Source organism: Nycticebus coucang, chromosome 5 (assembly GCF_027406575.1).
Source record: "Nycticebus coucang isolate mNycCou1 chromosome 5, mNycCou1.pri, whole genome shotgun sequence".
NCBI lineage: Eukaryota > Metazoa > Chordata > Mammalia > Primates > Lorisidae > Nycticebus > Nycticebus coucang.
In genome coordinates this window covers 108678871-108823049 of record NC_069784.1, presented here as the reverse complement: position 1 = coordinate 108823049, position 144179 = coordinate 108678871, and the positions used below count along the sequence as shown (strand labels likewise).

The 144179-nt window shown below is 38.4% G+C and overlaps 1 protein-coding gene and 1 non-coding gene across 4 annotated transcripts; both read right to left on the bottom strand.

The window, feature by feature from the left end:
- Nucleotides 1-36820: 36820 nt before the first annotated feature.
- On the bottom strand, nt 36821-36983 carry LOC128587101 (U1 spliceosomal RNA). Its single transcript, XR_008380516.1, has one exon. It is a non-coding gene; the product is annotated as a U1 spliceosomal RNA (small nuclear RNA).
- Nucleotides 36984-42057: 5074 nt separating this feature from the next.
- ENPP1 (ectonucleotide pyrophosphatase/phosphodiesterase 1) lies at nt 42058-120715 on the bottom strand. Of its 3 annotated transcripts, XM_053592637.1 has the most exons (25): nt 120465-120715; nt 77413-77485; nt 75169-75285; nt 73513-73638; nt 72415-72475; nt 69471-69568; nt 67503-67582; nt 66028-66147; nt 64981-65090; nt 63359-63424; nt 63005-63077; nt 61740-61848; nt 60401-60532; nt 57705-57736; nt 57019-57146; nt 55558-55627; nt 54749-54836; nt 53296-53465; nt 52045-52096; nt 49814-49968; nt 48063-48192; nt 46848-46928; nt 45852-45984; nt 44964-45126; nt 42058-42731 (listed from the first exon to the last, which is right to left on the bottom strand). In XM_053592637.1, the coding sequence occupies exons 1-25, from the start codon at nt 120702-120704 to the stop codon at nt 42561-42563; spliced, it is 2778 nt and encodes a 925-aa protein (XP_053448612.1). In that variant the 5' UTR covers nt 120705-120715; the 3' UTR covers nt 42058-42560. The 3 variants fall into 3 exon arrangements, with proteins under 3 accessions (XP_053448612.1, XP_053448613.1, XP_053448614.1); XM_053592638.1 differs by lacking the exon at nt 44964-45126; XM_053592639.1 differs by lacking the exons at nt 44964-45126; nt 45852-45984.
- Between the last annotated feature and the right edge of the window lie 23464 nt (nt 120716-144179).

Below are 144179 nucleotides of genomic sequence, written 5' to 3'. Positions count from 1 at the left end.
GTCATTTTTTTAAACTAAATTTTCCAAAATATTTATAAAGAGTAATTATTACTTTAAGATCTTAAAAATAAACTATTTTTAATATTTCAGATGATGAACTCCTGAAAGATAACACATAGACGCACATAGCAAGTTTCATTTCAGAATTTAACAACTAGAGCACCACATGTAATGCAAGATGTGATGGACCATGTAATGAGGATGGGAACTCAAAGCTGGAAGAATGTCCCTGGAAGGGCACAAATATCTTTAGGAAGCACTGGATGTCCCTTTTACCATCAGAGGGACTCATGCCAATCTTCATTTAAATTTTAAAGGACAAGTAGACCTTTTTTGACATTTATTTCATTAACTTATCAGCAGGCTCATTCATTAAAACACAATTCCAAGTGAACCTAATGACCAGAAACTATGAAACTATTTATTTGATGTATATTTAATGAGATTCAATAAACACCATGTAATTGTACAGCATGGCAAGATATTAAGGTTTCTGGAGTTCATGTGGAAAATAATGTCTCACTATATATGTTCCACTTAGTAAGGATGGTTATCAACACATTATATTGTGTGTGTTTGTGTGTGTGTGTGTGTGCGTTTAACAGGATACTGACAAGCAAAGGGACTGAAAATACCACTTTTATGAAAAACAAAAGTTGCTTTTATTTTCTCTGCTTTTACTTAATTAAGAAAAAAATACACAAACTAGAAAAGCCAGCAAGTACAGGTATTAGTTTATGAAGCAGTGTAGGAGAAGCCCAAAGAAGGGAGAAGGTGATCCTTTGTCATTTTTACTAACTTATGAAGAAACAAATATTTTAAAACAAACCCATTTTTTTTTAAGTTATTCTGCAAAGACTCACTTTCATATAAGAAACTAGGCCGGATAAATGTCACTTCAGACATCCAGATCTATTCCCCACAAAGCTAGGCTGCAAATAAAATAGCAAAAACATTTTTAGTCCAAGATGTAATAAATACAGAGAACTTTTAAAAGGCCCATGAATCTCATTGATTGAGGATGATCTTCCATTCTGTATCTTGTATTTTCATGTGGCCTCCAGTCTGCGATCATCTCTATAAAGCCAAGATACAAAAACACATAAAGTTCCCCAATTTAACTGCAGATGTGATGGGTGCTACATAAAGAAGTTCAAATTTAGAAAACACAATCCTATTTAACACAAACCAGGTGTAATCCAAGATTCTGGAAAGCGATTTGAATTGGGAAATTTTGGTCCACATTTTGAATTTACAAATCTCTATTCATTGCTGACAATGTTGACTCCTCCATTTTTCAATCCCATTTATATTAATTTATTCTACATTTGGATTCAAGTCCTTTAAAATAGAAACACTTTGCATTAGAAAAAAGATAAACTGTTATTCTTTCAGTCTTTTAAAAAGTGTTCTTTTATGTCATTCCAAAAGGATTTTTTTTTTTTTTTTGCAGTTTTTGGCCAGGGCTGGGTTTGAACCCACCACCTCTGGTATATGGGGCCAGCACCCTACTCCTTTGAGCCACAGGCACTGCCCTAAAAGGATTTTTTTTTTTTTTAATGAAAATAGGCCTAACTCCAGTTCTCTGTAACAAAAATAAAGCTGGGGGCATCAGCATACCAGATTTTAGTCTGTACTACAAAGCCATAGTGCTCAAGACAGCATGGTACTGGCACAAAAACAGAGACATAGACACTTGGAATCGAATTGAAAACTAAGAAATGAAACTAACATTTTACAACCACCTAATCTTTGATAAACCAAACAAGAACATACCTTGGGGGAAAGACTCCCTATTCAATAAATGGTGTTGGGAGAACTGGATGTCTACATGTAAAAGACTGAAACCGGACCCACACCTTTCCCCACTCACAAAAATTGATTCAAGATGGATAAAGGACTTAAATTTAAGGCATGAAACAATAAAAATCCTCAAAGAAAGCATAGGAAAAACACTAGAAGATATTGGCCTGGGGAAAGACTTCATGAAGAAGACTGCCACGGCAATTGCAACAACAACAAAAATAAACAAATGGTACTTCATTAAACTGAAAAGCTTCTGTACAGCTAAGGAGACAATAACCAAAGCAAAGAGACAACCTACACAATGGGAAAGGATATTTGCATATTTTCAATCAGACAAAAGCTTGATAACTAGGATCTATAGAGAACTCAAATTAATCCACATGAAAAAAGCCAACAATCCCTTATATCAATGGGCAAGAGACATGAATAGAACTTTCTCTAAAGACGACAGACGAATGGCTAACAAACACATGAAAAAATGTTCATCATCTCTATATATTAGAGAAATGCAAATCAAAACAACCCTGAGATATCATCTAACCCCAGTGAGAATGGCCCACACCACAAAATCTCAAAACTGCAGATGCTGGCGTGGATGTGGAGAGAAAGGAACACTTTTACACTGCTGGTGGGACTGCAAACTAGTACAACGTTTCTGGAAGGAAATATGGAGAAACCTCAAAGCACTCAAGCTAGACCTCCCATTTGATCCTGTAATCCCATTACTGGGCATCTACCCAGAAGGAAAGAAATCCTTTTATCATAAGGACACTTGTACTAGACTGTTTATTGCAGCTCAATTTACAATCGCCAAAATGTGGAAACAGCCTAAATGCCCACCAACCCAGGAATGGATTAACAAGCTGTGGTATATGTATACCATGGAATACTATTCAGCCATTTAAAAAATGGAGACTTTACATCCTTCGTATTAACCTGGATGGACGTGGAAGACATTATTCTTAGTAAAGCATCACAAGAATGGAGAAGCATGAATCCTATGTACTCAATTTTGATATGAGGACAATTAATGACAATTATGGTTATGGGGGGGGAACAGAAAGAGGGAAGGAGGGAGGTGGGTGGGGCCTTGGTGTGGGTTACACTTTATGGGGGCAAGACATGATTGCAAGAGGGACTTTACCTAACAATTGCAATCAGTGTAACCTGGCTTATTGTACACTCAATGAATCCCCAACAATAAAAAAAAAAAAAAAAGAAAGAAAATAGGCCTAACTCCTTATTTTTCTTCCCAATCTGAATTCCTCCCTAGCTAAATTCCTTCTATGCTATGTCATCCTGGTTTAGTCTTTGTTATATCCTCTCTAGGGAGGTATCATCAAGCACTGAAAATTGCTTTAAATCTAAAGGTTTTAGAAATATCTTCTACAACATGAAGGCTGCTATTTTATTTTATTTATTTGCTTTTAAACTATGCTCACAACCTGGGCTGATGAATCCCAACTTGGAGATTATTCCTTGTCATTCATCATTTTAATCTTAGTGTTACTAGGCAAATTTGCATATTCATCTTAAGGAGCTATTGGAGGTCTGCTAATTCCCAGGACTCCGTTTGCATACATGCCTCAATATCAGTTCTGGGATATGACGAGAGAAGAGGACATGTGGGCCATTAGCCCATGCCATAGTTTTCCAGATTGGGATATTTAGTTATGGACTTTCTTAGTGTGACCTTTGTGAGACAGCTTCTGGGGAGGACAGGAGTTCTGCCTGAGCACTGAGAGTCACTCCCTGTATTCAGCCTTGGTGAACGGGACAAGAAAGTGAGAAAGACAACTAGGAATGGAACCTAGAGTAATATCACACACACTCAAAGTCCACTCATACAATCCGTGGTGGTTTCATCCTTTTTGGTAGTATTTGTCTATTTTCTACTATCTATGGATGCGGTCTTGGTTATACTGTTCCAAACATGGTTGTTTTACTGACCTATAGTATACACAAAGGGCTCAGCTAACCACAATACATAAAGCAGCCCCCCAAGGGAAAACATTCGTCATTCTTTCAAGCCTGAAGCCTGTGTCTATGGGAATTTTCTACCAGAAGTATGTATAGTAGCCCATGAGATATAAAGGACCTTGAACGAACAGTGTAGCATTGTAACTGCTCCTAAAAGGCCCGGTAAGGGTGCTGCTAAAAATATAATTAATGCTCCCTCTAGCCACTGAGGGGATCAAGAAGCCTTTTCGAGATGTTTGGCATTGAGGTCCTTTAACGGTGAAACTTTTGAGTTAGATTCCAGGGGGAAAGAAGTCAGGAGCTGCTGGTATTCACTTGCAGCAGCACTGACTAGCAGGAAGACCTGCAGGGAGGGGTTGCTGCGGTAAGGACCCAGGCCAATAGGAGTGGCCCCTGGAAGCTGCTGCCATGGAAACCCTAGCTAACCACTGCTGGAAGCTGCCATTGCCAGGAGCAACAGCCAAGAGCTTCTACCGGAAGATGTCTGAAAGCACCATTGGGTGTATCTAATAGAGAGAGCGAGGGGCTGTCTACTTAAAGAGGTGGAGGGTGTTGTTTTTGGTTCTGTTTAAACATGTTTAGGTGAATCATCTTTGATTTTGGAGGAAAAGAGAAAGACTAATGGTCTTATTACGCTCCACACTAAGACAGCGTCAGAATTTCCCTGAAAACCAGCTTCTCCGTGTGACGCTGCAGGTCTATTAATAGCAGTATAATCTAAGGGTTACCCAGGTGCACACATTCCATGACCATCGAATCCTCCGTTTCCCTTTCACCCACATTTAAATATTTTAACTTTGATGTAGAAATTCATTTCTATAAACAGTGGTCCCAGATCCCGTCACGGTGGGGTGGGGGCACACTTTTGGGAGTTTTACTTCCTAAAATGTTAGATAAAAAACTCCCCTCATGCTTCTCGCAGGAGGAGGGAGATGTAACCATTTCGCAATAAGCCAGAAGGCTCTGTTTTCCCAAGGCCTGTCCTCAGAAGAAACTTTCCACCAGAGCCTAACCGATGGCTGTTTTATCAATGGCTTTCTCCTGCCTTTCTTATGGGCAACAGGTAGCTGGGTCTTGTTTCTGTATCTCCTCTGACAAAGCTCTGCTCTGTCTTTTTTTTTTTTTTTTTTTTTTGCAGTTTTTAGTGGGCCCAGGTTAGAGCCCACCACCCCCCAATGTACGGGGCTGGCGCCTTACTCCTTGAACCACAGGCACCGCCCCTTCCTGCTCTCTTTTAATCAGTGTCCTTAGAGCACTGATGTCTAAAGTGATTATCAATACAGTTAAATTAATATCAATCATATTTGTTACTGTTTTTATTTGTTGTCTTTATTCTTTATTCCTTTTTTTGTCTTCCACACTTTTTTGCCTTTTGTGGTATTATTGTCCCTTTATATTATTCCATTTTTTCTCTTTTCTTAACGTAATAATTATACTTGTTTCTTCTTTACTTTTTTGTGCGTCTGTGTCCTAGAATTTGCAATATCCACTTATGACTAATCCAAGTTCATTTTCAAATAATACTACACTGCTTCATGGGTAGTGCAAGTACCTTCCAAAAACAAAATAATCCTAATTCCTTGCATCTGTCCTGTGCATTACTGCACTGCTGTCATTCATTTCACTTACACATAAACACACATAAGCATATATACCATAAACATATATAATTTCTCTAAACAATAGAACTCTTAATTTAATGAGTGGCGCCTGTGGCTCAAAGGAGTAGGGCACCAGCCCCATATGCCAGAGGTGGCTGGTTCAAACCCAGCCTTGGCCAGAAACTGCAAAAAAAAAATAATAATAAATAAGTAAATAAAATAAATGTGGTTCTGAGTAGTGTCTCTGGAGGAAGACACCCTTAACCCCGATCTCCCTTTCCTTTTCTACATCTAGTTCCGAAGGACTGAGGGAGCTCTGGGGAGATGACAGAAGCCGGTTTACCTTATGCGTCTTTCACTTGTCAATGAAAAGGAAGATTTCAAGGGGGGATCACCGGGCTGCCAGGGATGAGACTGTGCAAATGTTGGGCCCAGTATCTGTGGCTTGCTGATCCACTTTATTCCAGCCTCTTCTATCAATGAGAAACCCTTCATAGAAGGACAAGTATGCCTCTCTTTAGCCGCACTATCTGAACAGACAGCCCATCTTTGCCCAAGTGTGCCTTCCTAAGGGAACCAAGCGGTCTCTGGATAGTGTTATCACTGTAGGCCTTCCTCTCCCCTCTCACAAGCTTCAATCAGCAAAGGAAAAGCTGAAGTCTTTTTTCTTTTTTTTAGAAGGCTTCATAAAACTGAAATTAAGTCAGAGTTTCTCCCATCTTACTCCCAGGAATCAAGGTCCCTTCTCACCCTGATGGTTGAATTTACTACTGCAAACCATGCTATTGTCAGAAATTTCTAGATTTTGGGAAGCTCCCGCCAATCTCTGTTCATGTATTCATATGCCTTGGACTCAGAAAATCTCTTGAAACCATCTCCAACTTTCCATTGCCATAATTCTCATTACAGGTCTCACTGGTTTTGACTTCAATATATGTATGAGCCTGCTGATCAGTTTTCCTGTCCCACCCCAAATCTCCTTCTTAATTATTGTCACCAGATTAATATCTCTGGTCACATAAGTTTGTTGCTAAAAAAAAAAAAATGGCTTTTTAACTATTATCATGGTAAATCTATCTTTTCAATGTGGGCATTAAAGACCTCAAAATGACCTCAAAGCACTTACTCAGAAGAATCTCAAGTTACTCTTTTATATAATTTTTATACAAAAACCAAACTTGACTTACTCATATTTCTCAAATAGTTTCCACATTTGCCTTCACTTAATCTAGTCCCTCTGCCTGAAAAATTCCTCTCCTGCTTTTTACATAATGTATGTGCATCTGTGCGTATACAAGCATACACACATTTGTCTATAAAAATAAATTTTACCTATCCTTTAAGGTCCTTCCCAGAAGTCACTTCCATGAATCTGCAAATCCTCTCCTGAATCTTCAAACCTTCCAGCAATCTGATGAAAATATGTCAAATGGTATATAAAACCAGTGTATGGTGCCCCATGATTGCATTAATGCACACAGCTATGAATTAATAATAAATAAATAAATAATAAACATAAAATACGCTAGTTGCCGGGCATGGTGGTTCACACCTGTAATCGTAGCACTTTGGGAAGCTGAAGCAGATGGATCAGGAGTTCGAGACCAGCTTGAGCAAGAGGGAGACTCTGTCTTTAAAACAAACAGACAGGCATTGTGGGGTTGGGGAGGGGACTGTAGTCCCCATTACTTGGGAGGCTGAGGCAAGAGGATCTCTTGAGCTCAAGAGTTTGAGGTTGCTGTGAGCTATGATGCCATGACACTCTACCAAAGGCAACAAAGTGAGATTCTGTCTCAAAAATAAAAGAAACTAAATAAAATAGAATACCCTGACAAACACTCTTCCTGACTTTATCATGTATGTCGGCTTTACCTATACTCTCATTTTTTGCTATCCGTAGTAGCCAATAGACAAATGTGAATATTAAATTTAAATAAATTAAAATTAAATAAAATATAAAAATCAGCTTCTCTGTCACATTAGCAGTATTTTCAATGCTCAGTAGTGACCTGAGGCTAAAGGCTTCCACATTGGACAGCCCAAACATCCCTCACCATCACAGAAAATGGTACTTGAAAGCATGTCTGTAGCTGCAGATGAATTTATTTTATTCCTTCCCTTTCAGAATCAAAGTCCTTAAGCCCACAACTCACCTTAGACACGCAAGAGCCTCCATAAATGTATTAAATTAAATAAGTTATCTAATTATACTGTCACATGAATATATGCGTAGTCTCTTGAAAAATAAATTGATCTATCTAATGTTATTAGTAGATCACTTGAAGAATTTAAATATCTTTTTAACGAATTGATATTTTGCATTTAAATTTCAAAGCCTAAAAATGACAAATAATCAGCCATAGAATGTATAAATATAATACGAAATGGACTGAATTCAGTAGAATATAGTTAGGAAATTGTTTTATTTGCCATCTATCCCCAATCCCTAGCCATTATGCATATTTTGATAGATCTGCCAATCTCATTTCTTGATATTTTGGACCCATCCCATAGCTTTTGGGTTATTTTGGCTATGACAATATTTTGGTATTTTAAAAGTATTTTAAAAATCTAGTGCAATCTAAATCAAAACTTTAATCTTGTGCTAATGTAAGTATTCTCTCTCACATCAGGGAAGTGGGAGGGAAGTGTGCTCCTTCTTTTAACCCTTGCTCTATCTTGTTTTCAGTTATCTTTAATTTATGATTTTTAATTCAACTGCTACCAAGACACACTTAAAATTTGTGCTAGGACTAGGGGAGATGGAAAGGTGAGTTAAATACGTCCCCCCAAATAACTATGAAATAAAGTAGCACATGTTATATCTCCTGAGAGTTGCATGAAGGAAAAATCGTGTAAGAAGGTAAAAGAATAAAAATTTAATTTCAGCTGAGACTTTATGACAAAGAAACCATTTGAACTGGGGTTTATAAGAAAGATAGCATGTCAATAGCATGGGTTTCTTAACTTCATCTCAATTAGCAAATAAATCATGTACTAAATTATGATCCAGAACTATATTCATTTATATCCATTGGGCTTCTTTCAGGTGCAAATGATTTAAAAAAAGTCAATCTAACCTGACATAAGCAAGAAGGGAATTTACTGGGGTAAATGGAATTTAACAGGAAAAGTTCTGGAGTGCAACTGGCTTCCAGCAGGATAAAGAAGCTCTGAATGTATCAAGATTTAATCCTCTCTATGACTCTGAAGAAGTCTTCTTCCTCCCTTGTGTTAAATTCAGACTCAGACAGGCTCTCTCAAAGTGGCTACTAGCACTCCGAGAGCTACATTCTTCTAGACTCAGAACCCATACAAAAAGCTAGTATTTGAGAAGTCCAAACAAAATTCCTGAGCTTTCATGGATTAGGCAAGTTGAGGTCAGTGCTTGCCCCTGAACCATTCACTCATGCCAGTGGGAGGGAATGTGCAGAGTGATTTAGTCCAGGCATACCTTGGAGCCCATGAGTGGAGTCAGCTTTACCCAAAGCACATAGGCTGAAACCTCAGGAATCATGCTTCCACCAGAGCAGCGTGACTGGGAAACTTCTTTCTATAAAGGGACCCACAGCAAATAATTTTACCCTTTGTGGGCTGTACAGTCTAACTATTCAGTTCTGCCATTATAGCTCAAAAGTAGCCACGGACACTATATCAACAAAAGGTATGGCTGTATATTTACAAAATCAAAAGGCAGGCCAGAATTAGCCAATAAACCATGGTCTGCCAACTCCTACACCAGAGAGAAATTGAGTCCAGTTATCAGAATGGAAGTAAGGCACGGTATGATATAGGTATGCCCACTTCTCTGAGCCTTTTTCTTTCTAACGAGAGCCATAACAGATGACTTTTAGGGAGCCCTTTTTCTCTCAGAGTTTACCTGGCTTCAAATGACTCTTGCAAATGTTAGGAACCCATTTGACAGCCTTCATGGTAGCAAGCCTACAGACAGTAGCAGCCCCAGCAACAAGTAATTTGCTTCTAGATTTAACACTTTCATATGCCAAAATATGTAATGTCTCTTCTCCCTGAAAAAGTAATCTGCTTCTTCCCTAGTCTTTCTCCTGCCTGGTAGCAGCACCACTATTTATCCAGTCAGGCAGGCCAAAACCTGAGGTGATATCCTTGATTTTTTTTTTTTGTTCACATACCACAGCCAACTTAAGAGCAAGTCTCATGTGGAGAATGCACCCTGAACCTCACCTCTGGCTCTCCCACCAGCATGACAGCTGTCCACATGACCAGATCCCTGTCCTGCATTTCCCCAAGAGCCTCCCCAATTTCCCTCTTCTCCTTTGCTCCTCTGCTATCTTTTTTCACTTTAGCAGCCAGAGTAATCTTTCAAATATCTAAATCCTCCCATGGCTTCTCGTTAATTTCAGAACAAAATCTAAAGTCTTTAAGCACAAGGCCCCTGTGAGCTAGACATCCTCAACCTCCCCAGCCTCATCTCCTAACGCTCCCTCCTTTTTAATTTCATCCCAGCAACATTGCCTTCCGGCTATTCCTTGAGTGCTCTAAGCTCAGCCTTGACTCATGGCTTTTGGATTTTACCTACACAGATCTTTTCTTGAGAATTTCTGAGAATATTAAATCCAAAAGAACAGGTTCTTTTTTCTTTTGTTCTCCACCGTATATACAGGGTATATAGAGCAGTGCTTTGACATATAGTGAGAAATCAGTAAATACTTGCTGAATGAAGGGATGAGGCCTACGTGGCAAGACCAAAAACAGCACGCGCTCAGACAATGGGGTAATGCAGAAATGTCCCGAGTAGTACAATAATCCCGAGCTTTCCAAAGGAAGACAACTGCTTGGCTTAAAATTTCATTGCCTGAAGTGCAGTGCAGATGGCTGCCCTAAGAAAATTTTAAATTACCAATCAATAAATAAAAATAAACCAGAGACAACAACAGCAACAAATCTTAATAGTTGCTACTTCACTATTCTCAATGAAAAGTTGTGTTCTTCTGAGTCAAGATATTTATTTACCTAGAGCTCAGAGAAGAAAGAACAGACTCACTCCCTGTGGAAATAAGTATGTTCAGGGAAGCCATTGGGCAAGGAGTTGCTTTATTTAATGCTACTTTTCCATGAAGTGCAGAAATGACTTTGCAAAGAACTTCTAACACTAACAAAATTGGCACAAAAATATTTCACCCTTGTAATTGAAAACTACAAAATGCCTCTGTCAGTTAATCCCAGCAGATATCATTAGAGACAAATAAGTCTTTGAGCATCCTGCCATGAAACCTCATGGTACTATGACGTGGGAAGCACATGGATTAATTTTATGTTAACTCTCTGATTCCGTTAAAGTGCTAGTTACTATAAAGTATGTATAGCACTATTCTTGGAGAGTGTAACGTGCTGGTTTTCTTTACTGTTGATTAATGCCAAAAGCCTCTTTTTCAATATAAACCAATAAAAGAACTATTGGGGAGTTGCCCTTCTGAACACCAAGATTAATCAGCTTTCCTATAGTTGCAAACATTCTCCAAATCGCAGTGACTTATAACTGACTCAGTGACTTTATTTCTCACACGATTATAGGACCTCTGTTGCTGTGGCCTTGCTGCCTGTCTCTTGTCACCCTAGGAACCAGGCTAAACAATGACTCCTATTTGTGATATAACATCATTCTTGAGACAGAGAAGTAAGAGAAGAGGGAGGGATAAATATCACATGTGCCCTTAAAGCTGCTCCTTGGATGAGGCATCATACACTTCCATTGGCTGAGCAAGTCACATAGCCATCCTGACATGGTGTAGGAAGTGTACTCTGCCAAAAGGGCCTCTGCAAGTGACATGGCAACGGATGGGGAATGCATGATTATCTTAAGGGACAGGAACGAATCCTCAGGAGCAGTAATGCAATCTACTACAAGATAAAATCTGTATAATCATCTTGTATCCTTCCCCAGGAAAGTATATCAAATTTTATAAGGTTTGAGGTTCTGAAGCTTCCTGTAGTTTTTAACTCCTGAGTGAGTGACTGATCCTAAGTTCAAGTCTATTCTTCTGTTCAAGTCTATTATGTCACAGGCTATGACCTGCCTTCTCTCTTTTCCAAGCTATGTTTCTAATCTACTAGGTAAAACTTCTGAAATCCTCCGAAGAATATCTGTATATTCAAATAAATGAAAGGACTGAGATGTTAATGAAGTTGTCAACATTCTTACTACTGGAAATTGACATGTTCTGCTGACTCTTCTCAACTGTGTGAAATGGCTCCACCTAGGCGAGAGAAAAGCCAGGTGTGGACTGGGTGGAGAGGGGTTTTCAGGGTTATTTTAAGGCCATGGGAGACACTGAGAACTTTTACTACTGAGAGTCTACTCTACTTCCTACAAAATATATCAAAACAAACCCTCATTCCACATTAAATATAATTTTGGGCTGTCAGTTTTTTGAAAGGATGTTTATAATTTTGCTTTTGAAATTATTTGGCTACAAGTAGCATTTGATTTATGGTTGGCTATGATTTGTTAGCTATCATCACTATGTATGCTTAGGAATTCTTTCAGAGTAAGAAATTTCAATTTCCAAAATTATTTTTGAATGCAATAAAATTTGTGTGAATCCTAAATGTAACAGTTAATACAGTATTATATTTGTCGATTTTAATTAAACATTTATTACTTTTAATTTTTCAGTTTTCTGACATGATATCGAGCATATACTTTTTTTTTTTAGGACATTTTCATGAGCCTCTGAAAAGCCCATCACCTCCAGGATCTGCTTGGATGTGGCCCCATAAACAAAATATCCTGAAGATGCTTTATCCCAGAACTACTCTGGCTGAGGAGGAATACATTCTCAAAATGGAGGTCAGACACAGAGCCTTAAGATGAAACTGAACTAAAAAGTCAGGTATTGTTCAAACGTCAAAGAATAGATTCTATGTGTGAGATCGCAGGACATAACCAGAAATTGGAGATTAAAACTGAGAAATAGAGGGAAAGAGGAGGAATGGGGGGAAAGAGGCTTAACTAATAAAAAGCCAACATTAGCATCTCCATGGCCTCCTGGAGGTGGAATCTGTAGAAGAGCTTGCTCTCAGGCCTTGTTTTCTGCCTTTCACTTGCTGACTCCACAAGACAGCTCCCCTAGACTTTAGAACTCCTGCCCTGAGATAATTCCTTCACTCTCCGGTTTTCTGAGAGGCTTTGTAGCCCCCATTCCAGCCTCCTGGCATGAAATAATCTCTTCTTGGAGGGGAACACTCTGGGCCATGTGGCTGTGCCCAACTGATCTTTCCATGAAGGGCCTCTGACTGGCATCTCAGAAAAGTCCATATTCTTTCTCCTGTTTCTTCTTGACTTGATTTGTCTAAAGTAAGATAGTCTGCCTAGTTGCTGATCCAAATTCCTTCCTTAAAGCCACACTCCTGCTCCCAAGATTCAAAATGACTTCTATATCTTGTTGTCACTTTTCTATGCTGACACTGTTACACTTTGAGTCCTGTGACCTCGATGATTAAAGGATTTATCTGTGATGGAGCATGTCAGTGCCCGGACTTTTTCTGTTTTCCACTAAATTCATGTTTTCAGCCTGAAGATCACCAGGTTTCCATTACATTTGGAAGGAGAGGAGATTGTTAGACCTTCAGTAAAATTATTACCATGGGTTCTATTGAAAAAAATCGGATGTCTTGTCATTCAGTTTCTGAAAGTAAACTTTTAGAATCCAATTACTGTTTTACTATTTAAATTTATTTATTTATTAACTTTTATAATAATGTCCTGATTGAGGAGAGCCAAGAGTATGAGCCAGAACTCGCAGGCCCAATTTCATGCATCTTCTTCATGGCTCTTCCTGAAGAGATCACTCATGGAGCTGTTAAGAAGCTGTTTGCTCACAGTAAAGAGCTCTTCTGGAGACTAGTGTCACTAGAGGAACCATGCCGTGGAAGGGGTTAAGGCCATCAAGCAGAGAACATCATGGAGAAGGCTGAGGGTGCTGGCCACGGCAGGCCAGGCTTTAGGTAACGCAGCCACCTGACCTGAGGGTATCAGCTGGAGGCCACTAGTGACGCATGACAGTGTGCGTGGTGCCCGTGGAATTCTGCAGCATGACATCTGTGTTACCGTACATGAGGAGCCTGACGCAGGGGTCTGAGCTTCGTAACAGAAATGGTGCTAGGAGCAGGACAAGCTAACAGGAGCAGAAAAAGCCACCCTCTGAAGTGTGTGAGTGAGGTTGGCGGGTTCAAACCCAGCCCCGGCTGAACTGCAACCAAAAAATAGCCGGGTTTTGTGGCGGGCGCTTGTAATCCCAGCTGCTCGGGAGGCTGAGGCAGGAGAATCGCGGAAGCCCAAGAGCTAGAGATTGCTGTGAGTCCTGTGACATCATGGCACTCTACTGAAGGCGGTAAAGTGAGACTCTGTCTCTACAAAAAAAAAAAAAGAAAGGGCGGTGCCTGTGGCTCAGTGAGTAGGGCGCCGGCCGCATATACCGAGGGTGGCGGGTTCAACCCCGGCCCCGGCTGAACTGCAACCAAAAAATAGCCGGGCGTTGTGGCGGGCGCCTGTAGTCCCAGCTACTCGGGAGGCTGAGGCAGGAGAATCGCTTAAGCCCAGGAGTTGGAGGTTGCTGTGAGCTGTGTGAGGCCACCGCACTCTACCCGAGGGCCATAAAAGTGAGACTCTGTCTCTACGGAAAAAAAAAAAAAAAAGAAAGAAAGAAAATGCAATTTGAGCCTCCACGGAAATATTTCACTACCGCACTGTCCAGAATGGGAGCTGTTAGCCACGTGTCACCGTGGAGCACTTGAAATGTATCTACTGCAACTAAGGAACACATTTTTAAACTTTATTTAATTTTCATTCATTTAACTTCAAAAGGTGATACTCAGTTCACTTTTTATAAAACATTTCCCATATGACTAGAAATAGCTTAGGTATGTAAATCTATTTTTCAGCCATAAATTTTATAAAGTCTATATAAAGATCAGATATTTCCTAGGAAAATTGTGTCCAACTTGAGATGTAGTATAGGTATAAAATACATGGCAGATTTCAAGGATTGTATCTAAAAAATGTAAATTATATTAATGATTTTATGTTGATTGTATGTGAATATTATATTACATTAAATAAAATATATCACTAATATATTACTATGTAGTATTAACATGTTAATATGCTATTAAAATATAGTATTAACCTAGTGACTTAATATATGTCAAACATTATATATTTATATAAAATATAATTATATAACTATAAATGTACAAATTAATATACTTACAAATATATTAATATATTACTGAAACTAATTTCACCTCTTCCTTTTTATTTTTTAATAGGACTCCTAGAAAATTTCAAACTACCTGTATGACACATATTTCCACGGAATACCACTGCATGGTGGTGTGTACATCCATCTAAATTGTTTAGTAAGGGCCAGGTGCAGTGGTTCATGCTGGTAATCTTAGCACTCTGGTAGGCTGAGGTGGGTGGATTGCCTAAGCTTAGGAGTTCGAGACCAGCCTGAACGAGAACGAGACCCAATCTCTAAAAAAAATAGCTGGTGTTGTGGTGGATGCCTGTAGTCTCAACTGCTTGGGAGCCTGAGGCAAGAGAATCACTTGAGCCCAAGAGTTTGAGGTTCCTGTAAACTGTGACACCACAGCACTCTACCAAGGGTGACAAAGTGAGTGTCTCAAAAAAAGTTGTTTAACAAATATAATATAAATATATTTTAATGGTTAAGTGAAGTACAATCTATTTGGTAACTAATTTTTCCACTTCTCAATATATCAAGAACATCTTGCCATGTCAATAGATACTGATCTACAACTCCATAAGGACTAAAATAAATGAGAGCTCCTTATTTGCTGGGATGAACTTACTGCCTAGCAAATTGTTTGTGTTGAATCTTCATTCCTTAACTAGACTTCCTTCTAAAATACTGATGGCAGAGAGGTGGAAGGTTTTTCCAAGAATCTGAATGGAAACTTGGATGAAATGAATGTTACAAGCTAAACCTTTCATATGACATTTGCCTTAGTTGCAGTAACAATAACAGACTATCATCTGTCAATAGTATCTGAAGGCTTTTCTGTCATACAGGCTTATGATCAAGCCATAAATACTATTTTTAAGAGGTGACTGTATCATTGACAACTCATGTAGTAGCCACAGATGACCTCTAAGCAACCAGTACAAACACACTGATGGAACTTAAAGTCTTATAAGAGAGCAGGGAGTAATAAACTTTCAAAATAGATTTTTTAATGAAATTTTTCCCTAAAATGTCAACTTTTGAATTTCAACTCAAATATAGCAAATCTGGATTTCTCATATTTAGCAAATAATTATTTTGTACATGTGCCTATATACACTGGCATAGAAAAGTTAAATTATTTCACCAATTTTTAGCTCTCAAAGGAATTGTTAATGGCACCAATACTTCTTTCACAGTAAAATTAACTATTAATGCTGCTTCTCAGAGAGGTTGCAGTGTATTGTGAAAAAAAAATCACGGGGCGGCGCCTGTGGCTCAAGGAGTAGGGTGCCAGTCCCATATGCTGGAGGTGGCAGGTTCAAACCCAGCCCCGGCCAAAAAAAAAAAAGATTGTGAGCAGTATCCCCAAAGTGTTTAAAACTCTGAATAAACGTAATCACTTCCTTGTTAAAAAAAAAAAATCACGGGTTCCTAGTGTTTCAAAAACTGGCATTTAAATCCTGATACACATTTACCTATCTGCGACCTTTCTAAGCCTCATTTCCCCATCTGTGAAAGGAAGCAATAATAGATGCCTTGTACATCAATGTGAATATTAAATTTATATTTTATTTGACAGATTCTTTGAAGCATGTATTTGTGCTGGGCACAAAGTAGCTGATATATAATAAGCACTCAGTAAAAATTCTTTTTCTTTTCCACTTTTTGTTACTTAAACGTCTAAGCTGAATGCATCAGAGAATACACAGGTAAAAGAACAGTGAGAAAAAGAAAACAGAAACAAAACATGACCGTCCTGCCACAACAGACTAATAGGACCACTCATAGTTTTGAGGGTGTTTCTTTTCTAAGTTTACCTTCCCTAGAATGCTTGAGTTTTTAAAGACATTGTAATGGGAATCCACAGCAATGCAATGATTTGTTCTTTCTTTTGTATTACACTGACATCTTTTGGTCATCTGAAGACAGCTCTGGAAATTGACAACGACCATTCCTAAATTTTTAACCTTCATCCACAAAAATGTCAAGTGAGCAGTTGCATCAGTATATTCAAGAATGAAATAACAAAACAAGGCCCAAGTATATACTTACTTTTGGAGGCTTTAAGCTTACTATATATGTAGATAATTATAAGAATTCGGGTTAGTTGAAAAATTTGACATATTGGTTTATACTATACACAGTTAATGAAATATTTATTAATGTTGATTTAGAGTTTAGCATTTTTATCTTGTGATGTAGAGAACCACTTTGTCTTTTTGAATTACTAATACAAACATTTTTAGTAGGCTTTCAAAACCTTATAACCTTAGGCACTCTATCTAGAGTTCCTAACAGACAAAATGTTGTCTATGTTAGATTTTAACCAGAATCGTTAGCATCCATCAGGCAGCATCTGGTGTCCATCCCAAAAGTTTTATGCCATAGGTCTAAGGTGGAATAAGAGAACTTGCATTTCTAACAAGTTTCCTGGTGATGCTACTATTCCTAGTCCAAGTACCACATTTAAGATTCTCTAGTGTTATATTCGCAGCTGCTAGAATCCAGAAGCTCAAGATGAATTAGCTCAGAGCTGCAGACCATTGGTGAGGGGAATTACATTTAAATGAGCAAGGGTATGTGTGGACATATAGGAGATGTTTGGGTTTTTACCGTGACTGCTTACCAAGTATCTGAAAGACGTGTTGGTGATGGTGTTGGTGAGCAGTGACATTCTAACTCTTTCATTAGTTTGTAGAAATCCCTGGGTAAAGTCACTTACCCTCTGGGTTTCAGCACTGCCTGTGTACAGTGGGTTTTAAGGATCAATAAATTATGAAATGGTAAGGCATTGTATCAATGAAAGGCACTATCTTTATTAGTATTTAAGTAAGAAGTGAAACTTTAATATCCTTGAAAGAAATACCTGCAGTCGAAACACAACTGCAATGCAAGAGGGCAGGAAAATGTGAGTGAGAAACAGCCAGTTTGGGGCAGAGGTTGGCTCAAGCTAAAAGACCCTCAGGACTGGCTAGTCTGTCATACTTAAGAATACAACTGGTGAATATCTACAGTGAACTAAAGAACTTTAACCTTCTTATCCAAATGAGGGTGCCAGCAAGGGTAAAATTATAGCCCCAAACAGTAGCACCCACATCCAACAGTGACACCACGTGGCGATGACTGACATAGCTGCACTAAGGGACAACGGACTCCAGTTCTCTCTGTCAGTGCTTGAAAAGGAACTGACTATGTATTGACTAATCTCTAGGAGTTCTTGAATAATTTATGGGAGAGAATAAGGCCTCAAAATAAAGATAGTGGATTCTTTTATTAAAAGCAGTTGTATATTTTAAAATTACACAGAAAAATTATGACCATAATTGTACACTAAAAATTGATGATATGGGTCATACCTGTAATATATAATGTCTTTTTCCGGGATGGGGTGAGTCACATGGGACTCTGTATTCTGTATCCAGATCTGTAAAAGATCCAAATAACCAGAAAAAGAATAGGTGTGACTGGTTTCACTCTGTTGTTATACGTGCCTATGGGTGCTAAGAACTGCTTGGCTTGAATCACCTAAAATATTAAAGCTCTTCTGGATTGATTTGATTTGGGGATGGAGATAAACTATATATTCTCCTATCACAAACCTAGAACTTCTGGGCAAAATATTCCCAATTTTCTTTAAAATGTATTGTTGAGCTCTTAAGAGAAAAGGAAAATTCTATAGGGCCTCCAAATAAGTTCAAAACTATAGCTATGAATGGCAAATAACACTGAGGCTCTCCTGGAAGGGAAGAGAGTTTACAGTCCTAGTAACCAAGAGTTCAGAGTCTTAGCACCCTCCATGGACACAGAATATGAAACCCTGAATCCAACAGGTGAAGCTGAAGCTTAGGTTGTCACACAACCCGTGGCCATCTCCCCCAGGAAAGCCAAACACTTACTGAACCAAATTAAGAGATTAACTAGGAAAAAATCCACCCACTAGCACAAGGAGAAACCATTTGGTCTCCCCAGGTATAAAAAACTCCTCCCTGCATATATATCTGTGTCTTCTCAGAAACCAGCTTGAGGTTTGAAATAGCACCACCTATGTAGTCTGGGAACTCCCAAGCCGGGAGATTAATATAGAAGGTAGACCCAATATGCTAATATGTCCAGGGTGTCTGACTAAAGAAAACTGAAAATTTATTTGGAGAAGTGTATTTACAAGCCAGGCTGTGGGGGCATTCCCATAGATAAAGCCTAAGGTGAGTTCACAGTTCAGAATTACAAAATATATATTTAAATAACACTTCATGGGAGAATGTTAGGACATAAAAACAGAAATATTAGATTCTCACTCCAAAAGTTAACAGAAAAGGGGAACAGAACATCAGTTAGAAATGGGAATAGGATAAGAAATAGTTCTCTGTTCTACGCGAACGGAAAGGCCTGGTGGTGGCTCCCCTGAGCTCTGGGCTGAGAGTATTCTGAAGTCATTTCCAGGGATCAGTGGAAAATCTTAATTGACATGTATAGTGTTTTCTTCCCATTGGAAAAAATGTACTTATTTTCTCTCTATATGTCTGTCTTCCCAGACAAATGAAAACCATTCACTTTACTCAAAGCACAAACATACACACACAGAAAAAACATACTCTCCCCCCCCCAAAAAAAAAAAAACTGACACCTCATATTTATCCTGGTATTTCTCCTCTCACACCTCCCATTACAGCCCCTGTCACGGTTCTTGGTATGTAGATGGTGCTCAATCAGTTCCCAGTAAGTGATGGATCAGTTTTCCTGTGACAAATCCTCTCCTACTCCTTGTTACCTGCCTCCCTTCGCCAAGCTTGGCTGCTCTTCTAACCACCTGGTTAGAAGCATCAAAGGCAGCAACCAGCCCTCAAAGGAAAGTCCCAGTGGGGCCCAGGAAGTCAGTTAATGAAAGGGTTCGCAGCCAGACCTCCTCATAAGCCACCTAAAAGCCACTATTTTTACTCCTCATAAGATATTTTCCACTTCAAAATTGTTGCCTTTTCCCCCTTGATATATCTCTGACTTCCCAGTTATGTTTCAGGCTTGCTTTCTTCTAGTTTCAAACCAAAATTTCCTCCCAAGAGGTATCTCTCCAAACATGGTTTTATGAGGAAAGCTAACAGATCAGGACAGTAGGGCAGCTTTGATACAGACCAGAGCACAAACAGCCCTCTCACCTCCAGGGCCTGCCGCCAAACAGGCAAACCCTATAAATAGACAGGACTCTGCCAGGTTCCCTGCCTCCCCTCTTCATATCCTACATCCGAAATCTCTATCCATCATCCACACTCTCTGTTTGGTCTGGACAAGGGAGTGACTTTGGCAAGGCTTTCAGAATGTTCTTCATGAACTCCAGCATTCCGCTTTGCGGTCTAGCCAACCACAATGGATTAGTTCAGTTTCCCCTTTTAACAGAATTGTAGAAGTTAGTGGACAAATTTAAAGACTTATGCTGTTGAGAGATCAGATTACAGAATTGAAAGGAAAAGGAGAAAATAGCTTCATAATGGCATTTGAGCAAGGCCTAAGGAAGTGGGAAAGACGGTCAGTCACCGTGGAGAGGACTGCACACCCAAAGATGGAGAAGATGTGAGGTGGGTATGCAGCACACCAACGGTCAGGGGTGGAGTAAAATGGAGCAAATACAAGAGGAAAAATGAAGAGGAGGAAAAAAAATAATGTTAATAGGTTTGTTGGAGTCATACAGTGGAAAGTAAAAGAATTGGAAAGTTATTCTATGGCGATAACCAAAACCACAACCATTTAATGAGCATCCATCTCCTATATACCAAGATTTATGGAACCTCAAGGTCAAACATGAAGTCTCTCTCTCTTTTTTTTTTTTTTTGTAGTTTTTGGCCGGGGCTGGGTTTGAACCCACCACCTCCGGCATATGGGACTGGCACCCTACTCCTTGAGCCACAGGCGCCGCCCCCAAACATGAAGTCTCAATGCAGCCCCAAAGCCCCCTCGAGGATTGCACAGTCTAGGGACTGTCACTAGACCCTTGAGAAGCATGCAGTATAAAATAAGAGTATTTTTACCCTGTGACATAAAGAAAGTGCTTTGGGAAGTCAGAGGCAAGAGAACAAGAGGCAATGGTAGGTGGAAGGTCAGTGCAGGAGGAGGTGAGTTGGGGCTGTGCTTCACAGAGTGAGATAATGAAAGGTTTGAGGATGAATGGGACGTGTGGGCAGGAAAGGGGACAGTAAGGGAGGAGGCCAGTGTGCTTGGATCAGTGGAATATTGGCAAATAAAAACAAGCAGCTGAAGGTAGGGGAAGGTCTTAGTTTGTAACTTTAGAAAATTCTATTGCAAATGCTTCCATAATGGGCAATTTCAAACACCAATGCAAAGTCAGCCAGCTTGCAAAATCTCTGACAATTTACCAGCTGCCTGCTATGAGCAGGTAGAGGCTGGCTCCAGTACACTACTGCTTGGTTTGAACATGTTGAACTTGAGATGACTAGTGAGAATCACAGGACTTTCATTCCAATGAGAAACTGAGCCAGAGCAGTCTTTAAAGTCCCCCATTCTGCTGTATTTAGGGATGATGGCACTGAAGGGGTGCCCTCCAGGCCTCATTCCCCATTCAGCTGAAACAGATGAGCTTCCAATCTATTTACACTCAAACAGTGTACACTGCTTCACCAGCTTAGGGGCACCAAATAAAGAATATTTCAATTGATATCCAAATTAAAGACTCACTTCATATTCACAGAATGTACAAGTTACTCTTTCCACGTAGCCCCTTTCCAAGGTCCCTCACGCTGATGCGTGTTGCAGCATTTCTCATAATCGCTTACTGCCACCTGCTGGGAGAAGAGGTGTTAGCACTCAAGGACAAATTGAGTCTCAAGATTCAAGGGAACTCTAAGCAGCTAGAACTTCCAGCTCTTGGTCCACCGGTATCACTCCAGTTGTTAAAACCGAAGCCAGTTGAAAAAAGTCTAGACATTTAAGAGAAACGTCCCCACTTGCAGCGTCAGGTATTTCCAGGCGTTCTGAGAGATTCCCCGAGCCTGGTGAAGATCCCAGTTATTGGCCCTGACTTCAGTGGCCCTTGAGATACAAGGGAATGTACGTTCCTTCTCATGTGATGTTCTTCTCAGTGTTCAGAGCTCTCAGTGAATACTCAGAACAGGCCCAGGCCTTGGTTCCCAAGGAACTTCCCTGGCATCTGTGTATCTAGTCCATGAGCACTCCTGTATCAAATACTCCTAATACTGGGCAGCGCCTATGGCTCAAAGGAGTAGGGCGCTGGCCCCATAGGCCAGAGGTGGCGGGTTCAAACTCAGCCCCTGCCAAAAACAGCAAAAAAAAAATACTCCTAAGGTTCCTTAATGCCCCTAAAAATATCCAAGGCTGATAAAGTTTTAAAGTTTTGTATTACCCAGTTTATCCTGTCATTAAGATGAGAGTCAGCTCAATTTTTTGGCAATGATTATAAAGAATCTGTTCTAATAAGATACAATTGCAAGGACTCCTTGTAGTTGCTGAGTTATTTATTCACAAGGATAATGACTTCACTATGAGAAGGAAAAAAACAAGAAAAATAATAAATGGCATTTTATTTTATTATTAGTTTTAGAGACAGAGTCTCACTTTGTTGCCCTTGGTAATGAGTGCCGTAGTGTCACAGCTCACAGCAACCACCAACTCCCGGGCTTAAGCAATTCTCTTGCCTCAGCCTCCCAAATAGCTGGGACTACAGGCGCCCACCACAACGCCCAGCTATTTTTTATTGCAGTTTGGCTGGGGCCGGGTTTGAACCCGCCACCCTCAGTATATAGGGCTGGCGCCAGACCCACTGAGCCACAGGTGCCACCCAATACATGATATTTAAAAGTTATTGGTGAGTTAATTATTAATGGGATCACTAATTTTCATATAAGCACTACAAGGCAAAGTTTAAAATGATTTATAACTATGCTAATATGATTATTATAAAATTTTACCAGGCATGCAAGTTTTTTCTTTGTATTATTTGTTACTTTTTCTGAGCTTTTAAAAAATAACTACTACTTTTATACAAAAATAGCTCATCATAAACATAACTAATATTCAGATTTAATTTCATTGAAAAAATCAAGATAAAGTGATAGATAAATTAAAATGTTACATTTGTTTCTATCAACAGAGAATACTAACGTAAAAAAATACCACAAACATCATTATTCAGGGTGAAAGACAATGTTTCCCTGCTAGTATCAGGAAACCAAACATAACCACTCATCACTGTTATTCAACATGGTATTGGAAGTTCTAGCCAGTGCAATAAAACAAGAAAAAATACAAATGGAATATATATTAGAAAGTAAAAACTAACTGCCCCCAACTGTAAATGCCATAATTATGTACCTACCAAAATCCCAAGAAATATACCAAAAAAAAACCCCACTATAACAAAAATTATTTTATTTCTATGTATTAGCAATAGACACTCAGAAACTGAAATTTTAAAATGCGTCATTTACAACCCCTAAAAAGAAATTATTATGTGTAAATCCAATTAAAAAATTGGAAGCTTTCTGTACAGATAAGGAGATAACAACCAAGGCAAACAGACAATCTTCACAATAGGAAAAGATATTTGTATATTGTGAATCAGACAAAAGCTTGATAACTAGGATCTACAGAGAACTAAAATTAACCAATGGGAAAAAAGACCCAACAATCCCATATATCATTGGGCAAGAGACATGAATAGAAACTTCTCTAAAGAAGACAGACAAATGCTAACAAATATATGAAAAAATTCTCATCGTCCCTAATCATAAGAGAAATGCAAATCAAAACCACCCTGAGATATTGGCTAACCCCACTGAAAATGGCCCACAGATGCTGCAGATGCTGGTGTGGATGTGGAGAAAAGGAAACACTTCTACACTGCTGGTGGGACTGCAAACTAATACAACTTTTTTGAAAGGAAGTATGGAGAATCCTCAAAGAACTCAAATTAGACCTCCCATTTGATGCTGCAATCCCATTACTGGGCATCTATTCGGAAGAAAAAAAAAATCCTTTTATCATAAGGACATTTGCACGAGACTATCTCAGCTCAATTTACAATTGCCAAAATGTGGAAACAGCCTAAATGCCCACCAACCCAGGATTGGACTACAAGCTGTGGTATATGTATACCATGGAATACTATTCAGCCATTAAAAAGGTGGAGACTGGTCGCCAGCCACAGCCCTCTGTTCAACCCATGCCCCAGCTAGCTGGCGTCCATCACACCTCTAGGCCTGGACTTCAATACACCTCACCAAAATGCCATCTCAGATAGAGCACGCCATGGAAACTATGATGTTCACATTTCACAAATTTGCCAGGGATAAAGGCTACTTAACAAAGGAGGACTTCAGAATGCTCATGGAAAAGGAGTTCCTGGGATTTTTGGAAAATCAAAATGACCCTCTGGCCTTAGACAAAATAATGAAGGACTGGACCAGTGCCAAGATGGCAACGTGGGCTTTTCTCTAATTGTGGGCCTCACCATCGTGCAATGACTATTTTGTCGTACACATGAAGCAGAAAGGAAAGAATTAGGCAGAACCGAGCGATTACTCTGCCATGAAAAGTGCTCTCTCAAAGGATTGCTTCAAAAATCTGCCCCACGTCTTCTCCCTGTATAAGGTTTTCTTGAGCAGATCAGGATCCTTAGAATATGTACAAAGAAAATCCAACTCCCATTTGTCAAGCCGAGAAGGAAAAGTTAATTAAATGACAGATGAGCATTTGATTTTTACAATGTTTGCATTCCCTTACCCTCAATAAACATAATCCTTTTTTTAGTTCCAAATTAAAAAAAAAAAAGGTGAAAAAGGTGGAGACTTTATATCTTTTGTATTAACCTGGATGGAGGTGGAACACGTTCTTCTTAGTAAAGCATCACAAGAATGGAGAAGCAAGAACCCAATGTCCTCAGTTCTAATATGAAGGCAGTAGATGAGCTAATACAGGTGGGGGGGGAAGGGGAATGAGAGGCTGGGGAAGAGGGGAAGAGGAAGGGGGATGGGGGTTACGGCGTATGGCACGCCTCTTGGGGGCAGAACACAGTTACAAGAGGGACTTTACCTAACAAATGCAATCAATGTAGCCTAATTCTCTGTACCCTCAATGAATCCCAAACAATTAAAAAAAAATGCTAAATCTACAAAACATTGATGAAAGAAACCAAAGATCTAAATAAATGGAGAAAGGTACTGTGATCATGGATTAGAAGATTCAACATAGCAAAGATGACAATTCTCCCCATGTAGATAAATATTAATATTATTTCAATTCCTACCAACATCCCAGCAATATATTTTATTGACAAAAACAAGCTATCCTAAAATTTATATAGAAAGGGAAAGGAACTAGAACATCTAAAACAATTTTGAAAAAGACAAAGTTGGAAGACTCACTGTACTCAATTTCAACACTTACTACATAGACATAGCAAACATACTATCTGCTTCTTGGTGGAGACAGACAATAGATCAAAGTGAAAGAATAGAGAACACAGAAATAGACCTATAAAAATACACCCAGCTGATTCTTGATAAAGGTCCAAAGGCATTTCAGTGGAGGAAGGATAGCCTTTCTACATGCAGTTCTGGACTAGTGGATATTCATAACCTGACCTAGATCTCATGTCATTCAATCATCAACACACATTTGTGGATCATAGACTTAAAAGTGAAATATAAAACTACAAAATTTTAGAAGAAATTATAGGTAAGGATTGTTAGGATCTGGAGTTTGGTGAAGAGTTCTTAGACTTGACAGTAAAACCATGGTTCATAAAAAAAAAAAATCAATAAATTAGACTACATCAAAATTCAAAATATTTGTCTTGCAAAAGTTCTTGTAAAGAGGTAAAAAGCAAGCTATGGACTAAGAGGAAATATTTGCAAACCACATGTCTGATAAAGGACTTACATCTAAGATTTACAAAAATTCCTAAAATGCAACAGTAAAAAATTAAGCTGTTCAGGGTGGCACCTATGGTTCAAAGGAGTAGGGCGCAGGACGCTGTCCCCATATGCCGGAGGTGGCTACCTGTTTATGTTTTGCATTTGATTTACTTGATTGACATGTCTGTGTCTCCCTATATCATTTCTGGTTCCAATATCATCATTTAACAGGTTAATAGATGCCAGGGTTTAGGGATGGTGGCAGAAGTGGGCAGCACTGTAAAGGGGTAGCATACGGAGATCCCTTTTGTGATGGAATAGCTCTGTATCTTGATTGTAGTAATACTCAAATCTTAACATATGATAAAATGACGTAGACTATGCACACATTTTATGCTGTTGTCAACTCCCTGTTTTTGATGACATAGTCACTAGGGAAACTGGGTGAAGTGTGTATAGGACCCTCTGAACTGTCTATCTCTGTAACTTCTTGTGAATCCATAGTTATTTGCAAATAAAAAAACTGTTCTTATAAATGCAAATAGAAAATATAAAGAGAGGATGCTCTTTGACAATTAATGTATTATTTACTGTTTGTGTGCCTATGTGTGATCCAATTACCTCTTGTTGGGGAATTCTAAAGGCAGGAATTGGATTTATTAATTATTCTCCTGCTGAATATCTTTATTGCTTCCTTCATGCCTCAGTCATTACGCTCCAGTACATAGATGGCTTCTGTCACACTTACAACTCTTTACTGAATTTGGTGTAATGATAAACATGACACCCTCTGTTAGATATCAAATCTGGGTCCACACACCGATTCATCTGTGAAATCCCAGTATTAAGCACATAAATGTATATTATAGGGTATATAAAGCCTTCAGAATGAGTACTCCATATCTAGATAAATTGTACATTCATTTTCAGAAGTGAAAGAATGTGATCTAATCATCCCACAATATATACTCATATCAAAACTTTGCATTGTATACTGTAAATACAATTTGTGGTTTGTCAATTAAAAATTTGAAAAGAAAGAAATGGAAAAATTCATGAGTGAATAATTTAAGATGATGGCTATGGGATTTGGGTTGTTTCTAAAGGAACTATTTTGGTGAGTGCAAACACCTGCATTTTAAGGAAAAGCGCCATCTTAAGAACTATTTTCACTCTTAGCTTGCCTGGTTATGTCCCCAAACCGAACAATTCCAAGACTGGCCAGCAGGGGGAGAACAACTCCTTTGACTTAGAATCTAACTACCATACTGCTGGTGATGCCTAACATTTGTAGACAACGTTTCTAAAGTGACAATTGCATTTACTGTTGTTGCATTTCTTATTGCTATGGAATATATTCATAATAAACCTTAAAATTTCCCATCCCGTAAGGATTTAGCATTTATGTTGTTAACATGTCCTTTTCCTCCTCCCTGCCCTTCCTTCCCATCGCACATGCAATGCAAATAGCAGTGCTGTGTTAACATTTCATTTATCCATTCATCCATCAATGGATTATTTAGGTTGTTTTCACCCTTTGGCTGTTGTGAATAGTACTGCTGTGAACCACGTTCATCCTCACAATCCAGGGACGGTTGCCAAAGCGGGTTGAAAATGACAAATTGTGTTATAAGAATGAGCATAGCTGAAAACTGGTTTATGCTCCATTTAACTGGAGAAACAGAAATAATGTTTATAAAATATACAGAAGATTCTGAATGAGAGAAGCAGAGCAGGAGCTGGGTCCTAATTCTGCCCATTAACCCTTCACAATCCTGATTTTTCTCACTAATTCTCTTAAATATGAAGAAAAGCAGGGTGGCGCTTGTGGCTCAGTGAGTAGGGTGCCAGTCCCATATGCCGGAGGTGGTGGGTTCAAACCCAGCCCCGGCCAAAAAAAAAAAAAAAAAACCACAAAAAGAAAAAAAAAGAAAAGCAAATTGTGTAACTTTTCCTTTTTTCTTTTCTGACTACTTTGAATAGAAGCCAGTGTTTGTTTGTTTGTAGAGAAAACATTTTATTACATGGATATTGTAGATGCAGTAAAGATAAAATATAAAGAAGCTATTAGGAGTCTGAATATGGGAAACTGAGTTATTTTCACCATTGAAAGCTGTTTGATTTTAAAAATAAAATTGCTGACCCAAAGACTATTTATAAATTTTATGTTGAACTCTCTGAATGAACAATCCTCCGTCACTAACACTATACTTTCTAATCCATTTAGAAGTATTCCAGAATGAAATATTGATAGTTGAATCAAATTAACAGAGAAAATTTTTAAATTTATTTTAAAGTCATTAGTTAGCCTTTTTAGTTTTGTAAATTATATTCTTGCTGTTTTCAACTTGACAACTTCAGATGATTTCCTGAGATCTTTATTTATTTATTTATTTTTTTTTGCAAAAAGTATCATGTTTAGGGCGGCGCCTGTGGCTCAGTCGGTAAGGCGCCGGCCCCATATACCGAGGGTGGTGGGTTCAAACCCGGCCCCGGCCAAACTGCAACCAAAAAATAGCCGGGCGTTGTGGTGGGCGCCTGTAGTCCCAGCGACTCGGGAGGCTGAGGCAAGAGAATCGCTTAAGCCCAGGAGTTGGAGGTTGCAGTGAGCCGTGTGACGCCACGGCACTCTATCGAGGGCCATAAAGTGAGACTCTTGTCTCTACAAAAAAAAAAAAAAGTATCATGTTTATATTTGTGCCATTTCCTTACACGTTCATGCTACTTTGAGTTTTGAAAAGTATTAAGAGTTTATATTCTGTGTCCCAGTGTGCCAATTTGCCTGTGAGACAGTGCCTTCTACTAATGCAAATCCCTCCACACTGAAATAATAATATAACTACACCAACGAACTCAAAATTCTAAATAGTCTAACTCAGCAGTGAAATTCATTCAACATGAGCATGCCTGTAGGTCTTTTTGTCTTTTCTTCATGTGTGTATGTGAATATGGAAGCCAGTTATCTTATTTAACTAGGACTAAATAACAAATCATTCCCTGATTTATTGGTTTCACACAATTTTCTATTTTTTACATTTCTGAGGGTTGTCTGGACTCAGCTGGGTGGTTCTTATGGGTTTTCCTGGGGTAAATAGTGTAGCAGCAGTCAGCTGGCAACTCCACTAGGGCTACTGGGCCTAAGATGCCCTCGTTGCCAGATGTCAGCTGGGGCACTCTCTCCACATGGTCTCTCATCATCCAGTTGTCTAGGCGTACTTCCTTACATGACTACAGGGAAGTTCCATGACAGCAGACACTGTCCCTTCCACCCATATTCTATTATGCAAGATGATTAAGTTCTGGAGCTCTCCTGTAAAACACTTTATCTATAATTAACAATATTCTATTGGGCCCATAAAAATGTATTATGAGGGTGGATCTCATATTAAATGCTCTTGTCACATTTAAAAAAAAAGACTTGAACCACAGTGTGATAAGTATGACAACCATTAGCATTTATTTAACTAGTACTATGTGCTAAAAACAAAAGAAGCCCAGGCATGGTAGCTCACATCTGTAATCCTAGCACTCTGGGAGGCTGAGGCAGGTGGATTGAACCTGTGGTTTAAGTTTTTTTTTTTTTAATTGTGATAAGAGCATTTAATATGAGATCCACCCTCTTAACACATTTTTATGAACTCAGGAGTTTGAGACCAGCCTGAGCAAGGCGAGACCCCCATCTCTAAAAAAAAAAAAAAAAAAAAAAATAGCCATTGTGGTGGGCACCCATAGTCCCAGCTACTCAGGAGGTAGGGGGGACATGCCACCGTTCCAAGGCAAGAGGAACGCTTGAGCCCAAAAGTTTGAGATTACCGTGAGCTATGATGACACACACTCTACCAATGGGAACAAAGTGAGACTCTGTCTCAAAAAAATTAAATTAAAAAAATAAAAGCAAAACAAAACTGAGTCATGAGATAAATCCAGATATGGGGCAGAGAAATAGACTTCACCTCTTAATGGGGTAATTAAAAAATAACAGTGCAAAGGGGCTCATGGGGGAATCTTTGCAAACAATCTTCCACAGTCAGCTCTCTGGCCACAATATTTTATATCCTCCCACAGGCAAAATACATTCACTCCCTTCACAAACCCCCCAAACTCTTACCCAGTCATTGCATCAGACTCCAGGCCCATGACCTACATAAGGTCCGAATGCAAATAAGACTCCCTAGGTGTAGGTACTCAGGTGTGACATCTCTCAACATAAAGATCATGAACAAGTCCACTTCCACCCATACTCCCCTTGTACAGTAGTGAGATTAGGGCAGGATCACTGCAATGGACACCCCTGCCCACAAAGGACGAATGGGCGTCTCAGAGCAGTCATCGGTTCATAGCAATTCTGAAATCTGGCTGGGACTAACTGCTCCTTCCTCATCATTTGGGGGCAGGGACAGAACCTTGATGAGGGTCTAATGTGCTTCCTGGGGGTGGGGTCCTAACCACCCATTTTATCCTTAGCTCTTGGTCCTATCCTCTCAAAGGCACATACTTTTTTCTTTTTTCCTTTTAGTGAAAAATGACCCACATTCTCAGCTTACTACTTACAGAAAGTTGAGGTTCCAGTGGCCTCTTTTTAACTGTCTCTGTATCTTTCAGTACAATTTGACACCATTCTCTCTAAAACTTTGGGTTTTCTATGAATCTTACTGGGGATTGCTCTAGCCTAGAAAGACATATCCACTCACAAGTCTTATAGCCTCCAATGTCTCACTTTGGATGTGTAAAGTATTCAGGTGTCTGCATTTCTTTTCAATTATGATTCTCTCTTTAGTTCATCCCTCTTTTCCAATATTTTAATACATGCAAATAGCAAAGTCAACTGCCTCTGACAACTTCTGCCTGAAAATATCCTTAGCCGTAGTCTCTGGCTCATTAGGTATCTATTTTCCAAGTTACTACTGGAGATAGATTATGAATAATTCCAACATTACATAACACGTGCTTTCTTGAGCCTTCAAGAAATGCTAAGTCCCTTTAGCATTTTTTAGCCTGTGCCCCTGGCTTGGTCCCAAAGCCAATGATTCTTGTTTTTTAGTTGTGCTTATATGTAATACCACCTTTCAGGTGCCGATATTTGTCCTACTGGATATTGTTACACAGAAACCACACTTAGCCTAAGTAGCTTAAAGAATGATTTATTATTTCCCATGATTCCATGACTGTGCTTGCTCAACTGGGACCATTCATACAGCTGCGGTCATCTGGCAGCTCTATTGGGCCTGGAGGGCATAAGAAGATGGTACTTTCTCAAATGGGACCTTGGTGCTGTCTTGGAGCTTGAGCCTCTGTACTATCTTATCATTCAGCAGTTTTCCCTGGACTCCCCATTACATGTTGGTAGGAGCATTTTTTTTTTTCAGAGCCTAAAGTAGAAGTTGCAAGGCTTTATAAAGACAGTGTCACATAAGTTGTGAAATGTCACTTCTGCCATGTTCTATTGGCCAAAGCAAGTCACAAGCATAGCCCATATTCAAGAGATGGGAAAATAGATTCCACTTGTTGATGGGGGAAACAGCAAAGTCACATTACAAAGGGACATACAGGATGGAAAAAGCAAAAAAAATCTACTACAATGATGAAATGTGGAACATAATGGAAACCACTTTGGGGAAAAAAACTAGTAAAAGAGGATTGACTGAGATGGTGCATCTTCAGGATATGTAAAAACTGGGGAAATGAGCCGAAGTTCAGGAGTATCCATGACAGGAATTGCTTACAACACAGATGAATAGAAATTTTGTATGAGACACAATCTCAGAAAAGAGAAAGGGAACAAATATCATATCATGGAAAGTCTGCAGACAACCTCGATCAATCTTTTTTTCTTAGCCCTACCTTTCCTTTGGGCTTCGGAAAAGTGGACAGGGCCCAAAATGTCCCTCCCTAACATGATAAGCTAAGGGAAGAAACAAAAAAAAGACACAATTGGAAGATGGTCACCTCAGAGTAAAAACAATTCAGTTATGGAAAAAAAAAAAAATGGCATTAAATTCAGCAAATATATTGTAATATTAAAAAAAGAGAAAGAAGTGAAAAAGAAAGAAAAGAGGATGTAGGGAAGGATGAAAGAAATGAAGGGAGAGAGGAAGAAAAGTAGGAAAGTCTTGTTTCATCAACTCTGCCTGGAAGAAAAATACCAAAGAATACCAGTGAATGAGAAGAAACACCAAAGAAACACTTCACATTATAGAACATACGTATGAGTCAGTTTATGGATAAGTTCTACACTTGTGAAACACACGTATCAAATTGCCCTCAGATATATCATAGCATCTTGTGCCACAAGATGTCCCCAAAGTATGACTGCCTATGATTTTACCTTTACACTACTCGCATCTGAATCTTTCTAATATTTTCCCATGTGGTAAGCACAAAAATATGTCATTTGTATATCTTTTATTTATTAATGAGCTAAAACATGTTCATTGTTTATTTTGTTTTATTAGCTCTTTGTATTTATTTCCTATGACTATCTTAAACAATAGTTTTGCTCATTTCTCATTTGAGAATTAACTTTTTTGGTTTTGTTTTAAAGCACACTTTTCTTTCTTTTTTTTTTTTTTTGCAGTGTTGTCTGGGGCTGGTCTTGAACCAGCCACTACCAGTATATGGGGCCAGCACCCTACTCCTTGAGCCACAGGTGCTGCCCAAAAATCTTCTCTTTTTTTTTTTGCAGTTTTTGGCCAGGGCTGGGTTTGAACCCACCACCTCCGGCATATGGGGCCAGTGCCTTACTCCTTTGAGCACAGATGCCGCCCTAAAGTGTACTTTTCTATTTGCTGCCCAAAAGTGTACTTTTCTATTGGTTGTATTTCATGCTGTTAACATACTATCAATAAATCTATTTAAATAACTGGATTAGAAAGCAACTAATGATGGGGAAGTACTTGAAGGAATTTGAACCTTTTCAATGTGCTTTCTAAGAAGACAATCTGATACACTGTTTACATATTAAATATATGAGCTTTGCCAAGACCTGAGTTCAAATTCTCGCTAGGTCACTAGCCCAAGTTAGGATTAGGTCACTAGCCTGAGTTAGAATTAATATTTTCACACTACAGCATTGTTGAGGAAATAGTTGAGAAAATACAGAGGGTGCCAAAAAAAGGTATACACATTTTGAGAAAGGAAAAAAAGCTATAGTAAATTTGTAATACTCAAGTCATATTTGACTTCTGTAATTATAAGAAGTGCTCAACATGACTTGTATTCATCTTCTGTTATCGGTATATTGAGTATTACAATTTTAATACAGTCTTTTCCTTTCTTAAAATGTGTCTAATTTTTTTTTGCACTTTCTGTATAACATATATATTAAAAACCTCTGGTAATTGCATAAGTCAAATGTGACTTCAGTATTACAAATTTTAATAGTTGTTTTTTTTTCCTTTCTTAAAATGTGTATACATTCTTTTGGTACTCTCTGTATGTGTAAATCATTTAGGACAATGTCTGGAACAAAATAAGCCCCAGCAACTGGTATCTATTCCTATAATTATTATCATATTTGATTTATTTTCAGAGATGTCTTGGTTATCACAATATTACAAGAGTCACTGGGTTTATGAAAATTTATGTTTCCTATTTCAGTTTCACTGTCAACTTTGCACTTGACACCTGGTGAACAGGATGATTTTAGTTACCACTAACACTGCTTATTTCACTAGTATCTTTGCCAATGCCAGTCCATTATTCCAAATTACAAAGATAAGAGTGAAAGGTGAAAAAATGTCTTTCTTCTTCAGTAAAATGCATGAAAATTTCCTGAAAACTCCAAAGATTGCCTGGACTTGATGGATGTGATAACCAAGAACACTTCCCCGCATCTCCACCTTTGTCCATGAATGTTTATGACAACAGCTTATTGCTGGAGAAACACTATGTTGTTTGTAGAGAAGTTTTCATTGAAGATGTAAAAATTCTGAAAAGTTCTCTGTCAGCTCATAAGCCAATAGACTTTCCACTGGATGGAATCATTGAGACAATTCTGAGTGGATCTCAAAAAAAATTATTGCAATTCCTTATTTTTTTAAATTCTGCCATATGCAATGGAAGATATCTAAAAACAAATTATTTTTAAAAATCACATTAAAAATATTCTCTGGAGATGTTAAGGAGGTAAAAAAAATTAATTTCTGTGTAAATATCCTCTGGCTGCATGTCTGTAACTTGTAATTCCTTATCTATCTTTAATGGATGTTTTTGGTAGGACTGTCCCATTGGTTTTCAGTCATATAAACATTTTTTATTGATCAAGTCTTCTATGCCAAACCCTATGTTAGAAACAGTAGCTAGGAAGACGTTTCCTGTTCTTAGTAACAGATGACTTTGGAGACATGACAATCAATGCATGAAAAGGAATCTAGCAGGTTGGACAATTACGTTCATGAACTCATCCTAGAAAAAGTGCAACATACCTCATTGAATATTACTATATTCACTTTCAAAGTATTCCCCTTGGGAACTTATGCGCCTATTCCAGTGCCTGGTTCACTCTTCAAAGCAATTTTGTAATTCTAATTTCTGGAATGGTCATCAGAGTTGTCATACTAGGTCTGATAAATAAATTCTTGAAGTCATCCTAGAAAAAAATGCTTTGAAGGGTGGACTGGCATTAGTCCATAGCTTCCTAAGGGAAATGCTTCAAAGGTGACCACAGTGATATTCAGCAATGAGGTTTGTAGCACTTTTTCTAGGATGAGTTTTCAAACTTAATTGTCCAACCCTGTATGCTAAATGCAAAATGAGAGTTATATGCACTGAAAAACATCCCACAGTATTGATCTGTAGAGCTTATGAGACAGCACATTCTGGATGCATAAATCACATAACGATTACAGTTTTCGGGAAGAAGCTCAAAGGATACAGCATGTCAAGCTAAAAGAAGAAACTGAAGCAAAATTAACATAAGTAGAGAGTTTATTTGGGCCAAATTTGATGACTGTGACCTGGGAGCATAGACTGAAGTTGTCCTGAATATATGTTCCCATTAGCAGCAGTTACAAGTGGGTTTTTAAAGGTAAAAAGAAAAGACATTTCCTAAGTTGTTTACCAAGAAGTTACATTAAAATAACATTAAATTATGATTACACATTGGTACTCTGGATCACAAATTCCAGGAACGAGAAGATTAGGGATAAGGCAACAAATCAGGAAAAAAAAAACAAACAAAAAAACCAGGCCATTAAACAGTTGCCCCTGGGCGTAAGGGGATGTCCCATATTCTGTTTCTCTGGGCCTCATAAAGTTTGCATACTTCACATTGCTCGGGCTGCCCTGGGCTATTTTTCCTTTCTCTCAGAGGATAACAGGCTGGGAAATGTTTAGATAGTGCGGCTTCTTTGGACTTCCTTATTTCCTTACAGGGTTTGTGTAGAAGATCCTGCCAGGTCCCTGCATGCTCCAAGTAGAAGCTAGCTGTTCCCTTATACCTCTTACCACACCCCCCTGAGGTTATTCTATTTCATTTTATAATTGCAAAGACTGTCTTTAACTGCAAAGATTGCAAACACAAAGCCATGTGTTTAGAGTCTGAGGTCTGGATACAATTTCTTAGTAGGTCATAATGCCATCTAAGAACCCTGTGTGCATCTTATGGGACAGTAAGTTGCATTACACATCTGCCACTACCTAAGGAGAACTAGGCTGGGGGTATGTGCTGTTGTCTCTAATGAGGAGAATCTCATCACCTGGTAGAGAAGGTCATAAGGACTCAGCCTTGAGCTACAGCTGGTAATAAAGGTAAAATGTTATTGAGTCAGCACCAAGGGTGCAGGCATCCCACCTGCCCTCTTCCCCAACTTACCCCTAATCTTTGACACCATGACATAGAGCACATATGGCTTTGAAATCTACTGTCCCCTCTTACCTGGTCAAATCTACTCCATTCCTGGTGTCTTCAAGTGTGCTATTAAGAGAGCAGTGACATCTTTAAAACAAGTGCACAAACAAAAGCACAGATTTATCACCTCATTTTTCTTTGGACCTTAACACAAGTAATACCTCAAAACAGACCGTTAAATTGTGTCAAGGTATAGCATATTTTATAATAGAAACCCCCAAATTATAGGTATCATCTGAGATTTTAAGAACTGAAAAGTTGAACCATGAGATTTATTAATTGGACTAAACAATTTTAGCCTTGTAAAAAAATCTTTCAAAAAGAGTGCACATGATGAGGAGCAGCATGGCACGTCCCACTGCTGAGATTTCCATGCATACTTGTTCTCCCCGGGTTTCTTTCTTCCTGCCTTTCCAGGAGGTAGTCAGGTATGTAGAAGTAAAAGCATACCACAAAAACACTATTGTTTCACTTACAGATATGTATGTAATAAAAGTACAGACGTATATCTTAAAAATGTAAAACCCAAATTCTGCATAGTGGTTACCTCTGAAAAAGGAGGAGGAGGATGCAGTCAGAGAAGACTTCCGAGTGTGTTTCAGGCCAGCTTAGTGCCCCAGCCTGGAATCCCACCACTCTGGGAGGCTGACGCAGGGGAATTACTGAGGCCAGGAGTTCAAGATGAGCCTGAGCAAGAAATAAAAAATTAGCCAGGTGTGCTGATATGCACCTATAGTGCCTGCTACTTGGGAGGCTGAGGCAGGAGGATCACTCGAGCCCAGAAGTTTGAGGTTGCCGTGAGCTTTGCTGACATCATTATACTCTTGTCTGGGTAACAGGGTAAGATCCTGTCTCCTAAAAAATAAGTATATTTCAATTGCAGATGAAATGTTTTATATGTTGATATAAGGACACATAAGTCTGTGATCATCTATAATTTTGTATATTTCTGAAATAGTTCACAATAACTATTTCTCTGATATTTGATTTTAAATTTAAAAATGGTCCATATACAGTCTGAAATTTGGGAAAACATAATTCCAGATAAATAAATTCATCAACAACCCCTTCCTCCAAAAAAAAAAAAACCTTTCAAGATTTTAGTAACTCCTGTTTTATTTCCTTTATGTCATGCCCAGTTTAATGCCATCTCAGTATGGGCATAAAAGGTTTTTGTTTTGTTTTGATTTGGTTTGATTTAGTTTTGGAGACAGAGTCTCACTTTGTCACCCTCAGTAGAGTTGAGGGGTGTCACAGCTCACAGCAACCTCAAACTCTTGGGCTCAAGTGATTCTCTTGCCTCAGCCTCCCCAGTAGCTGGTACTACAGGTGCCTACAACATGCCTGGCTACTTTTAGAGATGGGTCAGGCTGGTGTCAAAACTGTGATCTCAGGCAATCCATTCACTTCAGTCTGCCAGAGTGCTAGGATTACAGGCATGGCCCATAAAAGTTTGTTTTTTTTTTTCTTCTTTTTATCCAGGGGAAAGCATGAACTCTGTACCCCACTACCACAAATTATGCAGTCGAGTTTCCCACATTTGGGGAAATAGCAAGGGTCAGCACATCCAGAGTGCAATGGATAAGCCTCGCCTGGGAAAACCACTTTCATGATCATGGTATCTCCCCTGCCAGGTAAGTATCACATTTTGAAAGTGAAAACTACCTAGACATTGTGAGGCAAAATTAGCAAGGGATGTAAAAATTTTATCTCCCGTACATTTATTAAATTGTTTTGTATCACTATTTTATGAAAATTATGTACATTCTGAGTTCCAAATTTGACATGTGATGAAATTAAAAATAAATTACAAATTAAAGTATTAGCTTTTATTAAAATACTATGATTGTCCCTTAAATTGTTAAGTTATGGGAAAGTACAGAATTATATTTAAAATAACAGCATTGGGATGGGGTGAAAGAGGCTCCTATTATGCTGTTTCCTTTTGGCATCCCATGGGTACAATAGCCGAAGGAGTGAAAGACATGCCATCCCAAAATATGTTTAATTGGTATTGAGAAGGGACATAAAGTAAGGGGCTTCAAGGGGGATGGGAGGAAAGCCTGGCCTATGGAATAAGGAAGTCTGCAGGGCGCATGAGAACATTCACCACTCAATTACGCTCACCAAAAATAGGGAAAAGAAGAGGTAACCTTGGTAACCAATGACCAATAGAAAAAGTCAATAGTCAATGACCAATAGGGCAGTGATTCCTGGAGGCTCAGAGAGGCCAATGGAAGAGTTGTAACCAATTTCAAATGGAGAGAAAGAGGGTCTTTACACCTCCGCAGGGGCTTTATGTCTCCATCACTCTCACCCTTTCTTCTTCATGAGAGGTAGCCACTTCTAACTCCTTGGAGGTGCTCTAAGCTCTCTCTTTACTCTTCAATTTCTGGTTGTTAAACTGAAACTTGTGCGGGTCACTTTTGCTTTCTATTCATGCTGCCTGTGCTGCTCCAGTTTTATTTTCAGTTTCTACCCTCTTTTGCTTCTGATTCCTACCTTGTCTCCATTCAACTTTTTAGCTCAGCCAAGTAAATGAACCAGATCAACTGGGTTCAGGAAACCAGGACCCCCCAACCCCCAACAGATGTATTATTTCAAGTTGAAAACATTGGAGAAATTTTAGTTTTAGAGAAGGCTAGCTGACCTGTCCCTTCCTTCATGTAGCAAGCCATAAAGATTCTGAGAGGGATACCCTCCCTGTACTGGGGCAAGATAATAGCCCTCATTACCAGCATGGACCTAAATATACTCACCCAAGTAACTTTTATCTTCCATACATTTTACACCTTCCTATATATCTCCCAATGACTCCTCTAGAAATGTACTACCCCTAGCCAGATCACCTTTGTCCTGTCATTTCTTCCCAAATTTATAGTTCTTTTTAAAAAGTATAAAATCATCTTGCTTTGGCCCTTTCTTGGGTTTTCATTTCTTTTGCATGTGAAGATTCCCTTGTACAAGTAATACTAATAAAATCTATATGCTTTTCACTTCACTTGTTAATCTGCCTGCTCTCAATTTGGTTTCTAGATCCAACCGAAGAGCCCACTCAGAGCTAAATGAGATGGTGACAGAGCAGAAGGGCTGGTGATGATATCTGGCTCCTCTATGTACCTACTCCAGAGATTCTTCCATTCCTAGCAGATTAAGACATATTTTATGTATCTAAAGATCTGATATGGATATAATTTTTAGCAAACTTTTTTTTTTAATCACTATCTATAATGGACAGAATAAATATAAAACTTTTGCATTGAAAGAATCTATGGAAGTTACAAATTCTGATTTCAGAACATTCTAAACTCTAGAGGAATATATACGCCTATCACTTGTTTTTACCTGGAAGTTTGATTAAATCTAATTAAAATACCAAAACTGGGGATTTGGGTCACAGATCAGAAATGTTTATTCTATGAACCTGAAGTGAACTTTGGAATTTTTTTTTCTCCTTACAACCATACAGCTATGGTTAATTGTCAACAACCTTTGGACTCCCTTGGACCCAGTATCATATCCTTAGAGAAGCACCGCCTCTCATTCTCCTGGCCTGCCCCCAACAAGCCACATAGGAAAGCAGCCAAAATTCTATATGTTTTATTTATAAATATACATTCCTTAGCTGAGTCACTTGTAGTCTGCAGAGGATTTTTTTTCACCCCCTTCTCTCTTAAAATAGTTAGACTGGCTAAAAATCAGGGGAGATATTCTTGGGCTGTGGCCATAGTAAAATTTTACTTAATACTTATCAAAGTACTTGCCACATTCCCTTGATAGCTACAGCATGAAATGCAAATCACCACATTCAGTTTCAAAGTTCAAATGCCCATTCCTATGTTAGTTAAACACATAGCACAGTACAGGGCAGGATAGTGGAAGATACATCCCTGGAGGAGAGCGTGATGTGCCTGCTCTGTACCCATCTTATCTTTTAAATAGGACCTGGACAACTGGACTACCAATCCTTGCACTCTACATATCTACTTCCTCTGCTAGAAAATGAACATGTGGCTTCTTCCCCTGGAAGTTCATCTTCTTTTCTCTGATTATTGGAAATATATTTAAATTCTGACAGGATTTTTGCTCTGCCATGAATGAATTAACTAGCTGTGAAGTTTTCTATAGAACAAGAAGTACTGACTTGAGTCATGGCAGTAAAATTCAGGGTAAATAAAGGTCTCACCTTGCATTTGAAAAGCAAAAAATAGCCTTTATTGGACAAAATAGGATGAAAACATTTCCACATACGATCATGTGAACTGACCATTCAAATTGGAGGAGTGGAGTTGAGTCACATGTTTTAAACTGATGAATAGTGAAAGAAGGGGTCTCTTTCAAGGAAAAAAAGATAAAAGGAATACTGTGTAAAAGCAACAGAAGAAAAGCAAAGTAGGAGCAGATATGGAAGCTCTTTCAAGAATCAGCATAGAATTTACATAGTAAGGAATAAAGCAGTAAAAGTTGGTCATGGTGACGCTTGTAGAAGCCAGTCTCTCCTTTGTTCCCCTGGCACCTGCCCATGGCTTCATTATAACATCTACCACTCTTTAGGGATCATTTATACTTCTATGGACTCTTCTCCAAAACTGTCAGGATTGTAACTTGTTCTTCTTTGTTTTCTTGTTGCCTAGCAAAGGTAATGGTTATCTATCCATTTAATTAAGCTCTGCTGAGATGCTTTTGGTAGAGTCAGTCACATATCTAAACATTTTAAAGAATATATAAAAATCAGTGAGATACTTTGACAAAAATAGAGTAGATATCCTCCTGTTACATACAGATAAAAAACCTATATAAAACAAACATAGGAATACATTGAATGGAGGATAAAGTAGATAGGCTAGGAACCTTGGGGAATCCCAGTAACAACATTATGATGAATTACCTGAGTTTTCTTTTTAACTCATGTATCTCACACTTGGCACTGAAGAAATTTGTAACCTGGAAATGTCAATGAGTACAGACAAAAAGAAAAAAGTCCCAAGAGAGGCCTGTCCTTTCTCTAGACAAATGAACAGAAAATGGGTACACTAGCAAGAGCAAAAGTTGCCCTACCCCAAGAAAACACCATGGAAAAAACATGGCCCTACCCACATTAGCAAAGGCTGAATGATGAGGAACCTAGACATCCACCCTTACCAGGCTGTAAAGAGGTACCTGACACACCTGCTGGAGAAGGCTGTCAGAGAAAGCTGAATGGAGAACTGGGAATTTTATCCTCACCTGGTGATAATGAAGCCTTTCTGTTCAGCCCTGTCCCATAGCATCAGTGGAGATCACAGGGAACATGAAAAGATCCTTCACATCCCAGCCAGGGAGGTAGCAATGGAAGCCTAACATGCAGGTAAATTCCCACCCTGCCCAGACGTGACAAGGGGCCCCTCACATCCCAAGTATCAATAGAGATTGAGTGGGAATCTGGACTCCTAGTTACACCTGGAAATAATAAGGCAATGCCCCCAATTCCCCTGCTAGTGTGGTATCAGAGAAAGTTAGCTAAAGCAAAAGGTTTACTTCATGAAGTTCCAGTCATGGAACAGTCTTATAATGACAGACATTGGTATTATATGATAAGGATTATACAGCAGCCATCATAAAAATGCTTCAACAAGTAATTACAAATACACTTGAAACAAAAGAGATAAAAATTCATAACAAATAGCAGATATAAAGAAGAACCAAGTGGAAATTTTAGAAATAAAAAAGACAACAACTAAAATATAAAAATCAACGAATGGGCTCAATAGCAGAATGGATGTGACAGAGGATGAAAATCAGGGAACTTGAAGGCAGAAATTACCCAAACAAACAACAGAGAGAAAAATGACTGAAAAAATGTTTATACAGAGCCTCAGGAAACTGTGGGACCAAAACAAAAACCAAGGAAACTATTTAAGCAATTAAATAATTTTCAGTTGCAAATTGTATTATTTGAAGGTCTTTGCGGTTGGCCATTTTGCTGTTGTAGAGTGATTGTATGAAGGACATCCTAGTGTATTAATCTTATACCTCCACTGGACCCAGATAACCTAAAAGTTAATGTAGCTTTTGAAGGCTCACAGGTAGGAACAAAAAGGCATAGTCAACACAGTGGGAAAGTCAAGCTCATTGTGTCATTTATCATGTCCATCGAGAATATATGAAGAGATTAGTGACATATTCTCTTCAAATCTATGAAAACTTCAAAATGAACCACTCAATACAGAACAGCTCTGCTGCTGGTAGGGTCATTCTTGTGCACATTGGGAAATTTTCTTACCATCCCAATGAAAAAACGCCTCATGTGCTGACAAGTTCTCTGAAGTTTTACTACAATGAGACACAATTTTAATAGTCTAAAAGAAACACTTTTAAGACCATTTTCTTTTTTTTTTTTTGCAGTTTTTTGGCCACAGCTGGGTTTGAACCTGCCACCTCTGGCATATGGGACCAGCGCCCTACCCCTTTGAGCCATAGGGGCTGCCCTTTTAAGACCATTTTCAACAAGACGGGAATATTTTTCTTTCTTTCTTTCTTTTTTTTTTTTGGTACAAATGTAAAGTAATATTTTTTATTAAGTAGGTATATTCAACTCACAGATCTTCCCTCAAAGTTTAACTTGTTTAAACCATTAAATCTGAAGAAATCTAATCTCAATTAGAAAAAATCACACACAAGATTAATAATTTGGCTTTTAAGGGGGTATACAGAAAAGGTAGAAATTGCTTCAGAAATATTTTTACTTCTCTTAATTTTTTTTGATTAAAACTATAAGAAAGGAAACTCCAAGTTAAAAGGAATACAGAACCACTTTTAAATCTTGTAAAAATCGTAATGTAATATGGGCTATCCCAATCCCAGTAATTAGACTAATGTTTGCCAATGTCATCAAGCTTGCTTCCCATAAAATTCAAAATTCTGGTACCCAGACAACATTCACAGGTACTTCTCACTTAAGAGAAGTTAAAAAGCACTTTTAGGTATGGTCTGTCTTTATTCCTCAAAACTTGAACAAGAATGTGCAATTCTTACGCATTCAAATACGCGCAAGATTCAACAGGACACCCTCCTACTGTTGTGCGGATTCCACAAGTTTCCCTGAGATGTCCGTATCACAGAGGATTCCATTCTAACTCTGATTGACAGTTTCCCGAACAACGCAATAGTGTGGATAGAGGACTGTATAAAATATAAGGTTCTCTCAAAAAGATTCGTGGTGTTTTTGGAATAAAAAACATTAGTCTTCTTGGCTAAATGTTGGCAAATGTGTTTTCAACTTTAAAATGTCTGTAATTGGCTCTTTTCTTTCTTGATAGAAGCTGAGTCCAGTGATAAGTTCAACATCTCTGATCCGTGCTCTGTGTAACATAAGTAACTCTTCAATCCATGAGGAATCATGCTTCCCATACTAAGAAGATGGGAAATAAAAAACAAAAATCACCACAGAATAGAGTCAGTTCACTTCTATAAGCTCTTAATCTCTCCAGTTTAATCATTTATGACATTTTGGCTCTGAAGTAGCAGAAACTGCAAAACTTGTTAGTCTTGTTAGTCCCCAATCTTGAGAACTTCTCTCTCTGATACATAGCAGGCATGATTGTTTAATGTGGGTGTATCACATTTGGGAAAAATAAAGTATACCTGGTCATGCATTGCATAGGTACAAGAAACTTAAACAGTGCAGGGTTAAAATAAATATTGGAAAACAGAAACCTAATGGCATAGTAGAAAGAATATGGTAATTAAAGAAATCTGGATTTGAGTCCTGGTTCCACAACTATCCTATCGGGTAAACTAAGGCAAGTCATATGAGTCTTAACTTCCTTACCTGTATTCTCTTCATGGGGGTAATTCTAAGGATCAAATGTAATGCTGTGTACAAATAGACTATACAAGCACTGACTCAGTGGACTGCTTGACTAGTGGGTAATTGCCATCTTCTCTAACATTCACAGGAAAAGATTAAAAAGTACATGCATGAAATCTGTTCTTTCAGGGTAATATCTTTACTGCTTCAGAGGTGAAACAGAAGGAATCAATAAATATATATGATATACCTTAAACTAGTCCTCTCTCTTGTTCAAGTCCAATATTTAGCATCTTCTAGGTACACTGCCATTGTAGAATTTGATAAAATGTTTTCATTTAAGGTGAAACATTTGGAAACAGCTTTTGGAATGGTGGAGCTGGAAAAGGAACTCAGCGCCCGACTCATAACACTTAACATCCTTTTGGTCAATGAGACAAAAGCACAAGGCGGTAGCTGCCCTTTTATTTTGGGGAAGGGGAGCAAATTGAGAAATGATATCTAAAGAAGCAGAAGACACCTTTACCCCATGGGGGCCAAAGCCACATGCTCAGAGTGATAGAGCAGAGAGACAGGAAAGGTCTGTCTCCCTAATGGTGCCACCGACCCAAAGCACCATCCAAAGACTCCGTACAGCTGGAGGAACCCCTGATTTGCTTAAATCATTGCAATGGGGTGACTATTATTTGCTGCAGACCAAATTCCAACTGATAAATCTAGTGACAAGTTAATCTCTTAAAGAATGAAGAAGGGAATAGTTGGTATAATCCAACAGTGCCCACGAATATTGACCTTTTAGCAGAGTTAGATATTTGTCAGGCATCCAACCAGATAAACTTCTGCTATTCTATTCTGAAGAATAAGGAAAATTAACTTAGTGATAAATGTGCTCTGTGAGAAAGTCAAATAATTCTGAAAGTCTGTCACAGAACACAGAAACACTACTACATCAAGGATGGCAAATGAGTCACTGTATTCCACTCCCGTGCCCCTAGCAGGGATCACAGTTTTGTTCACTGCTGTGCACTCAGTACCTAGAGCATCTGACGACAAATGTTTATTAAAGGAATGAGTAGCTGGCTCAAAGAAGTGATGAATGGAAGAGTAAATGCAGCACTCTCTCCTGTTGAATTCACACTTGATCTCAAGATCATTTTGACCACAGAAACCCAGATATCCACCCATCTGCTGGGACTGGTATGAAAGCTAAATCTTATTGCCAACTCAGGTCTAGACTTATTTGTGTAACTTCAATGGAAGAGAAAAATAGGAAATGTGGGAAGTACTCTGAAAGAAAGACATTTTAGCCCATGATTAAGGAAAAACTTAAAAACTGTGAACATTTTATACAGTTTTGATATTAAAATCTATAATTTGTATTTTTAAAACTCTGAAAAATTAAGATCATATAAAACGATTGTCTCCAAAAAATCTCTGGTATAACAATAAGACTTTTATAATAAAATGACATACAGAATATTCCTTTGAAATGTTGTTTAACCACAATTTTTATAACAGTGCTGATATGTTTGGAATTGTAAATGCAGTTCTGAAACAAAAGAAAATTCACTCTTCAAATAAGCCTAGAATTCCATGGCTGAGCTGTACAAATTTGATTCTGATCTGATTTTTAGTGTCTTTACAGACAAGGATAGTCTTCTCCAAAGATATATTATCTTAAATAATTAAATTAATACTATCTATAATTCCGTAGTCCATGAATATTCAAAAGTTGTGTTTTCTCCCACAGTAATGAGAGATATTGGACACATATCCAAAGATACAGATGTTTCTATTTTCAATATATAAGCTAAACATACGAAGGCTACTTACCGCACAGCCCTCACTGTTATCAGCCCTGTGAGGCAAGATGAAAGCTAAGGTATCTAAGTTTTCACAGTGCAAGGGAATCTGGGATTTACTTTTACAACTTGTTAGCACGAAGAAGAAGTGAGTTGGAATCATAACTTCTTGATTACGGATCATTTTGATGTTTCTGAAAAATATGTCAATATTTACTTAAAAAAAAGAAATATCTTCCTTTTCATGAACATTTTAGTAGAGTAAGATTTTAATACAAGAAATCTAAAAATTGGGCGGCGCCTGTGGCTCAAAGGAGTAGGGCACCGGCCCCATATGCTGGACGTGGCGGTTTCAAACCCAGCCCCAGCCAAAAACTGCCAAAAAAAAAAGAAATCTAAAAATCAAATTCAGATAAATAATTAAATATACTATAAGAAGTTAGCAAGCATAATCCTTCAACATATTCTTCTACATTGAGAGTAATAATTAGAAGACAGAGAAACAACAGTCTGAATTATTTTAATTTTCTATAGAAATTTTTTGAACTTTGAATTTTTTTGAAATTTTACCTAAAGACACTGGAATTAAGACACTAAAGAAAATATCATTTTTGAACACCTATAACCAAAACTCCCGTCTAAATAATTACTTATACCCTTTTAAATTCTATGCCATTGTGAACAAATAGCAGGCAGAGAGCGAACAGGTTAGAAATGTGTGATTATCATTCCTCCAGAGAGGACATGTATTTCATCTTTGTTTAATTAGATATTCTCTCCTATCCTAATAACTTAATTTTCTTTTCAAATTGTAGAATATTACCAAAGACTTCCCCTTATATATCCTGAGGTGGGATTACATGTGTACAACCATGCCTAGCTCAATAACAACTTTTGAGAGTAATGAATATGTTCTTACTGCCTGAGAGTCTTTGAGGAATCATAATGTCCATCATAATCAAAGTCAAACACAGGACCGCTGACAACATTGACACCATTTCTCTCCTCTGCATACCTCTGCAGTAAGGTGTCATGAAAATAGTGCCATATAACTGAAACAAGAAGGAAGACAGTGCAGTTTCAAAAGAAGGTACCGTGCTGTTAGGTGAAATAAATTAACAGCATGATTCAAAATTAGTCTTAGTAACAATTAGAGATAAAGTCAAGTTTGGCTTCAGTCTTTAGGTGAGGCCAAAAATCCTTTGTTCAACTTTGGCCTTTGGAAGGACTGATAGGCAAATGTTGAATCCAACTCTATTTCAGGCATCCCTGAACAAGGGATTCATGATGAACATGTGATCACACAGATTTATTAAGTGTAACAACACCTCAAACACAAGGTATGTTATTCAGATTTACTATTAATATCTGAATTCCCTTTGAAATATTTACAAGTATTCCAAGTGTAAATTAGAGTAAAAATCTCCTTATATGCTCATATTTTGATATTCTAAACATCAATTTAAGTATAATTATATACTTATTTTTCTATGAGTCAAATACTCCAATAGTTAATGATGATGTGAAATCTATTCATTTTAAAAACAAAACAATTACCAAGAACTTCCAAATAGTTAAACAGGAGAATAGACTTTTTAAAAGATATTCTATGTGTTAGTAGGCCATATTAGCTAGATAATTTTGAAAAGAAAATCATATACTTTTTACTAAAAATGTTTATAAGCCTTTAAATGCACAGCAAAATAGATATTAGAATATATAATAATTCTAATATTTGAGAATTTTTTGTGTATTAGTATTCAAAGTATAAAAAAACATTTAAGAATCGGTTTGGGTATTGGAATATTGGGTATTTATCCATTTAATTTAGATCATTAAGTCTACTACATGTGAATTATTCCTATATGTTCAGACATTCATTAAAATTATAAAATAGAAATTTAAAACTTTTTACCTTGAAAACTCTGGTACATTGGTACTATATTAGTAGAAAGCAAAGCTTCAGAATATATTTGACTTGAATTTTTACTTAGTCCTACAAAGAAAGAAACAGAAAAACTTTTCTCATTTTTTCAGAGATAACATTACAAATTATCGTTTTTTATATGGGAGGGTGGGGGGAGAATTTTACAAAATTAGCTGAGTATTATCTGAACCCTGTAAAACTTTCCTAGGGGAAAATGTAATGTGTTTGGTCAAGTCTTAAAAAAAAACAACATATTTAAATCTTTTCATTTCAAAATAAATTCATCAAAGAAACAAAAACTTGTTTACTAAGAAAAGCCCCCAATTAAACATATTTATCTTATGTGCCTCATTTCAACTAACATGAATTGTGTAGAAAATCTTCTTTCCTTAAACTTTTTCATAGTGAAAAGGGAAAAGAGAACAACTGGCTTCAGAACAACACCTACTATCCAGAACAAACATCACAGGATGTCAGCCTCCAAATGCCATCCAAGGCTTCTTTGTGTGGATTTGAGGCTTGGACCTGGTCTATTGTCATAATGCAATAGCCAAGTTCTGACTTCAGGCACTTACTCTGGGGACTGAACTGGACGCTGAGGGCATCTGAGCACCTGGAGCCTTATGAATTTTGCCTTTTCAGGCTGGCCCCAAAATGTCTTCTCATTAACAAATTTACCCTTCAAAAATAGAACAGTTAGCTTCAAAAAGATCATTCCCTCTAGGCTCTGTGACAGTGAAAAAGCAAGCAGGCTTTAGGCTCGACCTTTATTTACTTCTCTGACAAATCACGTATTTACTTCTCTGACAAATCACGTTGTCTTTTTAAACAACAAACGAATATCTCCTTCCTAAGAACCCTGACATAACCTTCCAATTTCACGGGGTTTTCTCAAATTCTGCTTAAAAGAAATGCAGAAAAGAAAGGTAAAGAGTGTTCTACCTGGAGGATCTGCACTAAATCAACTACTCCAAAGAAAACGTTTTATAAAATTCACTCATCAGATTCACGTTTATCCCTGATAGTTATAGATTTCAAATTCACCCTTTCGTCAATAAATAAACATCAATAAAGGTGACATATCAATTTTCATTAATGAAGGTAACATATACATTGCCTCATAATGTATGACAGATCTGCAAACAAGAAAGGAAACAAAAAAGAAGAGATAAGAAAAAGAGATTGAGTGAGGAAGAAACTTACGTGGTGGGAAAAGGAATCCGTAACTCACTTTGGCGTTGTTTTTATAAAATGAACATTTATGGACAGGACTAAGAGAAACTCGAAAGTCCTGGTAGAGACAATTGGAAATGTCTTCTGTAGAGAAGTTGTCCTGAAGAAGAAAATAAAAAGAACCATCAGATGTCAGGCATAGAGAAGAGAAGAGAAGGAAATTGCTTTCTTTTTTTTTTTTGGTTTTTTTTTGGCCGGGGCTGGGTTTGAACCCACCACCTCTGGCATATGGGACCAGCGCCCTACCCCTTGAGCCACAGGTGCCACCCTGGAAATTGTTTTCTAAATAAAGGTGAGCTGCAGCATTACATTATGAAGCTCTGGGTGTCGTTCACGTCCTCCTCACCTTTCAAGTACACTCATCTTTTTTCTGACTGAACTGTAAAAATTCTTTCCAATATTAAAGATATTGCTTGAGATTCATATATATGTGCAAAGATTTTTGTATTATGCAGTGATACTTTTGTTTATAATGCTTTTATCTATACAATTTTAAGCTTTTATAGAATAAAAAAATCTCAGTTTTTGAGATTTAAGTCTATCTTCCATGCATGAATAAATACAAAGCCAAAGTTGCTGGGGGAAGAGAGAAAAGCCATGAAGAGCCATGTAAAAACCTCCACAATGCTGGTGACTATGAATTCATGTAGCTTTAATTGTCTAAGAAAACTGAAAATTCCAATGAAGTCAAAGAACACCATTATTAAGGTATTAAGCAATAATAAATAGGCTGTGGTGCCAAGAAAACATTATGTAGATTGCTATCTATTATTGATACAATATCAAGCTAAAAAAAAAAGCATTTAAAGTAGCTGAAGGCTATCCTCCAAAATTAAAATCAAAGTTAAAGAAACTTTACAGAAATATGTGATGATGTGTATACATATTTTTTCAACGTAGAAATTAGAGATATACACACTTGTCCCTGTCTTTTTATTTAGCAACTTCACTGAGTATTAACAACAGGTATTGTTTAAATCCAACTGGTAACCTCAACTATGCTCTCTGAAATTCCTTTTTCCATTTTTAAGGGCATCCTATAAGCGAGCCAGTCATCTGGTCAGTCTGGTTTAAAATTTCAATTCCATATAAGATCTAAATCTCATCTTCTCCCTTTTTCCCTTGCAAAGCCTATGTCCTTCACTGCTCCTCTTTCTCCTGCAGCACCTGGAGAGCTATGACTAAGGAGGAAGGCTAGTTCTCTTCTGGGATACTTCTTTTGAGACCTAACTCTTCCTGTCCTGGTGGTGAAGGGGGGAAGGTTCTGGGGTATCCCTGGTTTGGGGTGCGGTCTTTGTGTGGGTGCTCTATGCAGGGATGTTACTGAACTTGGATGGTTTTCTTCAGCAGTGAGAGCCGCCTTAGATTCGGGCAGCCATAGATCTGTGCTCACACAGCTATGCACTGAGAAATGAATAACTGCAACTGATTCTGATTTCATGACATTATAAATCAGAATCATAAAATAGTAGAACTTAGTGGAAAAGATAAGAGAGGATCCTTTATACCCCTCATTTTACAGAAGAAATCTGTTCTGCGTCTCACATACCTTCTCATTTGTAAAGCTAGAACTGAATTTTTTTGACTCCCTGTTCAGTATTCCTCTAATTTGGGAGCTTATTATGAGGCCAAGATTAATGGTGAGAAACTACGCTTTCACTGTTTTGCTTCCTGATAACCTGAAACAGTCACACGTAGCTAAAGAGGTGACAAATACTTGCATTTCTGCTGACAGTGTAGGATGTCCAAAGGGGCATTAGGAAGTCTTCGCTGTATCCACTCACAAACTGGTGTTGATAAAGGAGACAGATGTTGTCTCCTTTCTGGAGAACTCTGGGTCTTCCATAGGGTAATATTTCATGCTTAATAATCTTCTCTTGGGTCGTAGGGAGAAAATGAAAAACAACCATTTAAATGTAGGTAGTATGCATCACGTGATAATATAAATATAGTAATACCCTCATCTAACTTTTTTCTCTACGTAACCATATTAGAAATGTATTTATATACTTATTCATTTATTTATTTTTGTTTATTTTTGGGAGACAGTCTCACTCCGTTGCCTGGGTTAGAATGCAGTGGCACCATCAAAACTCACTGCCACTTCCAATTCCTGGGCTGAAGTGATCTTCCTGCCTTGACTTCCTGAGTAGCTGGGACTACAGGTGCCCACTACCATGCCCAGCTAATTTTTTCTATTTTTTGTAGATACGGAGTCTCACTCTTCTTCATGCTGGTCTTGAACTCCTGAGCTCAAGTGATCCTCCCACCTTGGCTTCCCAGAGTGCTAGGATTACAGGTATGAGCCACCACACCCAGCTGAAGATACAGTTTTTCATGATTAAAAAAATAAAAGCCAGGAGGCACCCATAGCTCAGTGGATAGGGCGCTGGCCACATACACAGAGGCTGGCAGGTTCAAACCCACCCCGGACCAGCTAAAATCAACAATCATAACTGCAACAAAAAAATAGCTGGGCGTTGTGGCGGGCGCCTGTAGTCCCAGCTACTTGGGAGGCTGAGGCAAGAGAATCGCTTAAGCCCAGGAGTTTCAGGTTGTTGTGACTGTGACACCATGGCACTCTACCGACGGTGACATAGTGAGACTCTATCTCAAAAAAAAAAGAAAAAAAAATTAAAAACCAATTAGAAGGAGCAGCATCATAAACAATTAACAAAACAAACAGGGTTTACTGCAAGATTTTCCTATAACAATACTGAAAGATCAGTGAAATATTAAGACATCACAAGACCACACTACATGAAATTACTAGATATTCCAACTAATTAGAATATTACCAAGAATTCTTTAGCATTATTTTTTTATTCAAATTAATATGAGGATATAATTTTTAGGTTACATTGTTCTTAATTCCAGGGTAAAGTTCCATTTGTAGAAGAACCCCTCACCCAGGGAGTTTAGCATTATTTTAAATACAAATTCCCCAGGAAATATTCCAGAAAGCAAATTTTCTGGATGATACATGTACTTAGAAAGCAAAAGTTCAGAATTGAAATTATGAGACCAAACTGAATAAAACAATAACAACATAGATACAACTTATCACCCTTTTTCCAGGTGTAAAGTGCTTTGTATACATCATCTAATTAATTTTTACATCTCCCTATGAATTGAGATAATAGGGATTTTACAGATGAGGAAACAGCAGCTTACAGGAAATACTTTTTCCATGAAGACAATAGTTCCTAACTTCATACTCAAACTCGGATCTACTCAATTCTGAAACTGTTATCTTTCATCACAATACTTTGCTATCAGGAGGCTATCAAAAACTTCTCTAATTCCAACATTTACAGTAGGAACTTTATAGACAAGTACAAGTCAGGATTAATGTGGAATTTATTTCTTTATTCCAATAGGAAAACAAAATGTGAGCCAAGGAAATTACAAATCAGAGTGTATCAAAGGGACTCTGAACATTCAAGTCACAACTGAAAAATTTCATCAGTTGTCTGCATATTCTTACGTTTTATTCAAAAGTTATTAAGGAATAACTTTAAATAAATCAATGTATAATCTCTTATAATTAATATGCACCACAAAAACATCTCTAACCCCTTAATATTTTGAAATTAAAAATAAAGAACCAGATGAGATACGAACATGGGTATTGTAAATGGAAATCTGATTCTTTACTAAAACCCTATAAAAATCTTCAAAATTTCAAAATACCTCCATCATGATCAGAAGGTATGGTTCAGCTTCCACTCAATACATTACATATATCTCTTTCCACTGTAAAATTTACTTTCTTTCCTTATGACTAACAGTCTACCATCCAGCAGAGAGATCTATGTCCTATCAGGTATTCCTCCGTTACTCTCCTTATGTTATGGCCACTGTCAAAGAATGGCCCCCAGAGCAATTCTCTGTGCTTCCCATTGTCAAGGAAAAGCTTTCACATTCCAAGCTTGAGAGTAACATGGCTTACCTACTTCCGCCGTCACTTGAAACTGTTTCCGAAAATCCTCAATTGGCAAAATCTATAAAAGTTTATAGAACTATTTTTAAGGATCAAGAGACATGTTTTAATTTGGTGACATACAACTTCTATAGTTTAGCTAGCATAGACCAAAGATCAAACTGAGTAGGATAAAAGGAGAGGACAGACAGCTGCAGAAAGACAGAACTGTTAGCATAAGCTTAACACCAGTAATTAAAAGATAAAAACACAATGGCTGCTTTATAACTCTTATCTATAGCCTAACAGTCTTTCCTTATGCCTAAATTAAGTCAAATAAAAAATGGAAAGCATAAAATAAACTGCTCTCCAAACTGCTATCTTTATGGATATTATCAATTTTGTTCATAACCCGTCTGGTCTTTTTTATCTTTTTACAACTACTATATAATTAAGATAGGAATAAAAAAAATAAAAATGTTTTTATCCTCCCTAAATTTATTTTATTGATTGAGTAACAGGTTGACTATTGAGACCACGTCTCACTTTGTTGCCCAGGTTAAAGTGCAGTGGTATGACCACAGCTTACTACAACCTCAAAGTCCTGGGCTCAAGTGACCCTCTTGTTTCAGCCTCCCAAATAGCTGGGACTACAGGCATAAGTCACCAAACCCGGCTAATTTATATTATCTTTTGTACTGTCAGATAGGGTCTCACTATTGCCCAGGCTGGTCTTGAACTCCTGGCCTCAAGCAATCCTCTCACTTTGGACTCCCAAAACAGTGTTCTCAACCTGTGGGTTGCGACCCCTTTTTAACAATGAAAATACATTGCGGCATAAGGAAGGCTGAGAACCACTGTGCTAGGATTATAGGTGTGAGCCACTCCGCCAAGCCTTGCTCCTAAATTTAAAATAGGTTGAAATGTACTTTAGAGAAGGAACATTATAATTGGTTTACTTTGTGCTTAATACCTCACTGCTAAGATAATGGTCCAGATTTCCCGATTCAAGATACTCAAGGACTCAACTAGACTTCTCTCCAGCTACACCCCCATTAAGCCACAGTACCAAGGGATAAAAATAGACTTGAAAAATGCAAACAACTAGGAAGATGAAAAATAAATTATAAAAGATCTGCATGTGTTCCTATAGTTAAAAACAAATACATATTTACCCCTAACTCAGAAATTGTAATTTGATTAAGTATTTCCACAGTATATGCTGTATGGCAGGTTCTATAAAACTTCATAGACTGGGCTAACCTTCCATATGATACCTACGGAGGAGTTACATGAACAGCCAAGGTTGTCTCTGGGGCTCGCTGTGAAGGGACAGTATAGTGGGGTGTATGCTTCTTTAGGATGTCTTGGGGTATAAAGAGGATTCTTTAGAAGGTGGTTAAGACTTCCATGGGTTCCATTATTAGGAGAAGGTGTCAAATTCATCAAATCTGCATAATTTCAAGAATGATAAAGAGTTAATTAGAAGTTTCAAAACCAAATAAACAGTAGACTTGTATTATGAGCTTTATTTCTTTTTAACTAAATACAGATGAGTTCTTTTTAACTAAAATAGAACCATAAAACTCTCTTGGGGCTTAGAGTATTTATGGCTACGCTTTTCTTAATATAAATACTGATATGTATGCTGTACTTCACTATAAAATTTCTGAGTTCTTGAGTTTTGAAGCGTACAGTCAATACATTTTCCACCTGTTGAATGTGTATGATGTGTCAATCACTGTGTTAATATTTTTTCCTATTTAACCGCAAAACAGTAAGTTATCATCAATATTTGGTAGATGAGTAATTAAAGTGTTTTGCCCAAGGTTTCAAAGTGACTGATGTCATAGACCCAGGATTCAAAACCAGCTCTGAGTCTAAGACTCTTGCCTCTCCCCACCACCCTAAAATGAGGTCTTGCTCCATCTCTCAAGCTAGTGTGCAGTGGCATCATAGCTCATAGCAATTTCAATCTCCTTGGCCTTGAGTGATTTTCCTGCCTCAGCCTCCTACGTAACTAAGACTACAGGCACGCACCACCACACCTGGCTAATTTTTACTCGTAATAATAATAACAGCAAGACTTATAAAGTAAAACACTTACTATATACCAGGTGCTATTTTAAGCATTTTAAGGACATATTAACTTATTTAAAGTATTACAGACTCCCATTAAAAGAATTACACTTAGGACATCCTTAAGAAAAAGGTAATAATATTTAAGACTCAATAGCCCCACCCCATCCCCCATAAAAGTGCTAATCAGAAGACACTGAGTAAACCAAGAAACTCCCCAATGGGTTCTCCTTCATTTCTATAATCATGACATTGACATCCATCTAACTATTATCACTACTGGAGGTTCTACCTGCTCTGTCCACCTTTCACCATCCCCAGTCTCATTTCCCTGGCTTCTAGCGCTATCCTGATTCAAGAGTCATATAATTAAGCCCAGGGCATAACAAAGTGAGAGACACTGGGGATGTACAGACCACCCCACTGTGAGGGTTGTACTTCACAGGATACAGCCTAATGGATAAAACAAGTAAGTCAAAAGAGAATATGTTCCCCACATTTCTTCAGTGACCCTGGGTCAGGAAAAAGAAAGGTGAAAATATGTCTTACCTTACCTTCATCTCCACAAACCATATGCCCACCATATGACCTACTTTTGATAATCCTATGTCAGCTCTGCTTTCAGAAAGGATGGAAGCTACCTGTTCACACTTACCACACATTAAGTTATAGACTTCAATATTTTCAAAGGTGTCAACCTCAATACCATGATTGAATCCAGGTCCATAGCCAATAAAAAGGGCCTAGGATGCCAGAAAAATAATAGCTTATCAGTGCATTTTCAGTTATGTACGTAGTTGATGGAAAAATTATATCATCCACATTGTACATATACAAACTAGTTATGTTAAGATAAGGGGAAATCTAAAATGCCCAGTGGATCTTGTAGGATAATGTTTTAACCCCCATTATGCATATAATCTAAGGATATCTGGGGTATTTCTCTTAGTTTTACTATAATTCTTGACAATCAGAAAAGAATGGATGAGAAAATCTTTTCCTCTATGACAAGATATAAATCTCACCCTCATGCAGTGGCACAAGGATCAAATTAAATAAATATTTTGACTGTGTTTTGAAAATTTGAAGTCTAAGTAAATGTAAGATATTATCTCTCTACAGAACATAAGTATAACACTTTATCTATTAAATCACAACTTTCTTTTATTATAGAGCAATATTCTCAATAGAGCAAAAATAAATGCAAAGTAATTATTAGAAATTTAGTAGGAGATAAAAATCACATGTTCATGAAACATGAATATAAAATTTTAACAACAGTCTTTACTTTTATGTCTAAAGAAAAACAGCTCTAAACTATACTAAAGAAAGTATATGCTCCATAAATTGCCATTCAACACATATAAGCATGGTCTGTTTATAGGTCGAAAACCTCATATATCAGTTTTCTATAGATTTAATCCTGTATTTTCCAAGTATAATCGGTGTGATAGGTTTACTCACTTGCATATTTGCAAATGTGTTGTCAGAGCCATGAAATCCACTTCCACAATACTTCCTTTCTGAGGGATTCCTAATTTTGACATATACAAATGAATAATGTAAAACCCATTCACAAAACATAATTTATAATCATAACACTTTCATTAATAAACAATAAATAACTACAGTGTTAAACATACAGGTAACTAAACACACTTAGCTTTGAAAAGCAGTAAGGGGTCATCTGTACCTTTTATTTCATAGCTCAACTATGAGTCACTGCCATTGAGGCAGAAGTGCTTCTGAAACTTTCAACCATTTAATTATCTTCACTTGGTTTTAATTTCTCATTTGTAAAAATTCAGTGATATAGGCTAAAGAAATGCTTGGAAAACAGTATTTAGATATTGTCTAAATATTAGCTCTCCCATGATGGTAAGAACCATCTGTTCTTTCGTATTCTTTTTCTAAACACTGGAAACCTAGCATAGAGTGGAGACAATGGAATGCTATTGACTGAATTCTGGTTTACTGTGTAGATTTTGCTTGACAAAATCAATAACAGGAGTTATTGATCATGACTGATTTCTTGGCAGTCATCAAAAGAGTTAATAAATGAGTTTTGAGATATTAACATGAACCATCCAAATAATTCCCCCAATACACCAATTAACTAAGGCTAATTGATATATGTGATATTAGGATGAGGAAAATGAAAAAAAGAAAAAACAGCTGTGTATAACAAAGACAGTAGCTCATTATCATAATGTACAGTGTTCTTACCAAATGAAGACTTAGCTTTGAAGATATGGTTAGACGTAACCGTGGTGTGTAGAAGAGATGTGATGGCAAGAGGTGACATGTGAGAAGTAATAAATCATAAGAAGTAATCAATATGGATATGAAAGGCCAGAGCAACAGTTCTTAGCCAGGGGTGAGTCCCCTTCCCCCCGGGACTTCTAATTATGTGCTATGTCTGGAGACATTTTAAGTTGTCACGACCAGAGAGGTGTGCTACTTTTATCTAGTCAGGGAGAAGTCAAATATCCCACAATGCACAGGAGGGTTCCCCACAACAAAGAATCATCCAACTCTAATTTAAGCCAATGTTGAGAAATCCTGGGCTAGGATGAAAAGAATCATACAGAGGATGACAAAAAGGAAATAAAAAAGTATATGTATTTTAAGAAAGGAAAAAATTGTATTAAAATTATAATACTCAATATGTACCGATAATAAAAGATGACTACAAGTCACATTTGACTTCTGCAATTATAAGAGATTCTTCCCATTGCTAATGTAATTCAATTCAACTTTGAAAAGCAATACATAGATAACATCTCTTTAAATGTGGATACATTTTTTTGGCACTCTCGATAACTTGCAGTTTTCACATCACAACATTGTTTAAAAGGGCCAGTAGTTACCTTAAATTAACTAATAGATCAAGGTAAGTTTACCTGGAAGACTGTCAGAACTTACAATGCGAGTTGCCACTTAGGGTCCAGATAGAACGTCAAGGGCTCAATCCTTTCACTTTTGGCAAAGTGCAAACGCTTAGGTAAGAAATGTTTCAGGTAGGGTTTGAAATGCTGGTTTGGTTCCCGGCACTAAAATTATAAAAGGCAATGGAAAACAGTTATTTTCATATTATCTATAGTATAAAACTTTCCTAAAATTGTTTTCTAGAAACATATGAATTTTTTTTCCATACTTTACCAGCCTGCTTAATAAGTCACAAATGGAAAACGAAGAACACTTACTACTATATAACATAAAAATGAATATTCCAAACTATTTTAAATTTTTATAGGAAATCATACTACTATTGCATAAAAGCTACAGGAGTCTTAGTCACTAGATTATACTTTCAAACATAGACTATTGGGACGTGACCCTTAAGATCTTTAAAAACTGGGCAGCGCCTGTGGCTCAAGGGGTAGGGTGCCGGCCCCATATGCTGGAGGTGGCGGTTTCAAACCCAGCCCTGGCCAAAAACTGCAAAAAAAGAAAAAAAAAGATCTTTAAAAACTATAGAACTATGTGTTACCTAGATACTCAAAAATTCTAGTCATTCAATTCCAAGAACAGATAGTGAATCTCTTTTCTATAGTATATATTACATAAAACTAACAATAACTAGACAATGGAAAAATAAAGATACTCACAGAAAGATTTTTGGCAAGGCCTTCATAATTAACTGTAGAGGTAAAAATGTTAAGAAAATAATTGATGGTATGGTACAATTAAAAATAAAAATAATACAATAATATAGAATATGGGACTCAAACTCTTATGTTTAAATGCCAATGTACATTTCCAACAGTTCATTTAAGTCATTACATATTAGTCTTGGAAAGAAATAAGGCAGATGTATAGGTATCCCCCGGTAATGAAACTCATGATACAGTGTCACGTTATTAAGTGAAAAGACAAGTTACAAAACATCTACATAGTGCTAGATTATACTTTCAGTATCTATCCCTCTGTTCTCCCATGTCAGTTCATTCATCCATCTATCTCTTCATCTGCCTGCCCTTCCCTTATCAAAACCATCCATCCAAATATCTATCCATCTATCAATATATCCATCTAGATCTAGTACAATTTCACTGTGTAAAAGTAAGCATGTATGTGTTGTACCATGCATAGCAAATAAGTGAGAAGATACATTCCCAGCTTGACACTGGTTGTTTCCAGAGAGGGGAACTGAGTAGGGAAGTAGAAAGATTTGGGGTAGAAACTGTTACCTTTTCCTTTGTATGCTTTAATATTCGATCATAATTCCAGAATTTTCAAGTAAGAGGGACACAGGGAAACTTGGAAGAAAGGGCAAGTTTTAAACTGAATTTAGACTAGTTTTTTTTTTTTTTTGTAGAGACAGAGTTTCACTTTATTGCCCTTGGTAGAGTGCCGTGGCGTCACACAGCTCACAGCAACCTCCAACTCCTGGGCTTAGGCGATTCTCCTGCCTCAGCCTCCTGAGTAGCTGGGACTACAGGCGCCCGCCACAACGCCCGGCTATTTTTTTTTTTTTTTTTTTTTTTTTTTGCAGTTCAGCCGGGGCTGGGTTTGAACCCGCCACCCTCGGTATATGGGGCCGGCGCCCTTAAATTGGCAGAATAAGCCGTTGCTTGTACTTAGGGTACTTTGTGCTATAGAACAGTAACTGTCTAGCTTTCTACATTTTCTTTTAGCCATACTTTATATAAGTTTGGGAAAATTATCAGATAAACATAATCCTTTTATATAGGAATATAAAATATATCCCAGATAAAGGAATATCATATCAGTTTATATATAGACTATAATCCTTTATCTGGATAATTTTCTATATAAAAACTGATAATCATATAGTTTTTGCTTTAATTTGGGAAACTTGGGGCCTAATTGAGGTAAGGGCAGAGCTAAAGTTTAGCTCTCCTATCCTATCCCAATCTTCTCTGGGGACTGCCATTGCCTGTATAGTTTTGCTAACAAGTTTTACAACCATGTGCTACTTTTCCAAATTTAAAACAGAATTATGAATTAAAATGTGTCATTGGGCTTATGGAACTTGCACTTGTGCCATTGTGTTAATATATTTGCATAAATATTTTCCTAGTAAAATCCATTTTTCCTCTTTAATATTCAATAGTGTCTTACTGCTGTTTCTGAACTCCATTTTGGTAACTGTCAGAAAAGCTTATTTTTCTTTCTCTTTCAAAGTTAGCTGTAACAAAAAGATGACATTTGCTCTACCTATCTGAAATTTATCAAGGAGAAAAATCGAAAAGAGAGGTAAGTAACAGAGGTGGAAACAGTTACGAAAGAGGCCTGACTTACAGAAGAACGAATTTTTTTTCCTAAATACTAAGATGGAAACAAAACAATGAATGTTTTTAAACATTTCTTGGCAATTTGTGTTCCACACGTGGTAGAGAAAATGTGAGATTTCTTCATTCCTGTTTAAAAGACACATCTCTTACTTGTTCCATTAGTTTAAAGGGAATGGTTTAAAGAAGGCACTTCTGAGAAGAGGAAGCAGTTGCTTCCAGAATTAATCCCTCTGCCAGCATTCCTCCTCCTCCTAACAGCATATTATGAAGCATCATTCATTAAACCTGAATAAATATTTCAAGTTTCAATGTTTCAATGAGTTTCCTCTTAAACTTTTTTCTACTATAATCTTTAACCTGATAAGAGTAAAACACACACCACAACATAAAATAGCACTGAACTCATCAAATAACACGTTTAGCCAAAGAATAACAAATAGGGTATTGGTTACACAGATAACAAGGTTAGTCTTGTGTCCTTGCATCCAATCCAATCCCATAAGATCCCTTTAGGGACAAAAGATCTGCGCTGAAGATTTAATTAATAAAAGAAAATTAACTTTACTTGATTCCCTTTAGTTTAGAAATATAACGTATCTCTATAATGCATCTGTCTCTGTATCATGAGTAAGGCTACATTAGACTACAGTGGTCCCTACACTTTTTGGCACCAGGGACTAGTTTCATGGAAAACTATTTTTCTACAGATGGGGTGAGGGGCATTAAATTAAAAGGAGCATTCAACCTAGACCCCTCACAGTACACAGTTTACAGTAAGGCTCATGCTCCTGTAAGAATCTAATGCCACCACTGATCTAGCAAGGGCTGGAGCTCAGGCAGTGATGCCAGCAATGGGGAGCAGCTGTAAATACAGATGAAGCTGCACTCACTGGCACACCGCCAGATGCTCACCACCTGCTGTGTGGCCTGGCTGCTAACAGGCCACAGACTGGTACTGGTCTATAGCTTGGGGTTTGAGGAAGGCAGCATTAGGGAAAAATATTCTTAATATGCCATATTCAAAGTTACTATAGAGATACACTTACATGTATAGTATTTATCTGGGACATCAGAGGGTCTCAATCGAGCAGCAGGTCCATAAATAACTTTAATATTTTTAACATCTCCCAAATATTTATTCAGATACACGTATTTCTTACAACTGCCTTGTTCCATGCCTAAGGAAAAAAAAATCCCAAAGCATCTTATAACTTTAATACAAAATTTAAAATGTAAAAATAGAATTTCTTTCACTTCCAGAATTTAACTCATTAAACACAGGCTCAGCATTCATATTACTTGATAGGTAAGACACAGAATTTCAGCTATATCCATAATTCCACTTTTTTCAAAATCTTTTCCCTTTCTTTACCCAAAATTAGTTTAATATTTCTTCTTATTTATGTACTAAAATAACATTATGTGAGTGAAGAGGAATGTCTTCTCAGAGTTTTAGACTGAATATAAAAAGCCCAGTGATTTGTCCAAATTACCTAGCATACCCTGTTTCCCCAAAAATAAGACATCCTCCGAAAATAAGACCTACTTACAGGAAAGATAAGACGTCCCCTGAAAATAAGACCTAGAGCATCTTTGGGAGCACATCTTAAAATAAGACACTGCGCATCTTTGGGAGCACACTGAAAATAAGACAGTGTCTTATTAACTGGGTATTATTAACAGGGTATTATTAACTGGGAGTGGATGACCGACTCAGTCTCATTCCAGAACTGGAGAAACAGGGTATTATTAACTGGGAGTGGATGACCAACTCAGTCTCATTCCAGAACTGGAGCTTCTTTATCATGTAACTCCATACACTGTTTCTAAAAACAGCTTTCTGTCATTATTTCTGAATCAAATAACATTAACAACTAGAACAAAAACAAGCAAAAAGAACATTCTTTCTATTTCTTTATAAGCATACTGCTTCTATTATCCCAAAACTGTACAAAATTTTGCTAACAAAGATCACAATAAGTAAAAGCAAAATCAAAATATTAAAAAAATTAATACATACTATCTCTTAAAGTCAGATTTGTCATGCTAAAGAAAGTTGAAGAGGTAATAATCAGTTCCAACTGAATCTAAAAATGTAAAGTGACCAAAATTTAATATGGTGAAAAAAGATTATTTTAACTATTCAAATTCCTGGTGTAGGCCTTTCCCAAATCAGCAGACAGAAGCATTGTGGTGGATGGGCTCTTAGCTTTCTGTGAATTGTGTCATATATATTTAATATAATTTTTTCCTAAAGTCTTTCTGCAAGAAGTTACATCTTAACAAAAGAATTAACTATAACATTCAGAGGAAATGAGGAAACAAAAACTAATCAAGTATGCTTGTTAACCCAAATCGGGAGTAAATAATGAAAACTTAGATTACCATGATCTGAAATAAGGATGAGATTCAGGCATTTGTGCAAGTTCAGCTCTTTCAGACCATCCATCAGCATGCCAACCATGTTGTCCACCCTCTGCAAGGCTTTGATGACCTGAGAAAGGGAAGCATTCTGATGTGACATACTCCATATGAATGGCTATCTTTATATAAAGTTATTTCTGAAATAAGCATTTAGACAAAGTAGCACCCCAAAAAAGGGGGTTTGCAATACACATGTCAGGTCAGGCTTTAGTCTAGACCCCATACTGAAGAGTCGCCGAGGCTCACACACAAGCTATCCAGTCTGGGACATCTGGACAGGAGAATTGAAAGAACTCTGGCGTGAATCCTTTACTATTAAAGAAGAATGTGTATCTAGGAGTCTATTATCCCTTGGAATCACATGGGGCTAAAGATAACCAGATTCTGACATGAGGGATCCTGGCAATACCGCTTCTCCCTTTTATCATAACCAAAAATATTCACAGATTTACTGCTTCTTTTCATATCTTAGGTCAAGGACATATATCAGAAGGAAAGTCACTTTAGGGATACAAGAAAACACGTTCAAATCATTTTCTAATCTCAAGCTTCCTGTGCTCCATGGTGAAAAATAAAATGGCCACATGACAGGTGAAAACAGTATTTACAGCACTACACGTATCACCAACATAGCCTAGAGCTGGCTAAATTCCTGAAAGGGTATCAGGTCAAATAAGATGAAAGCGTTAGTCCATGAGCTGTTTTCCTATTGCTAGTTTCCTACTCAATAAAGAATAATTATTTGATTACCTCTGTACTTTTGATAAAATCTCCCATCTTTCAATGCCCAAGCTCTGTTGTAAGCATGAGATCCAGTGGACAGGACATTCTCCTAAACGAGTTCATACAAGCTTTCTTCTGCAATTTGACTTAATATTTTACATTTTCTTAGAAATCTGAAGTCTTATCTGTTTATAAAATTCTCAAAAAGAACTTAGTTTTGAGGCCAATGGAGAGGGATATGAGGTGGACTATAGCTTTAGAATTGAAAATTCAGAATTTAATTCTTCATCATTTCGATTTAGCATTACAGAAAATATAAACAAAACAATCCTCCCACCTTTTATTTTGTGTCAAGTTCCTCCTTTGGTTTAGCAATATTGTGCAAGAAACTCACTCTTTCATAGAATTTTATAGAATGGCCTAGAAACTGCTTCAAAGCAAGGTTCAGTGAGATGACTAGGTACTAGGTTTAATGAAGTAATCATTGGTAAAAATGTACTTACTTCACTGCTGACTGGTCCATAAGAATGGCCTGAAGAATCTGGTTCTTCTAAATACAGAGTGTAAAAGTGTGGTCTAAATCAAACAGTATCAAAATGTAATATTTTATGAACACATTGAAAAACAGAATGGAAAAAATAATTCAGCATTTGATAGTGATTAAAAATTCTATAACACTGGAGTAACAAACTACAGTTTTAAATTTCTTCAAAATGTACCCATAGAAGTTCACTCAAGAGTTGGTTTGCATATAAAACACCATAGGCAATAGCAGTTTTACTCTAGTCTATTTTTAAGTAATATGTAATCTCTATAAAACAAGGTGTATTTACAATAGAAATTAATTGCCTACATACCTTCTATCTTCAGGAAGTTGTAGCCACTGAAGAACAGCTAAAATTCTTTCTTCAAATGGTACTGAACTAAAGTAAAAGATAAACAGAATGAAACAGATCTGTGACAACTGTATGGATTTAAAGTACAAACTTATTTAATTGAAAATAGCATTAAGAGGCTCGGCACCCGTAGCACAGCGGTTATGGCGTCAGTCACATACACCGAGGCTGGACAGTTCAAACCCGCCCAGGGCCAGCTAAACAGAATGACAACTGCAACAAAAAATAGCTGGGTGTTGTGGCAGGCGCCTGTGGTCCCAGCTACTTGGGAGGCTGAAGCAAGAGAATCACTTAAGCCCAAGAGTTTGAGGTTGCTGTGAGCTATGATGCCACAGCACTCTACTGAGAGTGACATAGTGAGACTCCGTCTAAAGAAAAAAAAAAGAGAGAGAAAATAGCATTAAGAGATACTAAAGCAATCCAATGCATCTGCTACGTTTGAATTCATGTAAAAGTTTCATCGAAAACCTTAAATTTAGGGCAGTGCCCGTAGCTCAGTGGGTAGGGTGCCGACCACATACGCCAAGGCTGGCAGGTTCAAAACCAGCCTGGGGCCAGCTAAACAGCAATGACAACTGGAACAACAACAACAAATAGCTGGGCGTTATGGTGAGCACCTGTACAGCCAGCTACTTGGGAAGCTGAGGCAAGAGAATCACTTAAGCCCAAGAGTTTGAGGTTGCTGTGAGCTGTGATAGCATAGCACTCTACTGAGGGTGACAAAGTGACTCTGTCTCAAAAAAAAAAAAAAACAACAACTTAAATTTGTTTTCCCAATAAAGGAACAAAAGAAGTTAGAAGTTAGGTTTACATAAAAAGAAGTTGTAAATGAGTTTAAAAATTTGCTGCCTATCCTCTACCTAAAGATATTGTACTTGTACCTGAGAAAAGTCATTGCACATCATGTGAATATCTCACCTGTTAATACCCTCTCCATAGGGTACCTCATGAAGAATTCACTGATTGATAACTCTTAGTACACATAGGAATTAGGCACATGAGGAGCAGATAACAGTTCTCCAGGCAACATTTCCTGAGCCAAAGTAACTACGCCTTCCTCTAGACACAGGTTTTGTTCACACCCCTCCATCAGAGTGCTTGGAGTCTTACCTATTCACAAAATTCCCAAGTGCAGTAAATTGTGTTCTCTACTGGACCTTGAAAGGCCAGAGACCATATGCTGCTAATTTTTTAATTCCCCATGGCACATAAAAATCTCAACTACGATCCATGGAATAAATAATTGCAAATAATGAGGTAGATAAGAGACACTGCACTGTGCCATGTGGGCCATAAAGAATACAAAGCAGCATAAGATGACCAAGGAAAACGCTTAGATATTTCTTGTATGGGATCTGTGACCTCTTCTGTTTGCTCAACTACACTGTTGTATGGATTTTGTCTAATTTCACTGTCTATCATCTATCTAAAACTCTTTTGAGATAAAGTTCTTATTCTTCCAATTCTCGTGTTTTAGCCAGCATGACACTCAAATGTTAAAGCGACTCAATAAGAAGGACACGATGACATAAAAATAAGCAGTTTTACATTACAGGTCCTAGAAAAGGTTCATCTACACATACCCATTATAGATTTGATAGATGTCTGGTAAAACTCCATTAATTGCTGTATCTGATCCTGGCCAAAAATAAGTGCCAGACCTGAGGCCTTGAATCTTAGCTGTGACCCAAATCTGAAGGGGATAATGAAGGAAAATTAGGAAATTGTGCAAACATTCATCTCCTAGGGAAATACGCGTTCATGAAACACTAATGCATTCCACTTAGTGCTACAATGTTTTTAAGGTCAACAAGCTCCGGCAGATAGACTATAATAATCCTATGATAATGACTCTTAAGTAGCAGCAAAAATATATTGAATAATCAGAAATTAATTCCTGCAACATTTGGAGCTATATCCTAAATATATTCTTAATTAATAGGTTTCTCTTGAAAGAAGAAAAAGTCACAAAAGTCCTCAATTTGTTGACATCTTGGCTTTCGTAACTAACATGTATTAAACACTTATTACTGTCAACGTTAGTTCTAAATGGTATTTCTATAAGCATCCTACATTATGAACTAACATAATCTTCACAATAACCCTATGTCAAAAATAAAATCTGAATTCATAACCTGAAAATTAAACATATGATCTTTTTTCTTGTTAGAAGAATAACAAAATTACCAAACAGACCCTTATTGCAATTATTGCAGCAACATAAAAAAAATGAAAAGGAGAATACATCTAAATCAAAATTAGAAAGAACCTGCTAAATCAGCATATGCAAGTGAAACCAAGGGTTACCTCTTTCAACAAAGTAGTGTTGTACGGATCAAAACTATTATTTCCAGACTACTGCCACTTGCTATTATTACAGAAGGAAGACTCAATCAGAAAAGAAAACTGCCCAGCACAACCCAAATCCATCTCAGAGATAAACTACTAGCATTCTATGTAATCATTTAAGTTGTATTTAGAATTATCAGTATTCATTTCCATTTATGAAATAATGGCCTTAGACACAGTAAATGAAATAGGTTAAAAAGCTCCAGGGAATCTGCTTATTTTACTTTGATTAATGAGAATAAGAAACTCTTTCAGTAGCTTAAAATAAACAAAGAACTTACTGGTTCTCCTTTGTACCACGCAGGATTAAATTTCTCTTTACTTTTAAGTGAAAAAGAAGCATTCATTTCGGGATCATACATTTTATTGTCAATTATGCCATGAGATTCTGGATAAAGTCCCTAAAAAAGATAAAATACAGATTTTATGCAAATTTTAAGTTCATTTAATGTTAAAGTCACAGAATAATACAACCAGAAAAGAGAAACTGATAAACTAAAGCTACAAGGAATCACAATAAAATTTAAGGATAGAAAAACAAAAAATTTAGTAATGCCAAACACAACCAACCACTTAAGAGTTTAAATACTATTTTTTGTTTTAAATTATGTAACAGAACAGCTCAGCGCCCGTAGTACAGTGTTTATGGTGCCAGCCACATACAAGAAAGTTGGTGGGTTCAAACCCAGCCCAGGCCAGCTAAAACAACAATGACAACCGCAACAAAAAAAATAGCCAGGCATTGTGGCAAGAGCCTGTAGTCCCAGCTACTTGGGAGGCTGAAGCAAGAGAATCACTTAAGCCCAAGAGTTGGAGGTTGTTGTGAGCTGTGACACCCTGGCACTCTACCAAGGGCAACATAGTGCGACTCTGTCTCAAAAAAAAAAAAAAAAAGTAACAGGAAAAAATAAATCAATAATACCATACATGAAGTAAACAGGCAAACTCCCAAATTTGGGGGAAAAAAAATACTCTGTTGTCTTTTTGCTTTCCTGAGTAAATTATTTCTGCAGAACAAACTCATTTTTGGTTGGGTACCAAAATAGCTTGTAAGAATACAAACTATCATACTAATTTTCTGTCTTCCGTTCTAAAGGGTCATGAATTCTACTATTTTTCCTGATTCATATTTAATATGGAAACTTTGATAGAAACAAAAACAGAACTGAAATCCTGTCTGCATGCAGGCAGAGCAGCTTGCTGGGATTCTTCATCAGGATGATTGGAACGACAGGAATAGGGGAGTATGGGCCAGTTTTTTTTGGCTCAAATAAAGTAAGCTACCCCGCTTCCCCGAAAATAAGACATCCTCCGAAAATAAGACCTACTTACAGGAAAGCTAGGATGTCCCCTGAAAATAAGACCTAGCGCATCTTTGGGAGCACACCTTAAAATAAGACACTGTCTTATTTTCAGGGAAACAGGGTACAAAGCTGATGAGAAAAAATAGGATAAAAGAATCAGAGACTCTTAACACTGAAAGGAAACCAAGGAATCCTTCCTTGGAATATTTAGCCACCTCTTTTCACAGACGAGAAAATGGAGACCCAGAAGATAAAGTGACTTTCCCAAAGCCACAGCTAATTAACTAATAGCAGAGAGAAGAACAAAACCGAGGTTTCCTTGTTTAACTACCCCTTGGAAAAGAAATTTGTTTTTGCCTTTTTAATCTGAAACCCGATCAGTCCTCAAAAAATGTTACAATTCCATCTTACTTCTACGAACATATATTAAAAAGTTGAAGTGCAGAGCTTACTGTGACAATGCTGTAGTGATTGGGAAAAGTTTTTGTCGGATATACTGGTCTCATATTTTTAGTATATGTTCCGCAGTTTTCTAGAAAGGAAAAAAAATAGCCATTGTTAATAAACACATCTGGCAATGTGTTGACCTTATTTAACTTTGGTACCACAGCAGTCATCATGGAAAACAAACAAACAAAAAAAAAAATTAGCCAAGGAATAATTTATAAATTCAGGATAAATTATAAAGCAACACTGTGGATAAATTAAATGTTAAAGATAAGAATTAATTTTTCTCTTAGAAAAGCATTAAACAAAATAATTAAACCAATTAAATAATCATCTCAACACATTAAGTTCAAGATGGACAAATTATATTAATATCTGTAAAATGTGATGTTTGCTAGATCTTTGATACTAATGGTCAAATACCTACATTACATTGCTAAAAAAAACAAACCTGCCCTTAATGCTGACAAGTGAAAAGAGGAAAGAAAAAAAAAAAAACTCCACTTAAAGCTAAATGTGCAAATTAAAAGAAGAGTGAAGTAGTATTTGGGGAGATAGTGTCCTAGGCCATGGATTCAAATCCAGCCAACCCTAAACAAACTCAGCTGCCTTAAAGAGAAAAGTCACCTTTTGGTTTTAAGGCAGAGACAGAGGGTCAGATTGTTCCTAATGCCCTGCTGTTTCAGCCCTGATGAATCCCTCCTTCTACTACCAAGGAAGGTACACAACTAACGATTCCAGCCTGTCAATACTCCACTGCCTGAACATGTTCCTTGGATTAGCCTGTGTCTGTACAGCTCGCTGCCTTCCCAACAGTTCAGAATTACAGGCTATATTCCTCAATTACCCAAAGCCAGTGGTAATTGGGTTCATTGCATATAGATTTCTTTTCAACTTAATACACAACCACCTATAGCTCCTTAATACTGAGCTTGGCATGCCGTTTTTGGTACCATGGAGACCAATGGTCCTCCTAAAAGCAACAAAGGGCTGGATTCAAATGTCAAAGCCTGTAAGCCTGCTAGTCAATAACAGAGCTTCGTCCATAAAAAGCTAAATGCTTTTATACCAAATGATTAGTTTAAAAAACAAAACAAAACTATTACCTTCCAGGCAGAAATTAAAAACTAAAATTTTAAAAAGTTCTCCAAAAATCATTCTGGTGCATCATAAGACAAGCAAAATGATGTACAAGTATATTTACTGGGAGTGATTTTAATGTTTAAAGCAACCTTACAAATTCAACTCTAGTAAATAATATTTTAGAAATTTACAAAAACACTAAAATAGTTGTATTTACTTACTTCTACGTCAGTCTAGTACCACACTGTATCTACTTAAATATTGACGACTACTGACTAGCAACGGTCTATAGTTTTTATATGTATAGATGAGTTTCTCCTCTTTCAATAACAGTGATGACACATATTTATGGCTGTTAATATGATCTCAAACTCTGGCATCAATATTAAAAGAAGACCATTCTACTATTTCATCAATAACATGAACAGTAATCATTCAATCAAGGCTTTGATTGAGAGTCTTTAAAAGTAGAAAAATCCAATTCAGTTCAGAGAGCTCGTAGACAAATACCTGTAGGCTCTCCTACTAATCTCATATCAGAAATACCGTCAGTTTTTGAAATTCTATTTTTAAAATGAAATATTTATAGAATAAATAGGGTGTTTTTTTTTCCACAAAAGGAAATCCAAAATTCTAAGAAAAAATAAACAGGTATAAAAATGGGCAAAAGTTAAAATCCTAAGATAACTGCATTAACTTAGAAGTACTTAAGGGGCACTTCCAGAGTAATCACAATATTACTAGTGCCTTCTACCAGGTTCAACTACTTTTCAGTAGAGAAATCTGATGAAACAGTGAGGTTCTGCCAGTATTTTTCCAACACAGACCGTCCTCCCAGTCCATCTTACCGAAAGCATGACACTCTAGTAGTAAACTCCGAAGTTACTCACTTAGTTTGCTAATAACAGGAAGAAGTCCACTCCAAGTGTGTAAATATTCTGCCCTGAATCCATCCAAAGAAAATAAGAGAGTGGGAGGCGTATTAAACCTGGGTAATGAGAAAAAGAAATGTTTAAAGATGCAAATATTTATGTAGATAAAGGACGATATTCTTCATTGGCTCATGTCCAGTGGAGATTTTCCACTGAGGTCAATATGTCATCGTCACTACACTAACAAGTTCAGCAAGAACACTCAAATGATACTTTACATGCATTTATATTCATATACGTGCTTTATCATCTCATAATACATATACATCAAATAATACTTATTAATAATACTTATTAAGCACTTGTGCCATGTTGCCACCATACAGAGGACATCCTTCATGGTTTCCTGTCATTCCAAAATCTAGACCAAATGCTACTGAAATGTAATAATATTTTCCCAATTTGCAGAAAAATATTAATAAACAACTACAGTGTCACAATTGTTTTTGCTTCCATTATTTTATTCCTGAATAACTAGTTTCTGATATTGTCTCTACTTGATTCTAATAGATTATACTTCTTATAGCATACATTATATACCATATTTAGTTGTTTTTTCATGTTTTTTTTGTTGTTGTTGTTGTTGTTTTTGTTTTGTAGAGACAGAGTCTCACTTTATGGCCCTCAGTAGAGTGCCATGACATCACACAGCTCACAGCAACCTCCAACTCCTAGGCTTAGGCAATTCTCTTGCCTCAGCCTCCCAAGGAACTGGAACTATAGGCCCTCACCACAACACCCGACTATTTTTTATTGCAGTTTAGCCAGGGCCGGGTTCAAACCCGCCACCCTCAGTATATAGGGCCGGTGCCCTACCCACTGAGCCACAGGTGCCACCCTATGCCATATTTAGTTTTTAAGCACAATATATTTAAAAGTTATAAATATTTAATACAAAAGTTTGAGTGATAATTACATTTAAATATATAAATGAAAAAGATGACGCAAAGCTAGGAATGATCAACAATGAGATTTCTGTGCATTCCTCCCACCCCATCTCTTCCCCCAACACACACAAATATGAACATACAGATGTGTGGGGTGTAGAAATCTAAACCGGGATATGAAAAAGTCATGTGTGATAATATACTCAACAAAAAAGAATATCTATGAATGACTACACAAGAATCCTGGTCTACAAATTTTGCAGCATCTAGTGATACCAGGTGGGTGGCAGGGGAATTGTATATCACTGGATAACGGTGATAAGACCTTCCACTGCAAGTTTACTCAGTAATTTACAATTTGAGAGCAAATACCTTGCCCTTTTTCAATCCTATCTCCTCCCATCTTATCCTTGCATACAAACATGCACACACATACACAAACAGCCCACAACAAGGGGGAAATTTTTATACAGTTTCCACTATATCTGTAACATAGTCCCACTGGGAGAATGCTGAATCAGTTGCCCATAGTCTCAATGGGTCCATATCATTACAAAACTACTTCTGTTTAATCATCAGAAAACACAAAAAGCAGGTTAGTGAGCCACCCAGTAAATATACTGTAGTCATTTCCAGTATAATAAGAAGTGTTCTGAATTTTGATCTTCGATTGTAAAGAAAGGAAAAGTTACCTCTCCCACTAAAAGATTCAATGAAAATAATGATTGATGTTTAGAAGGCAAAGAAAGATTCAAAATACACTATGTCTAAAATGTCTAGTATACTTTGAAAGAGTTTAAAGTACATATGAAGTTTCTCTCTTTTTTCTATTAAAAAAAAATTTTATTAAATCATAGCTGTGTACATTAATGCAATTATGGGGTACAATGTGCTGGCTTTAAATACAATTGAAATACTTTCATCAAACTGGTTAACATAGCCTTCACTTCATTTTCTTAGTTATTGTATTAAGACATTTATATTCTACACATAGTAGATTTGTAAAATGCACCATAGGTGCATTGTAAAATGCACCATAGGTGTGGTCCCACCAATGGAAGTTTCTCTTAACAAAGGCTTTACAGCTTTAAAATTTTTAATAGTTTAGAAAAACCATTATTTGAAAAGATAAAAATATATTCCTAAAGATGAATAATTCAAATTATATGAGTAGTATACATCAAGTGGAACAAAAAAAAATATGTCTACATATTTATAAATTCTCTAACCCTTAAATTCCATAAATACTCTTGTTGATGGCCTACTAATATAGTAAGGTCCTGTACAAAGTATCTTAAGTACAAAAAGAATAAATATGAATTATAAGATTTATGTAACATCATCTCACAGACATGTTCCCTCCCTATCCCCAAAATTTATAAATGCACCAAATTACAAAAAATTTTTAAAAGTATAATCTGCTACACATTCAACTCTCAAAACTCCAAATAAAAACAAAGATCCTTCCTTCCTAAGATACAAATACTGCTATCTAGCACTTATAAATACTAAAGACTAAATATTCATGGATTCTCTTTTTTCCATTAGCTTCCAAAATAAAGGTCTCTCTATAATTATCAGAGTTGAGATGCTCAACCAGTATAATGCAAATGTTACAAAATAAAAAATAAAAAATCCAAAATCTGAAAGACTTCTGGTGCCAATCATTTTGGATAAAGGATATTCATGTTTAGTAAACCAATGATTGTTATTTTTATCTTAATTTCAAAAAAGAAAAAAACACAGTATGTACTTCTCAGGAAGAAAAAATTACTTAGAATGGGTATAGGCAAAACTTACTACATGCAGAATACAAATGCCTACATACAGTAACTAAGAAAATGCCATGAAGGCTATGTTGAACAGTTTGATGAGAATATTTCAGATTGTATATGAAACCAGCACATTGTACCCCTTGATTGCACTAATGTACACAGCTATGATTTAACAATAAAAATAAATTAATTAATAAAAAAAAAAGAAGAAAAAATTAGTTTCTCAGAATATAGTCTTACCCGGCTGGACACTGCGGCACATTAATGTTCTCACATGGTTCTTCTACCCAACTTTTCTCACCTAAAATATTTTCAAGAAATAAATTGAGTTGTACACACAATATAGTAACAATAATTGTGATGCTTGTGAGATACATTACAGCAGATTCCAAGAACAAAATATATTAACATATATATTGATAACCTAGGACATGATACTAAGAAGAGATAATGAATAAAGGGAGATATTGTTTCAATATGAGTAAATATCAGAAAGAAAAAATGGATGTATAATTTTAAGACTTAAACATACTACTAAATTTGTGAGAACCTCAAGTTACCCTTTCCATTTTCAAATATTTAATAGTTTCAGCCAAAATGTACAACGCTCCTATACTCCCCCTCCCCCATAAAAACCTTTGGTGCTTTGATGTCTCAGTTCTCTCTCATATAGAGCCAGGTTCTGTTAAGGGATTTTAAGGAAATCTATAATACCTGAATAAGACACTATTAATAATAAGCTTACAAAATGTCCTATAATCTTTCAAAGTAATTTCGCATTGACTCTGTCAATGCATGGTAGACACTGTCCTCGTTTACTATGAGGAAACCTGAGACATGAAAGTTGGCCAGGACTGGAAGGCTGATGTTTCCACAAATCAGCATTAAGTATGTAGCTATTATCAAAATAACATGAGGAGGTCGTGGAGGAGTGAGTGGCTAGAGATAAGACAAGATTGGCCATTACACATTCTCTTTCCTCATGCATTTGTTTGAAATTTTCTTTAGCAAAAAGTTTTAAAAGTACAGTAGAATCTCCAGAGTTGACCACCTCCCTAAATTGAGCGCCTCAAGTTGACCTAATTTTTGTAGACTGGACATGCACTACATGTATGTAGCAGTACAGTAGGCCTAGTTCCTTACGTGACCACCTCTACATGTTGACCAATTTGTTACAGTCCTTCAATTTACATAAGTTTTATTGTATTTTTTTCAGCTAATATAGTTGGTCAATAAATATAACTCCTGTTATAAAAGGTAATAGAAGTGCGAAAGTTAGCTAAGACCCTGGAAGGTACCAGGCTGTTACAGAACCCAGAGAGAGCATGGAAGCCTGACCTTGACACACAGAGCTGTAGTTAATGCAGCAGTCACCCTGGTCTTTGCAGTCATCGGAACAGGCACAGAGGCTTTTAAGCAACCGTTTCTCACCACACCTAAATTTGTTGCAAGTCCATATATGTTCTAGAAACAAATATCAACAAAATGTGTTTTATGGTTCAAATTCTACACATCCAAAGTGAACACAGAATTGTCATCCTCTGAAATATGATTCGTAAGAGACAATGAACTACTGCATAATTCTAGTCACTCACAGAATAGGCCTGTCCCATGGCCTCACTGAACAGGAATAAAACATGCAGGTGTCAGTTGATATTATTTCAGTAAAACTCCAGAATTTTGTCATTTTCAAACTTGGACACACAAATAAGTATAGAATTCACATATATTGGCTTCTTCCACCATCCACTTTAAAGGTTCTAAAAAGCTCCATCTAAATCTGACCCTTTCCCATTTAAATATTATTCGACAACATATATAGAGAAATCCAAATAAAACAAAAAATTGTTATATTCTGATAATTTTGTTTTTAAAAGTATACATAGAAATCTCAGGGTTGTTTTGATTTGCATTTCTCTACCCTGAGATATCATCTAACCCCAGTGAGAATGGCCCACATCACAAAATCTCAAAACTGCAGATGCTGGCGTGGATGTGGAGAGAAGGGAACACTTTTACACTGCTGGTGGGACTGCAAACTAGTACAACCTTTCTGGAAGGATGTATGGAGAAACCTCAAAGCACTCAACCTAGACCTCCCATTTGATCCTGCAATCCCATTACTGGGCATCTACTCAGAAGGAAAGAAATCCTTTTATCATAAGGACACTTGTACTAGACTGTTTACTGCAGCTCAATTTACAATCGCCAAAATGTGGAAACAGCCTAAATGCCCACCAACCCAGGAATGGATTAACAAGCTGTGGTATATGTATACCATGGAATACTATTCAGCCATTAAAAAAAATGGAGACTTTACATCCTTCGTATTAACCTGGATGGAAGTGGAAGACATTATTCTTAGTAAAGCATCACAAGAATGAACAAGCATGAATCCTATGTACTCAATTTTGATATGAGGACAATTAATGACAATTAAGGTTATGGGGGGGAAGCAGAAAGAGGGACGGAGGGACAGGGGTGGGGCCTTGGTGTGTGTCACACTTTATGGGGGCAAGCCATGATTGCAAGAGGGACTTCACCTAACAATTGCAATCAGTGTAACCTGGCTTATTGTACCCTCAATGAATCCCCAACAATAAATAAATAAATAAATAAATAAATAAATAAATAAATAAAATAAAATTAAAAAAAAGAAATCTAGAAACTCTTGATATAAGAGGTTCAGAGTCAAAATATTTATGTATTTCAAGCAGCCTTTTATATCTTAATCTAAACACAAATTAGAGTAGAAAGTCTTCCAGCATACATTAAAAATAGACACAATTTTGCTATCCATGAAATGTTTAACAAAGGCACAACATGTAAACTTTTTCCTTTAAGGAACTGTTGAAAGAAAATATAAAGGCTAATGTCAAAATGTATGGGCATGCTAAATTAATTTTTTTAAAAAATTCAAATCAAAAGATGCAGAACTTTCTTTGATCTTTTTCTAATGCCCATTACGCCATTTTTTTTCCTGCACATCTTTACCTGGTTCTATACAGATCTCCTGGTAATCTAGACAGCAGTTTCCCATCTCAACACAGGCAACGTCACAGCGACAGTTCCCAAATGTTCTCTCAAAACAGCGACCTTTGCAACTTTTAACTGAAAATATTGAACAATGAGTTAGATGTTTCTAATCATTACATAATTACAAAGCAAACGTCAACTAATACGCCTAAGCTGGTTAGGGATATAGGAGAGGTGGAAATGCTTTAGAAAATGCAGACGGGGTAAAAAGTGATCCAAGAATCTTGTCATAAATACAGACAGAAAGTGGCACAACAGAAGATAACCTTAGTACAGAGGGAAAAAAGGGAACTTTAAAAAAAAATTATTACAAACCTTTCTGGTCTGATACGACTTAAATATCTATGATACGATAAAGAAAAGTCAGAATAAGGACTTTCTCTGAATATTTCATGCCAGGAAAAAGCTGGCTTAAGTAGCCACGGGGTTCCCCAAAATTTTTCAGTTGGGAAAAGACTTTTCTTTAAGTGATTAGGAATACTGCAGAAAGGGAGAGAATGCCTAACTCACTTCCCCCACAATCTTGGTGTCATGAAGTAGTGTGTTTGTACACAACATGGTCCCCAGCACTGTCTCTCCTGCCATGACCTAAATACCTATTTCACCTTCAGAACCAGCCTGGTGGTCTCCAAGAAGCTTTCTCCAGCTTAGGCCCAATTTCCATTTTTTAATCTCTTATAAAACTCATCCTTTCCCCAGTTATTTAATTCCATGTGTAAGTAGGTTGTCTGGCTAATATCCAGGTATCACACTAGACAACAAACTTCTGAAGAACAAAGACCACATCTGGATTTTGCCCAGCACATTGTATCCCTAGGATCTAGCAAGGTGCTTGAGGTCTACTTGGTACTAAAATGTTTTTGCTAAATGGATAAACGGTGGGTATGAAAGGAAAATACTTTTCATGAAAAATAACTTTACCCTTTCAACTCTTTACTAGATACCTTGACTAAGTTCAGTTTTTAAGAACATTAAGATGATAAGAAAAAGAAACAAGACATGTGTAAAATAATGGACATCCAACAACAACAAAAAAATAATCTTAGTTCTTGACTTTAATGGTCTCCTGAGCCAACAGGACACTACCATGGAATTTAACTCTCATTTGATACCAGGAAATTAGGTAATTTTAGGAACAAGAAGTAACAACTTCTAGGGTCAGAAATACTAACTATCCTGGCCCTGGAGGTGGGGGACTAGACTATTAAAATAATATTTTCCTAGTAATTTTTAAAAATATGATGCATGCTATAGTGAGCTTGGATTAAAATTGCTAGTGTCAATCCTTCATTATTATGTGTCAAAGAGAACTCAAGGGAAGTTGCTTCCTTTCAAAAGACTACACGAGTGAACACTGAAGTCTGTAATTTTTTACTTTTGTTAAACTTAGATACATTTATTCTGATTAGTTTGCTGAATACGTCCATAACATCACCACATTTAATTCATTTCAACAATTCATGACAACTTACCAATCACTAAAAGTTTCTAAATTACCAACATTACACTTACATAATGATTGAACAGGAGGAAATATTGTTCAATTTTCAAAACTGAATTTTCTAGGATGACCATCAATAATTTTATAGGGAGAAAAAGCTACCTTAGAGTCAAAATAATAACCACTATAATTTACCGTTCAGTTTGATTATTTATAGTAATCTTGTCAGTGTTATAGAGACCTCTGCAAATAATATAAAGAAAAAAGTATCTAAAAGCTTAAAAATATCACTATTTCTTTGAAACCACCAATGTGTGTAATTTTTAAAATGTTTAAAGCACATACTGGTTAAGTTTCTGGTCACCCAGGGATGCTGACTAGTAACCTGGTTAAGTTTCTGGTCATCCAGGGCTGCTTCAGCAACTAACTCTTCAGGGGAAGAGAGTATCCTAGGCCTGCCTGTAGAAGAGAGGACTCCAGGGGCATAAAGGCAGAACCTTCTAAGACCTGTTTGCTTATGTCTTTGTTCTTAACTGATTTTTTTTATTGTTTGGGTTTTTTTGTTTGTGTTTCAGTCATAGGTCCTCTTCCTTATTTTGTGATAAGCTTCGTAGGTAAGTAAAATTTTATATGGCTAAAAGAATAAAAGAGCTTCAAGAAGAAGGCTTAAACCAGCATCAGCTTGGATTAGGACATAAAACTTAACTCAGTCACATTCTGAATAAGGCCACACCCACATGTGCACACACAGCATTAATTACCTTCTTTGGCACAGCTTGGTTTCAAACCAAATATACAACCAAGGATTGTTGTTAACACACATACTGACAACACCTGTAAGGGGAAAAGAGAAAATTATATAGTTTCAATATCCTATCATTTCTCCAGATTCTTTCTTTAAATATTCCTAAACTTGCTGCTGCTACTGCTCGTTTTTCTGATCTGGATGTGTTCACTTTTTAAAAATTCAAATAGTACACATGACTTACATACATCTCTGTAGGTATATTATACTTCAATAAAAAGTTTAATGTCAGCAAATGATCCTATGCCGTCCAAAGTTAATGTAATCGGAAACTCTGTAGGAACTATAAACGACTTCGTTGGAAAAAATTTTAATTAAGAGAAAGAGAGAGAAAAATCTACTTAGAGACTACATTTCTTATTGTTAATTCATTAAAGGCAATAGGAGAATATTACAAGCCTCGATTAACAGTTTAACTATATAGAGCTAAACACAGTATAATATCCTCGTATGCACAATGGCAGTTTGTGAGAACATGCCCTGAAGAGGGTCAGTTGACTACATCTCAGACCCAGATGTTATCCCAAACTGGTTGTGTGATTTGCAGCAGGTCTCTTAAGCTATCTAGACATCAGTTTCTTCATCTCTAAATTATAAAGGTTGGCCTACATGGATCTCTAAAAATCTTTCCAACACTAACACTTTGCCATTTTCTCATTCTCCACTCTTCTGGCCTCTAGCATGTTCAAATAAAGGGATACACCATGTAACTCCTAAGAACAGTGATGGAATTTTCGTGAGTTAAAAGACAAAGGGGCAGAATCATGCACAAAACAATGCTCAATTTTTTTTTAGTGGGATAGAGTCTCCTTGACACCCCTCTACAATGGCAGTTTGCAAGGCAATTCAACAAAATATTCACTGAGTACCAGTTAGGTGTAAGGACTATGTCATACACTGAAGGGAAGAATAAGAGCCACTTCAGGGAGCTTCTATTTGTGTGTAAGAAGATAAACACAGCGGCTAACCAGCCCACATTGGGTAGGCGCTACAAACCAGCTGCAAAATCCTACAGTTGCTTTAAGAAGGAGAAAGGGTGGCTGGAGAGAGGGCGATCAGGAAGAGCTTCACAGACAAAGCCCTTGGCATGCTCTGGATGGGTGAAAGTGAAGGGGGTCTCTGGAAAAAAAAGAAGACAGCAATAGAGGGCCCCTGTCTATTATTATTCAGAGAACTCTCTGAAGAGCAAGGAGCAGCTCTGAGGTAAACAGTTAGAAATCAACAAAACAAGACCATTGAAGATTAACATAGGAATTAACTGATTCAAAGGCAGAGGAAACAAGGGCTGGGGGCACAGGTGTAGACCAGAGAGGGGGTTGTGAGAAGGACAGGGAACTCATTGTCTTGTGAGGTGAACGTTGTCATGTCTGAGACCGATTCCACAACAGATGTTGACCTTGCACCAGGGTCCTAACTCCAGTGCCAGCCAGGACCAGAGTAGGAGACACTGCTGTTCCCCAGAAACACCAGCTTTGAAGAATTGACAGGAGGGTGGCTAAGGGGGTTGCTGAGATTATGCAAATTAGAAAGAATACCACATTGAAAAAAGGTAGCTTTAGGTATATAAGAAGTAAAGATTTGAGCAGAGGGGGTGGCGCCTGTGGCTTAGAGGGGTAGGGTGCCAGCCCCATATGCCGGAGGTGGCAGGTTCAAATCTAGCCCCGGCCAAAACTGCATTAAAAAAAAAAAAAAAGATTTAAGCAGAGGGTAGTGAGCCATTTCTGCCACCCCTCTACTGTTCAGCTTTGTCTTAACTTTTGTAGAGCTTTTTTATGTCTATCAATAAACTCGGAATACTATAACATGGTGTGTACTCTTTATTTCATCCTGATTGTCTTGTCTGCTCAAAAGGGGTGTACCAACTGAAAGCCTATGGCCAAGATACTCCCTGGTGTGGCTTAAAGTGCTTCCCTGGAAGGAATATGGACAGATTGCCCTTGAGGTTGGCGAGCAGGTTTTCTTTTTTCTGGCTCTCTTTTCGCAAGGAATGGCCTCCCACACTAGCCTGTTTTTGTGCCTCTGTGTTCATTAGTGGTGTCTTTCAATTCTTTGTCTGATCACCCAAGAACCCTCTGATTAAAGATCCAGCATGCTTTCCAAAGGACACCATATTTCCATGGGGAGCTGGAGGAAGGGGAGGGGATGGGGAGAGGGAGGGGGAGGGGAGACAGAGCAGAGGGAACTTTGAGGAGAAAGGCCAACATGCAGAAAGGCTCTAAGGACAGCAGGCACACAGAAGGCAGCAGATAAATAATGAGCAGCCTATTTTATTTGGATGAAAAGCCAAAGTGACAATAACAGCAAAAACCACAAAGGGGAATGAATGGACACTAAGTGAATGTATAGAAAAATGGTGTGGAATTCTGGAAAGCCAAAGTGAAGAGATTATAACAGAGACATGAGGAAAGGGTAAATGGGGCAGGAGGCTGGTGGGTAGAGGCTTTTATGAACACATTCCTTCGAATAAAGCATGCAGAGTGCTGAGCATTATGTGCCAGCCTTGCGGCTAAGTACTGGACATTCGGTAATAAAACAGACATGACCTCTGCTCTCAAGGGCCCACTATCAAGTTACTGCAAGAACTAAAAAGGAAGTGAATGGAACTTTATTTACCAATAAAGTGAGGCAGAAGGTCTAAAAAGTAAATGGGGATAAAAGACAGCCAGAGTTTTTCCAAAAAAGAAAGCAAAGGTCTTTCTTTTTAGGCTACAAAAAAACTAAGTGTGTACCACACATATATTCCCATTAAAGTAAGGAGCTCTCTGAGGAAGAGCTTGAACAAATAAACTAACAAGTGCAAATGGATAGGATAATACATTAGAAGAGAGAAGTAAGGGATTCTCCTGAACCCCTGGTGATGAGGTAAACTGACACAACCCAATGGAAGGGAGTTTTTAACTATCAAAAATATTAAAGACTCTCAGTATCAATTAAAAATATATAGAAAAATGAAAAAAATAAAACTAATCTATAGCAGTACCCTGTAATTTAAACGATTAAAAACAAGGAGAATTAAAATTCTGTTCCTCTGGGAAACTTACTAAGATAGTTAGAACAGTACTTACTTTCTTATCATTCATATTGTTGCAGAAAGATGAGGCCCGACGGAGAGAAAGAGCACCCAAATACCATGTTTGTAAGAGGAAGGGCTTTATTCACCAGCCAGGAGCTTACAGCATAGAAGAATTCCAAATGGCTGTGCTCCCCGACTGGCGTGGTCTTTCCTTTTTTATCGACAGTCAAAAAGTTTCACCCCATAGCTACCCTTCTCACTGGCCAGTTTGAATCAAGCGGGAGATGCTATTGCAGCCCTTACAGAACAACAGAATTTCACGGAACTTGGAAATTTCCAAGTTCCAGGAAGTTAAGTTTACGAATTCCCAAGAGCTGAGTCACCACGGAGAGGACCCTGCAGGTGTATCCTGGTGGTCTCCTTGAGAAGAGGAGACTTTCTCTTCTGTTCTCCTAGACCTCACCCTTCTCAGGTATCCTCTCTCAGTATAACTTACAACACAGAGTGAGAGTTGCCATATTCTTTTCTATGTTTAGATCATCTTCCAATGTTTTGACATTTGCACTTTCAACATCATGAAGGCCAGACACAGTGGCTCATGCCTGTAATCCTAGCACACTGGGAGGCTGAGGTGGGAGGATCCCTTGAGGCCAGGAGTTTGACATCAATATCATGAACTATCTCCCAGAGTTCCTTTAATACAAGTTTTGTGCCAGTGCCACTTCCTCTGGCTTCATGTCTAGAACCTACTGTACAGTGGCAGTGTCAGCATCCCCATAGTTATCTATTTCTTCCATAACTCCTTTACATTAGATTTAAATTTCATTTCTAACATTATCACTTTTCTTTACTGTACTTTCATTCCTTATCAGTCAATTCCCCTTTCAATTATCCATTTTTATAAGACATCATGTGGGCTTACCACTGGGAGACATAGCACCAGCACAACTACATGCTTTGCTGTCTGAGCATGAACTTGAGAGAAGATACCCAGAAAAAGTAAGATCTAAGAGAACAGAGGTCTTCTCAAGGGGAGACCCCAAGGAGATACCTGGGAGATCCTCCCCACGGTGACTCAGCTCTTAGGAATTTGTAGAAACTTAACTTCCTGGGACCTGGAAACTAACATTTGCTTCCACTTCTGTAAAAGCCAGAGCTGCTTCTCCAACTTGATTCAAATTGACCAGTGAGAAAGGTACCCGTGGGCTGGAACTTTTGACTGGAGATAAAAAGGAATAGACTGAGTCAGTCGGGGAGCACAACCATCATGGACTCTGGTCTGCCATCGCTCTGCCAGCTGGAATAAAACCCTTCCTCTTTTAAACATAGTGTTTGGGTGTTCTTTCTCTCCTTTGGGCCTCATCTTCCTGCAACAAACTGACTAAAAGAATCATAGTAGCCAATCACTCACTGACTTTGAAAGAAGTGATGTGGTTGATCACTAACCATGACATCCCCCTGTTACTTACATAGTGATTTGTGGATTGGTGAACTAGAAGCAAAGTTTGTACTTTATCCAATTACTCACAGCCAGTATACCTTGGTAACTGAAATTAGAATCATGTTGTTGGGGGACTGATGTTATATAATTAAACTGTGGTAATAGAAACGGTGTATGCCAGCAAATCATGCAAAGAAAACACTGCCTCAACTCTCACAAGTGGACAATATATTTGTCCAAGGATGTCTACTTCAAAACTATTTGTACTTTTTAAAAATAAAATAAACAGAAATAACCAAAGCTTAATTTAGGGAAAATTGGTTTAATAAGTCATGTTTTATCTATTCAATGAAATACTCTTGGGAGTTCGCCCAGAGATAAGCATATCAGAAGGCTAAGAGAAAGTTACAAAAATACGCGCCAAAACTGACATGTAGTAATGGGAACTTGGAAGCATCTGCTGGGAAAGAGGTGGCTTAGGACACCCCAGGTGAAGGGTGACAATAAATCAGTGGAAATAATAAAGACTAAGTCAAGAAGGGAAAAGTAAAAAGCCACTCAAGCTCTGGAGTCCAGCTCACTCCGAGATCATGGATTGTAATGAACCGAATGGCCTGAAATGCTTAGAATGGGAGTGGGGAAATGGAATAAAAGGATGACTTGGCCTGGGACAGAGGAAGGCAGAGAAACCAAAGCACAAACTGGAACAAGAGAGTCAAAGCATGGGTGGAATGGCTCAAAGAGGCAGGACCATCTGAACATTCGTATTTGAATGGGGAAACTGGAAAAAGAGAAAAATTATGGAAAGATTTGGTGATAAGCAGGCATTTTCATTTTTAAAATACATATGGTTTATACAGGTCTTTATCTTCTTGTCAAGTTGCAGATGACACATGCTAATTTTTTTTTTTTGGTAGAGACAGAGTTTCACTTTATTGCCCTTGGTAGAGTGCCATGGCGTCACACAGCTCACAGCAACCTCCAACTCCTGGGCTTAGGCGATTCTCCTGCTTCAGCCTCCTGAGTAGCCGGGACTACAGGTGCCTGCCACAACGCCCAGCTATTTATTTTGTTACAGTTTGGCCGGGGCTGGGCCCGAACCCGCCACCCTCGGTATGTGGGGCCAGCGCCCTGCTCACTGAGCCACAGGCGCCACCCGACACATGCTAATTTTTTAACATCACCTCTTCATGGTTAAAAAGAAATTACTTAAATTTACCTTTAATAAGATAGCATAGCACGGGAATCAAACAAAAGTATGACAATTGAAATAATCACTTCTCATTTAAAGTCACATCTGTAAAAGATGAAATTTAGAATATCTGAAAAAAAAAAAAGAAGAAATTGAGAATATCTGGCCAAGTGCTGTGGCTCGTGCTTCTATTCCTAGCACTCTGGGAAGCCAAGGTGGGTAGATCACTGATCTCAGGAGTTGAAGACCAGCCTGAGCAAGACTGAGACCTTGTCTCTACTAAAAATAGAAAAATTAGCTGGACATTGTGGCAGGTGCCTGTAGTCCCAGCTACTTGGAGGCTGAGGTAAGAGGATCTCTTCAGCCCAAGAGACTGAGGTTGCTGTGAGCTATTATGATGCTATGGTACTCTTGCCAGGGTAACAAAATGCGACTGTCTCAAAAAAATTAAAAAAAAGTAATTTAGAATATCTATAACTCTCTTACTAAACAATTATTATAGTTTCCAGTAGAAAAATTCTCTTCAACAACTTTCAGGGCTGTGAAATATGAGTTTGAGTTTTCTTCTCAAAGTAGTTTAATTCAGAAATGTCAAAATTTGTCATACAGGCCAGCCATGGTGGCTCATATCTATAATCCTAGCACTCTGGGAAACCAAGGCAGAAGGATTGCTTGAGTGCAGGAGTTTGAGACCAGCCTGAACAGAGCAGAGATCCCATCTCTACCAAACATAGAAAAATTAGCCAGGCTTGTTGGCACTTGCCTATAGTCTCAATTACTCTGGAGGCTGAGGCAGGAGGACCATTTGAGCCCAGTAGTCTGAGGCTGCTGTGAGCTAGGCAAGACCATGGCACTCTAGCCCAGGTAATAGAGTAAGACTGTTACCAAAAAAAAAAATTCCATTTTTTTTTAATATTTATTTATTTTTTTAATTTATTTATTATTGAATCATAGCTGTGTACGTTAATGCAATTATGGGGCACCATACACTGGTTTTAGAGACCATTTGACAATTTTCATCACACTGGTTAACATAGCCTTCCTGGCATTTTCTTAGTTATTGTGTTACGGCATTTATAGTCCACATTTAGTAAGTTTCACATGTACCCTTGTAACATGCACCATAGGTGTGGTCCCACCAATTACCCTCCCTCTACCCATCCTCCCCCCTCCCCTTCTCACTTTGTCACTATTGGTAGATTGCTGTGTCATCTTAGCTCACAGAAACCTCAAACTCTTGGGTTCAAGTAATCCTCTCGCCTCAGCCTCCCAAGTAGCTGAACCACAGGCACCTGCCACAACACCAGGTTATTTTTAGAGATGGGTATCTCATGCTTGCTCAGGCTGGTCTCAAACTCCTGAGCTCAAGCTATCCACCTGCCTCAGCCTCCCAGAATGCTAGGATTATAGTTGTGAGCCACCACACCTGGCCTCTACCATCCATTTTTATCTCCATAACAATTTAGGCATTTTTGATATTTTGACATTTTCTTAGTTTTATATAGTTTCTAAGAAAACTATATAAAAAACATTTCACATTAGAAAACACAAAACTGGGAGACAAAGTCAAGCAAAGTTTTTGGATATTTTGCCCTTATGTTAAAAGTATATTTGGAGTTTCCTGCTTATTTAGTTTGAGTTCCCAGATGATTACATCTTTCTTAGACATTTAATGAGGCAAAAGAAACAGATACATAAAAACCTTTTTTTTTCTGACTGATTCCCTCAAATACAGTAATGGCGTTAATATAATGCGTATTATCCTTTTTTAATTAAGTCTTCATTCAAATATGAGTGTCTACTGTGCGCAGTCCCTGTGCTAAAGGTGTTGAAGGCCAGAGACATAATGAAAACAACTCCTGCCCCTACAGAAAAATAAAGAGTGGGAGAGTGGACATTAAAATGCATGATTGTAATGGAACTTCGCAAGAGCTACCGCAAAATATGCAAAAAATGCTAACATGTTATCAGCACAGTGGAAAAAAGAAAAGGAGAGATGGCTTTACAAAGAGAGATGTGGGGAAAAAGAGATCCCCCCCCCCCCCGACAATAAATAAATGTTTCAGTTTCTGGAACATATGATGTATTTAGATTCTGTCGGGGAAGCATAAAAATAAAACAAGAAAAGAATTTGTGGTACAACTCTAGAATGATACCACATATTTATAATAAAGACATGAATTAAACTGATATGTAGTTTCCTGGTCACTCCCCTAAGAATTAAACTACATAGTAGTGACCGTATATGCAATTGTACTTCATGCAAACCCTTGGAAGGATGGAAAACAACACCAGTCTGGGAAAAAGGAAGCAACAACAACGAAAAATGGCTGTCACTTCTGTAGCATTTCCTATGTGCCAGGGACTTTTTTCTAAGAGGTGTAAGTACTTACAAGAACATTACAAGAAGATTATGATTAACTCAACCTAAGGAATCTGAGCTACAAAGAGGTTAGAAACCTGCCAAAGTCCTTAGAGTTAATAAGCATCAGCGGTAAGATTTGAACTTAGGCAGACAAAGTGTAGAAGAAGTGGGGCAGGAGGAGGAACTGTGGAAGCATCTGAAAATATGGAAGTGACACGACTAGGCTGACAAATTCTAAATTTAGGAAAATGAAGGCTAGACTCACCTGCTTCTTTTCTCCCAGGAGATACTAGGCGTGTTCTAACCCCGAGTTACTGCTGCCCTGGCCATGTTCCATGACATTTGTTCATTTATCTCTCACTGGACTTAGGATAAATAAATCATTTCTGCATTTTCAACGTTTAGCATAGTGGACACAATAGACATTCAACAAATAAGTGTTAAGGTGACAATCAGCAAGCTGCAATTTGATCAAACATAATTCTGGAGAAACCACAAATCCCCCAATTTTTCCCATCTGGGTTGATAAAGCCAGTCAGTTTGTTAATAAGGGACTTCGTGTCTGCTTTATATAAAGGATACCCACAATAATGGTAGAATGCTGGACTGGGCGTTTAAAGGGACAGATACCACAAAATGGCGCCTAAATGAATGAGCTGCCACGGTGCTTCCCAGTTCTCTGAGCTTTGACCAAAGCTGGGTGCTTTCTGGAGAAACCTGTGAGAACTCAGGCCAGCACAGTGCTATGAGTCTTCAGGGAATTTTATTTTTGGAAGATTTAGATCCCTAATGAGTAAATCCAGAGCCAAGAAACTTCCACAGAAGATTCAAAGAGAGATTCAAAGACAACACATTCTTGAAGAACCTGTAAGCATTACAAAGTTCTGAGCAAAAGTTAGAATCTTTTCTTTAAAAGAGTTCCTAAGTCCACTTACACGGGTATTCATACACGCTTGGCTTTCAGCTTGATGCATTCAGCGTCATTATAGTTATATTCAACTTATCGGATGATGATCCTCCCAAACTGCAGTGAAATTTGATGTGAAGCCATTTATATAACTGGTCACATGAAAATGGAGAAAAGAGACATCAACCACTGAGAAGCACATCACTTAAAGGCAAACCTCAGACTTAATCTCTCAGTGAAACACTAAAACTCTGAAGAAGTTGACATCTGCCTGGTAGAAAGAGCTTCAGATTCAAAATGACTTGGGTTCAAACATCACCTCTGCCAATCATCTATTCAACATTTAGCAAATTATTTCTCAAGACCCTACCACATCTCAAGCACTGACCTATTTGAATATACACCCATGAACCAGTGCAATGCCCTCACAAAACTTACATTCTGGTAAGTGTAAGTTGTAAGTTGTCTCACAGTTGGACAACCACCAACTGTGAGACCTAAGAATGTTTCATGTCTTCACTAAACCTCATTTTTAATCTATAAATGATGACAATACCCACTTCATAAGGTAACAGAATCCTTGGACTAAATGTATAGAAAGTACCTAGATGGGTGATGGAAGCATAGAATTGCTAAGTAAATGACAGTTCTCACTAAGAATATGTAACTCACTAAGAGGACCAGGCCCATGATAGATTCTTCCAAAGGGCAATACAACTTTAGTAGTGTTTATCAAACTACATAGGCTGGGCGCAGTGGCTCACACCTGTAATCCTAGCACTGTGAGGGGCCAAGGTGAGTGATTGCCTGAGCTCAGGAGTTCAAGACCAGCCTGAGCAAGACCAAGACTCTGTCTCCAAAAATAACCAGGCATTATGGGAGGCACATATAGTCCCAGCTACTTGGGAGGGTGAGGCAAATCAATCACTTGAGACCAAGAGTTTGAGGTTGCTGTGAGCTATGACACCACAGCACTCTACTGAGAGCAATGAAGTGAGACCCTTCTAAAAAAAATTTTTTTAAATTAAAACAAGAAAATAACAGAAATCCCACAAACCAGTGCATTAACATTTTTCTCTATCTTTTTTTTAATTCACAGTAACCTTTATTCAACAATAGATGAAAACTATGCAGTGGTAAAGAAATCTGTCCAAAAGATATATTAGAGTGAGAAGAAATATAACACAGTATTTTGCAGGAAATGACAATACTGGACATTTTCATTATGTCTATACAGCGGCTATCCAACCCATGCTACTGAAAAGAGGACCCCTGTAAACACCAATTTATATATTAGAAATGTCTTCATACCTAATATTAAGTGCAGCCTTAGACTGATCCAAGCACTTTGGGTTCAAGAAGTTGCAGAAAAAAACTAAAACAAATGTCTTAAAATATCCATATTTTTGGCTCACGAATGATACTTCCAGAGATATATCCTAAGGTTACAAATTATGTACCAATATTTAGATGCAAATATATACATTGCAGTACTATCTATTATGAGGAAAAAAACACACATAATGCCCAACAATAGGAAAATGGTTAAAGAGAATATGGACTATTTATATACTATTACACAGCCATTAACAGTGACGATTTAGATCAGTAGTTCTCAACCTGTGGGTTGCGACCCACAGGAACTGTACTAAAGGGCCACGGCATAAGGAAGGTTAAGAACCACTGATTTAGAAGAATATTTAATGACCTAGGAAAATGACACATTGCGAGGACAAAGAGTAAATTGTAACAGAATAGACGATGTGGTCCCAATTTTATATTATACATAAATCCATGATTGATGGATGGGCTTACAAGTGATTTTTGTTATCTTCTTACTGCTTATGTTTGCAGAAGGGACCCATATACGTTCACAATTGTGAAACAAGACAACCACAGAGCCTAGAATAAATATTAGTGACCCAGAGTAAAATGTTCCTCACTCTGACATTTTAGGGGGTTTTGGCACAACAGTAAGCTCTGTCCCCATTTACCTTAAGTGAACTCCAATCAACAAACTTTGAAAACTCAAAGCTCCTAATCTACCTAATCCATTGCCTTTCTTAAATATAAATGAACAACCATGATTTACCAATCATTTCAGGTAAGCCTACACAAAGATCAACAAACAAAAGAGGTCTAAGATAAACGCAGAAGGAAAAATAAAGGAGAAGAGAGAAAAAGTTTCAATGATCTGGTTCATGGGCAATAAAATTACTTATATTTTCTAATTTTTCTTGAGTCAGTTTTAATAAGTTTTATTCTCGTATATTTTATTTTATTTTATTTTATTTTATTTTATTTTTTGAGACAGAGTCTCATTTTGTCGCCCTCGGTAGAGTGCTGTGGCTCACTGCAACCTCAAACTCTCGGGCTCAAGTGATCTTCTTTCCCCAGCTTCCTGAGTAGCTGGACTACAGGCACTTGCCACCACACCTGGCTCTTTTAGAGATGGGGTGTCACTCTTGCTCAGTCAGATCTGGAGCTCCTGTCCTCCAGCCACTCTGAACCCACCTGCTTCAGCCTCCCAGAGTGGGATTATAGGCATGAGCCACCACGCCCAGCCTATATTTTTTAATTGTTAGTATAAAGTTATTTATAATAATTTCTTGTGATATTTCAATGTCTGTAGCATCTCCATTTGTGTTCTTTTTTTTCATTCCTAATATTATTTGTGCCTTCTTTTTCTTGTTTGTTTTGTTTAATCAGACTCACGAGGGGTAACTCACCTTTTTCAGATAATCTACCTTTTGCTTTGTCAATCTTCTCTTTCACGTGCTTATTTTTTTAACTAATTTCTGGCCTTACCCTTATTTTTTCTTTCTTTCCTTATCTCGGTTCAATTTTCTGGATTTTTTTTCTTTTGGACTAAGCTATTGATGTGAATTCTTAGGTTGTAGCTGCAGCTTTTAAGATTTTCTTCTCTTTTAAAGTTACTTTTATTCTAACTTTTAAGCCCTTTAAGAAATCACTGTGTTGTGAGTTCATTTAGATTTCCCAAACATTTACCACTTTCTTTATGCATTCTCCCTCTTCACCTTTCATTTGTAATCAGCTGCCTAAAATTTTCCTGATGGCAGACTGTCTCCATATTTGTCTATATATACCTTTGTTTTATTCTCATTTGTGAGAGATATTTCAATTAGGTATACAATTGCAGTTTGGCAAGTATTTTCTTTTGACACAGCAATGATATCATGTACACTATCTTATGCTTTAATCATGGCTTTTGAGAATCCAACCATCAGATTGGAAATCTGTCACTTTTCTCCAACACCTTTAATTTTTTTTAATTTTTACCTTTGTGTTCTCTTATGTTATTCAATTGTTTATCAAATATTTTTATTTATTTATTCTGGGTAAGATTCAATAAACTATTTGAATCTGAGGATTGGTGTCTTTCATCAGTTCTAGAATTGTCATCTCTTCAAATAGTGTCCAAATTAAAATAAAGCAAGATGGATAATAGTTAACAGAAAAGAGCAAACTATCAAATATGACCTAGAAAGATTTCTAAAGAGCCAAATAAAATTTCTAGAAATAAAAGATGAAATTAACAAAATTAACTCAATGATTAGACTTACAAGCAGAAGAGATGTGGTAGAAGACCCTATGAATGCCTGCCAGTAATGCCAGGGACCATCTCATATAACTGTTTTAGAGCTGGCTGCCCTTTCTCCTCATAACAATGGTGGCCTTGGCAATTATGAGAACAGTATTATTTGTTTATTATCTCATTAGCAGGTCTCAGTTAATATGCATAGAAATCATTACAGGAATATATACCAATTTATAGTTAGCATAAATTGATAGAAAGAAGAGGAATTGGTAAAATAAAAGAGTCATGGGAGAGTTATTCTAAGCAATTTATTAAACTACATGCTCACAATGACAACAGAAACCCAAAATAAGTTAGGAAACTCACTCTTCTTCTTGGTGGACAAGGCCATTTATTACCAAACCACTGCTTGTAAGAGTGATTAGAAGGAACAATCAGAGGTCAGCGGCAGTGTAACAGAGAACACTGCTGATTTCCTCTGGCTCTGCACCAGACCCACACATTGAGGTAGAACTTGTCTAAACCACTTCTAGGACCTCTCTGTGCAAGTCCCAAGCAAGCTAACATCACAAGCACTTTCCCTAAAAGTGCTTTACCCTACTTTATGGGTAAAAAGAATGTCTGCCCTGTGGATATAGCACTTTCCACAAACATAAAAGGGAAAAATTGGCCTCAAGATGAGTGATGTCAAAACAGGTGTCTACAGAAACCTGCTTCAAAGACATATCACAGCAATTATGTTTGATTTTTCTAAGAATCCATGGTAACACATTTTCTACAATAATGATGAATGGAACTGCTGGATGTATGCCATCATTTCAAACAGTATTTGCTTCTAATTTATCTCAGAAATAGTGCTATGAACCTGGTGCATTCTTTTTTTTTCTTTCTTTTTTTTTTTTTTTTTTTTATTGTTGGGGATTCATTGAGGGTACAATAAGCCAGGTTACACTGATTGCAATTGTTAGGTAAAGTCCCTCTATAAATCTTATTTTGAAGGACCCAGTGATGCCATTTTGGGCTTTTCATCATTCCAGGCTTTTGTCCTCCATTTTAAAAGCAACCTGTTTCGTTTCTTAGTAAATCACACCCCTCCCTATCTCCTGGGATGCGTCCCTATCTCCTATAGTGGGTCAGAACTCCCCCCATCCCTCGCCATTGAGATTGGCGGGACCCTATCAGCCTTAAATTCTAGTGTCAGCATAAGAGATAACCGACCCAAAGGCCATGCTTTGTTTCCCAGGCCCCTCACCTCATAACCACTGCATAAAAACCCTGCAGTGACAAGCACAGGGCTCTCAGCCCCAGTTGCATCTGGGAACACCGGCAGCCCTAGCTCAGGCTTGAATAAATGCCCTCATGTGATTTGCATTGGTGTCTGGCTCTCTCGTATGGTCAGTAGGGATTCCGATTCTCAGGTGTAACATTTAGTGCTTTGGCCGTGAATCCTCAAGACCTGGAGAGACTCCACGGGGAGGGCTGGTAAGTGTGCATGTCTTTGTTTGTCTCTGTGAATTCTTTCTGTACTGTGCAGGTTTGCGGTTGTGGTCAGAAGATGGCCTAGATGGATGCACTGGAGGGCCACCGAACTGAGGCAGTGGAAGACATTCCCACCTCCTCGGGGGAAGGCTGGGATGTGGAACCCCCAGGCTCGATCCCCTTAGGGCTTTTGAGTAGGATCTAGGATGTTGAACCCCCCAGCCTCCTACAGGGATCACGTGGAATCAATCCCCTTAGGGCTTTTGAATAGGGGTGGGCTATGCCCACGGACTAGTGCCATGCCATCTATTCACTTTCAGTTTTAATTCACTTCAGTCCGCAGCTGTGTCTCCCTTTTGTATTGTGTGTGTTGTGTTGCGTGTTGACTGGGCAACTCTGACCATGGGATGACTCAGACGACCCCCCCTTTCACTTATCCTTGACCACTTCCAGAACCTGGGTCTAGTGGTAAAGAAAAATACAGGAGTGTTCTTGGTGGAGCGGAGTGGGGGCCGGTGCAGGGGCCTGGGGCCTGGCAGGGAGCAAACAGGGCACCACAGTGGGTGGGGCCCCGAGCACCCAGGGGGCCGGCAGTGGAGGCAGCAACTCTGAACATGAGCTGGACCCTTCCCATGCATCACCTGGCTGTGGCGGGGAGCCTGACAGGCACTGACGGCTGCCCCGCCATGCGTGCATCGGTGGTGGGGGAGCCGGGTTGGGTGGCGGGCATCCCCCTGCCACCATTCCCCCAGCAACCTGGGCACCGGGTAGCCAGACTGAGCCAGAACGCAGGCGGCAATGGAGGCAGCTATGCCCACACCCCCGCCCTCTCAGGCCCTGTGGTGGCTCGCTGGAGGCAGGATCTGGTTGAGAACCCCCTCCCTGGTTGAAAAGTATCCTACTGCCTAGGTTGGAGAAAATCAAGGCCAGCACAGTGCTTGCCCTGCGGGAAAAGCCTAAACCCAAACAGAATAGACCCCCCAGCCTCCGCGCCCCTGTATCCTGTGTTGCCGAGCAAGGCAAGCCCAGAAGAACTTTTTCCTCGCCTTACCTCCCTTTAATTCAGGTGTGCCCCAGTGCTCAGCAGGTCCCAGGATAGGCTGAAGCAGCAGCAGCATCACCTGCCAGCTGTCCACCGCATACCCGCAGGAGGGCCTTACGGGAGGCATCTGGGCAGCCTGGGTGGGCTATAGCCGATGGACTTACCACTCCAGCTGGTGGGCCCTCCTGAGGAGGGAAGTTTACACTGTTGGCCCTTCGCCACGAGTGACCTATACAACCGGAAAAATGCAGATCCCTAAGTTCTCAGAAAAACCCACCATCCCTATTGACTTATTAGAGTCTGTCCTTTTCACTCAGCCCACTTGGGACGACTGCCAGCAACTGCTACAGGTCCTCTTCACTACCAAGGAGTGGGACCAAATCTTGGCAGAGGCATGGAAGTCTGTTCTAGACAACAATAGGCAGCCTACCACAAAGCCAGCACTAATTGAAGCTGTGTTCCCACTGACCCGGCCAGATTGGAATTTCAATATAGCAGAAGGTAAGGAGAGACTCCAAGTTTACCACCAGACTCTAATGGGGAGTCTCTGGTAAGCAGCTCCAAAGAGAAGGAGTGGAGGCTGCAGAAACTGGCCACTGGAGGAGGCAGGGAGTCACCCCGGGGGGATCAACCTCAGCTACTGAGAGATCAGTGTGCATACTTCAGGGAGACTGGCCACTGGGCCACAGAATGTCCAAAAAAAAAAAAACAGGACAATGCATCCTAGTGGGGAGCATAGTGACCTTGATAATGAAATAAGTAACAGTATATCTCTGCCTTCATGAAAACGCCATTTTCAAGAACAGATTGGAGGATACACAAGTGCCTGGATGGAGATTGGCCACTAGCATCTGATGTGAATTCAGAGACCACAATCTTTAACTTAATTATACTTTGCTCATGCCAAAAGCTAGTTGAGTGATTGCAGGCATAAGTTTGCCTACTTCTTCCTGTTTCATGTTTTCTTTGATATTGTTTAATGAATTCAAACTGCAGGAAAATGATAAAATGAAGTCTTCAGCATAAGCTAAAAATCATTCTTTGTGTTTCCCAATATATTGTATATGTGTATGTATAGACTGGAACTACTTGATAGAGAAGAATCATGGTTGTAGAGCAGTGATTTTCAAATGGTATGCTATGAGAAGATCTTAGGTGTGCCCCGAAAATTTTTTAAGATTATTAATTAAATTATTTTTGAAAGAAGTCTAAAACAGTGGACATGGGGGCAGGCCTAGTGTCACACGCATTCATGGTTATCCCAGACTGCCCTTACCCCTTACTTGGTAGAGACCTCCTTAGTAAAATCGGAGCACAAATTTCTTTCAAACAAGGAATGCCACAGGTTACAGACAGACAGCGACATCCTGTCCATGTTCTCACTCTGCGCTTGGAAGATGAGTATCAACTCCATCAACAGCCTCTACCACCAAGCCAAGCGGATGTCTCTGAGTGGCTGAACTCCTACCCGTCAGCCTGGGCTGAAACAGGGAGAGTGAGACTGGCAAAACACCAGACCCCGTGCAGGTAAGACAGTACCCCATGACCCCCCGAAGCCAGAAACAGAATCCTCCCACATATTTAGCGGCTACTGGATGCTGGGATTCTGATCCCCTGCTAGTCCCCATGGAACACCCCCTTGTTACCAGTTAAAAAGCCCCTCACTAATGATTACTGTCCAGTTCAAGACCTCCGGGAGGTTAACAAGCGGGTAATAGACATTCACCCGACCATACAACCTCTTAAGCTCACTGGCCCCATCCCAGACCTGGTATACAGTATTAGATTTAAAAGATGCTTTCTTCAGCTTGTCACTAGAGCCCCAGAGCCAGGCCCTATTTGTCTTCGAGTGGAGTGATCCAGAGAGCGGCATCAGTGGACATAACGTGGACTTGCTTGCCACAAGGATTTAAAAACTCTCCAACTATCTTTGATGAGGCCCTGCATGAAGACCTGGGTGAGTTCCGCAGGCAGCACCCCAACCTAACTCTCCTTCAGTACATAGATGACATCCTAGTGGTGGCCACCAATGAACAGGACTGCCTGCAAGGCTCACGAGACCTGCTCATCACACTGGGGGACCGAGGGCATTGGGCCTCGGCAAAGAAAGCCCAGATCTGTCAGCAAACTGTAAGTTACCTGGGGTACACCCTTAAAGATGGTCAAAAGTGGCTCACTGAGACCAGGAAGCAGACTGTAGTTAAGATCCCGACCCCATCAAACCCCAGGCAAGTGCGAGAGTTTTGGGGGTCTGCAGGGTTCTGTCAACATTGGGTACCAGGCCTTGCTGAAATTGCAAAACCCCTCTAAGAAGCCACGAGGGAGGGGCATCCCTTCAAGTGGACGACAGAAAGAGAATTAGCCTTTCAGAGACTTAAAACTGCTCTGCTTTCTTCCCCCGCTTTGGGGATCCCTGACATTACAAAACCATTTCATCTCTATGTGGATGAACATAAAGGGGTGGCCAAAGGAGTACTGACTCAGACTCTAGGACCCTGGACTCGTCCAGTAGCCTACCTGTCTAAAAGACTGGACCCAGTAGCATCGGGGTGGCCCCCTTGCTTACGTATCATAGCGGCCACCGCCCTCCTGGTAAAAGATGCAGATAAACTCACCCTGGGGCAGGAGCTATTAATAACCATACCCCATGCTATCGAGGGAGTCCCGAAGCAGCCCCCAGACCGGTGGATGAGTAACGCATGGCTAACGCACTATCAGAGCCTGCTGCTGAATCAACTATGGGTCCGGTTCCTGCTCAGTGCTGCTCTGAATCCTGCCACTCTTCTGCCTAGCCGGTACGCAGAGGCACGGATCCACCACTGCCAGGACATTCTAGCCCAGGTCCACAGCCTCTGCCAGGACCTGACCGACCAGCTGTAGGATAATATTTAGAAATAAACATATCCTACATCAAGCATACAAAGTGAACTCAGTGTGAGTTTAGAATGGCTTGATTTTTTTCCAGAGGCTTAAGGGAACTGGGCCCCCCTGGGACACACACAGAGTTGGCTTCCCTGGAGTTAAAAATTCCATAAGCCATTTCTCTGAAGCTGTGCACCCTGTGAAGCCTGAGATCAAAGGACATGCTGCCCTTCCTCAGAGATACGGACCAGAGGGTTGACGTATGTTAACAACATATTATCAGAGGTGCTCTGCCCTGAGGAAAAGACACAGTTGTTACTTCATACTGAGTAAACTGAGTGAATGCTTGAAGATATTCTTCCATTAACTCTGTTCCCCTGTGGCCACTTTCTTCTTTATGATTTTGTTTACACACCTGCCCAGAGATTAGTCAGTGTCTAGAAGATGTTTACTATAAAAGTGATTGTGTTGATGTGGTAACAGGATATTTCCTTTCAAGTTGATTTCAGATAGGTAAATTGAGGTAATGGTGAAAATAACAGATAATAGATTAAGTGTGTACATGACTAGAAAGGTATAAAATCTAACCCCTAAATAAAGAACTTCACTACACACCATCCCATTTTGTGTAGTCTGTTTCTTGACTTAATAATTACAGGAGCAAGTTTACACCCATGGCAAAGCTGCTGTTCGTTCACGTCTCCAGTCACGCAACACTGGCCATTGCCAGACGCAGAAGAGACCTGGTTCACGGATGGCAGTAGCTTCACGAAGGATGGACACAGGTACGCAGGAGCGGCGGTAGTCTCCAAAACAGAGACTCTATGGGCTGAGCCACTCCCGGGTGGTACCTCTGCCCAGTGAGCAGAGCTCATCACCCTCACCAAAGCTCTAGTCCTGGGGAAAGGGAAAAAGATCAACATCTACACTGACAGCCGCTATGCATTTGCCATGGCCCACATCCATGGAACCATCTACCAAGAGAGGGGACTGCTGACAGCAGAAGGAAAAACAGTCAAGAATAAACAAGAAACACTGGGTCTCCTAGCTGCCATCTGGCTGCCAAGAAAGTTGGCCATCATTCACTGCCCAGGGCACCAGAAGCAGAGGTAATCACCAGGCGGATGAGGCCGCGAAGGGCGCAGCCCTTAGTGCAGCCCAGACCCTGACCATCAGCCTGCCAGACCCTGGGCCGCCAGTCCTGCCAGAGAAGCCTGAGTACACCCCGGAAGACCTGGCATGGCTCCACACTATCCGCCAGGAACACAGCCCTCTGCAGCATAACAGCTGGTGGCACACCGCTGATGGAAAGCACAGCTAGGGGTGGAAGTGCTGCAGCGCATGCACCAGGCCACCCATATGGGCAACAGAAGACTGAAAGACTTAGTCTGCCATGCAAAGATCAAAATTGAATGACTGGATGCCAAGGTCGATCAGGTAATCAGTGCTTGCAAGGCTTGTCAGCTCACCAACGCCAGGGCTGGGCCAACTGTCCAAGGAAACCGTGAGCCAGGAAACAAGCCTGATGCGTATTGGGAAGTAGACTTCACAGAGATTAAGCCTGGTCGGTATGGGTACAAATATCCCTTAGTCTTTGTAGATACCTTTTCAGGGTGAGTGGAGGCCTTCCCCACCAAAAACAAAACTGCACAAATCGTGGCAAAAAAGCTGCTTGAAAACATTCTTCCCAGGTATGGACTGCCAGCTTTAATCGGCTCAGACAACGGGCCAGCCTTTATTTCTCAGATAACTCAGGGGGTAGCCACTGCACTGGGAACAACCTGGAAATTACATTGTGCGTACAGGCCCCAGAGCTCAAGACAGGTAGAAAGAATGAATAGAACCTTAAAAGAGACCTTAACTAAATTAACTAAATCCTGGAGTCTGGTGGAGACTGGGTGACTCTCCTTCCCTTTGCCTTATACAGGGTCAGAAATTCCCCCTATATCCTAGGTCTCTCTTCCTACGAAATTCTCTATGGGAGACCACCTCCTATTATTCCAAATAACCGCATAGATATTTTAATAGAGGCAAATGATGACGATTTTCTCCTTTCCCTCTGCTGTTACTACCCTGTTTCCCCGAAAATAAGGCATGCTCCGAAAATAAGACCTACTTACAGGAAAGATAAGATATCCCCTGAAAATAAGACCTAGCACATCTTTGGGAGCACACCTTAATATAAGACACTGTCTTATTTTTGGGGAAACAGAGTAGCAGGTTCAGAAAGAGAATTGGAACCACCTGAGTCCCACCTATGTGGCAGGCCCAATCCCAGAGCCTCACAAGTTCCAGCCAAGGGACTGGGTCTATGTCAAGAGACGCCAACAGGAAACTCTCGAAAGGACCACCCCCACCGCACTCAAGGTCGATGGCATCACCGCGTGGGTCCATCACACCCACATCCAGTTGGCAGACCCGTTTGCCATCAAGGAAGATTACCATGAGCAAGAAACTGTTTTTCAGAGATTTGAAAGCACAGGCCTTCATTTCAAAAGGGAACCAGTGACGGCACTCACCATCTCCGCCCTGTCAGGACTGGGGTTAGCAGGGGTGGGCACTGGGATCTCAGCTCTATTCCTCCAAGATAAAAACTATGGGGCACTAAGAGCAGCCATCGATCTAGATATAGAAAGAATAGAAAAATTCATTACTCTACTTCAGGACTCCACTTCCCTCTCTGAAGTAGTGCTCCAGGACCGGAGGGGGCTCGATTTTTTATTTCTGCAACAAGGGGGATTATGTGCTGCTCTGGGCAAAGAGTGCTGTTTTTATGCTGACCATTCTGGGATAGTTAAAGAATCCATGACCCTAGTACGAGAAGGACTACAGAAACACAGACACGAAAGAGAGCAAGCTCAGAGTTGGTATGAGACTATGTTTAATTGGTCCCCGTGGCTCACCACCCTAATTTCTGCCATAGCTGGACCCTAATTTTGCTCTTATTAGCCTTAACAATAGGACCATGTATAGTTAACAAACTTATAGAGTTTATATAAGAATGAATTGGGATGGTGCAACTGATAGTTCTCAGGGCCCAGTATCAGCCCTTAAGGGCCCCCCCCCCCAATATCTCAGACTCACCATGGAGGTCCCATGATTGGGTACTCCTAGTTACAATGAGAAGTGGGGAATGAAGGACCCAGGGATGCCATTTTGGGCTTTTCATCATTTTAGGTTTTTGTCCTCCATTTTAAAAGCAACCTGAAAATCCTTTGTTTCGTTTTTTAGTAAACCACACCCCTCCCTATCTCCTGGGATGCATCACTATCTCCCAGAGTGTGTCAGAACCCCCCACCCTGCCATTGAGATTGGCGGGATCCTATCACCCTTAAATTCTAGTGTCAGCATAAGAAATAACCGACCCAAAGGCCACACTTTGTTTCCCACGCCCCTCACCCTATAACCACTGCATAAAAACCCTGCAGGTGATGAGCACAGGGCCCTCAGCCCCAGTTGCATCTGGGAACACCGGCAGCCCTGGCTCAAGCCTGAATAAATGCCCTCATGTGATTTGCATCGATGTCTGGCTCTCTCATATGGTCATTGAGGATTCCAATTCTCGGGTGTAACAATTTAAGTGGGGGAAATCAGTAAACAGGATGAGTTTAAATAGACTTTACCAAAGTAGATTATAGTTGTCAGTAAAGAGAACTATATTCACATTGAAACACCACATATTCCTCTTTGGGATCTTTTTTAGGGGGGACTGTTTGGTTTGGTTTCATTTGGTTTGGTCATACCTTTCTTTTAAAAGAACAGAAGAAAAATAAAGTCAGAGAAGGTAGATAAGTATTATGATTAAGATACAGAATATAAATTCTTAAATTAATTTAAATACAGGTGCTCCTAAATGCTCTCTACAAATCACTTAGGGCTCTGGGTATTTCAAAACAATTGTTTTTAAAAAACACAAATGTAGATTTGTTTGAAATAGTCTGTTGGGCAAATAAAATGATCAGATTCTTTTCTAAATTAAAATAAGTAGTTTAAAAAGGTATTTTGGCACCTTTGATTGTTAAGCAAATAGTCATTTCACCTTTTCCCTGCTTTTCAATGAATTATCCTGGTAAATAAGCATTTGAAGAAAAGACTCAAAGAAAACTCCCATTGGTAACACATGACATCTAGTAAAAGGAAGACAGGTATAAAATGAAATACCAAATTTAAAGGCTGGTTAGGTGTAGAATATAAATGTCTTAACACAATAACTAAGAAAATGCTGGGAAGGCTATGTTAACTAGTTTGATGAAAATATTTCAAATTGTATATAAAACCAGCACATTGTACCCCATGACTGCATTAATGTACAAACTATGATTTAATAAAAAAAGGGGAAAAAATGTTAGTACTTTAACAATTACCTATTAAAACTTCAGCCATTTTCAACTAAAGATATAAGTATGGCAAAATTCTGGCTATACTCACAAAGGGATCAATAACTCTCATGCCTTTATATCTGACTTAATATACATTAGGAGTTTTGTGGTCTTAAGAAAGTCACATCACCTAAGTCCTTTCACTGGTAAAACAACAGAGCAGGACTGGATATTTTCCCAGTGTTCCCTAACAAGTTTAAAATATTATGAATCTACTTTTCCCCGACAACTGATCCTACCTTTATTTGGATTACTCCTGACCCCAAATCTTGTACCCTCCTCTTTTAAAAACTAGTACCTTAAATAAGCACATATATAATAAGATACTTAGATGAACATAGGCCACTGGAATAAACTATCAAGCCTGCCATAACAAACACCTAGAACTCCAGTCCTGGAGCTTTAGTTCTCCAGGAAAAGTAGAAAAGGGCTCTAAGACTTACCTGCACCACCCTCTTCATATCTGGAATTTTCCCTGGATTGCTGCAAGCCCTCCAAAGAACTGCTTTATGTAGGGCAGCTCTCATGCTCACTCATTTTAGTTCAGTAAGTACTAAGCATTTTCAAAGAAAAGAATAACTTGTACCTTGCTCTGCCTCAGCAACCAAATCACTTCCCTAAGATCTCACCAAGTACTTTCACCGACCATTTCTCTCTGAAGTTAAAGGTGAAATAATAAAACATCTATTTGAAATATAAAGTAATGGTTTCTCCCAGCTTTGATGTCAACCTTCGTTCTATGACTTGTATACCCTCACTGAATTTTGAGACACAATATTCCATCACTCAGGTCAGTGACAGAAAACATCTAAACTACAATGCAGGATCACTCTTTAAAAGGATAGAGGGTCCCGCCTCAGATACAGCCTCCTGCCAAAAGAGCTTCTATTTATACTCAGAAATAGTTAACACCTAAGAATGATCTCAGAATTACTCTTAGTAATTTTTTACTTTAAGTGTTTTGTGTATTCAGCACAGATTGCCATTATAGCAAAATGCTTTTTTTATGCCCTTTATATGTTCTTCTGATTTATTTCAGCTTCTTAGGAAAAGCAATCTATTGAGAAAACGTATCTTGAGGAAATTATCTAATAAATGAGATTTCTAACCCTCACCTTACAATAAAATAAAATGTCATAGTATTCCATACAGCAAAAAAAAAAAAAATACAATAAAAATAGCTCATGGAGTAAATATTTAAATGTATAAAACAATCACTAGAAGATGAGAAAATATTTTCCATAATCTTGGAGTAGTGGACACTTTTACAGGCATGGTACAAAATCCAAAAATTACATTGGAAAAGTTGATGTAATTGAGTTCATAAGAATTGGAAATTTCTATAAAGCCAAAAAAAAAAGAGAGAGAGGACATTCACCTCAAGCAAAACTGGGGTCTGGTGAACTACAATGAAATGTTTTCAAAATGACAAAAGGCTAATTTTCATGATAGATACAGGGTATAAAAATTAAGTAGAAAGAGACAACCCAAGTTTTTTAAATGCTAAAAGCAATCAATCAGCTATTTAAATAAATTAAAACAGCTAATAAAAACAAACTGTTCACCTTCACTGACAATCAAAGAACTGCTGCTGAACAGAAAGGGATTTATCTGCAGCCCGACCTGGAGTAGGGGAAAGGTCCAAATAAGCTGTAATGACAGAAAAGCCAGCAATTCTGGAGATGAGCAAGTAGTCTCTCCAATCTCTTCTGTTTTGATTACAATCATAGCACTGTTCATAGGAACTTACAAAGAAAAGACATCTAAAGGATTACATCTTAATCCAAGACTTAAACTACAACATCAAAGTAACCTTTACTCTAACAATGGAACACGATCTTTTTCCTTCCTAGGATTGTTTGCTCTATTCTCTAAGATATGTATCTTTATGGCCTGGGTCTGGTTGTTTTCAACATCAAGGAAAAAGAATGTTGCTTAAGCAAGGTAGTGGAGGGTCAGTCGTTCAATTCCAAACTTCTCCTACTTTAGCCTAACTGACTTCATTTTCCTATTTCTCTTCACTAATAGAACTATAAATCAATGAGTCCCTTTTCTACCCAGTGAAATTAACAAACATTATAATCACTCTGGGATGCCAAGGCAGGTAGATTGCCTGAGCTCCCGAGTTCAAGACCAGCCTGAGCAAGAGTGAGTCTCCGCCATCTCTACAAAAAAGCTGGGTATTGTGGTGGGTGCCTGTGGTCCCAGCTACTCAGGAGGCTGAGGCAAGAGAATCTCTTGAGCCCAAGAGTTTGAGGTTGCTGTGAACTGTGATGGCAGAGCACTCTACCAAGGATAACAAAGTGAGATTCTGTCTCAAACAAACATTAAAAATACTAATAATTCCAAGGGTTGGCAAGGATGTGGGGGAGAAACAGGCACTTCTACACTGTCTTCTAGAAGTATAACTTCCTTTCTAAAAGATCAGTAAAATATCCATATCATCTACTCCAGCAATTCCAACTCTGTTAATTTATCTGCTAGAAATATTCACATAAACACACAAAGATATACACACAGATCTTTACTGTAGCATTGTATATAACACCAAAAACTTTCAAATAACCTAAATTGCTGTTTTAAACAATGGAGTAAACAAAATACATGATAAATCCAAATATAAAATACTATCCAATTATTTTAAAATTATGTAGCTCCATCTCTGAAATACCTACTCTTAAAGCCTTCAGTTTCTATGTAAATGGTTATTTTTATATAGAACCCACAATGTTCTGAGGAAGCCCAAACTATCCTATGCATAGAGACCATGCAATGAAGAGAGATATGTGGGCAGCCCCTAAATGCACCATCCCCTGTTGTTCCAACTCTACTAACCTTCTGACAGCCACTGCATGAAAGACTCTGAACAGCACCTGCTCAGCCAAGCCTTTCCCAAACTCATAACCAACCAAAAACCATGAGAGATTTTTAAGTCTACAGAGACATGACCACATGCTAAACAGAGCTAAATCATTTCTGTTACAAGATGCTAAACAGAGCTAAATCACTCTGTTACAAACCAAGATGGCCCCCTTGAAAAAGCATGCTTAATCCTTAATCCTCCCAGATTTTAGCCAAAAGCATTCCCAAGGTAAGATGATCAATGGAAGGATCCAAGAGTTGGCTCTGCCGTAAGTACACACTCAACCAGCCTCATTTAGAGGCGATGACCTGGTTCTTCATCACTTCATTGGAGGAAGAGAAAACACAAAGTTTATGTAAGTCAACCCCCCATTTACAGATGGAGAAATGGACTTTTGATTATACACACTAGTTTTTATGGTATCAAGAATATTAGTAAACCTGTAAGAGGAAAAAAGCAACAAACAAAAACAAAAAAAATGAAGAAAAAAAAAACAGGACAAGATGAGCCTGAAACCCTGAAACACAGTACTAGAAAGTAAGGAAGTGCCGAGCACACACACACACACACAAACGCACACACAAAATGATGAGAGTACGTCAGAGGGTCATAGAAGCCAACTCCTGAAAAAATAAATAACATAGTACTGGTTTATAATCTAAAGTCTAAGACAAAGATTAATGAGTTCACACTGATACACAAAAACACTGAAGAAACATGTGGTGGAAAACAGACAAATCTGCAATACAGGAGAATTCCAAATAAATTAGACAGAAACTCCAAGACCGAGGAGGCGGAACATAACTCTCTACCTTATAAGTGTGGGCTAGCCAAAGGGACTATCCTCCAAAAATACAGGATGGTAAGAGATAAAAAAAATTTCAGTGGAGAAACTTGAAAAAGTCTAGCTCAGCCAGGTAATCAAGGCTAACATCAATAACAAATCATATTAATAGCATGCACTCTTGATACAATGTGTTGAGAATGGAGCTTTACCTCTGCGGTCTGCCTCCCAGAAGTACATCATCGCCCAACTCTAATCATAAGAAAACATCAGAAGAATTTCAATTCAAGGCCATTCCACAAAATGCATGACTCATACTCCTCAAAACTGTCAAGATCATCAAAAAACAAGGAAAATCTGACAAACTCAGCCAAGAGGAGCCTGAAGTGACGTGACAACTAAATGTGATGTGGTATTTCTGGATGGGATACTGGAATAACAAACCAAAAAGGACACCAGGGGAAAACGAAGTAATTCTGCAGAAAGTATGGACTTTAGTTAATAATATTGTATCACTGTTGATTCATTAGATGTAACAAATGTGCCGTGTTAATGTAAAATATCAATCACAGAGAAACAGGATGTAGGGTATATGGGAGTTCTCTGTACTAGCGTCACAACTTTCCTGTAAATATGAAACTATTCTAAAATAGAGCATTTACTGAAAATGAAAAAAAAAAAAGAAAGAGGCATAAGCTCATATTATTCTACCACAAAATTTTCCATTATTTAAAATTTTGATCTATTTCCATCATTTTAAACACATCTACACACTCACACTCTTATATATACATAATTCTATATACAATTGATTCATCTTTGCACATGCAATACTGTTCTGCAAACATTTTCCTATATTATTAATGTATCTTTTTCAATATATTTTAATTTAGGTAGACCAGTAGGTGGGGATATGAAATTTTAAACAATACATGGTATTGTTAAGTGAAAAAGGCAAAGTGAACTTTGACTTCATACATTTGAGCCATGTTTATATTTTTTAAATCAACACTGCTTTCGTATCTGTTCCTTTCTTTGATGGAAACTTTGGTCAGCTGCTTGGACTCCCCTTCAGGAATGAAGGAGTTGGTCCCAGATGCTGGGAGTGGTCCCATGATTGCCGCAGCGGAAGAGCGCACCCTTGCACAAGACCACACTCCTTCCCTGAGCAGAAAGGCCCATAGAGTGGGCGAGGCCGGCATTGAGCATCCAGTGAGCGCCACAGCTGGCTTCACCCTCTGCGTTGTCCTACTTCCTTGCCTTCCCTTCCGCAGGTGCTACTCTCAAGGGCATACTTAAATGCAACCCTAGGCACACCCGTCTCCATCTCAGAGTCTGTTTCCCAAGAAACCCAAACTGTGACACTGCCTTTCTCCTGATTTCCTAGCTCGCTGAAACTTTGCCTGCTACATTTCCCAGGCTCCCCGCCACCAGGCATCAGGCCAGAATAAGCCAATAGGAAACAATGAGAGAAATTCGAGGGTGGGAGAAAGGGAGAAATAAGAATACAGCTCCCTTCTTCTCCGTGTGGGGACCCTGCCCCCCACAGTGGCTGCATCTCTCCTGGGTCCCAGCTCCTACAGGGAAGCTCAAGCTTCCAAGCTCTGACACCATCACCTCTTCCCTTTGCTGTTCCTACCCGCCAAGTGCAGCAGCTCCCTTCAGCCTCTTCTCGGGGTTGCCTCAGGGATCCATCATCCTCTGTTAACTCTTCTAATATTTTTGGAATTTGTTTCCTGTATTAAATTCTCTTGATTAATTTACTAGGTATGGCCTTTATTGTTCTGATTAGACTCTAACATATTAAATAATAAAAGATAGGTGGATTCACATTCCAAGTCATAATCCAAATTTAACATAGGCAAAGAGATGTCCATTTTGAGAGTTCACCTGTTTTATAACAAGGAGCTTTCTCAAAGGTCCTTGATGCAAATAATATTTTAATTAAACCTTGTATCAGTTAGATTTCAAAAAAAGAAAAAAATTACCCCAAATCCTTAAAAGTTTCCCCTTTGAAGCTACTATCAAGAGAGACTCATTAAGTAAAAGTAGCATTAAATAATATTAGAAAAAAATTCAATGTTTAGTTCAGCTTAAAAGACAGAGAAGAGAGGAAAGAAGTTGATTAACAGTAGAGAAAAGCCCGTCTACCCTCAGGTAAAGGACAAAACAGATAAACTAAATGGTAAAGCCTTAGGAATCTTATCCAAAAGACACAGTTTTATCTTGCCTAGACAAGTATCTTACCTATGCAGGAAACAGATCAAGAAAACAAAAGATGGAAAGAACATCATGCACAGTTAAGATGTAATTTTTTTTTCTGAAATAATTTATGGAACAAATAGTCCCTAGAGAACCTTGTGCTCATTCTTGAAAAATGGGCTTTGTGGAAACAAAAAGATAACTATACCGAATATTTCTAGTAATTCTTCTTGAGGGCAGGAAATAGATAATACTACTGAATTTCTATAAAGGTGCAGTGGTTACTCAATCACAATTACACTTGGGCCAGGTGGGGTGGCTCACGCCTGTAATCCTAGCATTCGGGAGGCTGAGGCAGGTGGATTGCCTGAGTTCACAGGTTTGAGACCAACCTGAACCAGAAGGAGACTTGTCTCTAAAAATAGCCAGGCATTGTGGGAGGCACCTGTAATCCCCACTACGTGGGAGGCTAAGGAAAAAGAATCACTTGAGTCTAAGAGTTGAAGGTTGCTGTGAGCTATGATGTTACAGTACTCTACTGAGGGAGACAAAATAAAACACTGTCTAAAAAATATATATATATATCACAATTACACTTGCAACCTAAAGACAGAATTTATAAACTGGTAATGGGGCTGGGCTCATGCCTATAATCCTAGCACTTGGGGAGGCCAAAGGCAGGTGATCACTTGAGCTCAGGAGTTTTGAGACCAGCCTGAGCAGGAGCAAGAGCCTGCCTCTACTAAAAAAACAGACAAAGTACCGGTATATGGCACACCTCACCCCCTGAGTACAGGGCACAACTACAACAGGGACTCTACCTAACAAATGCAGACATCAAAACCTAATTGTTTGTACTCTCACATTAATCTAAAATTAAAAAAAAAAAAACATAGAAAAACTAGCCAGGCGTGGTGGTGGGCACCTATAGTCCCAGCTACTCGTAAGACTGAGGCAAGAGATCACTTGAGCCCAAGAGTTTGAGGTTGCTGTGAGCTATGATGATGCCACAGCATTCTACCCAGGGCGACAGAGTAACACCCTGTTGCAAAAAATAAATAAATAAATAAATAGAATTAAAATAAATAAATTGGTAATGGATGCATGGGTTTATAATTTGAGAGGGAACATAATTTTAGAAATGTGTAATTTGTTCATGTGCATATTTAGGGTTAAGTCAATTAGATTCAATAATTATTTGGATACGGAATCTTAAATACTTAAATGAACATTCAATGTAACCATTTTGATTTGTTTTGTTCTTTTGGTAAATGTTTTTAAATGAGTACTATGAACATTTACATTATTATGAGCTAAAGAACTATAAAAGTGTTTGTTTAAAAAAACTCTGGTATGGGCGGCGCCTTTGGCTCAAGGAGTAGGGCACAGGTCCCATATGCCGGAGGTGGTGGGTTCAAACCTAGCCCCCGCCAAAAACCAAAAAAATAAAAAAATGTTTAAAAAAGGATAAAAAAAACCTCTGGTATCACAATCTTTATGTGCTATTCAATAAAAGTTTTCAAGATGATAAAATGTTCCATATATCTGTGCCATCCGTATGGGGGCAAGGAGCCACATGCCATTGCCAAGCGCTGAAACTGTGGCTAGTACGATTAAGAAACTGAATATTAAACTTTCTATAACTGTAACTAATTTAAAATTTTAAATAGCAACAGGTAACTAGTTGTTATCATTTTGGACTAAACATGTGTTAAGAATTTAAAATGTAATAGAAGGGAAAAAAGAATTACAAATGGTAAAAATAAAACGATAAGATGTTGTCCTTCTACACCTCCCCTCTGGGCTCCCTTTAATTTGTTTCTGCCACTAAAGCTAAAATGATGTAAATCAGATCTTGCCACTAAGACAAGAAATAACAAAACAAAACAAGCAGAAAAAGACTTCAATGATTTCCAATTGTTCTTAAAACAAAACCCGAGGCTTGGCCCCTGTAGCTCAGTGGTTATGGCACCAGCCACACACACCAAGGCTGGTGGGTTCAAACCCGGCCTGGGCCAGCGAAACAACAATGACAACTGCAACAAAAAAATAGCCGGGCTTTATGGTGGGCACCTGTAGTCCCAGCTACTTGAGAGGCTGAGGCAAGAGAATTGCTTAAGCCCAAGAGTTTGAGGTTGCTGTGAGCTGTGATGCCACAGCACTCTACCCAGGGTGACACAGTGAGACTCTTATCTCAAAAAAGAAAAAAAAAATCCCTAAGGAGATCTGCCAGGCCCCACACAGAGCTGACCCTGACAGAGCTGTCCTCTTGTCCCTCATTACATACCACTCAGCTCTGCACACCAGCCATCTTGGCTGTCTCCCAGGTCTTACACCTTACACCTTCTCAGACCTCCATGATTAGGACACTTCTCACTACTCTCCCTCTCAGCCATGTGCCTAGCTTCTAGATTCCACTGGAGATATTCTTTTGTGATTCTTTGATAAAAATCTGATCCCCTGGGGATGGACCATGAGAACAAAGAGTACATCTTCCTTTTTAACATTTGGTCCCCAGACTCCTGCCCAAGACTGTGTGCACAGTCTGAACACAAATACAGTAGAACCTCCATAACTGACCATCTCCGTACACTGACCACCTCCTCCTCCGTACACTGACCTAATTTTCACAGACCAGACATGCACCAGATGTACATATCAGTACACTAGGCCTAGCTCCTTATGTTGACACCTCCCTGTGTTGACCAGTTTGTTGCAGTCTCTTGGGTGGCCCTACTGTATTTGCTAAAGTAACTTACAAGCCATAACAATAACCATAGTAAACCCTAATCTATCATCTACTATCTACCAAGCACTCTCGCTTTTATAATTATATATATATAATTATAATTAGTTTATAATTCATTCGTCTAACCCTAAAAACAAACCTACAAGGTAACTATCATTATCTCTATTTATAGGCATAATATAGAAACTAAGACACAGAAAAGTGAAGAGATTTGTTCAAGGATGCACAGCCATTACTGGCAGAGACAGGATTACACTCCAGCATTCTGGCCCTTAATCACTACACTGTATGGCCTCTATAAGATTAAGTGGCAATGGAGTGGCTCTGGGACAGGAAAAATTGGGCCAAAGAGTGTCTAAGGAATGTTTCATGCAAGACAATGCACAGAGTTGGATCTTGGGGAGTAGCTGGGAGAAGGGAGTAGCTGGCAGAAAAAAAATCCCTCCTGGGGTAGAAAACCAATAGAATCTGTACAAAGTATGTTTTGGCAACAGTCCAAGTCTGAGCTAACTGTCATGTGTGCTTCAGCAGCACTGGAACATTTGACAGAGAGATATGAGTCCCTTTTTGACTCTGCAAACTGGCGAAGTACCATAAGCAGAAACTGACTGAAAAAGACTTGAGCCCTTCAAACTCCTAACTCCAAGTTACGCATATAACAAATGTGTATGGACGTCCCACACAACATACGGAAGAACACTGCGACCCACTGAAGTGTGGGTGCCAGACGAGACTCACTCCCCAGCCAAGCAGTTGGCTACTTCCTCAGTCCAAGAATTGTGCCCATGAGAGATGAAGTGCTTAGTGTGAGGTTTGACAAATAGAAAATTCGATAAAGACATATAACAAACATTTACATTGCACTTACTATTAGCAAGGGTCTATTCTGAGTGGTTGACAAATATTAACTCAAATGACTATAGATATGTCACAAACCTTCACGACTGCTACAAATGGATAAAACTGTTCATAAATACTCCAACGATTCAGCTTGTTGCCTGAGTGATGAGAAATAATCCTAAAAAGGAGGCTGGGTTTAGGAGTATGCATTTTCCCAAGTACATCACAGCAGTCCCTGGAAATTTCTAAGTGGAAATTTAAGGTGGGGAAGTCATTGCTTTAGGAAAACTAATAATCTAACCATAAGAGAGAGACATGGGCAATGGAGATGAAACTGAGAAATGAATGAAACAAAACATACAAAAAATAAAAAAATTCTTGGGAACTGATCACGTCTAAAATATGAAGAGAGACAGTTTCAAAAACTTCCCACTGAACTAAGGTTACTAAAATAAAAATTTCAAAATCCTACTCACGAAAAGCACATTCAAAACTGTCTACCAATGGTAAAAATCTCATAAATAAAAAAAGGCAACAGAACAGTATATGTAATATGATTCCTTTTTTGCTACGTACATAGAAAAGTCTTGGAAGAAAAAACGCAAAATATTAAATAGCAAATAACAAGATGAAAACAACTTTTATTTTCTTAACCATTTTTTGTATTTGTTGAATTTTCAGTGTTTTCACAATAAGTGAAAAAATATTACAGCCTCCCCAAACTCCAGTGTGTCTCGTTAGCCCAGGAAGATCCTTCATGCTCACCTGTTTGTTTTCTTTGTCTCAGGATTTTTGTCCTGCACTGCCTATTATCCAAAGTCTGAAAAAAGAGTTGTTACTCTGTCACAACTGCAAGTGGAAATCCTGAACCACTGTAAAACGTTGCAATATACCCTGAGTTAGCCAGGTGAATTTCTTTAATTTCATACACTTTTCAGAGACCCTTGTCTTGCATGAAATATGCATATATATCGTCTTCTGCTTCATTCTCTTTTTTCTTTCCTCTTTTTATAGTTACTACCAAGGAAAGTCTTGAATGGATATTGGAAATACATAGTGAACATTTTTATAACCTTTTTAAGATGTTTCACTAAAAGGTATCTATTCCTTTTCCCCCATTTTTTCCTTCTATTCCTGAGCTCACTGATAATTTTACTTACAAAGGCTCAAGCCTCAACTCTCTCAAAATCGCAAGTAGAGTCTGAACATGAAGCTTTTGGGTCTCTGATACATGTATTTTATTCTTTTAACTATCTGCTTGGTCAGAGGTCTTAGGCCCTGTCCAACTGGACATGGACCAAATTTTGTCCTGTAATTTACTGCCCCCATCAGTCACCCTTACCACCTCTGTCAGAGTTAACTGTCCCTTACCACTCACTTATCTCCCTCCAAGCTCCCTCGTGAGTAGGTTAGTGCTCCATGATGTCAAAGGAGGCTTTCCTCCACAGCAGACCAGCTTCACTCAGATTACCAGAGTGCAGACTCTCACTCCTGGTCTCTGTTTTCTTCCCAGCTACATCTTTTACCTTGATGTAGTGTCTCTCCCCTTTTGACATCCGTTGTCTTTGATTCGTGGTCTTATCAGCTAAAGTCACATCGGGCCTGGCTATGATGGTCCCTTCCTTCTGTAACCACAGATATCCAATGTTCCTAAAGTCAGTGGCATCCTGAATCCTCCCCCGTAGAGAGAAATTACAAATATTTTCGAACTAGAAGAAACCCATCTAATGCAAACCTCTCGTATTATGGTTAAGGAAACTGAAAGTCAGAGAAGCAAAGTAATTATTCACAAGCCACCCAGCAAATAATTCTTGTGACTCAATTTTAGACTCTTCACATGATCCCCGTCTCTCAAGACCTTTGCTTGAATCATTCCATAAAAATCAATTTTCTTTTTCTTTGTAAGTTTCCAAGAGATGACAAATGTATAATTTCTTTTACATGTCAACATTCTTCACATTTACTTCTTTTGAGCTGATAAGGTATTTGAATAAATCATGTACAAATACTTGCAGATGGTACAGTTGTTTCATGCTTATTTCCCTAGTTAATCCAAAAGCAAATAAGACCAACATAGTCTATTCACAGTACTCCTAACTCACACCCTTCTTGCGTGAATATTTCAGTCCCTTGTTTTCTAGTCTCTCAGAGATATTAATCTTGATGATTCTAGGTGGCACTTGATAGGAAGCTAGTGTGTTTGGATGATGAAATATTATGGAATTAACTCTGGGCCATGGACATTTAACCTGATTCAAGACCACATGAAAAAGCCCTGGTACGAGATTCCTGTGTTTTGGCTTTGTATCAAGTATGTTGTTTATTGTTAAGATAGTATTGCAGCAGAAACTTTGAAGAAGAGATGAAAGGTGCGTTGAAGACTGAAACATACAGGATGTTCTGACAGGTGGATGGCTGAATTGGAAAAACATCTGCGTATATCAGCTAACAGCAAAGGCAAATGACTGGCACAGCTGGGTACAACAAAGAGTAATTAAAGGACAAACCAAAGCAGAGTAAGAAAAAGGCAATTAAAACACAGGCAGCAAATAAGCGCACTGGTAGGTTCCTGAAAGGCAAAACCTAAACACAGTTAGGGAAGTACGAGACTCTGCAGTGTTCTGTAGACACAGAAGCATGGGGGCTACCCTTATCAGGAGCCATCAAGGTCTAAGGAAGGAAAAGGGTCAAAAGCAACCAATCCAACCCAATGCAACCAGTTCAACTCAAGGCAACCATATCTGAGGTCACAGAGAAACATTCAGTTTTTCTGTTTTGTTTTACTTTTCTTTTTGAGACAGAGTCTCACTTTGTCACCGGTGGTAGGGTACCGTGGCGTCACAGCTCACAGCAACCTCAAACTCTTGGGCTTAAGCGATTCTCCTGCCTCAGCCTCCCAAGTAGCTGGGACCACAGGTGCCCACCACAACACCTGGCTATTTTTTGGTTGTAGTTGTCATTGTTGTTTGGTAGGCCCAGGCTGGATTCAAACCCACTCCAGTGGGTGTGGCTGGCGCCCTAACCGCTGAGCTACAGGCGCCGAGCCATTGTTTTACTTTTTTTAATCAATCATAGCACCTTGTATGAAGACAAAGGCACAGCAAGTGTTAATAATAATTCTCAGCTACAGAAATTCCAGTTCATGCCTTCTATACCACCTCATAGCCCCCTGGAATGCTGTTTGCTCAAATGTTAGTGAGCAGACAAATCTCCCAGGATTTGTGAAAATGCAGCCCTCCCTGGGTAGGTGTTGGGTGGGCCCCCAAATGCTCTATTTCATACAAGTTCTAAGGGTATGATGCTGATACGCTATAGTCTGCAGACCACAGTTTGGGTAGCAAGGATGTAAAGTGCTTTCTGAGAAAAGAAAAATAAAAAATTCAGTCACACTGAAATTTTTCAATTATAAAAAGAAAAGCCTTCCTTATTCAGGGTAAGAAAACTTATTGTCTATATTCAAATAGATAATAACAGTACCAGGATTTAAACCCAATTATGTCTGACTCCAAAACTATTTATCAAGATGAGATTAACAGAATTATTAATTTTTTGAGCTTAGAAAATCCCCCAAATTTCTCTGAGCCATGATTTCTTTTTTCATCTCTAACATAGGAATAGTGATACAGCGGTGGTTTGGACCAAACAAGATGGTAAATGTAGAAGCATTTTTAAATCTATAAAAGAATTTAAAGATACAATCATTGTAACCAGTTTAATCTCCTCTTTCCTGCCCCCTAGCTATGAAAATATTATTGAACGTATACCCTTCCTAAAAGCAAATATTCACAAAGCTTTCGGTCTTGTGAAGAAAAGTAAAACAAAACAGAAAAACTGAATGTTTCTCTGTGACCTCAGTTATGGTTGCTTTGAGTTGAACTGGTTGCATTGGGTTGGATTGGTTGCTTTTGACCCCTTTCCTTCCTTTGACTTTGGTGGCTCCTGATAAGGGTAGTCTATTATACCTATTATACTCCTAAAAATTACAGAGGACTTAAGAAGCCTTTTCAAGTAATTGTAGACATTCCTTTTTAAAACTACACCAAAATTCTATAAGTGGTAATTTCTTAAAAGCAAATTGCAACCTGAAATTTGAAATATAAATGAGAATTTCATACTGTTACATCAAAATCCATTAGTCTAGCTAGCACTTTGAATAGAACTTAAACCAATGCATAATTTTGTAATATCATCCACTGGTCCTTTGGAAAATATTGGTTTACTGCATTCTATCATTCTTCCAAATGTTGGCACATGTCATTAAAGAATATAAATATATATATGCCTTACTATCATCATCACTTTCATCAGAAAAGTTTTTAAGGACTGAGAAGCTCTGAAGCTCTCAACAGCACATGCAAGTTTTTCAAAATTCTATTTTTTGCTTGGAAGCTCAGATTTTATCATCATCACTAGCCATCCTCATTGATTTTCCTTGAGGCGACGAGCTAATATCATTCATTTCTGAGAAAAATGTGTGTCAAAATACCCAAGCCTGAATACCAACAATTTGTTCAGTTCCTTCAAATAAAAATAGTGTTCATAAATTTTTTAAAAATCAGGTAGTCGGCTTCCTACTTAATCACACAACCGCTTTTCCTCTAGAAGACAGCTCTTCAGTCTACAGCAGATATGCTATACGATTCCTTCCAACTGGGTCACCCAGAATACTAAAAAGATCGGCAATCTAGGTTTGAGATTTAATAAAATCTGCTTCATCAAGGACATTTTTAATGATTTATCTAAGACATTCATTAAAGAGAAAATGGCTTTTTTTTAATGATAAGTGTATGGCTACTGGCATAATTGGTGCCATTGCTTTTCTTTCTTCAAAGGCGCCAGGAGTTTTACCTGCCCTACTCTAATACCATCAACATGAAGTCAATTCAATGAAAGTGCAAATGATGTCTACTATTGCTGTTAAAAGAAATTTTACTTTGAGGTCCCCTGAAATATTCTTAGGGAACCCCTAGGGATCCACAGACCACACTTTGAGAACTGCAACCTTAAATATTTTAGCTGAAAGTTTGTTCGACTTGTGTTGTCTTTGGCTCATAAACATACTTACCCAAAATCACATAAGGGGATACTCTGGAGTAATCTGAGCCTCTATTTGGAAAAAACCTCATATTGACAGCTTTATTTATTTTGTGTCAACAATAACATCATAAAAAGCTACTGAGCTTCTTTTCAGTTCTCTTTCTCCATAAGAGACCACAGGCCCCAGGTGGTTGCTGATGCCAAAAAGCTTTCCAAGGGAAAGAAACCAGCTTTAGAATAACAAGCTACTTTCTCAAGAATATTCTCCTAAAAACCAAAATAGAGTGGACTTATGGGTCCCAAATCACACCTGTAATTGAATGGATGTTTGCAAATAAATTTGTGTAGTCCTAAAATATGATGAAAAAATGATGTATGCATAAATGAGACGCACTTGTGAAAATTCACTCCCTCCAAAGTGACTTTCTATCAGGACTCTCTGTGTTCCTATTCTAAAAATATGTGAAGAAGAAAACTCAAAAGATGAAACCCATTTCCCAAAAGTTTGCATACATTGGAAGCTCACAAAATACAAGATTATTGGCTAAATGCTAATATTAAAACTGCACTAATACTGGTTTCTACCCAGTGAAATTTAGTACTAAACGTATCCGGTAGGGGTGCCCAAGCTGGGGCTGCAGATTATGTGAGGACTTTTTTGCTTATCTGTGGTGTCGGATTATCATGCAAACTATGCACCAACCTTAGCTTTGCTCATCAGCTTTTATCAGTGTTTTTCATCACGTGTATTTAATATGTGACCCAACACAACTCATTGTCTTCCTTATGCGCAGCAGAGAAGAAAAAAGTTGGACACCCCTTTGGCATCACCACACTAGAAGTCTCTGAGGTTTTATTTACATATTGTTTATATGGAAGTGGACAAAGGAGAGATGGAAACCCAAAGGCAGACAGAGCTTGACAAATAGGATGTGACATCTAGTCATCACAGAGAAGGCAAATGAAAGGAATAGCATCAGCCATTACTCCACAATAAAAATCTGTAGTTAAAAATCCTTCTTGTTTTCATAGTCTGTTACTTACTAATAGCTTTTGCCTGTAAACTGAACCCCAAATGAAGTAAATAAACCAATTTCATCTCAATAACTTGAGGTGCTGGTTAAACAAAAAAAATGCAGATTTCTCGGCTCTACTCCAAATCTTCTAACTCGTAATCTCTGACACTGGCGCTCAGGACGCTGCCTTCAGATTCCCCGGGTGTTCTCTATCCACACTAATATCTGTGAAGTAGAAGTGAAGGTCACCGTACTGTCCTATTTCAGAGTTCTCGACATATTGAAGGGCAATTAAAAATATACAGGGAAATGATGGGCAAATGAACTGGGAGTACCATATTATAAATGATTATAATCGTCCAAACTTTTACCACCTACATTTCTACCAATGCTTCTTCTAAAAACTAAAAGGACAAGAAAATAAAGGAAAATACTACAGAATTTATCTTAACCGTCATAATTTAACCTCAGAAAACTATAAGACTCAGGAAATAGTATCTTCTAGTTAATAGTTAACTGAACATTCTGGTCACTTTTTTTGAAAACCCTTCTTAAATGGGTAACTACATTGTCTTTCCTTGGTAAACACATAACAGTTTTTATTCAATGCTAAAGGACTTTCATGTTGGGTCAGCAGTCCGAAGATCAGTGCTTGTTGCACAAGCACTTATGCTTAAAAGAGTAACGTATGTTCTGCTTGAGCTCATTTGCTAAAAGGTTTCTTGTTTATTTTTTGTTTGGAGGATGTTTCATAGTTGATGGAGGCATGTTTACTTTAACCAAACACAGATCTCTCATTACAAGTAGTATTCCAAAAGCTTATTTGTGCCTAGGTTGTTTGGAACTTAAAATGCCTCTTCCTCTAGCAAAAAAAAAAAAAAAAAAGTTATGAATAACGATTGAGCCTTCTGGTTTACCCAAAAAACTCATAATATAGACACAATTTATCCGCTGCCACTTAAAAATTACACAAATATTTTGTAATGGCATGCATCAAACTTGAAAAAATTTTGAATAAGAAAATATAGTCATTTGTCTTATATATTAACACCTGAGGGGAGAAAGTAGGTTGGAAAAAGATGAGAAGATGACTGACAAAAATTTCTGTAAATATTCTAAAAAGGTTAATGGCCACAGTTCTTGATTATACACAACACATCGGCGTCTCTCAACATGGCCACTAGAGATTCTCCCCAGAGTCATGATTAGGATCTGATGGGGGCAAGAGATGGCAAAACTGAGCGGCAGAGTTCACGGAACAAGTGAATAGAAAGGAAACGGGAAAAGTGCTGACAGGATGGCTGTGGAACCCTGAGAGAGAGCGCTTGGCAGGACACAGGTAGAGGCTATAAACAGTGTGAAACATACCAGAACATAACTAACGGCAGCAGGAAAGAAGCCACAGAGGCTCAGCGCCCATAGCACAGTGGTTGTGGCACCAGCCACATACACCAAGGCTGGTGGGTTCAAATCCGACCCAGACTCGCTAAACAACAACGACTGCAACCAAAAATAGCCAAGCATTGTGGTAGGAGGCTGAGGCAAGAGAATCGCTTAAGCCCAAGATTTTGAGGTTGTTGCAAGCTGTGACGCCACAGCACTCTACCAGGGTGACAAAGTGAGATGCTGTCTAAAAAAAAAAAAAAAGAAAGAAAGAAAAAAGAAAGCCATGGCAAGCAATGCTGAAGAAGAGAGTTGCCTATAAGTGTCATAAAGAATTGAGGGCATGACAGAAAAGTTACCAAAAGAGGTCTTAGTACATGTGAGGGAGACTCTCATTCGCACCTAGAGGATGGCCTTACTTACACATACCAGATGGGCACACTTTGGGTTTGTACCTGAGGAAATGCCCAGTGGCTAGACTTCTGATTCTGAATCCAAGTTATCACAGAGGCCTTCTTTGTTCTCTTAGACACATTGGCCTTATTTCACAACTTTTCACTACCTCTTCCATCCTTCTGTGCTGAAGTAAAGTGACATCCCCATTTTTATGTACCTCTGAATCTATACACCAATGTCTTCTCCATTTGGATTCCTGACCTTCACAGACCCTACAGGGCTATGGTTGTGTACTCGGTCTTCCTATCTTTTCCTTTTCCCAGTCAAAGTATGAAGTATGATTCAGGCTAACTACAAGTGCAGTGCATTTATTCAACCAACCAAAAGCTGACATTAAGTGCTGGGTACTATTTTAACCCTAGTAAACACAACAATCTTGCCAAATTCCTAGAAATCCTTTGTGCATTTTAATATAACATGTGAACCAATGGACACAAGAGACTAACTGGCCTCTAAGACGATTTGGTGAGTTTAAAATAAAACCCCCCATGATCATATCAATGTACACAGCTATGATTTAATAAAAAAAAAAAAAAGAAAAGAAAACCTAAATTGTGGGTACACACAGAGCTACGTCAATTCCAAGCAATGTCAATTCCAAGTCTGATTAAGAGCACAGAGTTACCTTATTCTTCATGCTGTATTCCAGAGATAAGACAATGAGGTTGCAAGGGAAGCTAACTAAATTAATGCCTTTTGCACCCAAATCTCAGGTAAGCAAGGCCAATTTCTGCCTCTTATAAAGGATGCTTTCATTGAAACATGAAAGTAGTTTTCAATAACTACCACCCATATACTAAACCCTTTATACAGAGAGAGATAGATACATTCATAGGTACAGGAGGTCATAAATGCACAAAAATACTGCCTTAGAAGAGCTAACCGCTAGCCAGGCGTTGTGGCGGGCGCCTGTAGTCCCAGCTACTTGGGAGGCTGAGGCAGGAGAATCGCCTAAGCCCAGGAGTTGGAGGTTGCTGTGAGCTGTGTGACACCAGGGCACTCTACCGAGGGCAATAAAGTGAAACTCGGTCTCTACCAAAAAAAAAAAGATAAGAAGAGCTAACCGGGGAAATATATTGCAATGTGATTGAAAATTACCTGTTGCTTTAAAACTATGCCAGAGAACAAGAAGGATATTTCAAATACATCTCTAAGTCCAACCTCCATGGAAGTCTACCCTACACTTCGGTTCAAAACATCAATTGGAAGCAAGGAAGGGCATCAAGTATTTAACATGCCTACCAAAGCATATAGGGAATAATTTTCTCTTCTGCTGTTTTCCTCAGTCTAGCTCAGTGCCTGGACATAAGCAGACCCGGAGCTCAGGGCCAGAAGCCTCTACAGCAGAGCTTTCTGGTCCACCCCCAGGATCAAACACTACACCAGGGAAAAGCCAGGGTAGGACAGGATGTTTCCTTCTTCATCCACTTTCACACACCTACATCACTTTACTTTATCTGAGAAAACTGCAGAAAAATGCAACAATCATGTTGCCCCTGGTTAATCATTACCCTACAAGGCAACTCTTGTGTTCATCCCACTAGATGAGAATTATGTAGCTGAGGATCACAATGGTGGCGTCTCCTAATCCCAACCCCAGGATACAATTAGTCCACTTCTTCAGCTTTATGAAAAGTGTATTGATGTTTAATTTGAAAAACAAAAACAATTCCATAATTGCAGCTTCTGTCTAGAAGACAAGTCCCCAAGCTCTTTGATGATAATTGCCAAGCTCCTTTTGGGGACTTTCCCTGTGGAAGCCCATCATTTGGGGAAGGTCTAGGGAAAGAAAGGTATTGAACTAGGGAAGAGAAAGAAGAATAAGTAAGAGGTTTCACTTTCAGCTGTCATTAAATAAGAGTTTCAACAACAAAGCAATGAGTTTGGTTATACTTATACATTAACATCCTATAGTATTTCATCAAAAGATGCAAGGTAAGAATTTTTTCCAATTCATGTTACAACAAAGGACTCCAGCTAATGGGAGAATGGGATATCCATGACAGTCCTACCTATCGGTGTTCTAATGTAGGATATTTCCATGCCAAATGCCCAGAGGTGTATCATCAGAGCATGATGGAATGCTATTTGATTAGCAGACTGCAGGTGTCAAAGATTAAAACGCTTGTTGTAATTGTTGATACCTATTGTGGATCTATAACTCAATGAACAGAAAAAAGTTACAAACCGAATTTAGCAAATGGAAAACCTTTCAAGACGTACTAGCATGTAGAAATGGTTTTACACTGGAGTTACATACAGATTCAACGTACAACTATTTAATACTTTATAGTGTGTGAATCTCTTATAGGTTTTAACTTAAGGTATTAAAAATTTTAAATAAAAATAAAATAATGAAGGTATGAATACTAAATAATTTAGATGATAATATTGTGAAAGCTAAAGCCTTTCATTAACAAAATCCAAAATTTTTTAAAAAGTGACTTAGAGACTAAAACTAAAAAAGTTCTCATCAATATTGTGTTATAGATCACAATGTTATATGATGCAAATGATCTACTTAGAGATGCAAACATCATGTCGTTTGAGACATTTGTTCTTTGAACCTTAGGCTTATTTATTTTGTGACACAGAGTCTCACTTTGTCACCCTAGGTAGAGTGCCATGGTGTCACGGCTCAGAGCAACCTCCAACTCCTGAGCTCAAGAGATCCTCTTGCCTCAGCCCCCCAAGTAGCTGGGACTACAGGCGCCCGCCACAATGCACGGCTATTTGTAGAGATGCGGTCTTGCTCCTGAGCTCAAGGGATGCACCCACCTCTGGCTCCCAGAGCGCTGGGATTACAGGTGTGAGCCACCGCGCCTACCCCGAACCTCGGGCTTATGTTTAAGTACTTAGGATATGATACCATCTCTTAAGTCTAGGAATGTGGTTCCTCAAAGTACTGTAAGAATCATAAACGTTTCTTCAGTCACATAATGAGGATATTGATGGAATTTCTGAACAGCTGCAAGGAAATTCCAAAACAGAGCCAAACAGAAAAAGTGTTCTCTAAAGCTCCAAATAAAACTTAAAAGAGCTCAGCTCAGTCTTTCCACCTGGAGTCGTCAATTAATCCAGGCAGAGAGGCACCCCAAATTGGGAAAACCCTGCTGATGCACTTCTTAAGACTAACCAACAACTTTCTGGTTTGGCCAGCCTTCCCTCCTAAGAAGCCTGGACTCTCTAGGGCAGGAGAGAGAAAAAAATATTTCTAAAGATGACAATGTTCAAGAGACTGTTTTCATAAGCATTTATCATTCAAGTAAGAGGGAACCATCCCGCTGGGATCCAGGTAAGAAGCGGCGGCGCCGGGTGCCCGCGAGGCCGCAGAGCAGAGCGCGCAGGCGGAGCAGCGTCCGAGGGCTGCCGGGCCGGGGAGCGGGAGCTCGGCGCCGCCCTCCCCGCCCTCTCCGGCGCGCGGCGGCCCCCGACCTACCAGCGAGAGCACTTTATAGGTGTTGGGGTCCTTGGCCGTGCGGGCGCGCGCCGCCTTCTCCAGCGGCTCTTCCCCCACGTCCATGGGGGCCAGCAGGGACGTGGCCGCCTGCGGATCCGCGGGCGTCTCGGCGGCGTGGCCGCGGCCCAGGTCACGGCCGTTCCCTGCCAGGCCCTCCCGAGGGCCACGCCCGCCCTCGCCGCCCCGGCTCCCGTCCCCCGCGCAGCCGTCCCTCTCCATCGTGGCCCCGGGCGCTCAGCCCCGCCGCCCCGCAGCGCCTTTAATAGGCTCCGCGCCGCGCCGCCCCGCCCCGCCGCCCGCGGTCAGACCCCTGACTCGGGGCCCTGCGCCCGGCGCTCCGAGTGACGGCTGAGCGACTCAACGCCCCGGATTATTTGGCTTCCTGTCTGATTTCGGGCACTCTGAGTGTTGGTTATTTTGGGTCCTGTACGTGGGCGTGTCTTGATCTCCCCCCTCCCACCCTTCCCCTGCCCGCGCCCGGGCCACCGTCAGAAGACTTGCAGGAATCGCCCTGAGTGGCCTCTCGGCGCGGGCAGAGCTGGAATTGCAGAGTGTGGTCTGCAGAGGGCATGAGATCATGGGGCCCCAAAATAGAGCGGGCAGGCGGAGAGGATGCGGCCGCCGATGCTGCCCCGCCAGCGGGAGTCGTGGGGCCGACCTGCGTGTTTCTGGATGTAAATGCAAATGATCCCTGGGCGAAGGAGACTTTGTCTCTGCCCGGTAAAAACAAGCAAAAAAATTCCCTCAAAGTCCTGTCACCCATTAGAGGTGTAAATGAGGGTACCCAGACACGACACCGCAGTGGAAAGGTTCAGTCCGGGTTTAATTGAAAGGGGGCGGGTAACCCGCCTCAGTAGTGCAAAGACAGCGTCTGCCCCCAAGGGCAGTTACAGACACCTATTTATTTGGGGCCACATGGGGTGGGCACATTCCACAGCTGGCCTGGAAAGTTGGGAGTCTTTTGGCGGGAACTGCTTGGGGGTGGGCTAGACAGATACTTTCTGTGTTTGTCTTAGGATGGGGGGGAGGGTTTGTGTGTGGCTGCTTACTATCCCCCAACAACACATTACGTGGGCCAACCTTAAAATACCTGGGTTTACATATGTTATACATACACATACATAAGGGATATTTAGTTTCCCACGGTTTTGTGTGGTTTCTGGAGTTTCGTTGGGCTATAGTTTTAATGTATTTATTTTAGTTCTTTTAGACTTTCTGTATGAAAAAGTTTCAGAGTGTCGTCAGATGGGAAAATGTTAACACAATCTGAAATACTCTGATAAGCTTTATGTTTGAACTAGGACATGTGGTGGGTCTTGTTCCATCTTCGGTCCTAGAACTCTAACCTTTATTTGCTCATCAGTTAGCAAATCCACAAGTCCCAGTGAAGTGTCTTGTCAAGGGCAAACCAGTCACTTTGCGCTGCTTTACCATTCCGGGGACTGACTTCAGAAACCACGAAAATTTGTACAAGCTGAAAATGATTAATTTTCAATTCATTCTGATTACACAAAATGAATATACAAAATGTTTAAAAATGAGAATGTAAGAATGAATGTTATTCCCCCTAAAAGAGTCAACTTGGGATGCTCTCCATTTATACTGACTCATCATTTATTCATTCGGTTAAGTAATGAATCCTTCAACCTAATCTTTTGGCCCTCAATTATGTATACCGTATGAAAAATGAATCAAAATGTATCTTTCTCTCAAATGGCCCTCAAATTTGGTGAAAGTGGGGGGATAGGACCAACTCGTAAACAAAAAATTAAAACCTATGAGAACTTAGTAGAAAGGACAATTGACATCTGGAAAAAGTAAAAGCCTTCCCTCAAAGCATTATTGAACTTTTGTTTTTAAAGTTACCTTTGAGTCAGCTCACAAACCACCCAAGAGAAACAGGTTCTCACTATTTCATACTCACGCATATTTTTTCACCCCAAACTTGGCTCTAAATTTTCCTTTGGCACTTTCCAAAAATCAAATTCAAGGACAAAGATTTACTCCACTGAGACTGGTCAAATGAGTGTCAAAAGTTCTGAAAACAACTCAGCAGAGACATTCCAAAGTGGCTTTGAACCTGAGAAAACAAGCAGAAGAAGTATACTGCCTGCATCCCAAGGCAACTAACCACTTTAAAGACTTCACCATTTGGAAAGGTCAGTGTACAGTCTTCAGGAACCATGAACGAGTGAGGCAGCTCCCTGTAGACAGCGCATAAGGTAAACCATGTACCTGCCTTGATAAAGGGCACAGTATATATTCAACGGGATTGTGGGTCTAATATGGACAGATGGTCAGATTTTTCAAGAGAAGCAGGAAATTTAGATGTTTGTGTGAACTCCCCAGATTGCTAAATGTTGTCTACAAAATTCAGAAAAACAATTTCTTTAAACACTTTAAAAGCCAAACAAAATGTGACACATCTGCAGGGTGGGCTTGGCACACAGGCCACCAGGATGTGGCCTCTGCTTTATGCTCATGCTTCACCTGTGCCAGCTGGGACTTTTTTATGGGCAATTATAAAACCCAATTATAAGTCTAAAATTAAGTATCCCACTTGTTGATTTAGCTATGGACATTGCAATGCTTGTAATGAAGTCTTGTCATCTTTATTCTAAATGGTCTGAGGGATAGCTTCACACTCCAAAGTACAATAAGAGCATCAGACTTAAAATTGCAACACAACTTCTTCAGTTAGAGCACAGGTGAACAATGAATGTTTTATCCCTACTTCTAAATCATTCTGCTTTAGAGATTGAAACCTGTAATCTAGTACAGCAGTAAACATGATAGTTTAAGATTTTACAAGATTCCTTCAGTTTTACCGTAACACATAAATATTTAAATGTTTCTCCCTTGGTGCCTGAAACTTCAGATGTAGATAAGGCCATAACACCAAAAAAACCCCCAACTTATCTATGTTTAAACTATGACTTCTCAAAGTTGAGAAACAGCTCTTCTGAGCTTTCAAAAAATGAGTAATTATTTTAGCAGCTACAACAGGGCTTCTCCAGCTCTATTCAATTCGCCAGAAAAACATAAAAGACATCTAGCCAAGTCTAAAAAGAAAAAAAAAAAAAAAAACACAAGCCTCTTGAATCTTTATGAGGCCTAGGAAAAAAACATTCTTCCAAGGCATTAATTTATTTCTAAGATTTTGTATGACATTCTGTTTTTTCTTTCTCTTTTTTTTTTTTTGAAAGCACAAAAATATGCCCTGTGGAGCAAGAAGTTTGGATAACCATATGATCTTGAATATGATCATATTTATAAGAAATTATAAGAAGTGTCTGAGCCTTAGTTTCCTTATTTATAAAATGGTCCTATAAATGATATCACAAAATTATGCTGCTATCTCTAAATATGAACAAATGTTTACTATTTCCCCAACTTATACTTAAAAATTCAAATCTATCCTTTCCATCTTTATATCACTCACTGCCTCTAAGAATAAACTCTTTAATTTTTACATAAATTATGCATGATTTATAGCTATTCTTGGGGAAAGTATGAAAGCTGCTGTTGAACATGTACCTATAAAAGACTTCAGAAAAGGGAAAGGATACTTACTGCTCTGGGATGGAAGAGAGATGTCTGCAAAAATCACGTAACAAAATGAATGAAATGATCTTAGAAGTGTAAGATACAAGGGGGGAGTAATAGAACTGGACAATGGAAAATTCATACCCCATCTAAAGAGAGCAGCTGTCCAGTTCCTCACTTCTTGGTTGCCCACATTCTCTACCACTCCTCCATTATTTCCTTTCACTTCTATTTTAAACAAAATACAGGTTCCCAGGTAATCTGAATTTTAACAGCTTTATTAAAGTATTACTTATGTATTATACAATTTATTCATTGTAAGCATACCTTCCATGATTTTTAATAACTTGTACAGTTGTGCAGTTAATAACACAATCCAGTTTGGGAACAATTGCACCAGCTCAAAAAGTTTGCTTCCTGCACATTTGTAGTCAAAAACTGCTCTCACTCCAGTCCTAAGCAAAAATTGCTCTGCTTTCTGTCTGCATCTGTATGTAATGTTAAGATTACTTCATCAGGGATGCAAGGCTGGTTTAACATACGCAAGTCCATAAACGTTATCCACCATATTAACAGAGGCAAAAATAAAGATCACATGATCCTCTCAATAGATGCAGAAAAAGCATTTGATAAAATCCAGCATCCTTTTCTAATTAGAACACTGAAGAGTATAGGTATAGGTGGCACATTTCTAAAACTGATTGAAGCTATCTATGACAAACCCACAGCCAATATTTTACTGAATGGAGTAAAACTGAAAGCTTTTCCTCTTAGAACTGGAACCAGACAAGGTTGTCCTCTGTCACCTTTACTATTCAACATAGTGCTGGAAGTTCTAGCCAATACAATTAGGCAAGACAAGGAAATAAAGGGAATCCAAATGGGAGCAGAGGAGGTCAAACTCTCCCTCTTTGCTGACGACATGATCTTATACTTAGAGAACCCCAAAGACTCAACCACAAGACTCCTAGAAGTCATCAAAAAATACAGTAATGTTTCAGGATATAAAATCAATGTCCACAAGTCAGTAGCCTTTGTATACACCAATAACAGTCAAGATGAGAAGCTAATTAAGGACACAACTCCCTTCACCATAGTTTCAAAGAAAATGAAATACCTAGGAATATACCTAACGAAGGAGGTGAAGGACCTCTATAAAGAAAACTATGAACTCCTCAGAAAGGAAATAGCAGAGGATATTAACAAATGGAAGAACATACCATGCTCATGGATGGGAAGAATCAACATTGTTAAAATGTCTATACTTCCCAAAGCAATCTACCTATTCAATGCCATTCCTATCAAAGTACCTACATCGTACTTTCAAGATTTGGAAAAAATGATTCTGCGTTTTGTATGGAACCAGAAAAAACCCCGTATAGCTAAGGCAGTTCTTAGTAACAAAAATAAAGCTGGGGGCATCAGCATACCAGATTTTAGTCTGTACTACAAAGCCATAGTGCTCAAGACAGCATGGTACTGGCACAAAAACAGAGACATAGACACTTGGAATCGAATTGAACACCAAGAAATGAAACTAACATCTTACAACCACCTAATCTTCGATAAACCAAACAACAACTTACCTTGGGGGAAAGACTCCCTATTCAATAAATGGTGTTGGGAGAACTGGATGTCTACATGTAAAAGACTGAAACTGGACCCACACCTTTCCCCACTCACAAAAATTGACTCAAGATGGATAAAGTACTTAAATTTAAGGCATGAAACAATAAAAATCCTCAAAGAAAGCATAGGAAAAACACTGGAAGATATTGGCCTGGGGGAAGACTTCATGAAGAAGACTGCCATGGCAATTGCAACAACAACAAAAATAAACAAATAGGACTTCATTAAACTGAAAAGCTTCTGTACAGCTAAGGAGACAATAACCAAAGCAAAGAGACAACCCACACAATGGGAAAGGATATTTGCATATTTTCAATCAGACAAAAGCTTGATAACTAGGATCTATAGAGAACTCAAATTAATCCACATGAAAAAAGCCAACAATCCCGTATATCAATGAACAAGAGACATGAATAGAACTTTCTCTAAAGACGACAGACGAATGGCTAACAAACACATGAAAAAATGTTCATCATCTCTATATATTAGAGAAATGCAAATCAAAACATCCCTGAGATATCATCTAACCCCAGTGAGAATGGCCCACATCACAAAATCTCAAAACTGCAGATGCTGGCGTGGATGTGGAGAGAAGGGAACACTTTTACACTGCTGGTGGGACTGCAAACTAGTACAACCTTTCTGGAAGGAAGTATGGAGAAACCTCAAAGCACTCGACCTAGACCTCCCATTCGATCCTGCAATCCCATTACTGGGCATCTACCCAGAAGGAAAAAAATCCTTTTATCATAAGGACACTTGTACTAGACTGTTTATTGCAGCTCAATTTACAATCGCCAAAATGTGGAAACAGCCTAAATGCCCACCAACCCAGGAATGGATTAACAAGCTGTGGTATATGTATACCATGGAATACTATTCAGCCATTAAAAAAAATGGAGACTTTACATCCTTCGTATTAACCTGGATGGAAGTGGAAGACATTATTCTTAGTAAAGCATCACAAGAATGGAGAAGCATGAATCCTATGTACTCAATCTTGATATGAGGACAATTAATGACAATTAAGGTTATGGGGGGGAAGCAGAAAGAGGGATGGAGGGAGGGGGGTGGGGCCTTAGTGTGTGTCACACTTTCTGGGGCCAAGACATGATTGCAAGAGGGACTTTACCTAACAATTGTAATCAGTGTAACTGGCTTATTGTACCCTCAATGAATCCCCAACAATAAAAAAAGAAAAAAAAAAGATTACTTCATCAATTTCTATTTTGAAGAGTGAGTATATCTTGATATTATTGTATTTAGTCTATAAATCAAATTGAGAAGAATTTCCATCTTAACAATATTTAGTCTTTTAAAATATGAACAAGGCAGATCACTTCATTTGTTTAGATTGCCTTTAATATTTCTCAGCAGTGTATTATAGTTCTCACTATACAAGTCTTAATTTCTTTTGTCAAATCTATTCCTAAGTATTTTGTGCTTTTAATAACATTATGAATGAAATTATTTTCTTAATATCATATTCAGTTTGTTCATTGCCAAGGTACAGTAATGTAATTCAGGTTTTGTATATTTGTCTTGTATCCTGTAACCTTACTAAACGTGCTTATTGGTTCTTCTAGCTTTGTTTGGTTTGGTAGATTACTTAGATTTTTCTAAATACAAAACCATGTCATCTGCAAATAATGACAGATACACTTTTTCATTTTCAATCTGTATTTCTTTGGTCTCTAATTGTATGTTATTTATTTTCCTTTGGAAACACTTGTAATATTGACCATATAAAATTAGTTGGGAAGGAATTTTTTTCTCTCCTTTCTTTTTTATTGTTGTTGTTTTGAGACAGAGTCTTAAGTGGTCGCCCTGGGTAGAGTGCTGTGGCGTCATAGCCCACAGCAACCTCTTACTCTAGGGCTCAAGCGATCCTCTTGCCTCAGTTTTTATATTTTTTAGTAGAGACAGGGTCTCACTTTTGCTCAGGCTGATCTCAAACTCATTAGCTCAAGCTATCTACCTGCCTCGGCCTCCCAGAATGCTATGAGAGTTACCACACCTGGCCTCTCTCCTACTTTCTGAGAAAATTTGTATAAAATTAGTATTAGGTCTTCCTTAAACATTGATAGAATTCTCTAGGTGAGGACATCTCTGCCTACGTTTTCTTTGTGAAAGGTTTTTTTTTTTTGAAGACAGAGTCTCACTTTGTTGCCCTCTGTAGAGTGTTATGGTATCATAGCTCACAGCAACCTCAAACTCTTGGGCTCAAGACATTAACTTGTCTCACTCTCCTGAGCAGCTGGGACTATAGGCACACACCACAACACCTGGCTATTTTTAGAGACGGGGTCTCGATCTTCCTCAGGCTGGTCTCAAACCTGTGAGCTCAGGCAATCTACCCATCTCAGCCAGCCAGAGTGCTAGGATAATAGGCATAAGCCACCATGCCAGGCCTGTGGAAAGATTTTTAATTACAAATTCAGTTATTTTACTCAATACAGTATTTTTTTCTTGTCAGTTTTTTGTAATTTGTGTCTTTCTAGAAATTTGTCCATTCCATCATTATGTCCATAAAGTATTCATAGTATGCTTTTTAAAACATTTTTAATTTCTATATGATATATGCTTATGCCCTCTCCACTGTTTCTGATTTCTGTCTTTCTCTTTTCATCTTGTCTAGTTTAACCAAAGGTTTATTTGTTTTGTTGACCTGGTCAAAGAACTTTTTGTTGTTGTTAGTATATTGAGACAGAGTCTCATTTTGTTACCCTTGGTAGAGTACCATTTGAGCTATCCCTCAAACTCTTGGGCTTAATGCATCCTCTTTCCTCAGCCTCAGAACTTTTTGATTAATTGATTTTTCTTTTTTGTTTTCCATTTCTGTGATTTCTGTTCTCTCCCTTCTACTTTGAGTTTGATATGCTAATAATTTTCTAGGTGAGAATTAAGGTCAGAATTTAGAGTATTGATTTAAGAGTTTTAATCTTTTCTAACGTAAACATTTAAAGCTATAAATTAATTTTCTTCATATAATATAAAAATATGTAATAGATATTATATGTAATAGATCTGAAATCAATAACATTATATATATAATACTAGAGGCAAATTTATAGCTAGTATATTTTATTCCTGGAGAGTGTTCTAGGTACAGAATGTGCATTCTGCTATAATTGAGTTGGAATGTTTTATGCATGCTAGTTAGGTCAAGTTAGTTAATAGTCTTGTGCAGATAACCAACATTAATGATTTTCTGTTTAGTTTTTATTTTTAAATCAATTCCTAAGAGAGGAGAATTGAAATCTGTAACTGTAATCATTGAATTGTCTGTCTCTCTTTTTAATTTTTAAATTTCATATTTACTTTAATTTTTTTTATTTATTTTTTTTTAATTTATTTTTATTGTTAAATCATAGCTGTGTACATTAGTGCAATCAAGGGGTACAATGTGCTGGTTTCATATACAATCTGAAATATTCTCATCAAACTGTTCAACGTAGCCTTCATGGCATTTTCTTAGTTGCTATATGTAGGCATTTCTATTCTGCATTTAGTAAGTTTTGCCTGTACCCATTCTAAGATGCACCTTATGTGTGGCCACACCCATTACCCTCCCTCCACCATAACCTCCCCCCTCCCTTCCCCTCAATGCATTTTGCAGTGTATTATTAGGTAAGCATATATATATAATTATATAATTTTTGTATCTTCTTGATATATTGACGATTTAATAATTATGAACACCCTTCATCTCTGTGCTAATATTATTCTGCCTTTAAATTTTCTAGTTTTCAGCTTCCTTCCAGTCTTCTGGGAACCACAGTCACCCTTTAGGTTTGCGTAGAAACTGTGCCTGGCCCTTATTATTCCACTGCTCTGGAGTCGTTGCTCTGATGTGCCACCTGGTATTCAGACCAAACTGGAGGGGCAGAGACAAGATGTGAAGACAGCTTTCCACAGGTGTGTGGTTGTAGGAAGGTTTGATTTTCCTTTTCCAATTGTTGCCTGTGGTAGGCAGGGTGACTTAATTGCTGGTGTTTCTCCACAGCCGAGACTTCAACCCAGAGTAACTGTTTCACTAGGGTCAAACAGAAACCAGCTGAAAACAAGACAGAACCACTTAGCCCCACCACACCAAACAGGTCCCCAGTTTCTCAGGCCATAGCACTATACAGGTCCTAAGCAAAGCTCCAGGGGAAAAATCAAATGGTTTAAACAATCATGGGGCAGAATCAGCAGGAAAACTCTGGTAACATGAATAACCAGAATAGATCAACCCCCTGAAGGAAAGATATGGCAGATGTAACTGAATATCCCATTCATAAATAGTTGGCCAAGATGTCAGAAATCGAAATCAGAATTTGGATTGCAAACAAGATTAATAAAACGGAGGAAAATTTGGAATTAGAAATTCAAGCGGCAATTCAAAAGTCGGAATTAGAAATTCGAGGAGAAATTCAAAAGTTGTCTCAAGAATTTAACAAATTTGAAGACAAAACCACCAAAATTTTGACACACTGAAGCAAGAATTTGCAGCTCTCAAAAATCTGAAAAATACAGTAGAATCCCTCAGTAACAGAGTGGAGCAAGCAGAAGAAAGGATTTCTGACATTGAAGACAAAGCCTTTGAATGTTCCCAAACTCTCAAAGAAGAAGAGAAATGGAGAGCAAAAATGGATCATTCTCTCAGACAGCTCTGGGATAATTTGAAGAAGGCTAATATCTGCCTCATTGGAATCCCTGAAAGTGATGAAGTGGCCTAGCAAGGCACAGAGGCCCTTCTCCATGAAATTATGAAAGAGAATTTTCCAGGCATGCCAAGAGATTCGGAAATTCAGACAGCAGACAGTTTCAGAACCCCAGCACGACTCAATCCCAATAAGACATCACCCAAACATATCGTAATTAACTTCACTGAAGTTAATATGAAGGAGAAAATTATGAAAGCAGCCAGACGTAAGAAATCCATTACCTACAAAGGGAAGAATACTAGAATGACTGCAGATCTCTCTGCTGAAACTTTTCAAACCAGAAGAGGGTGGTCATCAACTTTTAATCTCCTAAAGCAAAATAACTTTCAACCCCAGATCCTGTATCCAGCTAAACTGAGTATCATTTACGATGGAGAAATTAAATACTTTAATGACATTTATATGTTGAAGAAATTTGCCATAACCAAACCAGCTCTTCAGGATATTCTCAGACCTATCCTCCGTAATGACCAGTCCAATCCTCTACCACAAAAGTAAACTCGCTCAGAAACTTTTGATCAAACTCCAACTTCCACAGTGGCGAAAGAATTAAAAATGTCCACTGGACTTTTGAAAAACTTGACACCTAACATTTTACCAAACATATCAATATTCTCCATTAATGTGAATGGCTTAAACTTAAAAGAGGCACGGGTTAGCTGACTGGATACAAAAACTCAGGCCAGATATTTGCTGCATACAAGAGTCACATCTTACCTTCAAAGATAAATAAAGGCTCAGGGTGAAAGGATGGTCGTACATATTTCAGGCAAATGGTAATCAGAAAAAAGCAGGTGTTGCAATTTTATTTGCAGATACAGTAGGGTTTAAACCAACAAAAGTAAGGAAGGATAAAAATGGTCACTTCATATTTGTTAAGGGTAATAATATGATGAGACTTCAATTATTAATATCTATGCACCCAACCAGAATGCACCTCAATTTATAAGAGAAACTCTAACAGACATGAGCAACTTGATTTCCTCCAGCTCCATGATAGTTGGAGATTTCAACACTCCTTTGGCAGTGTTGGATCAAGCCTCCAATAAGAAGCTGAGGAAAGAAATTTTAGATTTAAACCTAACCATCCAACACTTGGATTTAGCAGACATCTACAGAACATTTCATCCCAACAAAACTGAATACACATACTTCTCACCAGCCCACAGAACATACTCCAAAATTGATCACATCTTAGGTCACAAGTCTAACCTCAGTAAATTTAAAGGAATAGAAAGTATTCCCTGTATCTTCTCTGACCACCATGGAATAAAAGTTGAACTCAGTAACAACAGAAATCTGCATGCTCATACAAAAACATGGAAATTAAATAACCTTATGCTGAATGATAGCTGGGTCAGAGATGAGATTAAGAGGGAAATTGCCAAATTTTTGGAACAAAATGACAATGAAGACATGTATTATCAGAACCTCTGGGATACCACAAAGGCAGTCCTAAAAGGGAAATTTACGGCGCTGCAAGCCTTCCTCAAGAGAACGGAAAGAGAGGAAGTTAACAACTTAATGGGACATCTCAAGCAACTGGAAAAGGAAGAACATTCCAACCCCAAACCCGTAAAAGAAAAAAATAACCAAAATTAGAGCAGAATTAAATGAAATTGAAAGCAAAAGAATTATACAACAGATCGATAAATCCAAAAGTTGATTTTTTGAAAAGGTCAATAAAATAGATAAACCTTTGGCTAACCTAACCAGGAAAAAAAGAGTAAAATCTCTAATCTCTTCAATCAGAAACAACAAAGACGAAATAACAACAAACTCCTCAGAAATTCAAAAATTCCTTAATGAATATTACAAGAATCTTTATTCTCAGAAATATGAAAATATGAAGGAAATTGACCCATACTTGGAAGCACGTCACCTTCCAAGACTTAGCCAGAATCATGTGGAAATGTTGAACAGGCCAATATAAAGTTCTGAAATAGCATCAACCATAAAATATATCCCTAAAAAGAAAAGCGCGGGACCAGATGGCTTCCTGTCAGAATTCTACCAAACCTTTAAAGAGGAATTAGTACCTATATTACTCAACCTGTTCCAAAATGTAGAAAAAGGAAGACTACCCAACCCCTTCTATGAAGCAAACATCACCCTGATCCCCAAACCAGGAAAAGACCCAACAAGAAAAGAAAATTATAGACCAATATCACTAATGAATATAGATGCAAAAATATGCAACAAGATCCTAACAACAGAATCCAGCAACACCATCAAACAAATTATACATCATGACCAAGTCGGTTTTATCCCAGGGTCTCAAGGCTGGTTCAATATACGTAAATCTGTAAGTATAATTCAGCACATAAACAAATTAAAAACCAAAGACCATATGATTCTCTCAATTGATGCAGAAAAAGCTTTTGATAATATCCAGCATCCCTTCATGATCAGAACACTTAGGGATATTGGTATAGAAGGGACATTTCGTAAGCTGATAGAGGCCATCTACAGCAAACCCACAGCCAATATCGTATTGAATGGAGTTAAATTGAAATCATTTCCAGTCAGATAAGGAACCAGACAAGGCTGCCCATTGTCTCCACTGCTCTTTAACATTGTAATGGAAGTTTTAGCCACCGCAATTAGGGAAAAAAAGGCGATAAAGGGTATCCACATAGGTTCAGAAGAGATCAAACTTTTGCTCTTCACAGATGATATGATTGTATATCCGGAAAATACCAGGGATTCTACTACAAAACTCTTAGAAGATCAAGGAATACAGCAGTGTCTCAGGTTACAAAATCAACATTCATAAATCGGTAGCCTTTATATATACCAACAATAGTCAAGCTGAAAAAACAGTTAAGGACTCTATTCCATTCACAGTAGCACCAAAGAAGATGAAATATTTGGGAGTTAACTAACAAAGAATGTGAGAGATCTCTATAAAGAGAACTATGAAACTCTAAGAAAAGAAATAGCTGAAGATGTTAACAAATGGAAAAACATACCATGCTCATGGCTGGGAAGAATCAACATTGTTAAAATGTCCATACTACCCAAAGCAATATACAATTTTAATGCAATCCCTATTAAAGCTCCACTGTCATACTTTAAAGATCTTAAAAAAATAATACTTCATTTTATATGGAATAAGAACAACCTTGAATAGCCAAGACATTACTCAGAAATAAAAACAAAGCAGGAGGAATCACGCTACCAGACCTCAGACTATCCTATAAATCGATAGTGATCAAAACAGCATGGTACTGGCACAAAAACAGAGAAGTAGATGTCTGGAACAGAATAGAGAACCAAGAGATGAATCCAGGTACTTACCATTATTTGATCTTTGACAAGCCAATTAAAAACATTCAGTGGGCTGTGTGAGGCCACGGCACTCTACTGAGGGCCACAAAGTGAGACTCTGTCTCTACAAAAAAAAAAAAAAAAAACATTCAGTGGGCAAAAGATTCCCTATTTAACAAATGGTGCTGGGTAAACTGGCTGGCAACCTGTAGAAGACTGAAACTGGACCCACACCTTTCACTATTAACTAAGATAGACTCTCACTGGATTAAAGATTTAAACTTAAGACATGAAACTATAAAAATACTAGAAGAGAGTGCAGGGAAAACCCTTGAAGAAATCTGTCTGGGCGAGTATTTTCTGAGGAGGACCCCCCGAAGCAATTGAAGCAGCTTCAAAAATATACTACTGGGACCTGATCAAACTAAAAAGCTTCTACACAGCCAAGAACACAGTAAGTAAAGCAAGCAAACAGCCCTCAAAAAGGCAGAATATATTTTCAGTTTATGTCTCTGACAAATGTTTAATAACCAGAATCCACAGAGAACTCAAACGTATAAGCAAGAAAAGAACAAGTGATCCCATCACAGGCTAGGCAAGGGACTTGAAGAGAAACTTCTCTGAAGAAGACAGGCGCACGGCCTACAGACATATGAAAAAATGTTCATCATCTTTAATCATCAGAGAAATGCAAATCAAAACTACTTCGAGATATCATCTAACTCCAGTAAGATTAGTCCATATCACAAAATCCCAAGACCAGAGATGTTGGCGTGGATGTGGAGAAAAGGGAATACTTCTACACTGTTGGTGGGAATGCGAATTAATACATTCCTTTTGGAAAGATGTTTGGAGAACACTTAGAGATCTAAAAATAGATCTGCCATTCAATCCTATAATTCCTCTACTAGGTATATACCCAGAAGACTAAAAATCACATAATAACAAAGATATTTGTACCAGAATGTTTATTGTAGCCCAATTCATAATTGCTAAGTCATGGAAGAAGCCGAAGTGCCCATCGATCCATGAATGGATTAATAAATTGTGGTATATGTATACCATGGAATATTATGCAGCCTTAAAGACAGATGGAGACTCTACCTCTTTCATGTTTACATGGATGGAGCTGGAACATATTCTTCTTAGTAAAGTATCTCAAGAATGGAAGAAAATGTATCCAATGTACTCAGCCCTACTATGAAACTAATTTATGGCTTTCACATGAAAGCTATAACCCAGTTATAACCTAAGAATAGGGGAAAGGGGGAGAGAGAGAGGTGTGGCCGGGGGGATGGGCGGAGGGAGGGTGATTGGTGGTACTACACCTGGGGTGCATCTGACAAGGGTACATGGGAAACTTAGTAAATGTAGAATGTAAATGTCTTAACACAATAACTAAGAAAATGCCAGGAAGGCTATGTTAACCAGTGTGATGAAAATGTGTCAAACAGTCTATAAAACCAGTGTATGGTGCCCCATGATCGCATTAATGTACACAGCTATGATTTAATAATAAAAAAATAAAAATAAATAAAAAATAAATAAATTTTCTAGTTTTCTATTTCTTATCTTAATGTATATTTTTTCTCTTTTAATACAGCCAATCCAGCTCTTTTATGGTCATGGTTTGCATAATATATCATTTTTCATCCTTTTACTTTAAATATTAATTGCATCTTGCTTTTGGACAATATAACAGTCTCTGCTTTTTATTTTAATTTGTTTTTTTATTTTTTTTTCAGTCTCTGCTTTTTAAATGGAGTATTCGATTATTTGTATTTAAGGTAACAACATGCACAATGTTATTTATATTTATAAACAAATATAAATGCTAACACAAGCCTTAATGAATTTAAGAGAATTGAAATCATATAAAGTATGCTTTCAGAATACAAAAAACTTAGGCTAAAATGAAGAACAATCCTAGATATTTAGAAATTTAATACCATACTTCTAAATAATCCTTGAGTCAAAGAAAATATCTCAAGAGAAAATGGAAAATATTTTTAACTTCATAAAAGTAAAAACACACATATCAAAATTTGTAATATGCAGCTAAGCCAGTTTTTTTTTTTTTTAGCTAAGCCAGTTTTTACAGGAGAACTTATAACACTAACACATATTAATAATGAAAAAAGTCTCAAATGAGCCTTCCAGAAAGAGATGAACCCATTAAATCCAAATAAACAGAGGGAAGAAAATAATAAAGAGCAGAAATTAATAAAATTAAAAACAGAAAAAGTAGAGAAACAAATAATAGAAAAAGATGTTTATTTGAAAGCTTAATAAAATTGATAAACCTCTAATCATATTTAGAAAAGAAAAAAAAGAAGGAAGTCACTTTTTTTTTTTTTTCGAGACAGAGTCTCACTCTGTTGCCCCAGCTAGAGTGCCAGGGCCTCAGCCTAGCTCATAGCAACGTCAAACTCCTGGGTCCAAGTGACCCTCCTGCCTCAGTCTCTCAAATAGCTGGGACTACAAGCAGGTGCTACCACACTGGCTAATTTTTCTATTTTTAGTAGAAATGGGGTCTCACTCTTGCACAGGCTAATCTCAAACTCATGAGCTTGAAGGATCCTCCCATCTCTTCCTTCCAAGAATGCTAGAATTATAGTTGTGAATCACCTCGTCCAACTAGAAGCCACAGATTCTTAATATTGTGAATGAAATAGCTGACATAAACACTACAGATCCTACAAATACTACAAGGATAAGGAAATATTACAAACAATTTTATGTGAAATACTAGAAAGGTGAAAGTATAATTACAGAAAGCAGGTGTTTCACAAGGTATCATGGGAAGAGCGAATTGACTATAAAAGGGCACAAGAGAACTTTTTGGAGTAGTGGAAATACTCTCTATCTGGTGAATCTCTACAATCCCTGGTGTTCCTTGGTTTGCAGATGCATAACCCCAAACTGCATCTTCACATGGCATCTTCCCTCTGTGTCTTCACGTAGCCTTCGCTTTGTGTGTCCAGATTTCCATCTTTTATAAGGATATTTGTCATTGGATTAGTGCTTCTCCTAAGGCAGAATGACATAATTAACATTCACATCTGCAAAAAAACATTTTCCATATGAAGTCACATTCAAATATACCCAAGGTTGGGAATTCAACATATCTGTTTGGGAGACACAATTCAAACTACAATGACTGCATAGGTCTTGAAGTTAAGACATTATGGATGTGATCAACTGGGAGAAAAAGAATCACAATAATATCAAAGAACAGGAGTGGAAATGAGGGCAATTGAAAGAGTGAGTGGCTGTCTCTGGTCAGAAACCAGAATATTGCCTGCCTCTGTAGACTAAAATTCATTGTATAGCACACCTAAAATTTTTTTTTAAACTTACTGAATATGAAATATGCCTCAGTAAAGGTGATGTATTGAAATAAAAATGAAATAATGCAACAGGGACTGCTGGGGGGAAAATGATAGATTTGATACACTCATATACAGAATGCACTGTACCAGGAGCTTCTGTTAGAGGAGGGCCAAGGTAGGCTAGAAAACAGACCACTGGTTAAAAGTCTATATAAGAAGCAAGTCAGAAGGCCAGATTCCCTTTGTGATTCCACATATGGCCACTGACTCTTCCCCTTTGTCAACAGAAGCCTGGATTTTTATTATGTGGAGAAAATAAGACAGGGCCTTTGAACTCTAGGACTCCAAAACAGAAAGGCAAGAGATTATTATATTAATATATTTAATTGATTACTGTATAATTACCATAATAGTATAGAAGACAGATTGCAAGTGTTCACACTGAAGGCTAATATACCTGCCCTTTGAACACACATTTATTGATTACTTACTATATATTAGAAACATGAGGAATAAAAAAAAAAAAATTAGAACAGTCCAGCCTCACAAGAAACTTCTTGCCTAGTGGGAAGACATTCACCAGGGATGCCAAAAAAATGTGTACATGTTTTCAGCAGTGTTGTTGGAAGTAAAATAAATGGTTCCCAAAAAGTGTATGAATTGCAGGTAAAATGGATGTGTATAGCATATCTAGGTACACTTGACCAGTAATGGTACCTTCAATTCAACTTCAAAAAATAATACATAGATAACATCACTTAAAATGTGCATACATTTTTTGGCACCCTCTGTATATTAACAGTCAATTGCAGTACAGTGCATAAAGCTATAAAAAGGAGTACAATATTGTGGGAGCCCATGAGAAAGTTACCAGTCCCAAACTAAGGACCATTGTCCTTTTGACCATCATTGGTTACACCTCTCGTAGTCCACTTTGGAAAACCTATTCCCCTGGGAGCCACAAGGGGCAGCCCACAGACTTTAGGACTCATCCCTGACCCTGTGGTCACAATTGATTTGAACCTAGAGGGAGACCTCATAGAAATCCAGCAACCCATTGACTCAGCTGTGACTGAGGTTTTCTTGGCTTGTCTTGAGGTTTCCTGTCACTTGAGAACTTGTACCAGTTACACAGCTGGAAGGTCATAAAGTAGAAAGAGGAGTTGAGGGAGATTGTGCTCGGCTGGGTGGTATGCAAGGTGAGCCAGCAAAGGAATCTGGTATAAACAACGAAGCATGTAGCAGGCAAGTGGAAAGAAGCAGAGCCAAGAGAGAACATGAAGTGATCTAATTTTCAGTGCCCAAGCCCAGAACCTGCGTGGCTGAACTCTAACTTGCTTACTATCTTTGGGTTTTACCTTAAAGATAATTACCTTAACAGCCTTACTATCTTTGGGTGTTTCCTTAGAAAAAAAATATCCTTTCTTTTTGCCACGAGCCAACTGTAATGAGTTTCTTTTCTTATGAATGAAAAGTCTTGACGAGGGCGGCACCTGTGGCTCAAAGGGCTAGGGCGCTGGCCCCATATGCCAGAGGTGGTAGGTTCAAACCCAGCCCTGGCCAGAAACTGCAAAAAAAAAAAAGAAAAGTCTTGACTAGAAGAAAGGTCATGGAAGACTTCCTGAAGAAAATGACGCCTGAGAGAATCTTGAAAGACAAGCAAGAGTTAGGCAAACAGTGAGAGGAAAGATGGCATTCCAGGATGAAGGCACCATAGCCACGGATCCACAGGCAGGACAGAGTGTCGCTGCCCCAGGAACTGCCCTGCAAGCAGCTAGGAGCAGCTAAGCTCATTACAGCTGCACAGAAAGACAGGGGTGCTGTGCAGCTGAGACCAAGGCACCGATGCAGGAGGTGATTCAGTGAACTCTTGGCCCAACCATATCTTGAAAAATTCCTTTTTTATAACACAAAGACAATGTAAGTAAGAAAAGTTTGAAAAGCCAATTAAAAGATAAGATAAGTGCTGATATTCTGGCTCCAAGAGAAATCTTTACAGGAGTATTGCTATGGGTAAATATTCTATTTCAAAAAACATTCCAGTGGGGGGGGTAACAGCTTTCAAAATATGAACTGTAGGTAAATTCATTTTAAGAAACAATGTAGGATGAATGAAAAGGTAGTTATTCACAAGTCACAAACTTTTTGTGTGGATCCATACTTAAGCAATTCTTAGTCCTTGCTATGGACAAACTAAGGATCAAAGTTTAAATTAACTTTATTATAACAGAAAATCATTGAGTATCCAGAAATCTCCCACATTATTTGGATTATCATACATTTCCTAAAGACAAATAAAAGTCTTCAAACTATAAAAATGTTACTCATATATTCAAATTAAAATAAAATTTGGAGACTGAAAAATGCATGAATAACTAACTTTGTTTCCTCCTGGCAATATATTTTATACATGATTATTAGAGAAAATTTATAAAAACTATTTTTTTTTTTTGGCCAGGGCTGGGTTTGAACCCATCACCTCTGGCATATGGGACCGGCGCCTTACTCCTTTGAGCTACAGGCACTGCCCAAAAACTATTTCATATATTTTTCAACTCTAAATTTCACTGACCAATGCTTTATGAATCCACATTCATACATACATACATACAAATGTTTATCTTTCTTTCTGTACATATCTTCCACACAGCTATAAGAAACAATTCAGCTATTAGAAACGATATAATTGAGGGAATATATAACTTCCAATTTCTGCAATTATAATCACGTCTTTAACAAACTGTAATACTCAGCAAAGTAATCTGATCTGGAATGGGTTGAGTGCTACTATGTGCTGTGGTTCTGGAGACTTTAGCCATTTGTTCATTTTTCACTTCTTTGTTCACGGATTTTTTAAATTCGTTTATTCCCCAAATACTTATTGAGTCCTTACTATGAGCCAAGCATTAATCTAGAATCAGAATACCAGAGTAGGAAACATTAGCCTCTTCATGGAGTTCTAGGGTACACAGATAAATATTAATCCAATTAAGTGCAGAGAAATACGATTATTAAATTGTAGTAAGCACTCTGATGAAAAAGTATAAGGGTTTTGAAGAATGTATAACTGGATTGACTGAACCAATTGTGGCTGTGTTAAGATGTGGTCAAAGAAGGATTCCCTAAGGAAGTGATGCTTGAACCAAAATTTGAGTGATGAGTAGAGCTTCTAGCTAAAGGAAGGAAGTGGAAATAAGACCACAGACCTAGATGATTTTGAAACATGATTTTTATTGGTTGTGTAAAATCCATATATAGGAAGAAATGAGACGGATTGTCCATGAGTCACTAACTGGAGACTATTTACACATCTGTTCTTAAGCCACCAATTTTATGGGTTCCGTTTTATAGATTAGAATAATTCAAGATTTCTCCCAGCCCAACATTGCCAGACACAGTTTTAGAAATTAGAGGGGAGGAAGGCATTTGAACTCATAAGTAAATAAATTCCAAATGGCTGATAATGATTATATATATATTTGAAATATGATTTGGGTACATGCATTTGGAAAATAGGCAGAGAATCAGTAAATAAAGGGAGTCAGAGTCAATAAGAAACCTATATTTCAAAGGAAATTGGTAAAGAAAGCAAGTCACAGAATGATGTTCCAGAAGGAAATCAATAAAGATTTTTTTTTTGGTAAGCAACAAGTGTTTTATCATGAGTTATAATGGGAAATTAAATATCTTGTGCTTTTTCTTCCTAATCCCAAAACATCAGACTTTTAAAAACATGTAGGAATAAGTGCCTGGCAGACTGAACAAATGCAACATAAGGATTCACTTTGGTGATTTTTATACTTTCTTCAGAATGGAAATATTTGAACCTTAGAGATCACAAACTGTAAAATGCAGCAAATTTTTATTTTGGTAAATTATTATCTTTCAAAATGGGGGGATATGAACTCTGCAGATCACAATGAATTTCCGTCTGGCCACAAGGAAGAGGGTGGCTCCACAAGTCAGAGCCCAGGCTGCCACAAGAGATGAATGGGCAGCTCAGCTCTCCAGCAATGGCTGTACTGTAAACACAGAGAAGTAATCATAAGTAGAGACAAAAAGGACTTTAAGGATTCACTCAAGTATGCTCTTCGGCAGTAAGCCATGATGGGGACCACCTGGGAAACAGCTGCTGGGGACAATCTGGCCAGCAGCTGGGGAGATGGAGTTGTTTGGGGGAGGCAAAGGCTTTAAGTTCACCTTGACTCTAATAAGCACAGACGCAAACAACTCATAGAGCCTTGTTGTGAGGTGGCACCATTATATTGAGAAAGCAAATGATGATAAATAATCAATTCAAACCAGCTACCACTTGTTGGGCATTTACAATACACTAGGCATTGAGCTATGTGAATGCAGATTGTCTCAGCCTAAACTTCTTCACTTGTGTTTACAAAACAGCAACATCCAGAGAGCTGTGCCAATATCCTTCTGTTTGAGGCAGTGATCATTATCTCTACTTATGAGCAGGCAGAAGTGTTTTCAATAGTTTCACAGTATTCCTTTGTACCAATGAACCACATTTTAAACCAATTCCCATTATAAGAGCTGCAGATTCGATTGTTTCTAATCTTGCTAGGGCCAACAGTGTTACAAAGAATGCCTTTGCACATACTGTATTTCCCCCTTCATGACCCCATGTGCAGGTCCATACTTACAGAAGGAAATGCTGGGTAGTCACTCTTTTCAGTTTTTAAAGACCCTTGCAAATAGTCCTCTGTTTAGGGTAAAAGGATTTACTCTTCCATGAGCAATGCCTTCCTCTTCCACCCCCAACTTCTCAATAGATATTAACATAATAATAGCAATCACTCGCTGACGCCTTGTTACATTCTAGGTGATATAAAAGGCAACTGGCTTAGGTAACTCAAGTCACATTCTTCACAAAACTCTAAGAGGTAAGTACTGTTATTTCATCACCATTTTGTAGATGAGGAAGCTGATGGAAAATAAAGATTAACACATTTGCCAAAGGTGACACAGCTTGTTGGTCAGGCAAGCTTTGGATTCAAGGTCCATGTTTTAATTTCGTCAGTTCCAGCTTTATTTTTACAATCTGATGGACAATAAAGTGTACCTCATTTGAAGCGTTGATTTGTATTTCTCAGATAATATGATTGACATTCTTTTTTTTTTTATTAAATCATAGCTGTGTACATTAATGTAGTCATGGGGCACCATGCACTGGTTTTATATACAATTTGAAATATTTTCATCACACTGGTTAACATAGCCTTCATGGCATTTTCTTAGTTATTGTGTTAAGACATTTATATTCTACATTTAGTAAGTTTCACATGTACCCTTGTAAGATGCAACGTAGGTGTGGTCCCACCAATTATCCTCCCTCCACCTCTCCTCCCACCCCCTTCCCCTTTTCCCATATTCTTAGGTTATAACGGGGTTATAGCTTTCGTATGAAAGCTATAAATTAGTTTCATAGTAGGGCTGAGTACATGGGATACTTTTTCTTCCATTCTTGAGATACTTTACTAAGAAGAATATGTTCCAGCTCCATCCATGTAAACATGAAAGAGGTAAAGTCTCCATCTTTCTTTCAGGCTGCATAATATTCCATGGTGTACATATACCACAATTTATTAATCCATTCATGGGTCGATGGGCACTTGGATTTCTTCCATGATTTAGCAATTATGAATTGGGCTGCAATAAACATTCTGGTACAAATATCTTTGTTATAATATGATTTTTGGTCTTCTGGATATATAGCTAGTAGAGGAATTGTAGGATCGAATGGCAGGTCTATTTTTATGATTGACATTCTTTATGTAAGAATGTGTTTTGTTTTCTTTCTGTGAATTGGCTATTCCTTTGTTTGGTTGTTTTTCTGCTAAGTCAGTGTTTGTATTACTGATTCATCATACAGTGAAGATTTTTTGACTTTGCTTATGTCTTTTCCTTATAAGTGTTTTTTTCCATAGTCAAAGTATTTTTTTACGCAGTTATATTGGTCTTATACAGTTTTGGGCTTTTAGATTACATTTTTTAAAATCTTCCAAGTAGTTTTTTTTTTTTATTGTCCAACCTTGTCCTACTACATTTTTTTGTTTAAGTTTTAACATTTTACTTTTTGATCCATTTATATTGGTAAGAGATATGGGTTTTATCTTTCAAATGGCTACCTGTTTTTTCTAAAACCATTTATTGAATACTCTATCTTTCCCCTACCTGTTCCAGTCACCATTGCTGTGCACCAAACCACCACAAAATTAGTAGCATAACCAAAAAACCATTGCAGAGCCATGTGCCCCATAAAAATGTTTCAGAGATGGACAAAACAGCAGTCCCAGAAGATTGTAATACCATATATTTACTGTATTTCTTTTATGTTTAGATATGTTTAGACACACAAATATTTACCATTACATTACAATTGCCTATAGTATTCAGTACAATAACATGCTGTACAGGTTTGTAGCCTCCTGTTACCAGACCAAGAGGGTCCAGCCGCCTGTCACCGTCCAGCCAATATGCAGAGATGGGTTTCGGTATCAGCAAGCTTTGTTTTTCAGAAAACCAGAGATTCTGGAAAACAGCAAGAGGAGCCTCTCAATTCTGTTCTGCCTCAGTTATAATTCTAATAACTTTTATAATGAAATACAAGGAAAATGACCTAGAAAATTTTAACTTTATCTGGTAAGAAGTAACATGAAAGTAGTATCCATTCTAACAATGTAAAATATTTAAACAACAGAAAGGTGATTTTTCATTTTATCAAAATATCTAAGACAATCCTCGGAGAAAACATCCTATCATCAAAGTAACCTTTATTCTACCAATATTGCAATGCCTATTGTCAATGTGTGATGACCTCCTCAGAGTCTGCTGAGATAAACACCCTCACCATCACGGAGGAACTGAAGGAAAGTACTACCAAATCCAAAAAGGGGGGGGGGGACCAGATATGTAGCAGCACCCCTCGCCCCCTACCATAAGAATGTGACCTTTTGTAACTGTCCTAGGAAATAGCCCCGAGCTGAAGCAGATAACCGGTAACTGGTTCTGAAAGAAAAAAGCTAAGCACATGTTTAACTGCTGATCTTGTCTTAAGACAGATGAGTAATGAACCAGAGTTCTTCTTATCTGGAAAAGCCCCTATGTCTGCTACCCCTCCCTACTTTATGGTTTTTGCCTTTATAAGCTTGTGAAACCTGCTGTTCAGGGCTTGACTCCTCGGCTCCTAAAAG

Bases quoted from the DNA above. Each gene is read 5' to 3' on its own strand.
- ENPP1 (XM_053592637.1), bottom strand. From the start codon at position 120,704: ATGGAGAGGGACGGCTGCGCGGGGGACGGGAGCCGGGGCGGCGAGGGC. The intron at 77,486-120,464 runs GTAGGTCGGGGG...TTCCCCTTACAG, and splicing joins CCTATAAAGTGCTCTCGCTG to GTGTTGTCAGTATGTGTGTT. The intron at 66,148-67,502 runs GTAAGCTCTGCA...TATCTTTTTTAG, and splicing joins ATCACTACAGCATTGTCACA to GGACTTTATCCAGAATCTCA.